Source organism: Lissotriton vulgaris, chromosome 6 (genome assembly GCF_964263255.1).
Source record: "Lissotriton vulgaris chromosome 6, aLisVul1.2, whole genome shotgun sequence".
Lineage (NCBI taxonomy): Eukaryota > Metazoa > Chordata > Amphibia > Caudata > Salamandridae > Lissotriton > Lissotriton vulgaris.
In genome coordinates this window covers 149,952,608-150,096,786 of record NC_141694.1, presented here as the reverse complement: position 1 = coordinate 150,096,786, position 144,179 = coordinate 149,952,608, and positions in this window count along the sequence as shown.

Genomic DNA, 144,179 nt, shown 5'->3' with positions numbered 1-144,179 from the left:
CACAGAATACTGGCAGCCATGACCTTGAGATGCGTGCCCAGCAGGCCCGTGCAGCACACATGAAACGCGGAGGGGGGACCCTTTCCTGTCTGCAAAGAAATTCAAATGGTAGAGAATAACCTTGGAAGCACACTCCCCCTCTTTAACTTTCTTTAAAGTACAGAAGATTAAAGGAATCATATAGGGCAGCCAGCAAGGATTCAGAGCATGGCAGCTCCCAAAGTGACGCATTCAATGCATAAGTATTCATTTACCACTTTTTGGCAAAAAGAGATCTGGCACTTCTCTATGTTACTTTTAGTTTCGACCTTCTAAAATATCCTTTACTCTAATAAGGCAAACAAAGAAAAGTCCCACTGCCTGCTGCAAATCATCCCTGCCTGCTGTCGGATGTTGGCGTGCATGTAGCTAAGGCTTGCTTAATACAGTTTTACAGTGTTCCTCAGATCTGTCTGCTTTCTTAGTACTTGGAATATTACATATAAAAAAGACCTCAGGCTTGGCGATACTCCCAAAATATCTTTACACTTGGCCCTAAAGTAAAGGGCAATTTAGTAATTGGTGTTAAAATCCCCATATCTTAGAATGCCGCCTCCCCAGTCTTGTATTACTGTTAACTACTGAACATACAGTGATGTTTTGAAGAGTTGCTGTTTTTCTGTACAAGAATACATACAGTCTTCTTTATTATAGGTGAAAAGTCATATTTTCCTGGAAGGGCGGTAATAAAACCGCATAGCTGCTCAGAGCTGGTTGACTGGTGGCAGAGAGCGGAGGCGACCAATATGAACACTGTCAGCGGAGGCCCCAGGTGTCGTGTTGAGTTCTAGGACCTTGGTGGAGGAAGGCAGAGCTCATGAGACAGTGGGACCTTGGAGGAGGTGGATAAGACTGCTGGGACCTGAGAGGTCAATCACGATGTGGGGTCTTGGTGAAGGTGGAGAAGACCGCCGGGATTTGAGACGTCACTTGCGATGTGGTGGAGAACTTCTGTGGTATTTACGACTATCATCTAAAGATGGGCCTGGTCACTTCAGCGGATAAACATGGTAGATGGGCAGAAACCCTGGAGCCTTCTTTGTGATTGGTATCACAAGATCGGAGTGGGTGAGGTGAGAGAAGTGGCCCAAGAGGGAGACTACTCGCTCAGTGATGAAGGCAAGAGATTTTCACTCCAATGGCGGGGTAGGTGCATTAAAAGGCAATAATGTACTTCTTCAACCTCCCTTAAGTATAAAGGGCAAGGGTTGCCTGTCTGGAGGAAAGTGTGACACTCTCTGCTTTAGCAATGGATCAGAAAGATGTAATGGAGACTCTGGACTCAATCCTGAAGAAACAGTTGAAAGTAGAGAAATTCACAGTGGAGGAAAAACTGGGGTTGATGGTGGCTAGGGTGGGGAAAGTGTAACAAGGGATATCCTTGCTAAAACATGACATGGACAACATGTAAAACGCTAAAAACTGCAGAGGGTTCAGAGGCATGGCATCGGGTAAAGTCCACGCTATATAAAAATGCACAAAATAAAAAATAAATACCCTGTGCCTTTTGGGGAATTAGAGGGAGTTGCTGGAGAACGACAGGAGAGGAGCTAATGTCCAAGTAAAGGGTCCCCCCCAACTACCGGAAGACATACCCTTGCTGGAAACAGTGCACATTTTCTTTGAGGAAAGCTTGGCACTCTGGATGGAGTGGTTGAGACGGTGTGCGTAGCCTACAGGCGACCTTTAGGGATGACCAAAGCGGCTACATGCTCAGCTGGTGTATTGTGATTTTTACACACAGGGACCCACACCTCAAAGACCCAATCCTACAAAAAGCACTTTACTTAAGTATATCCTCCAGATAAAGAGAATATGGCTTTTCCTTCTTTCTCTGACTCTTCGGGGGAGGCAGAAACTACAAGTGATTCATAAAGCCTCTTGGCGATGGGTTTTAGAGCTGCATCGAATCCTGCTAATTAATCTCTGAGTTGGCACAAAGATAAGACCTATCTGCTCTCGCACATAGGAGCAGTCCAGTTGTTCCTTGAAGTACTAAAAGTAGTCGCTTAAGGAAGTATGGAGAAGCTGGCGCATCAATATTATGAGACTTGGGCAATCAGTGTGCCACCTGACGCTCTCTTGTTGCCCCTGTTGGAGTGCTGGCACTCGGTTACAATGTACATCCAATAGACCTTTGTGGCTGACTGAGAGGTTAAGGGAGTTAGCATTCAACAAATCACAATTTAACAGTGTAACCCATTTGGCCACACAACAAGGGCCAGGAATCAACAATCTAGGTTACGGTGCATTTATTAATCATTATGTATCAAACCAGAAAACAAAACAGGAAAGTATTATGCACATGAAGCATTACAACAAGTATATTAATGCGCGAATATGAATTTGGGGTTGAAAGCAAAAGTCCAATAAAGGTGGCTGTCAGAACAATACAGTCACAGAAGAATATATATTGCGTATTTGTGACATGCAAGGGAGGAGTCAAAAGTATGCTGCTCTACCTCCTTGATGGCAACTTGTGTTAAGTTAGATTAGCTGTTTGATGTCTATTGCAAGAGGAGTGCATATCATGAGGTGATTAAAACCACCCTTCCCTGCCGACCTCCCTTTATGCAGATCTACTTTAAAGCCCTTGCATGGATAATGTAAATGCATTCACACCACGCCCTCCACCCTACATTTGTTTTTGTTTGTCCATCTTCTGGAGTATCTACTCTGCTCTTAAAATACTGATGTTAGGGAATAATTGGAAAAGAGGTATGGAAATAGGCAGAAGCACCAGATGTAAGGTGTGTTTTGCATTCTTTCTATCCATGAATAAAAAGATTTAGACCTAGAACTTATTGACCGACGAACATTAACTTTCATGAAAATTATACAGCGCTATATATGTAAATCTTCAAGAAAAAAGTCATACATTTGCTCTTCTTTGGTTATCACCTTTTAGAAAATTATAATTAATTTTTTAAGGATGTAGTATTGTAACTTCTGATTCAAGCACAGGACAACTTGTGCTCCAGAAGTGTGTGGGCGGGACAAAGGCAGGCTGTGATTGGGTGCTACAGAGGGGATCAAATTGTCAGGTCTCACTGATGAGGCTTAAATAGTCGAAACCGATCTGGAGTTGCTTGTGTTTCCATGTGAAGGGGACTTGGTGTGTCAGTTTGGGCTGGACTGTTTCTGTTGGAGCAGGACAAAGGATGATTTGCAAATGCCTTGTTCCTGCCTGAGGTGGATAATGGACAGAAAAATGATACATTGGAATACAGCTCCAAATAATTACCAGTGGCTGAGAATAATTTAGGCATTTCACGCGTCACTCTCTTGTTTCTCTCCGCGATGCCCGCCTGCCCCAGCATCTGCCTCACTGATCATGCGGCATTGATGGCTTCACTTCTACATAGTCTTTGCTGCTGAATACAGCACATCATTCTGCTGTCATGGTTAGCTTGCACAAGTGGTTACTTGTGTCCAGGACTGGTTTCCTTCCTTGTTCTCATTTGCTGATAGTGCAAATGAAGTGATGCCCAAAAGGCACAGGCCGTAGCTGAATTCTCTGAGTTTCACTGATGTGACTATGGTTTCGGTTTTGTTCACCAAGACCCCTGTGCATGGAATGCCATTCACATTTGACGTAGGTGAGCAACATAATCTGGGGTCTCCATGGAGCCCATGGATTAAATCATTTTTGTGAAAGATTCTGCTCATTAGATTTTGCATATGGCAAACATTGAACAATGTGTGTAGTGACACTCAGCAGCAACATTGATTGATCTTTTCAAGACACAACCCCACAATGGTGTCACAGATAGTTTCAAGACTCTTGTCCTCATCGCTAAACATCTACGCCCATGACATATCTTGTTCCAAATGTATTAAAATGGTACGCCTCTCTCCCCATATTTTCTTATGCTTTCTTGGGCACCCTCTAACTCTATTTAAGCCTTCTTCTAGTTGAGAACAGTGGTCCATTTCTCTCAGGCGAATGTCCATGGGCAGGACTTGAGATGATTGCTATTGGCTCACTATTTTCCTCTTTGCCAATAGGAAACCTATCCGATAAGGGAATGTAGGTCCCCAGCTCCGCCCTGTCTCTACGTGAGTCCCAGGAGCTTGCGCTTCGGGTCAAGCTCTGCTGGCCAACCAACCACGGTGGACAGAGTTCCCTTAATTGTGCTCCAGTAAAAATGAAATTTGCTGGGCTGCCCCGAACTATATGGAAGAAACGGTACCCTTCTCTGCTTGACAACATATACGGGCTGAAGAATGACTTCTGTGTATTGTCCAAAATTTTTCAGGTGTATATTAGACTGTGTGGAAAAATTTAGATTGGTTGAAGTGGAGATGAATAAATATCACTAGCATTTGGGATACCAAGCTAGCTTAATTTAGCAAATCAGGGAAGGAATACAACTAGGCTCATCTCAACCTTCAATTGCAGATGAATGAAAATATATAAATATATATACATATATATATATATATATATATATATCCAAACCACAAAGTTGCCTGGTAAAGAGACACCCCCAACAGGTGAGTATTTGCCATTAATCTTTTTTGAGGGGTACAACGGAACCAGCCGCCAAACATCACAGTTCCTATCCAGCCTGACGCGTTTCGTGTTTGGACACTTCTTCAAAGGCAGCGAATGTAGGGAGCTTCAGCACGGCGAAAACCAGAACAACAGCAACAGCGGACCTCCAATGCCGCACCTCGTGCCAGTTCCTATGTGTGAAGATGCTGTGCAATCAACCTCTACACCAGCTGTTGGATGGCGCTTCTGTGCTCCAGATCAAATGACAAATATAATAAGAGGGGGTGCGCAGCTCAAAGAGTCCAGTAGATCAAAGTAAGTAGAAAAGTCACTTCTTTATTAGAAAATGTTACTTATATAGAAAATCATTTATATCAAGTTATTCAGTCAACGTGTTTCATTCCCTTGTAGGAAATTCATCAGGGCGATCACAATATAACACGGAAAAATATATAAATCCACCAAGGTTTTAAAGAGCTTATTCGTCTCAAAGTGTTAGTCGATCCTTTAACAGAAAAAAACAATCCCAAATCTGAACCTCGACATGAAGCGAAAGAAGAGAATCCAACTAAAATATGTTGAATTCGTCAGGCCTGTTAGGTGATCTAGAGGTGGCTTAAATCTTCACCCCGGCTTCTCTAAGGTAGAGAGATGCTCTCAATCAGTCAAGTGACGTTCGAACCCAAACTATTGGAATCATCAAGAATCTCAGCCAAACACAGGATGGTGAAAGTAACTTGATAGGAGAGTGTTTCAGGAGGAATGGCGACAAAGTAGTACTGCTTCAATAGACAAATGTCTATAATGTAGACTGAACCACTCCAAGGGCGGAAGAAATGGCAATTCAGTTCAATAAAGCAAAAATGTAGAATAGCACGATAAGTGGGTAAGATCTTATGCAGTGTAATGTGGTCATCAGAGTAAAGGCGATGTAATTAATTTGCGGCAAGTCTATTGCAACGTGGTTCACAAAAGCTTGTTAACCTAAGTATCACAAAATCCCGTCAAGCTCAAATCCTGAAAACGTGCTGCATGTCTTCCGCCAATCTAGCAGAGGTTTAAATGACACCACTCAATATTCACAATCCTCGCCCACTGGGCGTGGCCACTCCTGTGGCATCATGGTCCTTGTATTGTCTCGTATTACTGCAGTGAGCTGCCGTGCCTAGCTTCCCAATATTTAAGACTTCATTCCCAAGTGGGTCGTGGTGCAGGGCATGGGCCTCTTTGAACCTTCAATCCCTCAACAATCGGCACCTAATCCTTGGGCGGCGGCATTGGTTGGCGTCGTCGCAGGGGTGCTGTTGCCAACACCGGGGCATCTCCATGGCTCAGGCAAGCCGTCAACAATCCAAACCACAAAGTTGCCTGCTAAAGAGATGCCCCGCACAGGTGAGTATATCTATGCCCCCTCTGCTGCAAAACCGGCTCCCGCCCTTCCAGCCTCTTGCGAAAACGCCCGATGCCTGCTTTGGCCAGTTTGGCCCTGGATAGACAGAAAGACAGACAGACAGAGAGACAGACAGCTAGACGGATAGATAGAAAGATAGAAAGATAGATAGATAGATAGATAGATAGATAGATAGATAGATAGATAGATAGATAGATAAACGGTTTAAAAGTGGAAATCTGTGAGCCGAGTCATATATTTATAGGCAGGCCCATGCCATGTAACCAATTTCACAGATTTCCACTTTGGATACAAGGAATACAACAAAGATCGAATTACAAGTCACATGTAATGAAGCCCACTTAGGCCTAATAATATTCTGTGAAAAATATGATTGTATATTGACATCTTCATCCATATTGTGTGGGGTCATTACTTACATTGAAAAGGTAATTTGCCCCTCATGAACATAGTTGAATTACTTTTGCATGAGCGTTAGAAGGGAAAAAGACTTTGGGATTGTTTCATTAGTCTATCTTAATTGTAAATGTTTTCACATTGATTAAGTGGGATTTATACGGAGGACCAGCAGGGGGCCAAACATGAGAATCCAGCTAACCCAGCACCAAGAAGGGTGCTGGAAGAGTCAGCGGGTTGTGGTGCCATGGGCCTCTCTCCGCAGACCCCATGGTAGGACATGGCAGTGCAGGAGTGGGCTCTTCCTGCTGCCTACAAGGTAATTTTAGAAATTCCCATGCCAGTGCAGGAGTGGGTTCCCTGAGTTGCCTATAAGGAAATAACAAAAAAGGACATCACAGTCTGAAAATATGCTCCCCGCGCTGCCTACAAGGAAATAAAAAAAAACTACATGCTATCCTATAAGGAACTTAAAAATAAAGGACTTGGCAGCACAGGAGTGGGCACCCTGCGCTGTCTACATTAAAATAAAAAAATCGCCTATGATGAAGCATGCCATGAAAAGTAGTGGGTGAGGCCACTTTTCCAAAATCTTTTGAGATTCCTGGGACAACCCCAAAACACTTTTCTGGTGGACTGGCATTCTTGGTGTGATTATGTTTTGTCTTGCAGGACATGACCAGGTTATATTTCTTGTTCTCCCCAGTTGTGTACATATATTGTCAAAAATTGCCATCCTTTTGGGACCAAACATGACATTTCTATCTGTTCCCAATCAAACGTTAGTACTTAATAAATGTATTAAGGTATTCTGATTGTATCCTATGGGTGAAGTAGGCCTCCCAGTAGTGAAAAACAAACTCAGGGAGTTTTCACTGCCAGTACATTCAAAACTTAAACACACATGTCCTACCTTTTTAAATAGAAAGTACCCTGTCACAGGGCTGTTTTTTTGCCTACCTTAGGAGTGACTTACAGGAATGAAAAAGGGAGGTTTAGATCCGGCAAAAGGCTTATTCTGCCACGTTGAAGTGCCGGTGTTTTACTGTACATAGGCTGCAACAGCAGACCTGGGGCATGTTTTAAAGATATATTTAAATGGGTGGCAGAATACGTGCTGCAGGCCAACTGGTAGCATTTAATTTACAGGCCCTGGGTACATGTAGTACCACTTTAAAAGGGACTTATAACCAAATCAAATGTGCCAATTAGGGGTAAGCCAATCCAACCATACTTCAAGGAGTGAGCACAAAGACTTTAGCACTGGTTAGCAGTGGAAAAGTGCACAGAGTCCTAAAGACAGCAAAACAGGTTCCAGCAAACAGGAGGGGGAAGGCATGAGGATTGGAGGAAACCACACAATAGGCTGTCAGGTCTACAGGGGCAGCACCTCCATTAAGGCAGAGGAGCGTCGCCACACTTCTCTCACAGTAGGAAAAAATAAAAAATAAAATGATAATAACCTTATTATCATTTTATTTTTCTTCGCTACGAGGCTGGGCTAGGGCGGGGCGGGGCTGGTGTCGGAGCCTGTGAGGAGTGGCCAATGCACACTCTAAGTGCTCATGACAGTTTGGCTGGGCGTCTTGGCCCGGCCAAACAGTCATGCACACTTTGCATGTTCCCCACCAGGCTGTAATGCACAGCCTGGCGGGGGAACATGAACATGCTACCTGTCCCTGTCTGAGCTTCGAACCACAGCGCTCAAACTAATCACAATGCTGCATTGCAGTTTTAAAAAAATGTTTTGTTCCCCTTTCGCCTCTCCAACCCATTCCCTGCCAGCCGCCACTGTAGGTCTAACATGAACTGCAGCAGAAATTAGAAAAAACAGTATTCTCTTTGCGCAACTAATGCACATTGAAGAAAAATGTGATCACAAATGCCATGAATATGGGCTTGATCCTATCATGGGCCATTACATCTGCAGCTTGTTCAATGTATATATATTTAGTACTAGCTTACCCGTCGCGCGTTGCTGCGATCTCAGACGAAAGGAAATTTAAGGAAACTTGTTATGATAACATTCAATTTACATTGTGTTATTTTTATTAAAACCTATTCATTTTAATATGGAAAACATTTTAAAGTGTTGTTTTAATTCTGTTTATTCGTTTGAGTGCTTGTGGATACACTGTATTTTTTGTTTTTCCGTCTGGTGCGTACACGAATGAATCATAAGGTTTTCCGACGTGTGAGCTGGCCAGATACAGTTGTCCATGTGTGAAGCACGGATTCTCCAAATCTATTCCACACACTTGCAGCGATTGTCCTTGTGCTTTGTTGATGGTCATTGCAAAAGTGAGTCGCACCGTAAACTGTAAACATTCAGTATTGGAAAGATTATGAGGGCCCTGGGGGGGCGCGATATTTAACAAATCTTTTTTTTTTTTTGCCAGAAACCTTCGCGGAGTGTAATCAACAACTTTTAACAATTTTTTTATTTTTTATTGCCAGAAACCTTCGCAGGAGTGTACTCAACAACTTCCTAAAGTTTCATGGCGATTGGATGAATGGTGTAGTAATGCATAGAGGGCAAACAGACATACTCTCCTTTTTATTATATATATAGATGAGAAACAAACATTTTGAATACAAAACTATGTAGAGAAAATTAGGAGACCACACTAAGGGGTAGATTAGGATCGCGGTTTTCCCGCATCCACCGGGCCGGCGGAAGCCACCGCCGGCCCGGAAGATGCGGGAAAACCGCTGCTGAGCCACAAAAGACCCACCGCCATATTAGGATGGCGGTGGGTCTGGAAATCTGTCCACAGCTCTTCCGCCGCGGTCGCCTTCCGACCACGGCGGAAAAGCTTAAAAATGGCTGGCGGTGTCTATCAGACACTGCAAGCCATATTAGCATCGTGTAAGATGTATGCTTTTCCGCGCCGGCTTTTCCGCCGTGGAAAAGCATATGGACCTTCACTTCGGGGGCCCGTTGCGGGCCCCCTGGGTGAAGGGGGGTGGGGATGCTCATGGGGGGTACCTATGGTACCCCCTGCATTTGCGTGAACAAAGCAGCAGGCACCGCGCGGTGCCTGCCGCTTTGTGCATGCAAATGCACAACTTAAATTTTTAACATTGCGGCAGGTGCTGCTTGAAGCAGTACCCGCCGCAATGTTAAATATACAGGATGTGACCGCCAGGGTGGCGATCACATCCTAATTTGCACGGAGGGACTGCCGCTGCCCCTGCGGACGGTCCCTCCTACTCTATGGTGGCGGACGGACTCAGGACCGTCCGACATCATAATCAGCCCCAAAATGTAGACATACTTTTGTAATTTAGGGCATATTATGCCCTTGTGTAAAATTGCATTTTGGGCAGACTATGTGAGAAGTGGCAACCAGATTACCTGAGATTTGCTTGGCACTACGGGCATGCTGAAAACAAGCTCCTGATTAAGGATTTCAAAGAAATGTACCATGGTGAGAATGATATATGCTGGTTAATCCTAGAACAGATCAATAATACCTCTAAGCGAGATGACCAGACTGAAAGGTTGAAACAAGAGGAATAAAATGGATATTTGATACTGATGTAGGTTCACAGAATTAAATGAACAGATTGACTTGATATCACCAACCACTTTAGTTCATCTAATTGGTAAAGGCTGAATTTATGAGTCAGAAAAAGACAGCACAAGGATTGTAAAAAAAAAACCTCTAAAAGATGCTAATAAGTAATAAAATAAAAACCAATAGTAGGTGTTAAATGTACATATTTAAATATTTAAATGCAACAGTTCATCAACTTGATAGAGCAAATGCCCCACTGGAACTTAGAAAAATAAACCTGTATATATATATCTGAGTGTGAGTTACATCACACCGAGGGGGGGCGTGGCTTGAGCGCCGATGGGTGAGGCGGCGTGAGCTGGTAGCTCCGCGCCCGATCCCGTTAAAACATCCTGCAAAGTCTCCTGATTGCCGGCAACGCGACAAAATCGGATGTCGGAACGGTAGAGCAAGGGCTCCCGTTCGTCACGGCAACTCTCAGTGCTGTTTTGAGCACTCCAGGCGCGGATTTAAAGACAGAAGCGGCTGGCGAGGAGGAGCTAAAATGGCGGCGGCCAGCGATGAATAACGTGGAGCTGGGCCGGCGGGCCCGTCCGGTGCTGAACGAAGTGCGCTCCTTCGCTCTGCAGTGCCATCGAGGGAGTCAAACCAACATCCCTGGGGAATTATATGCTCAGCCGGTGTGGGGAGCTCCTGGATGCCGCAAAACTGGCAAATACTGCAGAACTAAGCGAGACCGCAAAATGGCGGCTGAAGGACGGCAATGTCCACCTAAACAGGGCTGATCGCTGTGGTGGAAAGGGGCTAATCACGACTCCCAATACTACGAAGCGCACACTGTGGTAGAAATCCTGTGCCCGCCTGAGAAAGACTGTGGTACGGGGAGGCGGAGTCGCCCCGAGGGGCGTGGGCGGAGGAGCTGTCGCCCAGGGGCCTGACAAAGAAACAACCGGGGCTCCGGATGACCTGGAAGAATCCAGAGGACAGGACGTGAGATAGTGGACCACCCGCCTGCAGAGAGTTGTTGTGCCCGGTAAGTGTGGTGGTGGGGACCTGCGCTCAGCACTGCGGAGGTGGGGCGGGAAGCAGGTTCACAGTGTTGCATGAGCAGGGACAGGGGCACATGCAGGGAGACCTTGGGAGGCGATACCACACCAAGAGCGACACCTAAAGTGCTGCGGACTCACAGCCCAACCTAGGAAACCTTGTTGGAGCAATAAAAAGATCCATTGAAGCTACTGATGGGGGCGCAGGGGGCAGCGAGAAGAAAGTTGAAGGCACCGCTTGGAGGGTGTACACATAGGTCCCTGTAAGTCGTGATACTGGTGGAGGGCGAGGAGGAGGACGGCACAGTGTGTACTACTCTCTGGAGAACTAGGCTGCTGACGAGGAATTTAAAAACGCGCTGGGACCCGACTGCTACAGGAGCGGAGCGAGCGGAATGGGGAGCCCTGGTCGGTGGCCTGTACCAGGAAACGACACTCGGGGCTGAGACGTTGTTGGTGACGAGGGTTGCGACCTGGTGACTGCCCCTGTAAATGATGGGCCTAGAGTAAAGAGGGCAGTGGAGGCAACAAGTCCACGCTGCCTGCACCAAATCGGCTCCTTACCTCCCGCAGAAGTAAGCAGTGGGAAGAAGCGCGGGGTGTCCACACACAGGCGGGTTCATCTACACCGCGCAGAAGGTAAACCAGCCGCAAAGGATGAAGCCCAAAAATAGGAAAGAAGAGACTGGGAGGCAAGAGGACAATCATGGCGCAGGTGGGGAAACGGAGGGGGCGATGTCAGAAATGGGACTGCGACAACACCTAGATAAAATACTGGAGCCATAGCCTCAACGAAGGACACCCTACAACAAGATATTGCGCAGGTTGCCACTGGGTTAGGGCTCCTCCATGCGGACCACTTGAAGCTAGTCGATAGCGTGAAAGAGAACGAACTAGCCATCCAAACACTAACACCAGCACAGACGGCTATGGAAGCTAAGCTAGGAGATGCGCTGAGTCGCTTGGAGATGCTAGAAAAGAGGGCCGAAGATTCCAAAAGTAGGAACCGGCGCAATAATGTACGTGTAGTAGGTCTGCCCGAAAATACGGAGGAATCAGACATGATTAGTTACTTTGAGGGCTGGTTCAAAACTGTGGTTGCGCCAGAGGGCCTTTCCCCCTTCTTCACACTTGAGAGGGCGCACAGGGTCCCTGCTCGTCGACCGCTGCCTGGCCGGCCTCCCCGACCAGTGGTGGCAAAATTGCTCCACTATAAAGATAGGGATACGCTGATACAAAAAGCACGCACAGCAGGATCCTTCAAGGTTGGAAATAGCACGGTTACCATATTCCCGGTTTACACTCAGGAGACGCAGAGGTGTAGGGCTTCCTATCTTGCTGTTAAAAAAGAAATAAGAGAATAGGGGATCCAGTATTCACTGAGAGTGATAGTGGATGGTACGACTCAGTTCTTCATGACACCTGATGACGCATGGACATGGCTAGAGACATATAGGGCGGGCACGGATCATAAAGGCCCAAAACGCTCTGACCCACCAAAAACATCACAGATGTGAAAATCCCAACGTCTCCTGAAACGGAATAAAAACCTGCAGAAGCAGCAATCAGCCACCATGGCGGAAGACAAGCAAAGAGAGCTAGCAGCAACGGTGGAGATTACGGGGTCACAGAGGGCTGAATCAGTGGCGGGAACGGAATCGGAAGAAGAAAAGAGGAGGTCGGACACTGAAATCCCGGAATCCGATAGCACAAGGGGACCTGTGGTCACGCCTAGAACGGCGGATGGAATGATGGACGAATGACGGACTCATGATGAGGAGTGCTATAAGGGGTTGGCACGCCTGGAAGCGCCAATGAACACACTAAACGCGATTTGTTGCCATGTGGGATCCAAAGCGACGGGGCCTAGGCGACGGCTGCTGCCTGTTGGGGCCGAGTCACCCACCAACTGCCCTTAAGGCACCCTGTAGCGGCTGCTGCGGGATAGTTTTGTGTGTACTGTTGTGTAGTTTGGTTGGGAACTAATAGCTTGTTATTGGGTCCTGTTCGGGGGTGGGAGGGTTGAGGGTGTTGCGCGGGGAGTTGATGTTTGGGGACATGCTGGTGGTGTGCCCAGAAGCAATGTGAACGCGATGAAGTTGAGCAGCATATGCAATGGGGGCGTTACCTGATCTAAGATGCATCACATGGAACGTAAGGGGTCTGAACTCAATGACTAAGCGCCACATGGTTCATGTGTATCTGGTGGGAAGGAGGATCCACATAGCTCTACTACAGGAGACACATCTTACCAGAGCAGAGGGACAAGTGCTGCAGCGTAGGTGGAGGGGGCAGGTGTTCAGCACAGCATACTCGGCTTTTGCCAGGGGAGTGCTCATTTGGGAGAGAGCGGGGGTCCCTTTCCAGGCAACTAGACAGGTGTTGAATCCAGCGGGCAGATACGCAGCAGTGGAGGGGAGACTCTATGGAAGGGACGTTGTGTTGTGCAGTGTATAGGCTACGAATATGGACCAAGCACGCTTCTTGGTACGCCTCTCGGGCGCGCTGGCGAGCTACCTGGCAGGGCCTGTGATGGTCGGTAGGGACTTTAACGCCATTACAGACATAGACCTGGACAGGTCACATCCACCTTTGGCAGCTGTGCCGGTTTGGAAACTGGCCAAAGACAGGGCTGATTGGCAAGAACGATGGGAGTTACTGGATATCTGGCGTGGGCAGCACTCTCAAGATAGAGATTACTCTTTCTTTTCATCAATACATGAGCTCCATGTCAGAATAGATGCCATCCTCTGCTCTCACTTGATTGCTCATATGGCAGCTCACTCTGAGTACCTCACACGTACTATATCGGATCACAACCCGCTATAAATGTCCATCAGATGGCAGCGGGCACGATCTGCGATCCCGACATGGCGTCTTCGCCCAGAGACACTGGAAGACCAGGTCTTTAAGACAGAACTAAGAGAGGGCATTGAGCACTATTTCCAGGAGAACCAGGGAACGGCTTCCTCTAGAGCGGTTGAGTGGGATGCCTTCAAGGTCGTTGTCCGGGGGCTCTGTATTAATAAGTACTCAGGTGCCAGGAAGACAGTGCTAGGGGATGTGGCGAAGGCTGAGGAGAAATTGAGGGACTTAGAGAGGCGGCGACCAGAACGGCCGGCGCTACAGACGCAGCTCTTGGAAGCGAAGGAAAAGGTTGAGACTGCGGTTGAGGGACTGCGTAGCTTTGACTATAAGAGCTACCTGACGAAAGTCCACATGGAGGCAGACAAGGTCGGTACCCTGTTGGCAAAACTGGCGAATCCAATACTGAGAAGTAGCCCGATCATGAGAATAGAGCCGGGGGAGGGCATACTGGTCCACTCACAAGCACAAGTGCTCCATAGGTTCCAGACTTACTATGAGACTCTGTATCAGAGCAGGCTGGAAGTTGAGGAACAGGACATAGAAGATTACTTAGCAGAGATTCCAATACCGCAATTGACCGCGGACCAGGCAGACAGAATAGGCCAGGACATCACCCTAGCTGAGATACGGGGGCAATTAAACAGATGGCAAGGAATAAGACACCGGGACCGGATGGCCTGCCTGTGGAATTCTATGCGCACTATATTGACATATTGGCACCCCGATTGCTGGAGATCTACAGGGAGGTCGGGGAGCTGGGCCACCTGCCGCGGTCACTGAGGGTAGCATTAATTATCCCGCTATTGAAGCCTGGACGGCCGGACGTAGATGTGGCCTCTTATAGGCCCCTCTCCATGTTGACGGTGGACTATAAGATCCTAAGCCGAATACTGGTAACCCGACTCCTGCCTTGCATGACGACGTTGGTGCATGCCGACCAGTCGGGATTCATCCCAACTAGGAATACTGCTTCGAATATAAGACGGTTCCTGCGGGTCCTGGCGGGGGACTATGAGGGTCTGTGCTCCCCAGCAGTCATCTCTGTGGACATAGAGAAGGCGTTTGACAGTCTGGAGTGGGTGTTCCTCGACAAGGTATTGGGACGGTTCGGACTGGGCGACCGATTTAGTACATGGACGAGAGTGCTATATTCCTCGGCTACCGCAAGGGTACACCTGGGGGAGGTGATTTCCAACCAATATCCGGTGATGAGAGGGACGAGGCAGGGATGCTCGTTGTCACCCCTATTATTTGCGCTGGCAATGGAACCACTGGCGATCAAGGCTCGGTCGGGGCTAACACAGAAGCTTTGTGGTGTGCCTCACTATATATCCCTATATGCGGATGACTTGCTCCTTTTCCTGGAAGATACAGGGAAAACATTACAGGGAGCGACTTCATTGCTATGGGACAGTCTCGGCACTTCAAGCAAACTGGAGCAAAACGTGTCTTTTCCCGGTCCGACCAGGTGGGTCGCCTTGGATATCACTTGGTGCGATTGCCTGGGAACCATCATGCCTCACCTATCTGGGGGTTCGGGTGTATCATGACAGCCTGGATTTACTAGAAGGGAATGTGGGACGCTGTATTAAAGCCCTAAAGGAATGTATGGCGTTCTGGTCAACACTCCCTCTATCATTGGTGGGCCGAATAGCCTTGCTTAAGATGGTAGCGCTCCCCAGATTGCTCTACTATTTCCGTACATTACCGATCTGGATCCCACCACGCATATTTAAAGACTTACAGTCATTGACCATAGATTTCCTGTGGGGCAAGGGTAGGAGACGAGTGGTACTGACGACCTTGATGAGGCCTAGGCTGGCTGGCGGGCTGGCTGTGCTCGACTTTGAACTCTACTATTTGTCGGCGCAGCTGGAAGTTCTGACACAATGCATAGTGCTGGAGTTCAGAGGACCGGAACACGCACGTGGGCAAGGAGTGCAGTGACATGTCCTCTCTTACATAATCTTGCAGCAGAAACTTGCTCTGCGAGACCTGACGGGGATAGAACGAACCCTGAGGCTTTGCTGGAATAGGACTCAGCGTAGGGCAGGGGTAGCTCGCCCATATGCGCCGGAAATTCCCCAAGGTATGTTGACGGCGATTCCGCACGGAGGGGATTGGTCCCCTTTGGAGGACTGGGAACAGCTGGGCATCCCATTGGTTGGGGATCTGTATATGGATGGTAAATTGATGCCTTTTCAGGCGCTGCAGGACACTTATGGCATTTCGGAAGGCGGCTTCCTGCTATATATGGCAGTTGCTGCGGCGATTCGGGGACACTGGAAAGGTGGGCACACGGAACCAGATACCGCATTAGCTTGTCAGTATGTAGTAATGGCCGCGGGGACGATTAAGGTAGTCACGTGTCTCCACTCTCGGATGCTGCAGGATGGTGTACAACCACTGGGCGCACTGAAAGCAAAAGGGGAAGTGAGCATAGGGCGCCAGATCCCGGACACGACATGGGAACACATTCTTAAGAGAGCGTAGAAGGGGAGCAGAAATTCCCGGTTCCAACAGATACAATTTTACATTCTACATCGCGCTTACTTGACCCTTAGCAAAATTAGGAAGTACTTCCAGGTCCAGGATGCAGCGTGTCCCAGGTGTCTGGAGAAGGAGGTGGAACTAGAACATATGCTGTGGCATTGTCCATCTATTGGGGAGTACTGGGCAGAAGTAGGGGACCTCCTACATGCAATAACTGATCGACAACTAGACTACGACATAGCTACCTGCTTGCTGCACTGGTTTCCACACACAGCTAAAACGAAAATAAACAGCAACCTAATTGATTTAGGTTTATTACTGGCCAAACGAGAGATAACTTGGCACTGGAAATCGAGGGCGGGACCCTCGAGCAGGCGCTGGCGTATGGAATTCTGTAAATGGGCAGAGTGTGAGAGTGTGATCCGGCTGCGCCAGGCTAAACGAGCTGATAATGATAAGGCGTTAGAGATGGCGAGAGCGTGGGAGGCCCTGACTCAGGCCTTGCGAGACTCCGGGTTGGAGGAAGAAGATGAATGACCGATAATCGTACATGTGATCATTATTCCATGAAAATGTTGTGCAAAGTTGTCCCTGCAGCTTATAATACACTACGATATAGAACTCTGGACATGCCCACACCATCGAGAATAAGGGGGGAGGGCTTAAGGGGGAATTAGCGTTAAATTGGGGACATGTTTAATGAGAATGGATGATATGATAATTGTAGTATATTGTAAGTCAATATAAATTCCAATAAAATGTGTTTTCAAAAAATAAAAAAGAGTTACATCACACCGGTGGGAAAATTAGATAGGAAAATCATTTAGGTAGCCAAAAAGAGACTACTTTTGTTAATGACTATGTTAATGTAGACAGCAGGCACTTTAAACGGCTCTGGTGGCTGTGGTTTATGTTTCCACTTCAGTGAAAGGAGTTGTGTTCCCCATGTGTCATTATGAAGACACTGATCCATGTGACGATCAGTGATGTCCTCACAGCAAGTAAACATGTGCTTGTTGTGAAAAGATAAAGGGATGCTGAGGAGAAGTGTCTCTCCTTTGATGAGATGATGCCATGCAGAGGGACTGTAAGGTAAGCACATTTGGAAGCCCTGTAAATTAGAGGACTAAATACATATTTAAGTTAAAACCATAGAGAACTAATGAGCACACCCTTTAGTATTAATGATCCCCTGGGGTACTGGATAAGTAAACACCCCTCATCAGCCAGGATAGCTTGACTCCAGTGGCATGGAGAGCACGGGACCCACATCTGGGCATACCCGTCCCACTCGGGGTGACAAATGCAAAAAAGACAATTAATGGTCAGAATTCAGAACATTGTCATACATTCACCCCAGTACAGAGAGTGTGGGGCTCACTGTTCCCACGGATTCCAGCTATCCTGGCTGATGAGGGGTAAAACCTTGAAACCGGTCCTAGGATGCTTGTTTCCGGTGCAGGTAGGACCTGGTTTGGCAGTTTGGACTGGATGTTCCCATGAGGCACAGGGTTGAGGCTGATTTGCATATGGCTGGGGTGGCATGGTGAGCAAAAGAATGATGGATTTAACCCATAACTCTTGACTGGGGGTGAATGTTTTGATTTGTTCTACATTCCGTCTATCAATTGTGTGTCTTTTGCATACCTATAAAGTAGCATAATGTTTGCAAAATTATATTTAACTGATATTACAAAATAATGGAGTTTTACTGTTTGGTTTGCAAGAACAATAAGTTTAATTGTTGCAACAGCCTTGTGAGAACAATTTGTGAGTTTTGAACATTCCCAGAAATGCAGAAATATGAAATATAAAAAATAAACCTGAAACATACCACCTGTTTGTATATCATTTAAACATGAACCTGTGATACATTGTAGGAAGTAATGTTACAACATTAGATTTGAATGTGTGTGAATAAGAGGGAATGTCATTGAAAAATGCGAGAGGCGTGGTTGCAATCAACATTTCTTTTTATTATTAATACATTTTTGTATTTTAGATAAAAAAGGAAATAAAATGATGTGCTTACCTTGTACACATTGTTGGTTGAATGTTTGAATTATATTAAAATGAGAATGTTTTAAGGACTGTGAATTATAAAAACATCCTTCAACAGCCTAACCTTTATAAAGACGGACATATTTAAGAAGTGTCTAAATTCCTTTTTTGAAATGTTCGGTGAATTTCGAAACTACCATACATATGTCAACCATCTTGACAATATACTAAAGATGCTCTCTCATTTTCTGTGCTTTTGATTGTGTGAGTTGGATAGCAAATATACACTCTCCTCATCTGGGCGTGCATATGTTTTTGGACAGTCAGGCTGCATTCTCCTTAGCAGTGCTATTTTTGTACATTTAGGCGGAGTACAGCAATTTGACCTTTACTGGGCTTCGAGTAATTTGTTGCACACTGTCGAAACACTCTCCTTAGATGCGGTAGTGCTATGTTCATTGTACTGTAAGGTTTCACTCTCATTAGCTGGACTTTTTGCTGTGTTTGGGGGGCAGTCTGCTTAGCTGGGCTTTGGGTGTATTTGTTACACAGTAATGATGCACTCTTCCTAGCTGGGCTTTTAGTTGTTTTTGTTGAACACTCCTTGGTTTGGCTTTGGTTTGTGTTTGTTGTAGAGTAATGTTGCATTCTTCCCAGCTGGGATTTGAGCTGTGTTTGTTGGACAGTAAAGATGCATTCTCCTTAACTTGGCTCATAATTATGTTTGTTGTGTAGTAAGAAGGATGCACTCTCCCTGTCTGGGCTTTGCGCAGTGCTGTTGTACTGTAATGGCGCCCTCTTCTTAGCTAGGCTTTGAGTTGTGCTTCTACTGGAAGAATGCAAGCAAATGAGAATGCACCTATACCTCGATTTTTCATCAAGCATTAGTAATTTCTGCTCTAAAGACAAACACCTTTTTGTTTATCCTGGTATTTTTATTTTACCTTTTTCTTTTGGAATTTTTTGACACCTGAAGAATGAAAACATGGTCAAATTATTTCCATATAGCAAACCATTGCAAATAAACATTACAATTATGAAAAAAACGTAATAGTGCTCTACAAAAGACATCACAAAATGTTGCTTTACATCTGTGACAAAGAACAATATACAAAGCAAACAACAAACATCAATTGTCTATAATAAATCATCTGACAAATACAAATGTCCCTTTGTTTTTCAATAAAGTTTATACAAATGTGTATGTTTTCATTCTTCGTGTGAGAATACAAAATCAATTCAAAAAATTCAAAAAGAAAAAGGTAAAAAAAAAATACTAGGATAAACAAAAAGGTGTTTTTCTTTAGAGCAGAAATTACTAATGCTTGATGAAAAATCGAGGCATAGGTGCATTCTCATTTGCTTGCATTGATAAAACGGCCCTGCTCTATCCTTTTCCCTTTGGGCCTGACTCCTCTTTTTTTGATCTACTGAAAGAAGTCACTCTCTCTGGCTGTCGTTTGGGTTGTGTTTGTTATAAAGTGAGGTTGCAGTGTCAGCAGTAAGGCTTCACTAAACTTGGTTTCAATGAGAGGCTGTTATTCCTGATAGTGTTAGTTAACCCACCTGTGTTACAACATGTTGATTAATAAACTTGCAACCATTTTTCTACCTTAAAAACGATGTGGTCACCGTCTGCATTTGTTTTCATTAGTGAAAGAGGTTTGGTGTGGGGTAGAAACTCTGATGGTGCACTCTCTCTGGATGGGCTGTGGGTGTTGTCGTTAGTTGCACAGGAAGGATTCACTCACTCTAGTAGGGTTTTTGCTGTATTTGATTGTACAATGAGGATGCAATGTCCCGAGCTGGGTTGTTAGAGGCATATGTTGTGTTGTACAGCCAGGCCAGGCCTAGATGGGTTGTGTGCGAACTGTTCATTGTGTATGTATACAGTATGAAGGCACTCTCTGCAGCATCGGTTGAGGTGTGTGGGGATTGTTCATTGGACAAAGGCACACTGGTTGGCAGTGGGGACATAGCTTTCATTGGTGCAGCAGGTGCATTTGCACCGGGATCCTAGAGGCTTGAGGGTCCCACTGAAGCCTGATTATTGCTGTGTTTCACAGTTCAAACAGCAGCCATGGGGCCATTTCCTTCCTTGCAGCAGGGACCATGACACATTGGCCACGCCACTGGCTGGCTGAATGCATGCTCAGTACATTGCACTGCAGGCAGACCTCTCCCTGGCCGGGCTATGAGAGTGACGGTGGATGCTCAGCAGTTGAGACCAGAGGCACACTCCAGAGCTGCGTGGGTGGTGTTCTTTTACAGTGAAGAAGTCTTGGCTAGGCAAGGGGTGGTGCTTGCTGTACATTGGATGCACTCTGCTGTTATCTTGGGGAAGTGTTTGGGCTCCTCTCTGCTCCCCCTGTATAATCATTCTGATGGATGGCCACATCCTGACTGCTGCTGTCAGGCTCATATTAATGAGCTGTTTGGTGACGGAACTCAGTAAATAGAGAATAGGGTAGCCAGTGGGACGCCGCCGGCGTCTCTGCGCACGCAGCAGCCTGGGCTCAGACTCACAGGCGCTGGGGTCAAGGCCCGAATATACCCGTGTCCCCTCAGCGGCCGCGAAGATAGGCCTTTCCTATACATTCCTTCACGCGCGCGGAAGGGTCCATCACAGCGAAAGGGGAGGAGGAATGACGTCCTGCCCTGAGTACACCACTGACTGATCAGGTGAATTTTCCTACGCTTCTTTGTGATAATTTGAGCACGATGGAGACAGAGAGCCCAAAAGGAGCATTTTCGTTCCCCTCCTCTTGTCTTGGCTTATCCAGATATTAAAGAATGCCTCGCCAGTCCCTCACAACACAAACTGAAGCCTTATTTGCACTCCATGGGTTGCATTTTAGATGTAAAAGCGGCCCCGGAAAAAGATGCGTTTGTTAAAAAGTTGGGTAAATGTGCTTCTTCGTCTGTTTGTAAGTTCAGGCGTGTTTGGTCAGTCGAACCATGTCTGTGGGAGAATCCATGGTGTTCTGTTGACGCGATATTGCAGTGTCCGACCCCAGCTCGGTTTGTTTGTGTGGGGAACTCGTGCGCCCGCACAATTCCAGGAAGCGTCGCGCGCCCACCAGGCTCGTGTATTGTATATCGCGGTGTTGAGGAGGAAGCAATAATGCTGAGCGCGCGACGCCAGGAGCTGTCCTCTCTTCCCCTTCTGAGCTCGCGGCTTCTTGCGCCACATGTCACCGCGCGCTGCTTACTTTCACTCTCCAAACAACCCAGACGCGGTCGCACGACTACTACCAGGAGGGCGAAAAGGCTGCTTATGGCAGATGAAGTCATTAGAGGCGAACAACTTTGTAGTGTGAGCAATGCAGTGCTTTACATGTCATTGGTAAGTCCTCGCAGACACTGAGTACCCGCACTTTTCAGTAGAAAAAGGAGAAATGGGAGCGTATTACACTTCTCAGCAGCAAAAAAGGTACTCTGTGATAGTGAGTGCCTGCACTTTTATATTTCCATTTTAAGCACATAGTGTGAGGAAGTGTTTGCCTTATTAAAGGGCTCAACGAGGTATCAAAGCTGATGATATCCTCAAGATGAGAGTTAATTCACAGGAGTGCTAAATGATAGCTATGATAGGCTCCAGACCAGCGTCGAATTGGAAACGGGGGCACTCGGGCAATGCCCGAGGGGCCGGTATCCGAAATCCTTCTGTGGGCTGCATTTTTGGGCAGACTGGGGGGGCCGAGCGGCCCAGTGGGTGCCTGCGTGGCTTTTCTGGAGGCAGATGGGCGTCTATTAGCTCCCTCTTTTCTTTTTTTATTTTTTTTTTAAGGTTTTTTATTTTGTATAGTGCATTGTACACAGCTGTATGTCCACAACCCTTAGGCCGACAGCATACATTCTATGCAATTGCTTTAATCAATACACAGCCTTTTTTTAGCCTACAACCCAATATACCGGCAGCGATGATTAATCCCTATTACTTATACTCCATCGGGTTGGCAACAAAACCAAAGTGTACCTATAACTGAAATGCTTTGTTTGGCTTGTATGGGGCGCACAGGAAAGAAGTCCAAGAAAAACTGTCAATTTTGAGTGTATGAAAAAGTTCTTTATTTAGTATTATTCATTCTTTTAAAAGCAGTCACAGTGCAATTTGCAACAAAATCAGCCAACGCGTTTCACTCCCTACCAAGGAGTTTCTTCAGGGCGAGTAATGTTTAAACCGGTAGCGCGTGCCCAGATCCTCCAGAGTCGTGAAAAGAGTTTTGTTTCTCTCAAAAGTTAGAATTCCTAGTTGTCTTGTGGTTCGGTAGTTCTGTATACAAGTGTTTTATTTTCACCCTGAGTTGTTCATGGACCTAAACAGAACCTCACAGTATAGTTGTGTGGGATCCCCTAATGGCGACGTATCACGCTCCAGTGCTTGAGATTCTGGTGAAGGAAGCCGTATCAATTCCTTCTTCCACAGTCAGGTGTTGGTTCAAAAATTGTGAACCTAGAAAAGTTTCCTCGTCCGCATCAAAGTAACGGCATGGATGGTCCCAAGGTCCAAAGTGTACCTATAACTGAAATGCACATAATGCACATGCACATAATATATTATCTCAACATAGAAAAAACAAAACAGCCCTCCCCTTCCCTCCCCCCTATCTACACCTGAAGTTCCTCTGCACCGACCTATATGTCTCGCCTCCCCATATCCCACTCCATTCCCGCTACAAACCGATGTTCACCATGTTCGCTCATCTCCACCCCACTCTGCCCTGGATCGCTCATGTGTCCTTGTGTCTATATGTGTCAGTTTGAGGGGCTATGCTACACCACCACTAGTCTAGTCCATTGGCTCGATCAGATCGAAGGTCCAACCCCCCGGGAATCTAGCCAGGTCACAAATGGTCCCCAGATGTCAACGGGTCTAGATCTGCTTGGTTGTAGTTCCCAATAATGGGACAATTGGTCCTTGGAGTAAACCACAGTGTTAAGCTATGCAGCCACCGCAGGGGGCTGTCTTTTCTTCCAATGCATAGCCACTTGATATTTAGCCAACAATAGCAGCATGGCTGTGAGCTTGCAAGTGTTTTTTGGGACCTCCAGTACGAAACCTAAAAGAGCTATCAACGGGGCAGGCTGTGTCTGAAGACCGGTGATCTGCCTAATAATCCTAAATACCTCTATCCAGAACCTTTCTATGGGTCCACACCTCCACGGCAGGTGCGAAAAAGTGGCATTCTGTTCCCCACACCTCCAGCAACCAGAGTCTGGTTGTAAATCCATGCGGTGCAATTGAGACGGCGTTCTATATAACCTATGTAAAAAGTTGAAGTGTAGCAGTCGAAGTCTGTAATTTGGTGAGAGGTGTTAAAGTTGCGAGCAACAATATTGCCATTGTTTGTCCGTGATTTCAATATTAATGTCCCTTTCCCAATTAGTTTCAGAAGTGGGCTAGGTTATGGGCGATTGCCCTTGCGTAAAGCTTTAAATGCGTGTAATCAATTTGTGGGGAAAGCGGTTAGATATCACATTTTCCAGCGCTGGTAGTGCAGGAGGTTCCTTGGGAAATGTCTCATACCTAGCTCTACAAGCTGCCCTTATCTGGTAATACAATAACATATCCTAAGCCGTCGGTGTCTGCATGGAATACATCTGCTGTAGCGTCATGAAACTCCCATCTGGGAATAAATCGCCTCCCGTCCCCAACGCATGCGCCCTGGCTCTCAGTGTGGCTGCCTTCTCCGTGAGTGGAAATAGGAGCGGGTTCCCTCCTAATATAGTTCCTCCCGACCTGCTCTCTTAGCAATCCCTTGCCAAGCCCAATGCGTTGCCTCCACCGTATCTATTTCTAAATGTGGTCTCTTATAAGGCTGGTACACTGCTGATGAAATCGGAAAAGGGGCCGATCTATCAATTTCTATTGCCACATGTGGCTGGTATGGTGTTGGGTGCTGCCAAAAATGTAAGAATTGCGCCTGGGTGCTATAGGTGTATAGTTCAAAGTCTGGAGCCCCTAGACCACCCTGGGTAAATGGGAGTGTCAGCAAATTCCACAATGCCCTGGGTTGTTTGCCCGCCCATACCAAGTCAAGAATAGTAGCTCTAAGCCTTTTAAAACAGTGAGTATTGAGCGGCATCAAGATGTTTACAAAAAGATACAGTAACTTAGGCAGTATCCCCATTTTGGTAACAGCTATACGGCCTATCAGCGACAATGGCAGTGACTTCCATCGCTCAACCTTACTTTCTATCCACCCTATTACTCTTGTACCAATCTGCTGATCCAAATCCCCAAGTATTTTACGTCACCACTTGCCCACTGTAAAGGGAATTCCGTGTCGAATTGATCTGTGGTGTCAGTAAGCGGAAACATAATACATTTTGACCAGTTTATTTGAATGCCAGTTAGCCCACCATATTTAATTAGTTCTCTCATGACTACCGCAAAATTTTCTTTGGGGTTTGTCAGATATATTATCATGTCGCCAGCATACAACGACATCAATAAACCTATTGAAGTGAACCTATGCTCCGTTGAGTATGATGTTGTCTTAGCTTGGCTGCTAGTGGTTCCGTAGCAATAGCAAACAACAGAGGCGACAGCGGGCAACCCTGTCTTGTCCCCCTTGTCACCGCAAATGGTTTAGATACTTGACCATTACACGAACTCTCGCCACTGGACTCGTGCACAACAATTGAATTTGCGAGATAAACAGAGGGCTAAATCCCATTCTAGCAAGCAGAACAAAAATACATTTCCATTCTTAGGAATCAAACACTTTTGTGGCATCCAATAGTGTGGCAGAGGCCTGTGCATGGGGAGCCAGGTAATGAAGAAGTCCGAACAATGTTCTCAAATTGTGTGAGGTGGAGCAGTAAAGGACCGGGTTTTAGAACCCAGCGGCGTCAGGGAGAACGCATGTTGCCTTCGAGTTCCACTGTCTTGGCAAACAGAGACACGGGATACTTCTTGATGACGTCAAAGACCAAAGTTTATTGGCTGCAACCAGGAACAGAGATCTACGAAGCACACACGGGTGGTTCCCTAGAGACTGCACAAATTCAATGAGCGGAGCATGGTCTTTTATGCCAAAAATCAAGCCTCAGGCAACATTTCAAATTAGCATTGGGTTCATACAAACTGACCAATGACAGTGTGACAATTCAAAAGTAGCGTATGACGACAATCCCACTTTTCGTTGTCCAGCCCACCAGAAATGACCAAGCACATTCCAGGTTTCTTGTCGGATCAGGTCAGACAAACCCTTCATAAAACCCTCAACCCAAATCAGTGATTATGTCGTAAAGGAAAGGCAGAAACAGATTGGAAGTGAGATAGAAAGGTGGGTGCAGTGTACCGTAAACTCGGGCATGTCCTACTCTTTGATCTTTATCAGACCAGCTGCTTAACAAGGAACTGGCTCAGCGAGGTCAGCCTCGGGCAAGGAGTCAGTTCGGCCAGGTCATTCAGAAGTCAGCTAAGGCATACGTGTCTCAAGGACTCGTTCGGCCGCAGTCATTGGCCTATGTGAGGGCAACCACACAAAATGGCTGCCGTACACAAAATGGAACCCGAAGGTCCAAACGAAATCCTTGAATACGGAGTGTTCCCATTGATCGATTCATGCGAAAACACTCGGACACACTACACTCGTCATTTGCGGTCTGCTGACACCAAAATCGTCTATTTCCGACGACCTTTATTGAACTGGTTCGGAACCATCGAACCTCACTCACGAACCACGGAACTACAGAACCTCCTTTTGCCCTTACTTAGGCAACAGACCCAAACCCATGTCAATCTGAATCTGGATCTATATTCATCAGATCATCGATATGTTGCTGTAGCATCATCCTATTACTTAGAACCTCTCTCTGGACAGGTCTCCTTACACATGAAGTACCACAGAGACCACAAATAGCAGGAGCACACTGTACACAGAGACAGAGCAGGAAAAGGATAGCTAAGACCATCCCAATGACCATCAAAATCTTCCAACCCCAAGTGGATATCAATCCCCATAACCATCCCATCAACGACCAATCTCCTTTGTCCAAATGGACAGAATCGGAGATCTTATGTAGCTTGGAAATGGCCTGGAAAACTGACGGAGCGTTGTCTGGAATGAAAACGCAGCAGCTTGATTGAATCAGTTTACAAACTCCACCTCGATCTGCTAGTATGACATCAAGGGCAACTCTATTTTAAAGTGTCATAAGTCTATCCGACTGGAGCTCAGCAGTCAAGTTACCAAGGGCACCGGCAGTTTCGACTATGGTGGACTCAACCACTCTCGTCAACTGGCGAATATTCCTGCTGTTAGTCATCGGTCCCCAGAACGGCAGAAAACCGTTAAAGAAATCTCCCAACTCTTGCCCTGCAGTGTCTTCTTGACTAAAGACACCTCTAGCAACTCTCGTTTTATGGTAATCTGCTGCAGCTGTAAAAGTGGGAGGCAACAGGAAAGAAACAAAACATGTGCCCTAAAAATCAGGGGGCAACCATGTATATGCATTGTCATAGCAAACAAAGTAGGTACCCTTAGCAGCTAAAAATGCTGGGGAAGACTGGGACGTAAATACGTAAGTGTCAGTACAAATGCTCTTCCCTAGCTGAGCTCTCGGATTCTTGCCATTACCCTGCAGACAATAGTGACCCTGAAGGGCACTATCCAAATCGGTGGAGAACTTTTCGCTCGCTGGTTAACACTCAGATTAACTCCATATCCAGTAACGTCCCAACCACTATAGGGTTGCTTCTCATCTATCGGAATAGTTTCAACGGCATTAGTCCCTTTGACCATGTCGACTATACCTCTAGCAACTGTACTATTCTTCGGGTTGTCTTTCACTGAACGTTGGGGATAAACACTATGGGCATAGATAAACATTGTTCTGTAAGCCCAAATCGAACCATTTAAACTAAAGGGCAAAACTAAGTACGGAATACCCTTATCAGTCGTATGGGGCATTAGACCACAAATCCAACAGTTTGTCGTGTTCATCACTAACTGGTGTTGGTGCAAAAGTTGAATAAAGGAATTATTGGCAAATTTCAATCATCTAACTACCTCATGCTCAGGCAAAGGATGGAAAGAATGAGAAGAAATGGTGGGTGTAGGTGTAGGTTGCACAGTGGGATTAAACGTCACTTTAAAAGAGAATGTCACATAACCTATTATGAGCATCATCAAACTCAATAACAAAAACAAACACGGTATTATAAAACCTTGCTTCGATATGAGTTTACATATCTTCTTTCTAAAAATCATTGTCCGTGCAGGTCTCTCCAACTCGAAGAAATCCATTCTAAACTAAATATGCTGCTCGCGATGGTAGGGTGTTCTATGCTAAGGAATGCCTCTGTCAACCCAGGGCAACTCCCTTAGGCCAACCAGAACCTTCGACCTAGTGTCTCAGGCTTGCACTCCAAAGACTTTCGGCAACCGCGACCCTACAGCTGAACCCGGATGGCGGTTCGAAAAACAAAAATGAGTAGATCCTCGGTGGAGAGTTAACCTGCAAACAGAAAAATCATACAAACTTTATTTGTCTTTACTTATTTGTCCATGACTCTCGGTCGCAAATTATAGCGGCTTCTTCCAGGCAATTCTTGATCTTTGAATAAGAGTTCAGGCTCAGTAGTGTTCAATCGATTCAAAGGAGGCACAGCTTCTTGTAAACGATCATCACTTTGTCTCTCAGAGTTCGTACCAATCAAACGAGCGTCACTGAATGGCAAAAATCGTGGAACAGTGTCTGTTTCAGAGTCTGGAAGTCCCTCCTTGACCCACTGATCGTACGGTAAGGGCAATGGTGCACGCTTACAGTGTATGCCGTGGATCCAGTTTCACTTGCCTTGTACTCAAACTGCAGAACGTGTAGACAGGAGGACTTGAAAGGGTCCCGTCCAGTGGGGCTGATCGTTCTTGCTCCGCTGAAAGTTTCTGACGAACACTCACGTTCCAGGTTCAATAGCGTGGCCTGGATCCTCAGTAGCTTGTGGTAGGCTATCGTGCACCTGTTGGTGTAAAACACGCAATTTAGTCGTCAGTTCGCGCAAGTAATCAAGCAACACAGGGTACTCAATCTCACTAAATCTGGTTGGTCTTGGAACACCCCAAATATTTGCTGGGCGACCAAAGACCACTTCATACGCACTCAGACCCATTCTTGAATGTACAGTCATTCTTGTGGACAGAAGCGCTAAAGGCAAAGCATCTGGCCATTGCAAACCAGTGCTCGCTTAGATTTTGGCCAGTTTCAATTTAAGAGTGCCGTTATAGCACTCGACTAAACCAGCTGATTGGGGGTGATTTGCAGCGTGGAATTTCTGCTGGATTCCTAGTCCCTCACACACTCTCTTCATGACTTGACCCACAAATTCACTCCCATTGTCACTCCAGATAATTCTCGGCATTCCGAATCTAGGGAAAAACTCTTTTATCAGGACTTTCGCTGTGGACAAGGCAGTATTGTCCTTAAGGGGATAAGCTTCTACCCATCTAGAAAAGGAGCAAACAACCACTAAAACATATTTCAGGTTGTTGCATCTCTCCATGTGGATAAAATCTAGCTGCAAAGCTTCGAACGGATACGTAGGAGGAGAAAAATGACCAGCTGGTGTTGGAGTTCCCCTCAGAAAGTAACAACAGGAGGGAGGTAGAGTGGAGAGTTAGGATTCTTACTCCACGGGCACTGTTTACAGTCCGCTGGTACTCAGTACCAGCGGAGCAGCGTAGGGGCAACACAGAGAAATTTCTATCCAGAGTTTGTTGCAAATTTAGCAACAATAATACCCCCTACGTTCACTTGATGCTCATGAAGCAAGAAAACCTAACATATTAGGTCATGCAACTGCATGTTCCATAACCGCTGTAGGCACACTGTAGCCTTAGTTAACTTTAATAACACTGTAAATAGTCCCTCACTTTTTGGTTTATTACACACCAAAATAGAAAAACGTGAGTAAGGTGGGGAAGTTGTGCCCCCGTCCTGAAGAAGGAGCACCAGCTCCGAAACATGTCGACGCACATCAGAGGTACTGTCCATAAACACGACAGCTAATTACCTCAAACTGCACTTCTTTTACTAGTACCAGCCCGAGGTTGAATACAATTTTTTTCTTTAACACCTACGAGCCAGGTACTTTTTAACCTTCACCACATCCCACCACTCACATTATTTATAATATACCCTACCACTTCCACCACACGCACCACGCATAGTCTTTACTATAAGTGCTCCCACGTAGTCGTAGGTCGTAGCACGCCGCATCCCGTTAGAGGGGTGCGAAGGCCCCAATGATGAAGCATGACACCAAGGGGCCTGTTGGTGTGTGAGGGGTATTTTACAAAACATTGAATGTCCCGCGTCTGTGGTTGACATTCCCCCCTGGTCCACTGTGAGTAGGATTCTTTTTGCGTCTGTGGTTGACATTCCCCCCTGGTCCACTGTGAGTAGGATTCTTTTTGTTGGAGTTCCCTTACCAGGATTGTACATCAAGCACACCATACAGTTCTTAACCAAATTCTCTGCACATTTTGGAATTCCCGCATTCTGCCAAACCGGAGCCAACAACTTGCAAATCCCTTTCACGCTGATATGTGCCATACCATGAGCCATTGTAACAACTGGAAGCACATACGCGTTAGGCAACAACCATCTCTGATGCTCAGACAAATCAGTCCAACAACCATTCGAATCCAATCTACCTCTACTTTCTCTCCATTCATTCAACTCTTTCTCAGTAGCTTCAGCTTGAATGGATTTCACACTCTCAATCGTATCTTCACACATGCTTTTCTCTGGAACCCATCTCGCCGGACCCGCAACATACATTCGACTCATCACATTCCTCGCAGTTTCTTTTGCAACTTCATCCGCAAACGCATTTCCGCGACCAACATCATCCGTAACTTTCTTATGAGCACTGCATTTGACAATCGCTACTTGTAATGGCAAAGTAAGAGATTCAAGAAGTTCATTCACCAACTGTCCATGCTGGATCTTTGTCCCATGCGAAGTTAGAAATCCACGTTCACGTCACAAACGTCCAAAGCTATGAGCCACACCGAATGCATACTGGCTGTCAGTATACACATTCACTCGTTTTCCTTTCGCCAACACACATGCTCTCGTTAATGCAATCAACTCCGCTGCTTGTGCTGAATTATGTGGAATACGTGCAGCTTCAACAATCGTATGCAAAGTCGTAACAGCATATGCCGCAGTCGTATCGCCATTCGGCAACTTAAAAAACGAACCATGAACCCACAAAGTACCATCACATTCTGGAAGAGGAGTGTCCCTAAGGTCTACTCTCCCTTTCGTTTCTTCTTCAGTTCTCAAAAAACAATCATGTTCTTCTTCAATATCATCATCTGTCTCAACTGAAATTGGGAACAACGTGGCTGGATTCAACGTGTTGCATTGTTTAATGTGCACATGACTCGCTAACAACGTCAACTCGTAACCTGACAACCGAGCACTAGTTAAATGCTGTGTCTTCGTACAGTTCAACAAGGTATCCACTGCATGTGGAACCATGACCACTAACGTGTTGTCCATAACCAAACCAGCAGATTGTCGAATTGAAACAGCCACTGCCGCCGTAGCTCTCAAGCAACTCGGCAACGCTCTAGCTACCGGATCTAAAGTCGACGAAAAGTAAGCACATGGACGTTGCTTATCGCCAAACTGCTGAGTCAACACTGACAATGCACATCCCTCTCTCCCGGCATACAATGTGAAGGGCTTACTGTAGTCGGGAGTACCCAACACAGGAGCCGAACACAACGCATTGCGTAATTCAGAAAAGCTCTTTTGACATTCATCAGTCCAAGGAATAGGATTTGGAGTATCCTTAACAGTAAGAGCTATCAAAGGTTTCGCTAACAAAGAAAAATTAGGAATCCACTGTCTACAGCACGGCGTAATACCCAAAAACGCACGTACTTCTCTATGTGTCGTAGGCACACTCATTTTCGCAATAGCTTGAATTCTTTCTGGAGTCAGTTCCTTCCCTCCTTTGATAAGAGGTGACCTAAGTAGGTTACTTCTTGTCGACACTATTGCAACTTGGAGAGAGAAACTTTGTGATGAAAATCAGACAAGTGGCGTAACAACGACAAAGTGGCTTCCCTACAAATCTCTTCAGTATCAGCGGCAACTAGCAAGTCATCAACATACTGAATAAGGGCTGCACCATCGTGTAAAACCAACAGATCAAGTTGTTTCTTCAAAGCTTGACTATAGATCGATGGACTCTCGCAATAGCCTTGAGGAGCGCGTTTAAAGCGGAAACTTCGACCTCCTAAAGAGAATCCAAAGATGTCCCTACTTTCCATGGCAATCGGGATGCTGAAGAAAGCATTCTTCAAGTCGAAAACCATGTGGCCGTAGCCGGAATCAGAGTCAACAAAGCTGTAAGGTTGCGCACTGCTGTTGCAGCGCTTCGCGCTTCCACCGCTGAAATTGATTTTTAACATCTCCTGTTTACTTATTTGCTTTGATCTTTGTTACTTTTCCCTTGTTTTTAATTGGCCCTATACTTGCACTGTACTAGGTGGAACACCGCCATTTGAGCGGGTCCGGTACCTGGGGCGGGTCGCTTCTTCTTTTCGCCGCCATATTGTAGTGGTGTGGGTGCTTGGCAGGCGATAGGATCGGCGTGCGCTCTAGTGCGCAGGAGCCATTGAGAGACTGCTACTTAAGGCGAGTCCCAGCATTGCTCGGCCTGACAAGGTTGCGCACTGCTGTTGCAGCGCTTCGCGCTTCCACCGCTGAAATAGATTTTTAACATCTCCTGTTTACTTATTTGCTTTGATCTTTGTTACTTTTCCCTTGTTTTTAATTGGCCCTATACTTGCACTGTTATAGGTGGAACACCGCCATTTGAGCGGGTCCGGTACCTGGGGCGGCTCGCTTCTTCTTTTCGCCGCCATATTGTAGTGGTGTGGGTGCTTGGCAGGCGATAGGATCGGCGTGCGCTCTACTGCGCAGGAGCCATTGAGAGACTGCTACTTAAGGCGAGTCCCAGCATTGCTCGGCCTGACAAGGTTGCGCACTGCTGTTGCAGCGCTTCCCTCTTCCACCGCTGAAATTGATTTTTAACATCTCCTGTTTACTTATTTGCTTTGATCTTTGTTACTTTTCCCTTGTTTTTAATTGGCCCTATACTTGCACTGTACTAGGTGGAACACCGCCATTTGAGCGGGTCCGGTACCTGGGGCGGGTCACTTCTTCTTTTCGCCGCCATATTGTAGTGGTGTGGGTGCTTGGCAGGCGATAGGATTGGCGTGCGCTCTACTGCGCAGGAGCTATTGAGAGACTGCTACTTAAAGCTCCTCCCCTAGCGCAGCGGGATCGCGCAGCGGGGGCGCCGTCGCTTAGCCGAAGTCGTGCCAGAGTCCTGCCCGTCTGCGCCCGTCCGCGCTAAGGCCGTGCGGGGCGCTGCGGGTAGGAGGATCGCGTTGGGCAGGCTTTCACTAGTAAGTCACTATGCTCACCTACTCTAGAGAGAGTCTATGGTCTATTGGTCTGGCAGCTCATAGATGTCAGTTACCACCTGTATATCCTCTTTGTGGTCCCTATTGTTGTCCCTGTGATAAGTGGAGGCTTGATCTCCCGGTATCCATCCGTCAGAGGGACACCTCATCCGCCCCTGGGGCCACTGGTGCAGTCCCCACCTTACGGGTGTTGAACTTGATTGTTAGATCGGTGGCTAAACATTATCAAGCCATCTATGACCTCATTGAGGATGAGTCCCCGGATGTTTTCGCCATTACCGAAACCTGGCTTCAGGATGCGGACGCCGCTGTCATCAACTTAGCCTGTCCCCCTGAGTACTCTATGTACACATTGAATCGACCTACGAGAGGTGGTGGCATAGCCCTCATAGTCAGGTCCTGTTTCAATTGTAAGTGGAGTGGCCTTAACCTCGCTGGCTGCGAAAGCGCCTCTTTTAAGATCTTAATCAGCCCTCAGTTTACGCTCTCGGGGATGGTTGTCTACCGTCCTCCAGGTAGCGATGTAGTGTTCAGAAACACTTTCCCAGATGCTGTCAGTACACTAATTTTGGGATGTGCTAACTTTTCCATCTTGGGTGATCTGAACCTGCATTTTGATACTCAGACCAACCCGACGGTAAGCAGTATTCTAGCTGATTTAGAGGCTCTGCAGCTCTCCCAACAGGTATCTCAGCCCACCCACATAGGGGGCCATATTTTGGACCCCCTGTTTACCAACTTGGGTGAGGTCCGGGTTATGTCCATCTCCCCTTTAGACTGGACAGATCACTGTTTGGTGACCTGTCGGTTCTCTTTACCTGAGACCCCTCCCACTCCATTGGTTAGAAGGGTACCCAGGCGGCGTTGGAACAAACTCAAGTTAGACGATCTGCATCACCTTCTAGCGGAAGAGCCGCTGGTCCCACTGAATAATGTGGAAACAGGCTACGACCAGTTTTGCACGTGGATTTCTAGGGCATTGGACTCCCTGATTCCCATTGTGTCTAGTAAAGTGAGTGTCCGAGAGTCAAGCCCCTGGTACGATAGTGCGCTGCGTGCCTTGAAGGGTGCTTGTAGACGGGCGGAGAGGGCGTGGCGAAGACGTATGGAGCTGACTTGAAAGCTGCTTATGTTGCCTCCGTCAGGACTTACCACCGTGCCATCTGTAGAGCTTGTGCGGCATTTTATGCCTTGGAGTTCCGCAATAGCTCGAACCCGTCCAAGACCATTTTCAAGGCCGTCAAAGATCTTTTGGCGAAAAGGACTTCCTCTGTGGCAGTGGGGTCCATTTCCCACTGCGAGGCCTTGGCTTCCTTTTTTCTGGAGAAGGTCCAGGCTATTTACCGGGCCTTCCCCAGTTCGGGGCCCGTCCTGGAAGTTCGAGAAGGGGTTCAAAGCCTTTCTATCCTGCACTCCTTCCCCCCACTATTGCTGGAGGGGTTTAACAAACTTGCCTCGCAGATTAAATCGGGCTCTCCGTCGGATCCAGTTAGACCTGCTCTTTTTAGAGAACAGTCTTTTCTGGGGCGCTCTGCAGTATGCACCCTAGTTAATCTTTCACTGGACTCAGGGGGGGTTCCAACCAGATGGAAGCAGGCAGTGGTTTCCCCAATTATTAAGAAGCCTACACTGGACCCTTCGAAACCTGAAAGCTATCGCCCCATATCACTCCTACCCTGGCCGGCAAAGATTGCGGAGGCTCATGTTAACCTGGCCTTGTCAGAACATCTGGCCCGGACTAAAGCCTTAGATCCTACGCAGAACGACTTTTGTGCTGGGCACAGCACGGAAACAGCCCTTCTTGCCATGGTAGAGCACCTACGTAGGGTGCTGGATGCTGGTCAGACGGCGGCGCTGATACTATTAGATCTCAGCGCCGCCTTCGACACTGTCTCCCATAGCATCCTGTTACATCGGCTAGAGGAGATTGGTGTTGGGGGACAGGCCTTACGGTGGTTCCGCTCCTTCCTTGACAACCATTCTGTGTGGCTATCCCTCCCTTCAAGTCCAAATTTCACTCTCTGGCCATGGGGGTCCCGCAGGGATCCTCGCTGAGCCCCACGGTATTCAATCTGTACGTGAGACCGCTGGCTAAGGTCGCCAGGCAGTGGGGCCTGACTTTGGTCTCATATGCCGATGACACTCAGCTGGCGGTTACTGTCAGCGGGTATGCCGAGCAAGACGCCCCCAGGTTTCAGAATGGACTGAAGGCGGTGGCCAACTGTCTGACGGCGAATTGCCTTCAACTTAATGCCACTAAGACAGAGATCATGATTGTCGGGAAGAAAGTGGAGCTTTGGGGTGACAGGTGGTGGCCCTCAGAATTGGGTCCAGCCCCGACTCCGGTTTCGGAATTAAGAAACCTGGGAGTCTGGCTGGATGCTGGCCTTACTTTTATCGGCCATACTAAGAAAACAGCAGCCTGTTGTTTTGGCGTGCTTCAAGGTTTAAGACCCGTGCTTAGATTTTTTGATGCCCCAACTAGGCAGCTGGTAATTCAGGCTACGGTTATCTCTCGCCTGGATTATGCCAGCTCTCTCCTGGTGGGAGCCAATCAGGCAGAGATTACCCGCTTACAGCGGGTAAAAAACGCCGCAGCCAGAGCGATAGTCGGTCTGCCCAGATTCTGTCCTGTCTCCAATGTCTTCGTTCCTTGCATTGGCTTCCTGTGAGGAAGAGAATTGATTTTAAGGTCCTTTGTTTGACTTTTAAAATTCTGAAGGGCATAGGGCCCCAGATCTTGTCCAATTTTTTGTCCTTCTATGTTCCGACACGCGCTCTGCGTTCCTCTGGCCAGGTTCTTGCCGTGGTTCCACGTTTCAGGCTCTGTCGTGCGGGTGGACGCTCCTTCTGTGTCAAAGCCGCAACTACGTGGAACTCCCTCCCGGTGGAAATTCGTCTGCTGGAGGATCTCATGCTTTTTCAGTAAGCTATTAAGACATTTCTGTTTTAGTATCCCCTTTTAGCTCCATTTCTGTTTTCAGCTGCTTGTTGGGTTGTGTTTTACCTTGTTGGTGGCGCCAGGACGCTCCTTTGCTGGAGCAGCTGTGCGCAAAATAAATACCTATAACATAACATAATATCAGGCACAATAGGAAATTGTGGAACAACAATCTTGTTCACTTCACGAAGATCGATGACAAATCTATATACAGGAGGCTGTGAAGAATCAGTTCTCTTCAGAACAGGCAAAACAGGACTATTGCACACATTACCTCTTGTTTCCTCAATAACACCCTTTTCGATCAGATCGTAGATAATCGCTAAAAGTGCTCTCTCACCATCACTCAAGATACGGTACTGTGGAATGCGTGGTAACTTAGCGTTCGCCTTCAGTGTCACAACGTATGGGGGAATTTCCAGGAGGCCTACATCATTTGGACCTGTAGCGCACAATGAATCTGGTAAGGAGGACAATTCCTGTGGAAGACTATCCTTCGACATGTACATTGGAGAGATCACTCTCTCACCCAAGGTAAGATGTACTACTGACAGAGAACAATACAGTGTCACATACAATCTCTTCAATAAATCTAATCCCAACAGATTCTCATTACAACCTGTAGTCAAAAGAAGGGGTGCTTTGAACTTACGAGGACCAACAGAAAGAGACAATGGAGCAGAAATCGGATTTGTAACGGGGGCGCCAGAAAAACCTACAGAAACATTATCAAAGCCAGACAAAGGTGCACCAGGGAATTTAGAGTGCATAATAGAACTCTTTGTAGCACCAGTATCTAGCAGAAAAGGTTCTGACACACCTGATGCAAATCCTTCAACATAAGGTCCACTCTGATCTACTGGAACTAAAACAACTCCCTCTCTTTGTCCATGGCTGTACTAACAATCATTACCATTCCCTTCGTCACCTTCAACATAGTAATCATCCATATAGTACTGTGCTGTCCTACCAGACAAACTTTGCTGTTGATCAAAACTATTCATCTAGTTCTGTGGAGGCAAAGGACGTACGTTCTGTCCGCGACCTCTACCTCTAGGCGCTTGTTGAGCACCTCTACCTCGTACACCAGAAGCACCATTTGTGCGCTGTAACAAAACCGGCAACTATTCTTATAATGACCCTCTTCTTTGCAATACGCACACTGATTAGGCCCATACGGGAAACGCTGTTGAGAAGACTCGTTCCTTTGCGAGTTTCTCGGATATTGCGGAGGTTGCTGATAATCGTGCTGACTATTAGTACGGGGTGGATAAGCTTGTTGTAGAAGAACTTTAGTCTTCAATTCCTTAGTCTTCTTATCCGCTTTCTCTAACTCATCTTTGCGCCTATTTTCATAGTACTGAGCCGTAGCTAAAATCTGCGCTGACGTGGAAACGGGCCAAGCACTCTCGGAATCCTTCAACTTAGTGCACAACTCGGGAAGCAAATTATGCACAAACTTGTCAACGAACAATCTCTGGCCACCCTCGGTAGCCATATCCTGACCACTATGATCTACAAAAGTCTCTTCAAACCGCGTGAAAAAATCAGACACAGTCTCATCTTTCTTCTGCTTGCACGCAGACAACTTGTCCCAATTAACACGCACTTCGGGCATCAAAGTCTTCATGAAATTAATAATTCTACCAGGAAGTTGAGCAACCACATCTTCAGGCTTAGCACCTCCAACTTGTCTATCATTGGCAGCAACAATATTAACCCAGGTATCACCCAATTCATGATCATGATCCGTATGTCGAATCACATTCCAGATAGGCTGTGGAACAACGTTGCCAAACAACATGTCTATGTCCGCTAAGTTCGTGATACATGAACCCACAGTTTGAGTGAGCTCTTTATAATATCCTGCCGGATTTTGGCGCGGATCAGGTAAAGTCTGCTTGATCGCTAAAACTTCCACACGCTTCCAAGGAACATGTACCCACACTCGCTGAAAGTGCGCAGGCGCAGCTACAATACCCAACCCAACATCAGCCTGAACTGCTTCTTTCCACACCGGAGGAACCTCATGCATTCGATACTGATGCGCTTTTCTCCTAACTGACAAATCAGGCTCAAACAATCGCTCAGAAGGAACATTATTACGAAACGACAACAACATCGACACTGCTCTCTCAATCTCGAGGAGACTCACAATCGTCCTTTTGGCAAACTCGGAACGCACTCGATACAACTCTTCAGGAGCTTTACCCACTTCGTCAATCCATTGTTCATGAAGGAACACACACATCATTTAAAAAACGTACCGTTGCTTTGGTGCTTTCCATTGCCGGAAAACATCCATAATACCCTCAAGATCATACTGGGAGGTATACGTAACCCATCTACGTGCCATATGATCAAAAACTGACCGCTCATCTGTTTCAGGCAATTGACTACGTAATTGTCTACTCTCATTCACAGGAGACATACCCAATTGTCCCAACAAAGGAGAAAATAAACCAGAAACTGCAGCAGTCATTTGCTGTCTAGTAGAAGGAGAAGATGGAAGAATAAGGGAAGACGGAACAATAGTAGAAGAATCCAAAGTCGGAACAGAAGGAGCATTAAGAACAGGCGTAGGAGTAGCAGACAAAGGGGGAGGCAAAGTTGGCAGCCCCTGAGGAGGCTGCGCCAAAGGAACCGTAGCCAACGGAAAAGGAGCTGGCTGTGGAGGAATCGCAGGTGGCACAACAACTGGAGGTTGCACACCCGCAACTGGTGGCGGTGGTGCTGTAGCACTCTGTGCATAAGGTGGTGGCGAACTCAGGAGATGCGACATTAAAGTATCTTTCGCAAGATCTGTCTTGTCTTTCTGCTCTTTAGGCGGCAAGACTGGGTAGCATCTATCTACCGCTAACTTCTTCACTCTAAGCATCTGTTCGCTCTCTTGCTCTTCCTCATTATCCCTATACGCAATAGAAGCTTGTACCATTGACATACCTCGTTCCCGTTTATTCTTCTTCGCTAATTTAATTTCTTTCTGTTTGGCTTCTTTGCGCCATATGCGGAAAGAGTCAAACATTGCCGGCCGGGCTTTCTTCTTGAACAACTTCACTTCGAGATTGTCTAAAATCTCAGCTTCAAAACTACCGTAACGGGGCCACTGTAGGACACCGTCTTTTCTCGTATATTTTACCCAGATCTCATTATAGCTAATAGGGCCCACATCATGTTTCACGCACAATTCATATGTAGGAGTTCCAATTGGAGGAACCGGACACGAATCCTCTAACCGGGAATCCTTAGAACAACCACAACCAAATATCTTTCCAAGTCTGCTAAGACCAGGCATCTTGCTCACTAGTCTAGCTTCAAACTACAAGGGAAATCTTAAAACGAAAGTCTCGCGAATACACGAGTCCCTTGGCTTTGGGGCCTGCAGGTACAAAATCAAAGCGATCCACGATCTTCGGGCTTGGACCGGTACCGCTGAAGTCGCCCCACATGCGCGCCAACTGAAGGACCGGGTTTTAGAACCCAGCGGCGTCAGGGAGAACGCCCGATGCCTTCGAGTTCCCCTGTCTTGGCAAACAGAGACACGGGATACTTCTTGATGACGTCAAAGACCAAAGTTTATTGGCTGCAACCAGGAACAGAGATCTACGAAGCACACACAGGTGGTTCCCTAGAGACTGCACAAATTCAATGAGCGGAGCATGGTGTTTTATGCCAAAAATCAAGCCTCAGGCAACATTTCAAATTAGCATTGGGTTCATACAAACTGACCAATGACAGTATGATAATTCAAAAGTAGCGTATGACGACAATCCCACTTTCCGTTGTCCAGCCCACCAGAAATGACCAAGCACATTCCAGGTTTCTTGTCGGATCAGGCCGGACAAACCCATCATAAAACCCTCAACCCAAATCAGTGATTATGTCGTAAAGGAAAGGCAGAAACAGATTGAAAGTGAGATAGAAAGGTGGGTGCAGTGTACCATAAACTCGGGCATGTCCTACTCTTTGATCTTTATCAGACCAGCTGCTTAACAAGGAACTGGCTCAGCGAGATCAGCCTCTTGCAAGGAGTAAGTTCGGCCAGGTCATTCAGAAGTCAGCTAAAGCATACGTGTCTCAAGGACTCGTTCGGCCGCAGTCATCGGCCTATGTGAGGGCAACCACACAAAATGGCTGCCGTACACAAAATGGAACCTGAAGGTCCAAACGAAATCCTTGAATACGGAGTGTTCCCATTGATCGATTCATGCGAAAACACTCGGACACACTACACTCGTCATTTGCGGTCTGCTGACACCAACATCGTCTATTTCCGACGACCTTTATTGAACGGGTTCGGAACCATCGAACCTCACTCACGAACCATGGAACTACAGCGCCCTGGTATAAAGCCGGATTGGTCCGATAATGCTATCTGCGGTAGCATCTGTTGAAGTCTGTTAGCGAGTAATTTGGCATAGATTTTGGCGTCTAGGTTTAGAAGGGATAGTGGGCGGTAGGACTCTGGCATCTTGGGATCTTTATCTGGTTTCAATAATGTGATAATGGTAGCTTCGGGTAATGTTGGAGGAAGGGTGCCTGTCTCCAATGCTTCTGAATAAACCTGAAGCAAACAGGGGGCAATTATTTTGGCATATTCTTTATAAAATGATGCCGTCAATCCATCATCTCCAGGGGCCTTCCCGGCGGGCATACTGCTTATAACTTGCTTGACGTCTTCTACCATAAACAGGAGTTCCATGTACTGTCTTGCACCGTCATTGAACCAGGCCAGCGCTAGCATATCTAAATAAGCAATTATGTTTGTCTGGGATGGATTGGTTTTAGAAGTATACAATGATTCGTAGTATTGGAACAGCGTATGAAGGATCTCAGGCAGTGTTTAAACCACCTCACCGTCTGCCGTGAATATTTCAAAAATATATGCAGCGCCTCTAGGCGGCCGGAGCAGACCTGCTAGTGTTTTCCCAGCTCTTTCTCCTTCCCCATATCTTCTCGCCTGCGCTTTTTTTTTAGAGATACGCGGTTTCCCTTTCGGCCTCGGTCTGGAACTCTGTCAACTTAGTCCGTATTAGGGCTGTGGTGAAAGGTGAGGGTGACTGCAACTGCAATTTTTCCAGCTCGAGTATCCCCGTCTCCAACCTAAGTAGAGTATTACGTATGTCTCTGAGTACTCCTGTCTTCAGGGCTATGCAATCCCCCCTTATCACAGCTTTGAATGCCTCCCACAACATCCCAGATGATTCCACTGTGCCCTCATTTAGTGTAAAATAGTCTTCTACCTTCTCCCGCAATGTCTCACGAAAGACCTGGTCTAGGAGTGCATCTGAGGGAAACCTCAAACTAAATGGCGCTATGTATGGACTTGGCACTTTAATTTGTATCTGCGTGGGTGCATGATCAGACAGTGTGCGGGGATGATGCATTGCGTTAGTGACCCAGGTGTGAATGTCCCTAGAGACCAACCAGTAATCAAGCCTCGACCAGGTATTTCGGTGGTGTGTAACACATGTACCTTCCCGTAGCGCTGGATTTAACATCCTCCATGAATCGACTAAATGAAGGTCAGTTAAAATATCATGCAACATGGCCGCAGCTTTCGGGTGATACTCACGTAAAGTGCCCTGCCTATCAATTGAGTCCGAGAGAACCACATTGAAGTCTCCACCCCAAATGACTGCTGTGTTATTCATTGCCTGTAACTTCTGCCAGATGTATGCAAAGAATTCAGGAGCATCTGTGTTCGGGCCATATGTGTTTACAATTATAGTGGGGGTATTGTATATCATGCCCTGCAGCAGAATGTATCTGCCTTCCCTGCCCCGCAGTACATGATGTGTTCGCCAGTGGAGCTCCTTATGAATCATTATTGCAACCCCCCCTTGAATACGATGAGTAGCCAGCTTCTACAACCTCTCCCCATCTGGTATTCCGAAGCATGCCAGCCGTCGCTCCAGTCAAATGTGTTTCCTGAAGTAAACAGATGTCCACCCATGCCTCTGGAGGTAAGAATGGACCAACCTAGCTTTCCGTCGGTCATTAAGACCCCTAACAGTCCATGTGAGGCAAGTCATGTGTGTCATGGTGGGTGTAGATGGTGCGTTGTATCTTGACACAATCGTTTCGGAGCTACACATAAATTACAGACATAGATCAGTGCAGAGACAATGCAGTTCGAAGTTGCAACCGAACCATGGTAGAATAGCAGGCAAGACATTTTGGTGCATTAATGTCTAGGATGACGCATACATCTCATGGAACTCTCAGGCAAACCCCTACCAATGAACATTCCCAACTCCCCTGGCCCCCCATACACCAACCCCCCAATCAGTTTGGGAATTCCCAATCCCTCCCCCCATCAATTGTAAACAGTCACCCCGTAGTAACGAACTTAAGGGATTCATCCTATGAGGGAACGTGAGGCAACCGGCTGGACTCCCCTGTACTTGTGACAGGGTGGCAGACCATAACATATACAACCGTAAAATACACAGCCCAGTTAGGTCACAACAGTTCTGGCACCCATGTTTCCGCTCAGTTCAGCCACATGTTATAGTACGGTAGTGATAGTGGTAGTGTGGCTCACTGGTTAGAGGCGGCAGACCCGAGAGCAGAGGACGGCCTGGGACCAGGGTTCGATTCCCGGCGCGGCAGGTTTCTGGACCAGGGTCAGCGGACTCGATAATTCTCTCGCCTCGGTGCCCACTCTGATCAGCGATCACACTCGGCAACTCTGGGCATTAGCTTGCCTCATCTTCACTAACGGCCCCACCAGACCGCCGGGGATGCCTGGTCTCACCCTGGAGATACCCATTAAGGGACCATCTCTCAGGGAAGCCAGGAAGGGTTTCGCAGAGGTCGAAGCGCCTTGGGACCCTCCGGGTAAGTAGTGCGCTATATAAATGCCTATACATTACATCTGAGGAGAGTGTGGCCCTCCTATCTAACCCTCCTGCCGCACCCATCTATTTGTAAAAACACTTAAGTAGCATAAACTTATCTGGATATCCAATGTAAGGGGGGTCGAGGAATCAATCATTGTCACTCAGGCGGTTGTCGGCTTGCGCATCCCCAACGGCGCTCTTTGTCTTTGGTCTTTGGCCAATTGCTTCGCATACGCCAATGCAGCCTTAGCGTCAGTGAAGAAGGTGGGCCTACCAGGGCCTTGGACCCTCAGCTTCGCCGGATATATCAGTGAGTACTTAGTGCCCGTATGTTGGAAAATCTTCTTAGCGGGCAGGAATTCCCTTCGGGCCGCCTGCACCTGTAGTGTAAAATCGGGTACATGGCAATATCATTGCCTCTGTATTGTATGGCTCCTTTCTCCCGCGCCATTCTGAGGATCACATCCCTGTCTCTGTAGTTGAGTACTCTTGCCAAAATGGGCCGCGGAAGAGTGCCAGGCCTCGGCTTAGGGCCTAATGTCCTATGAGCGCGTTCTATTAAAAACATTGTAGACAAATCCGATCCAAACAGGTCCGTCATCATTGTTTCAATATATTTCCCCATGTTTTGTATGTCTGTTGTTTCCGCTTCCGTGATACGTATGTTATTCCTCCTCGATCTCGCTTCTAAATCCTCGTTCTTTTGCCTGATGACATTTAGCACACCGTCCATTTCGCACAGCTTCTTGTCCATGTCCGTCTGCCCTTCCTCCGTCTCCGTCACTCTGGTTTCGAACAGGTTCATGCGACCTTCCTGTTTTTCCCCTCTGCGCGTTGTCCTGTCCATTCTCTCCGCTAGAGAATCCATTTTGGAATCAATTCCGTGAAGACTTGACTTCAAGTCTTTAAACATAGATCGGAAGTCTTCTACCGGTGGAGTCATACTAGAGGTATCTTCTGCTTGACTCTGCTGTCTATGTTCTTCATCTCCGGTCTTACTGGTCTTCTTGTCAAACGCAATCTTTGGTTGTCGTGTGTCAGGTGTTCCCATCTTACCTACTTTGATGTTCTCTAGGTTTCACCTCTGCAGGGCTATCCCACCTCGTTCTTCTCACCTTCGCGTTGCAGCACCGACCTCTATTCCACCCTGCGAATCCGGTGCTCCTGTCCACAAACTGCAGGCTATTACTGATTCCCGGTCTCCAGCCAGGTAGCATGTCGGGACATCTGCACCACACCTCTTAGCTCCCCGCAATGGGCTAATCTCTTCTCCCAGGGGGACCTGCCGATCCCAAATGGACCTGGTGTGCCCCCGGATCATTGTTTTCAGCAGTTTGTGGGCACAGCGCCGCCAAATGTGTGTCTATGTGCATCGAATATTGATGGCTACTGGCGTTCGCAAGCTGTTCCGCATCCTGCGTCTGCTTGCATTACTGTTCCAGCGTAGGTATAAATAGCCACATCTCCTGGGGTGCCCGCCTGAACCACATCTTTCTTGTGTGCCAGCAGCTATGTCCCTGCGCCCAGTGACCCTGAGGTCGGGAACTCGTGAACTGCCCCCTCCGCGGCTACGGCGTCCTAGGTACTGCACAGCATCGTCTGAGCACCACTGCCTCTGTGGCCTTCCACCAAATGCCCCCAGCTTCAGCAGCTATCGCATAGTTAAAGGCCTCCTTGACCGCATCACTCCTGCACACTCCAGTGACCTCTGCCAAGGGGATAGGTACCTGATCTCGGCTCACGTTTAAAATGGCGGCCGCTGAGGTCCGCTTTTCCTCACTTTCGGGCGCTGCACACAGGGGAGGGGGAACGTTGCCGGCTGTCACGTCCTCTGTAGGAGGGTAACTGCGTCTCACCTGATAGTTATGAGATGGCATCTCCCAGCACCCCGAGGTCGACACGCTGACCCTCGGCGCCTCGGAGCACAACGCGTCCGATATTTAATAAATCAGCCCACAGTGAAGTCTGGGCGGGGAGCTGTAAGAGCGCGCCACCTGCCCCCGCCGTGCAATCGGAACATCCACATTGTCGCGGAGAGAAACGGACCGTGCAGTCTGCAGGTAGTCTCCGTCACAGCGGCACTTCCGCTTCACCTCGGCCAGTGTCCTTTTATTTCTGCTCGTGTTGGCTTCTACGAGAGTCCCGCGTTCGACCCCGGGACTAATTCAAGAGGCCGCATCCCATCACCCGGGTCTGTTGACATTGGCTTTTCTCACAGACGGCTCACAGTGCAGGCGCTTCATATTTCCGAGCTCCGCTCACATTGGGTCTGCGATTCAGGTCTAAAAGGTCCCATAAATAACGGATTAATTAGGTCTGCCGGCAGAGCCGCTCTAAATCGAGGCCATTCCGCAGCTCGGCGAAGCCACGCCCCCTTACCTCCCTCTTTTCAACAGCAGAAGTGTCCCTCCCTTTCTTTCGCTGGGCCAACCCATAAATGCCTGCATAGTGAGCGGGGGCAGAGAGCCTGACAGAAGTGGCCTCACTTGTTTTCAGGTGTGTTTCACCAGTGTAAACTAATCCGTGTGTTTTTTTAACCCCCTTTCCCCCAATTTTTTAATAAAAATTGTGCAGAGGCAGTGGTTTGCGGAAAGGCAATATTCAAATGTGGGCCACTTTTTTTTAGCTTGCCCGGACAGATTTTTAATCCCAATCCGACCCAGGGTGACCAACCGTCCGTAAATTTCACGGACCGTCCGTAATTTGGACCTCACGTCCGTTGTCCGTGAGGATCCTTTTTACGGACGCCTTTTGTCCGTAATTTTGGCCATCAGAGGGAGCAACACTGCTCCCCTGTGAGAGGCCTCACCTCCCCTGAGGGGGCCACCTCGCACTCCTCCTGAAGCACAAGAGAAGCCCAACCTGCCTATTGTCATTCTGTGTGCTGGCTGATTGCCACATACAGAATGACAATAGGGCAGTCTGGGCTGTTAAAGCATGGGATGACCTCCTCCTGCCTTAGTGTACAGCAGGGCATTCTGTTAGAAAAAAGGTAAAACGCCAATGCTGCAACATGAAAAAACTGTTTATTTAAAGAAGCCTGAAAAACAAGTTAAAAAGAACGGGTTATCGTTCTTTTACTGACCTTTCATTTTAGAACTGAAGTATTTTCAATATTATATTCAACAAAGCCCTGGTTACTGCTTTTTTTTATTTTGAGGAACTAACACCCATTGACAAAGCCAATAGTCCTGGCTTCTTGTTGGTGTAATGATACTTGCTGTATTACACACCTGGATGCAATGACAGAAACAACATAATACCAGTCGGGCGGAACAAATGCTAAGCGCAGATTCTTTGCCTAGGCGTTTTAAACCACGCCCTTAATTACATCAAACACCCCCTTTGAAGAGACCCCCTCAGTTTTTCTTACACCACTTAAAGCCCTGGAAACAACACCATGTCACAGTCACCTCACATCCTGGCACTGTGCATCATGCATGACTTCTACATTTTCAGACTGCCTATGTGCAGGGGCATAGTGAACTCTCCCCCACCGCACCACACCCCTTGCTTCAGGAACTACAGCAAGGTGAAGTTCTTGATAGGCCTCTTCTGTCTGCAACTGCAGACAAAGGCTCAGCTCATAATGTGAAATGGTGAGTGAGTAAATAAGTAAAGGAATGTGTGAATGGCTGGATGGATTACTGAAAGGATGAATGGATAGATAATGAAAGAAAGGATGGATGGATGAGTGAATGAGTGGATGGATAACTGTACGGATGGATGGGGTGAAAGGGTGGGTAGATGAATAATCGATGGATGAGTGAAAGGGTGGATGGAGGGATGGATGAGTGAAATGATGGATGGAAGGATATATGGTGGATAGGTTTGCAAATGGTTGAATATCTTTGGATATAGATGGGCACACAGATGGAAGGACAGGATGAATGGTGAAAGACTGAATGATGGATGAAAGACTGATTACACCTTGTAGCACCCATTATCTTGAGTAACATTTCCTATACATTGACTTTTACGTTAATATGAGTTATTGTCTCTATATAATGTGTGATGTAACGTACTCCGACACCCTGCCTTACATACTTGGGATGAGTAACACTATAAAAGAAATTAAATACACATGAGAGGCGGTCTAAGTGAAGATGATGGGCACCATTGGAGGGTGGTAGCAAGGCCGGACCGGACATCAGGTGTTTCCCTGGGAGGCTGGAAAGGGGGGGAGTGGTTTTGTTACTAGGGCTGGCACTGCAAAGTTCCTTGTATATCCAGTAGTTTCCAATCAATAATAAAAGCGGCCTCACTTATATTCAGGTGTGGTTCACCATTGTCTGGTGACTAATGTCCCTGCTGGAGCAAGATGCAAATTTTGAATCGTCTAAGGTAGCAAGCTGTGGCCATACTGAAAAACCATGAAGTGCACGATTGTCTCAACCTAATATAAACTTATTTTGACTTGTACTTAGCTGGTTGTCTATTTACTTACTTATATACTATTGCGCGACCACCTCTGACGTGTCTGTAAAAATTACCTTTTGTCCCGAAGTTTTGTCCTGAATTTTGACCTCTTGTCCTGAATTTTTGTCCTGAATTTTGTTCCTTTGTCCTGAATTTTTACACTCACCATCCTGAATTTGCACCTATGCCAGTTGGTCACCCTAATCTGACCCTGCTCCAGACCAGTAGAGACAGACAGGTGGATGACCAGTCAAGGAGATCCTGGGATGTTGCACATGTACTGCAGAGGTGCACTTAGGGAACAATTGCAATGCTTTTTTCTATTGTCGAACAAAATTGAATAGAGCTGTCTTGTTTAGAAATGGAATCAATTTTTTGATGGCTAAAATATTTTTCTCCGAGGAAGTAGAGGTTCACACTTCCACCTCGAGGGACAACTGTTTCTTTCATTAGGTGTAGCCATGGAAACAGGCACCCCTGCACCCCTCTTAGGACCATTGGCGTTACTAGCCACCACTCGATGATGATTTGCTTATGTTTGGATATTTGCAGACTTTGATACCGGCAAACATGAAGAGAACTCGAATAGGACGTGGCTTTTACATCCACTTACATGTAAATGCACATTATTATGTGACGGGTGCATTGTGCCCCCCTTCCTCCTTCCCTTACCATTGCTTCAATTCAAGTGCCCCCCTAATTTACACACTTTACCAAAATCCTGCTACAGGTCCAGTTCTTGAATGTGACAGTGAGAAGTGAAGGCGTGGAGGGCCAGGGAATGTGTGCCTTCATGGGGTGGAGTCATCCTTCATTTTGGGAACTGGGCCAGGACTGGGCAGGCACAGCTTTAGACTTCCATGCACTCCTTGATGCTATGTTTTGCATATAGATGGGAACAGCTTCGTTCAGGTCAACTTCGCGAATACTCTTTTTTTAGATCTCGCCTGAGCCAGCCCATGCGCTGCACAGGCAATACTTTAAGTTAGTGGGCTTTAAAAATCCGACCACAGCCTTTTCTGTGGCCTAAAGGGCGCGGATACGCGTACGATTACGCACACAGCCGCTATCTGGCTTTCCACCCTTTAACTCGCGGGACACTGCAGCTGCTTTCACTTTTGCCACGGCGCGCGCGCGCCACCTCTCTGATGCTTTTTAAAAATTTCCTTGTAGCACGCAAGCGCGCACACACAACTCCCGGGCTTGTTTTGCCTGCTACCTGAAAAGAAGTACCAGGGCTTTCATTCCAGTCTTTTACTTGTTGACCAAGCATTTATGGTTCCACTTTTTAAGTGTGTGCAACAACAAAATACTGTCGTCAAAGATTTGTTCTTTTGTTTTTTTTCTGAACACTCGGACCATTTTTGCTCCATCGCAGTAGTGTGATCTGGAGTGAAACCTGTTACTCCTGGAAGATCAGTGTGTCTCGTGTGCGCTCTGTCTCCCAATATGAGTGGCTCATCTTTGTTCCACGTACACTCCACTGCGCACCTCCTCTTCTGTTCCTTGTAGTCTGTCCGGGCAGACTGCCGCCAAACTTTCAGCAGCTGTGCCAGGTCACCCACGTCCCCGCTAGTGAACCAGGTGGGAGACGGGAAGCTGCAGCCCAGCAGAGAGGACATAACTCTCCTCGGCCATCCCCTATCCCCTTCGGCGTTTTCATGCGTTGATCTGACATGCACACTGTACCAGGGACGCATCCCGAAAACATGTGTCATTGAGAGGGAATATTGTGTGCAGTGCAGTCTTTCAGACCACACGCTGCTACTACTATGTGCATTTTCTATCCTGCTCGATTCCTTGTTTTCATTCATAAGAGCAGTATGAACCATGGGTTTGAAACACATGCAATGTTGCAAAAATAATTGTAATACTGCTTTGAAGTTTACATTTTTGTGTGCTCATAAAAGTAGTGCCTATCAGCAAAATGCATTGCCTTCCATGCATCCGTTGCTTTTATACTGTCGCCAAGGAGTGAAAGTTTTGTCGGTCCTGATATTTGTGTTTCTTAATGTTGCCTGTTGAGCCCTGGTGCCCCTCTCTTCATACATGTTCTCCTCAAAGGCAGTTTCATGGTTTTAATGGCATCTTTAGTAAAGATACTGTGATGTATTCACAATACTAAAGTTGCTACTTTGAAAAGAATCATCTTGGCACTTGAATTCTGAATGTGTAAAATGAAGTGACAACAGATATGTTCTGTTGTCTGCATTTAGCGGGTTCACCATCTTGTCCTTGTGCAACTTCTTTACTTTTGGATGACTCATAGAGGACATGGCAGGCGGTGAGTGCTTCCCCACAAAGGTGGCATGCATTTACAGATGTCTCATAAAGGACATGGCAGCCGGGGAGTGCTTCCCCACAAAGGTGGCATGCATTTACGGACGTCTCATAGAGGACATGGCATTTACCATGAGGACCATTCTTGTAGGTACTGATTAGATGTTGGTTGAGGACTAGTACTGAGCCCAGAGTCTGTGGCACAGCAGAGGGAGCCATCATATGAGTGACTCTCCCCAGCTCCACCAGCCCTGCGAGTGAAAAGCCTTTAGTGCGTTCTCCATATCCCGCTCTGGCTTGCGAGTGTGTACAATTCAGGCATTTGGGGATATTCGAGTGTATTATACATATCTCTCATCGTCGTCTGAAGCAGATCGCAGGAGAGTGCCAGCCAATCGCTACATGAGGTAACATTTAACATGTGACACTTAGAAATTAAAACATACACTGGTCACAAGGAGGGGTGTGTTCTACCCCGCACAAGTTTTTTCAAGTGAAAAGGGGACAAGTATAAACAAGCATTGGCATAGCCAATAGTCTCACCTTGGGGACCTTATAAGTGTTTAGCCATGCAACGGTTGATGTTGCTGCACCAAGGATATTGTGCTGAATAACTGCGTACCTATAAGGTCCCAAAAGCGAGACCTATTGGCTATGCCAATGCTTGTTCTATATCCTGACCTATCAGTTGAAGATAACCTGCCATTCGTTCCAAGCTCACTACCCTTTTCAGTATCATTTTGCAAGTAGGAGTGTGTAAAGTTGCAAAATGTTTTTTTTTGTATTCTTCCCTAAGGGCTGTGGGAAACTGTGTTTTGTACCAGCTATATGAAATTCATGTTTACTTTGATTTATGTCATATATATTACCCTAATTTAACACTAAGAAAAAAATTCTGCATAAGATATAATTTGCAGAAAACATTTAGCCCCATTCCCAGTTGGATGTACCCCTGGGCACAAATTGTGCACCTGGTAAATAGCGATAGTACACTCTTCAGTATTTAGCTGGGAAGCAGTTTGTGAATGTATGATGTTACAACGGATACATTTACAACGCATGCCTTTACAACGCAGTTTTTACATCGCAACATCCTTTACAACGCATACATTTACATTGCATGCCATTACAACAAATTTTTAAAAACTACATTTACAACGCATTCCATAACATCACATTATACTTTTACAAAGCATAACATTACAACGCATACCATTACATTGCATTTAAGGTAAGTGTTGGATAGTGTAGAGGTAAAAATTACTATTCTAACTCCAGGTGGTGCAACAGTAGGGTAAGTGTTGGATAGTGTAGGGGTACTATGCGTTGTAATCGTATGCCTTGTAATGACATGCAATGGTATGCCTGAAATGTAGTGACATGCATTGTAGTGTCATGCGTTGTAGTGAAATGCAATGTAATGGCTGCGTTTTAGTGATATGTGTTGTAAAGGATGATGTGATGTAATGACTGTGTTGTAAATGTTGTGCGATGTAATGACTGCGTTGTAAAGGTTGTTTCCCGTAGTATATAGCTCATTCTGATTTATGCAATTCACAATGGTGAAAAATGCACTAATTGCACATGTTCAGTGCTTATTTTGAGCCAATGGTTGTTGTTGGGGCCCCCACTTAGTTTTCCTCATCAAACATTGACCGTGAGCAAGAGAGGAAAAAATGCTTAAAGGCAAAGAAAGACAAAAATGGAAAATCATCACATAATGATAAAGCAAAAACCTGCAAGAGTGAGATAAAGGACAGGGTGTATCCGGTAGTGGATTAAAGATTCAAGACCACGTATTTGGTACACCGACATTTAAGGCCTTATGTTACAAGACCTTATGTTATACGTGCAAGTGCCTTTCTAACACAGGGCCCATGTATCTGAGACCTTTGGTGTCTAGATACGTTGCAAAACACTCACTCTGCTCCAGACATCAGGATCTGGCAGGGGTTCCCAGAGTTAAGAAAACCCCACAAAAGTGGCCGCGCATTTGCAAATCTGGGTCCTAAACTCTGCAACAACTTGCCCCAAATCGAGAGTCTGTAAATCGCTCACAGCCTTTCACATTCTACTTATAACTTGGATGTTTCAACCTCTTTAATTGCAGCTAACTCTGGTATCTGTGTGGAAAGGTAGGATTTTCACTCTAGAATTAGAACAATTTTTCTAGAATCCCGCCACAGGTCGACTGGACCTTTTTACCTGTCATAGAGTGTAGAAGGCAATCTATCTCAACATCGTAATGTCAATTCGAGCTATCCCCATTGCTTTCCCCAAAGAACCACTGACAAAAGGTCAAGTTTAAAGATTTATTATAAAGCCAAAAGCAGTTGTGTATATAAACACCTCAGTAACAAGTTCAAAAGATAAACAGGCACTAATACAAACATGATCCTACGGAAAAGTCTCAATCGACTAAGAAATAATACTAATATCAATTCCAAGACCACGAGACTAGCAAGAATTGCTATAATTTGAGTCTTAGTAGGCATCGAAGAAAAGAAGAAATACATCCAGATAAATCTGTCCCTATACTGTACTAAATGACATCCCTACTTAGAAAAGTTCCCTCCTAACAAAGGTGTCAGCCGTGGTGACTTCAAAAGAAGCTCACTCACTTAGTTCGGACTTAGGCTAAGAACCCATCTCGCATAGAAATACTCTCTGCCTACCCAGCATCTTTCTTCGCCCTCGTGCTCATCTGCTCTGCTCTCCTACCGGGGTGCTGTCCCTAATACAAACCCCACAATATGGACGACGTGCCCTAAGGTACGCCCCTCTCAAAAGTATTAATTTTCAAAGTAACTTCATTACGACATCTTCATCCTTGTTCATTGAAAAACGGCCTTGGGTCCCAGAGTCTTCTCCTCTTGAAGTTGCTTCCCTAAATTCCGCAGCCACTCCTCCATGTCTGGGACTACCATCCTAACGCTCATACACAATGGGCCCTTCTCTACTATCTTTAGTTAACCTTGCACCTGCAAAGGAACGCACATAAATCGATTCACAGTTCCATGCTACTTGCAATTAACTTTCTAAAGCAACCCTCTAGAGAAGACATTTCCATGATTTAATGTTAATAGAAACATTCTTAGTTCGACCTAAACAATCCTCTCTCCCCACCTGGGCCTCTGCACGTTTCAGGATATCACCCCCTAACATTGGCAAACATTTTTCGTTCATTAGGCCTACATCATTATAGCAAAAAGAATACATTCTCTAACTAAACACTTCTATATCGTTACATGAATACAATAGAACATTTCTAAACATGCATTTAAATACATCAATGCCTATTCAAACATCCTTTAACTGATTTAGTATTACACTACAAACACATTTCTAAGTTAACGTGACATTAGTATTTTCAAAGCACTTTACGTTACAGCTATGTAAATTCTGGCACATGGGTTCATAGCTCTGTTTCATATTCAAACATGATTATAATCCTCTATATATGCGGGTGCTGATTACTCGTGAATATGGTGCACCCCTACAATTTCTAACACAGTTTTGCGCTCTCTCAGTCCCCCATTTGATGACCTGTGTCATCACCACCAACCCACATTCCTTAGGGTAGGGACTGAGCTACACAGCACTTGCTGCAACATTCCCTCGCCTGAGCATTTCTAATGCCCTTAGACTTCGATATTGATTGTCCTGCAAGTTCTCCATTCTCTGCTCTTGTACCCTCATCGATCTTGCCAGTCTATTTGATCTATACCATTTGTACACTCTCAGCAAACCCCACAATCCAATCACGCATGACACTATGATGATAAGGGGTTCCAGTACGTATCCAAGAAAACTCCTTCCCAGGTTTACAAACCAATTTCCAACACTTCCAAACCCCTTGCCAACCTTTTCCCATGTATTCTCTTGCGTCAAATCGTTAATTTCATAGTGAATTGCAGTAATGTTGCGTATATATTTCTTCAGATCCTTGGAATTGTCTGGAATATACGTGCAACATTCCTGAACCTTTAAAAGTTTACAGACTCCGCCCTCTTTTGCCAGAAGGACATCTAGAGCAAGACGGTTCTGCAAAACCATTGCCCTAATAGATAGCATCTCACCATGAATCAACACCAGTGACTTTGCCGTACTCATCGATAATTCATCCACCACTGTTGCTAATCTCCGTATCTTTACGTCATTTAAAATCACTCCCAACATTGGTATCGCAGCTCCAAACACATCTCCCACTATTGCACCAGCACTTTCTCCTCTCTTTACCCTTGTTAATTTTCCACCCTCCACCTGAGCAAAATCCTCAGTGTGATATATCTTAGGAAAAATAATCGCCAGGTAACATGTACCATACCACTTATCCGGCAACCTCACGTACGCATTTTTCCCACAGACAAAGTACACCGTAGGGATCACTTGCACCACGCTCTTCAGGAAATCCTTGGTGTAATATTCTAACGTGAAAGTGTGTTCACAAGTTGTCTGGCCCACATACACATTTTCGTAATACGTCTTTGGCCTATGCAAACACAACTTCCCTTTCTGCACCAAGTCCAATGCTATCGGACCATAGCTTCCTCTTGTCTTATGTCCAAGCTCCTCATCCGTCCAATCTACTTTGCCCTGACCTGACGTTTGTAACTGCTTTTGTTTTTGATATCTATCTTCTACCTGTTCTATGAACTTCTTCTCTACCTCTGTTAATGAGCAGGTCAAGTTGTGTCGGTGTGCATATGAGGTGTCTATTGCTCGTGTTGGAATGAAAAAGTATCTAAGTCTATCCTCTGATTTATAATAATCCCACTTGTTCAGGTGCTTATAATTTGGGACTTCCGGTAGCACAGCATCATAATTCGAAAAGAAATATTCAAAATGAGTCCGCCCATAAAATATGCTAAGCAGCAAACTACATGAAATTCCATACGTCAATGGCAGGTGATGGTATCTAATACCCTCATCTACTGAAGCTGGCAATTGCATACACACATAACAATCTTTCGCATCCATCGCATCAATGTACTCATACAACAACTTGGCATACGCATTCTTTCCAAAGTTTCCTTTGGACAAATCTGCATGTAATCTATGGCTTTCTTCTGCTAGCAAACTTTCTCGGCTCCTATGTTTACCTCTTTCTGGCTGGGAGTGGTGGGTGTAGGTGTTCCCTCGATCCCCGCTTCCTGCCCTTGTGGTGCTAAATAAGAAACTAAAACTACTAAGAATATAAAGAAAATCACTACCCCTATAAGTGTGCCTATAATACATTTTGCTCTACGAGTCGGGTTCCCAGCCTCCATGGTCTCAGACAGTATGATTCGTTTCTAGCAGCAACACAAAGTCTCCTTTTTGGCTTTATGAATTTTCTCGAACCACACCGGGGAGCATGGATTCCCTTTCAATTCTTCATTTCCATCTGCATTCAGGTGACCCTGACCCTTCTCCGTCCTCTAAGGGATGCCCCTAAATTTCTTCTTCTTCCACTCTGCTCTAAGTAACTTCAGCAGCTATTTACAAAGACTTTACTGATCAACTATGAGATTTTCTCCAACTGCACAGAGTACGTAATCTAAAAGTTCCATGTGAAGGACTATTGATTCATAAGCAGGTATTTCAGGGCCAAATGTAGGAAAAACCAGTCTATTCAGGATTAAGTCATTTATCTTGCTTAGGATTAGGGACTGGGATAGTCAGTATACCTTCAATTTCCAGTCCAGGTACCAACAGTATCACTTCCAACTTAAAATTGGGAGTCGAATCGGTCACAAGCACCGACCTCAACCTCCCGGATCTCAGCACACCTGGCATTTGTCAAAGGGTAGGTCCACTCCGGAGTGGCGTATCTTCTGCAAGGTACTCTCACCCTCCTTGATCTTCTCGGACCCTTCTCCTCTGACTCCTTGCTTTCTCCTTCCGGGTCTGATTCTTCAGATACAGGGGTAAGATCTCTTTCAGAGGTCAGCCTCACGTTCAGCCTTTTCCGTCTTTCAGGCCAACTTGCCTCTGTGCTGTTCACTCCTCTGCTCCTCGTCGGCACAACCTGCTCATCTCTGCCTTCAGCTCTTTCAGAGTTGAGATCACCTTCACAGCAGCTTCCCCATTCGGAGGCAGATTCGGTGTCACTGTCGTTGTGATCTCCCTCAGTTCGGTCAGATGAGTTACCAGCTTCTTCAGACACCCCCACAGCTTGACTTGTCCCCTCTAGTGGATCTTCCTCCACAGCTGGATTGTCTTCAACGAGAGGAGCTGTTTCTTCCAGGGGTGCTGGGACTCTTCGGGTGTGAGAAGCATGTATCCAATTTGGCAATCCACCGCACTTCACAGCAGTGTTATTCACCAGGATGACTTGGAACGGCCCTCGCCAGCGGACGTCCAAGCAGCTCTTCCTCACGTGCTTTCGCACCAGAACCCAGTCACCTGGACACAGGTCGTGACAAAGGTCTCGAGAAGCCGGGATTTCAGCAGTCTGCACCTGAAGGGACACAGAATGGATGACATCAGATAGTCCCTTGCAGTAGTCAAGAATCAGATCATCTGTGATATTTAGCAAGGCTGCTGAAGGGACGGAAGGCAATCTCATAGCTCTTCCCATCAGCACCTCATGAGGTGAAAGTCCTGTCCTCCTGTCTGGTGTACTACGCATGCTCATTAACACCAACGGTAAAGCATCTGGCCATTTCAGGGACGCGGATGAACACACTTTCGCCATTCGTGTTTTGAGTGTTCCGTTTATTTGTTCCACTATACCAGAAGCTTCTGGTCGATAGCTACAATGCAGTCTCTGATCAATGTTCAGTGCAGCGCAGAGCATTTTCACAACTTCGCTGTTAAAGTGTGTCCCTCTGTCCGATTCCAAAGAGGTCGGGACCCCGAACCTAGGCACTAATTCCCTCAACAATAATTTTGCTACTGTGTGAGTGTGTCGCACCTACGAGTTGGGTATGCCTCAACCCATCTGGAAAACACACATACAATCACCAAGACATATCTGAGGCATTTACACTTCGGCATCTCAATGAAATCCAGTTGCATTCAGTTGAAAGGCCCTCCAGACCTCCCAACATGACTTATCGTGACTGGTGTCCTCTTCCCAACATTCATCTGTTGACAAGTAACACACCTCTGACACACCGCTTCCACAGCCGTTCTAAACTTGGGATTGTACCAAGTCTGCCTGAACACTCGTATCATTGCATCTCTTCCCAAATGCACAGGACCATGTATCTGTCGCGCCATCGGACTCACTAGTTCATTCGGCAACACAGCTCTCCCATCGGCAGAAATCCACAAGTCCAGATCCCCTTTAGTACATCCAGAGGTCACCCATACTCTTTTCTCAAAGTCAGACGCTTGCTCCTGCATCTTCCTCAATTCATCCTAAGTATCTGCCACTTCAAGTATCATGTATAGCTTGGTCCCTCTACGCATCCCCTCGATAACTTGGTCAGTGAATGAGTAAGCTTGTTCGGCACAGTAACGTGCAACCTCATCGACATAACGATTTCCCAGGGACACAAAATCAGCACCTTTGCTATGTGCTGTACATTGCACCACATCGATTTCTGCTGGTCCCTGCAGAGCCTCCAGCAGTAACCTGACAAATTCTCCATTCCTGATAGGGGAACCTGATGATGTCATGTAACCCCTTTGAGACCACAACTGACCGAAGTCATGAACCACACCAAACCCATATCGGCTGTCGGTGTATATGGTGACTCGAATTTTATTGGCTGCCAAACAGGCACGCGTCAACGCAACTATTTCAGCCACCAGAGCGGAGTGTACTCCTTCTAAGCAGGCAGCTTCGATTATCCCATGAATCGTGCAAACGGCAAAAGCCGCTCTTAACTGTCCAGCATTGTCTCTTATACATGAGCCATCTACAAAGAGAATTTCATCAGGGTCTTCCAAAGGCTCATCGACAATGTCTGGTCTAGGTTTGGTGCACAGTTCTGTCACTTCAAGGCAGTCATGGTCGTCACAATCATCATCTGAAACATTTGGCAATGGCATCAGTGTAGCAGGGTTCAAAACCGAGCACCTCTTTAGGGTCACATTCTCCGCAGCAAGTATAACCTGCTCGTAGCGTGTGAGCCTATTGTTGGTCAAGTGCTGCGTTTTGGTCCTGGTCATTAACAGTTCTACTGAATGTGGAAAATGTACCACCAATGGATGTCCCATCACAATACTCTCACATCTCTCAATGCGGACACCTGTTGCTGACACCTGTTGCAGCAACGGATTTGAGACATCCGGGCAACGCTGCGGCTACTGGGTCTAAAGTAGCCGAGAAATAAGCAAGTGGTCTACGGACACCTCTGTGATCTTGGGTCAAAACTGCTAACGCGCAACCCTCTCGCTCGCAGCAGAACAATGAAAACAATTTGGTGTAATCAGGCATTCTCAGAGCCGGAGCACGACATAAGTACTCTCTCAACTCAAGGAAAGCCATCATGCAGTCTGTGTCCCATGGTACCCGATCACTCACGTCCTTGAGCGTCAGTTTCTGTAAGGGCTTCGACTTCAGGGAGAAATTTGCAATCCACTGGCGACAGTAGCCAACCATTCCCAGGAACATTCTAACTTCTCTCTGCGTTGAGGGCACCATCATTTTCATTATCGCCTCTATTCTGTCTGGAGACACTTTCCTTATTCCCTTCTCTATTCTGTGTCCCAAATACTGTACCTCTGGGAGACAATATTGTAGCTTGCTGGGAGATACCTTGTGACCATTTTCTGCCAGATGGTTCAACAAAGCGATGGTGTCTATTCTACAGGCATCTTCTGTCTCTGACGCAACAAGGAGGTCGTCTATGTACTGTACGAGAACCGAGTTCTGGGGCAGTACTAGACTTTCAAGATTCCTCTTCAATAATTGATTAAAGATCGATGGGCTCTCTGAATACCCCTGAGGGATACGGCACCATGTTAACACGCAATCTTCCAGCTTAAAATCGAAAAGAAATTGGCTCTCCTCATGTAACGGTATTGAGAAAAATGCCTGACACAAGTCAATCACTGTGAACCACTCAGCCTGTGCTGGAATCTGAAACAATATCACTGATGGATTTGGTACCACTGGACAGCATGGAACGACGATGTCGTTCACTTTTCGCAAATCCTGCACAATCCTGAACTTCCCGCTAGGCTTCTGCAAGCCCATGATCGGAGAGTTACACGGACTGCCCATTATTTCCTTCAGGATTCCCTGTCTAATCATGGATTAAATCACAGGTTTTATTCCCGCAATCGTTTCTGGAGTCAGCTTGTACTGGGGTGTTCTTGGAAATTCTGCATTAGGTCTCACTTGTATCTTAACTGGCTCCACACCTTTGATCAGTCCAATCTCTTCTCCTGTAAAGTCCCAAACTTCCTGTCTGACTGTCTCTCTCAAATCCCAGGGGAGTTCCTCCACTGTTAGTGCAGGATACAGTTCTATGCACACGCGTGTGTTTGCAACCTTAAAGGCAGCATCATCATCATTCGTCTCTAACTCCACTCCCTTAGGTGTACAGTAGATGGTGCAATTAAGTTTACATATCTCTTCCTAGCAGACACACAGGACTAGAATCACATACCACAAATTGATGGTTGTCCCTGAAGTTTCCTATTCTTACTGGGACTGGCTCAGTCAATGGATTCGTCATCTTCCTATTTGCGACTCCCACAACTTGGATGGTTTGTCCAGAAAGAGGCAAGTTAGGAACCACTGCGGACCGTACAGTAGAACGAGTCGCACCCGTATCCACTAAAAAAGTGGTGGGGTGTCCGGCTACATCAGCTTCTACAAAGGGTCCTCTCTGGTCTATCTCTAATGCTGCTCCTAAGGTGCACTCTTCCTCTTCATTCAGGCACCGTCCTGTCACTGGGTCAAAGTGATAGTATTCGTCTCCGTCTACCAGGAGAGACATCTGCTGGTAAGTCCTGTTCCCTGACGCAATTTTCGGTGGCTGGGGAACAGGGGCTCTAGGAGCGGAAGTCCCCCCTTTTGCCGCCTTGAGCTTTACCACTGTTGTTCTTGGTACTTGAGGGGCCTGACTCTCCTCTTCCTCTTCCTGTACCTGATTTTCCGGGTTATGAGGACACTCGCGCCTCCAATGCCCGATCTCGTGACACTGATGACACCTAGTTGTCTTTTTCAGAGTCGCCAGGTCCACCCTTGGCCTTGGACCATCCTCGCTGTCCCTTTTCTGACCGCTCGATCTTCTCCCCAATGTTCCACTTCCAGACTGACCCTGTCCTCCCGGTTGCATCTGGACTAGCATCATCTTATCCTTGAGCTTCTTTGTTTTAGAGTCTATCTCATCACTGCAGTACCTTGCATACCTCAGGATCTCGTCTAGAGGTTTGTTCTGCCAACAAATCAAATGTTGTTGTATCATGAGACAGATCTCAGGTCTCAGTCCCAAAACAAACTTGGACACAAACTGTCCCATGTCCTTTGGATCCATCACATCCAGACCACTGCACTGCTTGAATATCTGCAATAATCTTTCATAGTACTCATGGACTGTCTCCTTCGGTTCTTGTCTAGTTCTATCTATTTTCACCCAATCTATGTCTTGTGGTGGCACCTTCGTTTTTAACCACGTAATCACTTGCTCGTACTTTATCATTACTCTTGGTGAAGGTTCATTTGTGAGTGCATCTCGTTCTGGCTCCTCCGTGGGCCATTCAACACTGATCTTACATGCTACCCACAGATCTCCCGGAACCACAATGTCAAACAATGTGTTCAAATCAACCCACAGTACCTTTGAAATCTTAACAAACCTCTCTACCTGCTTGTACCATTCTACTGGGCTCTCTGTCAATTTTGGAAATGTGTTCGTAAAAGCAGCCAAATCTCCCCTGCTCCAGGGTACATGCACATATCCTCTGTGAGCTACCTCCCTCAAGGGATATGCTTCTGCATGCATCAGCCCCGCTCCTGGAGATGTCTTTATAGTGCTCTGCCTAATACTCTTCTTTTTTGACCACCTCTCCTCCCATTTGTCCAGTTGAACCCATGTTTGGATTCCCGCTATTAATTCTCTGATGTGGGTTTTTAATCCGATCACTCTCTTTTCGTCTAGATCTTGATCTGAGTACTGCAGCCTATGGCCACCCTGCAAGGCCTTCGTCCTGGTCAGATCCACTGAATATTTGTTTGCTAGTTCCGTTAGCTTCTCGTGAGCTGTCCTAGCTCTGCGAGTTACATCTTTCGCTACAAACAGTAGTTCATCTGGTTCGTACAGTTCTATTCTCTCTAGGGGTATTGTGCCTTCCACTATCTCCTCCACCTCTGACTTAAGTCTTAGCACATCTATTCTCCTTGCCTTTATCACCGCTCTCAATGTGCCTTGACTAGAGGTTTCGCTAGAGTCTTTCCCTTTACATTCCTGACTCACCCTTCTGTCTTCCTCAGGGGTGTTATGGGGAACACTTCCTTGCTCCCATCTTTCGCAGTCCCAATCTTGTCTTCTCTCTGCAGTTCCATGGGTGAACGTACCCCTATTTTCCTCACTCCCACGGTCCCCTTCCTGTCTGCTTCCATTAGACCTGCAATGGGATACCTCCCTATTCTCTGAACTCCAATGTCTACATTTGCCTCTTGACCTGTCGCTCTGGGTATCCGCGACTATCTCCCAAGTTCTCAAATCTGGCCTCAATTCTCTAATCGACCAGGGCCATGGTCCTCTCAGATCCATCGGTCCTCTTAAACCCCCCTGTTCCCTAGAAGAATCTGCCGATGCTGCCAAAGGGGTGCTCCTCTCTATAGGTCTGGACCATTGGTTCCACTCGTCCGCCACGTTACTCCTACCTTCGCTTGTATTTCTTTCCCTGCTCATCTGTGGCAGACTCTCATTTTGGGTCTGTTCTGGGTTGTACACTGATACTATAGGACCTATGGTGACGGGTACTGTAAAGGCATCTGGTAGCCTCTGGTAACTGACTCCCTCTTCACAATGTACCTGTTGTACAGTGAATCTTCCCACTACTCTCGCTTCTGGGGTCCGTTGAGGTACCCCTTCACCTTCTACCGAGCCCGACCTGTCCCCTTCTGGGCCCAAGTCGCTCTCTCTTAGGACTCCACCGTCCACTACCGATGTCGCTCTCCCTGTTGGTGGTGATGACCTCCCTTCTACTTCTGGATTATATGGAGGTTGTCTCTCCGACAGCAGTCTCTCTATCAAGCTGTCGTCCGTTTCGCTGTCATCCTCCTCTGTACTCTTTTTCTGCGCCTCCCTTTCATTGACCAACAGTGGGTACAACCTGTCTCCCTCTATGGTCTGCACTCTCCACCTCTTGGCCAGTGCATCCCACCTTGCGTCCTGTACCGCCCTGACTGATCTGTTCACTCTTTCCGGTCTCCTATCCCTGTTCTTCTCGTGGGCTGCCCTGATCCATGCATTCAATGCTTCGAACTGTGTTGGCCTAGGCAAAGGTCGCAAAGAAGACATAATCGCTTTTAGCTGGTACAACACCTCTAATCTGAATGTCCCGTACCTAGGAAAAGTCAATTCCTCATTCCCGTCAGTCATCTTACACCAGTTCTCAAGCCACAATATAGTATGTAATCCAACATTCGTAGCCATGTAATGAGCTGGCGTATCCTCGGGTGGAACCTCTTCCCCACCCCGAGGTTCAAGTCTCTTTTCTCCCGAAAAGCAACTTCGCAATCCTTTTAGACATTTCATGATGAAACCCACAACAATTCCTTGTTTACTACGCTCGTTGTACTTCACAATGACAATCCACCAATCTCAGCGCGGCTTCATTCTAACCGTCCTATCCCAGTGCGGCTCCACACTAACCGTCCTATCCCAGCGCGGCTCTTTCTGACGTCACTCTCTTCTCGCTTTGCAGCAGTTCCCCTCCTTCCTTCACTCGCCTCTCGGTCATGCATGCGTCCCACTCATACACTTGAAATGATTACTTCCAACCAAGCAACCACTTCCTTTGACTGTACGACCACAGTCTAACTGTAATTGTCACCGACTTTGCAAATGTCCGTCCGTTTAACAACCAGACAATTGCTTCTCTGATAGGTTACATACACACAACAACTTCCGACCAGCGTCCGTTACCCACGCATTCACACATCCGTCCCCCCTATCTCGGTCCTGCGGGCGGTCAATGGTACCTCATGACCTCCTTTCACTGGTCGACAATTACTGTAGGTGTTCGATACACCCGAACCACTTAAACTCTCCTTGAGCTTAAGATTTTCACTGGTTGCGCGCGCTCACAACCTGTTCTCCTTTCACACTACAGGCACTCAACTCCGCTAGACAATACAATTCAACAACATAATACACACCGCAATCTAACACGCATGACCCTTTTTATACTCACACTCTTACGACCTGCTGCTTTCTGCCGCACCGTCACTCTCCGTCATTTTCCGTGGATCGCCATCCTCCGTCCGAGGTTCTGCGGACGCACATCTCCAGATCTCTATGGGCCTTGGGAAATCTTAACCTACTCTAGATTACCCTCACTCCAGAAGATAAACCATCCTACTCTGCTACCAACTGGAAAGGTGGGATTTTCACTCTAGAATCAGAACAATTTTTCCAGAATCCCGCCACAGGTCGACTGGACCTTTTTACCTGTCATAGAGTGTAGAAGGCAATCTATCTCAACATCGTAATGTCAATTTGAGCTATCCCCAATGCTTTCCCCAAAGAACCACTGACAAAAGGTCAAGTTTAAAGATTTATTATAAAGCCAAAAGCAGTTGTGTATATAAACACCTCAGTAACAAGTTCAAAAGATAAACAGGCACTAATACAAACATGATCCTACGGAAAAGTCTCAATCGACTAAGAAATAATACTAATATCAATTCCAAGACCACGAGACTAGCAAGAATTGCTATAATTTGAGTCTTAGTAGGCATTGAAGAAAAGAAGAAATACATCCAGATTAATCTGTCCCTATACTGTACTAAATGACATCCCTACTTAGCAAAGTTCCCTCCTAACAAAGGTGTCAGCCGTGGTGACTTCAAAAGAAGCTCACTCACTTAGTTCGGACTTAGGCTAAGAACCCATCTCGCATAGAAATACTCTCTGCCTACCCAGCATCTTTCTTCGCCCTCGTGCGCATCTGCTCTGCTCTCCTACCGGGGTGCTGTCCCTAATACAAACCCCACAATATGGACGACACGCCCTAAGGTACGCCCCTCTCAAAAGTATTAATTTTCAAAGTAACTTCATTACGACATCTTCCTCCTTGTTCGTTGAAAAACGGCCTTGGGTCCCAGAGTCTTCTCCTCTTGAAGTTGCTTCCCTAAATTCTGCAGCCACTCCTCCATGTGTGGGACTACCATCCTAACGCTCATACACAATGGGCCCTTCTCTACTATCTTTAGTTAACCTTGCACCTGCAAAGGAACGCACATAAATCGATTCACAGTTCCATGCTACTTGCAATTAACTTTCTAAAGCAACCCTCTAGAGAAGACGTTTCCATGATTTAATGTTAAAAGAAACATTCTTAGTTCGGCCTGCACAATCCTCTCTCCGCACCTGGGCCTCTGCACGTTTCAGGATATCACCCCCTAACATTGGCAAACATTTTTCGTTCATTAGGCCTACATCATTATAGCAAAAAGAATACATTCTCTAACTAAACACTTCAATATCGTTACATGAATACAATAGTAAATTTCTAAACATGCATTTAAATACATCAATGCCTATTCAAACATCCTTTAACTGATTTAGTATTACACTACAAACACATTTCTAAGTTAACATGACATTAGTATTTTCAAAGCACTTTACGTTACAGCTATGTAAATTCTGGCACATGGGTTCATAGCTCTGTGTCATATTCAAACATGATTATAATCCTCTATATATGCGGGTGCTGATTACTTGTGAATATGGTGCACCCCTACAATTTCTAACACAGTTTTGCGCTCTCTCATGTGTAAATGTCTAGTTGACTTTGGCTCAGTGAGGAGGCTAGCACTGGGAAACCATTTTTAGGTAGCCATGCACTACTCAATCATGCATCTTAATAATAATAATGATACGCCCTGGCTGCGGGCTTTTGAGCAGAGCTTTCGGCACTAGCACTCTTTATTTTTTACAAATTAACCACTGCACATGTTATTCCACATTCTGAGTTATGCAATTGAGCATTCAAAAAGCCATGATCTGGACAATTTGTGCTCAGTTTACAATCCAAATTCGATCAGAAAATAGATGTTTGAGCCCAACTAAGTTTTAGCTCCTGCACGTGAATGAGACTGTTAATGTTTTTCCCAAGTAGCATGCTGTTGCTCATAGAAAAGCTCTGCAAATGGTAAATTTGCATCGAAATAGCTGCATACATTTTCCACCTTTACTGGGTTTGATTAGATTAAAAATTATCTCTCTACGGTGTGACAATGATATTGCTACAGTGTAAAATATTTCATGTGGATGAACGGTCGGACCTTTGCAGGTAAAACAAAAACTTTGCATGACCATAACCACAAACAGCAATGTGCTGGGTTGAGTGAAACTGTCACGCTAACAATCCGAACAATGTAATCACTGTTGCTGCCACATGGTATACACTGACTCATTGTTGATTTATTAATGTGTTATTGATCCATACTATACATCTCTACGGCACCTTATCCATTAAATAATATATTTTATAGTTTAAATATATCACACCCACTAACACTAAAATAATTTTAGGAACACATGTAGGTTAAAACATAATACATAATATTCCCATACCAACCCTAAATAACCTGTTAAAAATTAAAGGAATAACATTAAGGGCCTAACTATGCATTTGGCGGTCTGAGGATCGCCAAACTTATGGTGGTGCTGCGGTGGCAGTCCAGCCACCGCTGCACTGGCGGTCCGCCTGCCGGATCACAACTTTGGCGATTGGACTGCCATAACATCGCTGCATAGCGAGGCTGTCTGAGGCCCCCAATATGCTTGGTGGTGCACTGTGGCACCACCAAGCATATTATGACTTTCCTTTCCGCCAGCTGTCTCATGGAGGTTCTTATTCCATAAAACTGCTGGCTGTGAGGAAATAAAGGGGGCCCTACAGGAGCCTCTTTTGGCTCTGTGCACAGTGGTGCATACAGGGGGGGCATATGTTGTGCCCCCTGCATGGATGCACCCCAGTTCTGCACAGCATAGACTGCAGAGTCCATGCCGTGCAGGAACGTGCAGTGCTGTTTAAAGCTCACATATGAGCCTTTAAACTGTACCGCCGTGGGTCTGCCATGCCGCCAGCCCACCCACCCGACCATGATAACAATATTAATCTGGAGGGCGGGAGGTGGCCCTGTTTGGCATTGTGAGAGCGGGCGGTGGTGTGGCAGCCAACTCTTAATCAGACCCTAAGTATTACATCTCCAATGTTAACCATCTGGCGAATGGGTTGGGCACTGAAAAATCACATTTACTATTCACAGTCCAACCTAAACAATTTTGGAGAAGGGGTTGGCTGCTAAAAATGTCACATTTTCTTTTTCCACTCAAACCTAAACTATTTTGGAGAAGGGACTGGGCACTGAAATGGTCAGATTTACTATTCTCACTCCGATCTAAACCAATTTAAGGAAGGTGTTGGACACTGAAGTGGTTAGATTCACTATTCCTAATCCACCCTAAACCATCTCCGGGAAGGTGTTGGACAATGACGGTTTCAGATTTATTATCCCACTCCAACCTAAACCATTGTAGGGAAGATGTGGGTCACTCAATTGGTCACATTTACTATTCCCACTCCAACCTAAACCATGTTGGGGTAGGTGTTAAGAAGTAAAGCAATATAAGTCCATATTGTAAACCTTTTTGTGAAAAAAGGAAAAATGCTCAGGGGCCGATTACGATGCTGGTCAGACGCGCATCCGACCGGCTTCATAGCGGAAGCGGGACCGCCCTACAAGTAGTCAGCGGTCCTGCTTACCATATTAGGATGTGACCGCCTTCACAGCGGTTCGAAAGTGTATCTTTGGTACTGTGGCTTGTGCTGCGGGCTGCATCACAAGCTGCAATAGGAAATATGCACTTTTAAACATTTTTGCACCGTGAGGCAGGCACCATGCAGTGGAGGGCTAGGGGCCCCAAAATCACTTTCCCCCTGCCTTTTCATGGTGGGGGGGACTGACATGAAAGGGCAAGAGGAAAGCGAAATGGTAATCCCGACGGGGGACCCGTGGCTGGCTCTGCTACCATTTGTGGATTATCTTTCCGACCGCTGCTCAGAGCCCAATGGAAGTGGAGCTTTCTTCCCCTGTGGGTTTCACTTTGACTGCCAGTATCTTAATATGATGGTCGGACGGAAAGCTCTGATGTTCGGCGGAAAGCCTCCGATGAGCTGTCGGAGGACTTTCCGCCCGACATCATAATGAGGCCCATAGTAGTCATCATAATTGCTAAATCACCCCAAAATAAAGTAATTTTACATAATTTAATGAATTACAAATTACATATAACATTAATACTAAAAATAGACGAAACATTTCGAAATACTTTAAAATTAATATAGACAGAAAATAGTAATAGTAATAGTAATAACAAACATATTATTTGAATTCATGTTCATGGTTCTGAGTCTGCGGGCTTTGTCTGGTTCTTCGAGGAGGGTCTTTGGGCACTGGACTTCGGGTCCCAGTCACCGGGGGGACGTCCTTGTGGTCTTGGTCGCTCGGGCACGGGCCGGGCTCGGTGGGTGCAGAGTGGGTTGGTCTTGTGCTTCCTGGCTGGCACTAGGGGTATGGTTGTTGAAGCAGAGGATGTGCATTGTTGCAGGCCCAGGAGAGCGAGGGGCCCTCTATGCAGGGGTCCAGTAACATGTCTGCTGTGTGGCAGCCTAGGCAGCCTCTCAGTCTAGACACAGATTGTAGGTTAGGTTTCAGGGGGCATCTCTAAGATGCCCTCTGTAGTGCATTTTACATTAAATCCCACACTGGCATCAGTGTGGGTTTAATGTGCTGAAAAGCTTGATATTAAACTTGTCAGTCTTCAGTGTAGCCAGAAATGCTGCCCTTTTCTCATTTAGCAATACCCAGCCCACACCATCCACATCCACAAACAGAGCAACACACTCACACCAAATGTACACCACGCACAACACTATGCACAGATTAATGTACCAGCATGCACCACCAACCCAACCAAACCACATCTACACACCCTACTAGCCCAACTACCACACATATCCACCATCACCCACAAACAGTACACAACTCTATCCTATACCACTAACCAATACACTCATCACTAACACAACGCCAATCAACAACATACATAACTACATCCCATTCATACACACTCTACCTGTTGTAATTACACCAAACAGACCACCTTTTATCACTAACAAACATATAATGATCCTTCCATCAGTTGTCCAACAAACACCCTCCTCTCCCTTCTACCATAATAACACTAACACACAACACACACACTGCACACCACCACACTTTGTAACTCTTGAAACAAACAAGTCTAAGATAAACACTCTCACCTCTACTTCATTCCCTCCTACACACAACATACACTCTACTCATAAACACATCACCACCACCTCTACGTCACAACCTCCTCTCACAAACAATACTACACAACCAAATCCAGTGCATGAAACATATACATCAGCACCCCTTTTCACTACACCTCAAAAGCAGAACATATCACACACACCAGCACAACAAGATCTTCAGAGCATAACACCTCATAATACTTACCATCACAATATACATACATATACCCACCTTTCAAAAAACACAAAGGAACAAACTCCAATACTAAGCTTTCACTCTTCCACCACACCTAACACAGATACAGCAATACAGTACCTCTCTTCTAACAGCCTCTCATCCATTGGACAATTTACAACATTGCTACATGACCCACATGCTGCACCACCTCCCCTGACTCATACACCTTCCGCCTTAAACACACACAAAAAATATAAGCAACATGCCACACCTCACAACTTTGCTTCCCCAAATCTACCCCAAAGCACTCCAACTCACTCTCAAACACCATCTCCAACACATACACATGCAGACCCATCAAAATGTCTTCTTAGCATGCTGGATGAGGAACATGATACAGAACAGCTACACAATTGCTATCCTAATACAGCTAATACCAGCACTAAAAACACACCTGCTACACACCCACACAATACTGATCACTCTCTTACAAAACAAAGTCCCACTATCACCAAAGGCCACTCTCTACACTGTCTACGAATAAATGCTCGATCCCTCTCTAAAAACAAGCATCACATCTACGACTTTCTCACCGATGCAAAACCAGACATACTATTCATACCCGAATCATGGTTGGGATAGGATATGGCTCCAGTCCTGTTTGAAGCCATTCCTCTGGTGTATCAAATAATCACCCAAAATCGTATAGCCAAAAAAGGAGGTGGTCTAGCTGTTGTATTCAGGCAAACAATACATATCACTAAAGTTGACAACATCTCCATAAATAATTGTGAGGCTCTTCTAAGAAGATGCAATCCTACACCGTCTTCCACCTGTAACTTCCTGCTCCTTAACAGACCACCACCTAGCAAGGCAACATTCCCAGATGCACTTCTAGACACAGTTTCAAACCTGATAATAATACACTCCAACCTATGCGTTCTGGGTGACCTTAACATTTGGTTTGATAAAATCAATATGACCCATCCAAAAACAATAATCACCGGCCTAGACGCATTGAACCTGCATCAGATTGTCCACAATCCGACACACACCGCTGGACATATCCTAGATGTCATTTTTATAATACTGAACTAGTTACCTTTCAAACTATAACTCCAGTCACATGGCCAGACCACCACTTGCTTGCTTTCCAACATAAAACAACACTAAGCGACTCACCTAAAACTATTTTATATCCATCCACCTATCTGCCGTGGAACAAACTCAATTTGGAACACTCAGAAACACAACTAACATCCAGTATAAATCTGGAAACCATCAATTCTGTTCAGAATCTATATGAGTGGCTACAGGAAGCTTTTGACATCCTGATACACTCAAAACCACACAACAGAACAAAAGAAAAAAAGCGCCTTGGAGAAACATAGAAATAAAAGACATAAAACAACAAAAATTAACAGATTATATAAGTCGGCTATCAAAAAAGCTAAGAAAAGGTACTATTCAGACGGAATTCAAAACGCTAAATGTGCAAATAAAGAATTCTATATAATACTCAATGAATTTTGAAAACTATATTACCTAGAAGGAACTAATCCTGTTACTCAAGATTTCACAGACAAACTGGCAAATCATTACATGGACAAAGTAGACACGTTGGACACATACGTAAAACAGAAACAAAGTACCAGCACTAACCCTTGTACAAAACAACTATCCAAGAATGCTCTAATCAAGCCCCTCCGTTCCTTCCAACACATCTCACACGATGAATTTATGGACCTGGTTAAAGCAAGCAGGCCTGCCGGCAGCCCTTCTGACCCCTGTCCGCCATAAACTTTCAAGACAATTCTTTTAACAACCTCTGCTGCCATTCCAGTAAGAAGAATCATCAACGATTTCTTAACTACTGGAATATTTCCAGAAGAACTCAAAAAGTCATACATACGCCCTTAACTGAAGAAAACAAACTTGGACCCGCTGAACCCTGACAACTACAGACCCATTACATATGGACCTTTCCTGGGCAAACTGAAAGAAAGAGCAGCGTTCGCCCAGATGTCACAATTCATTGAAGAGAATGACATACTTTCAGATTTCCAAACAGGATTCCGTCCGGGAAGAGGCACTGAATCTGCCCTCCTTGCCATCTGGGATGACCTAAAGAATACAGTTGACCGCAACGGGGTTGCTGCGCTACTCCTCTTGGACCTCTCAGCTGCCTTTGACACGGTTGACCATGACACTCTGAAACAAAGACTTTATGAAGCCGGCATAGAGGGAACTGCTCTAGACTGGATCGCGTCCTACCTTCGAAACAGAACTAATGTCATCCATACCCCACCTTTCTCGTCCAAACCGTACTCCACAAAAGCAGGGGTCCCTCAAGGTTCTATCATCTCGCCCATGCTTTTCAACATCTACATGAAGTCTTTACCAGTACTGATCAATACATTTAACCTGATGTGCTACAACTATGCAGATGACACGCAAATACTCCTTCAACTGGAATGCCCCAAAGACATTGGAAAATCACCAATTTTCAGCTGTCTCAGAGCCGTGGATCAGTGGATGACTTGGAGCCATTTCCAATTGAATGCTTCAAAAACTGAAATACTCACGTGTGGCGATTGGAAAAATTACAACCCGCTTGCCGCATGGCCTGATGAACTGGGAGCACTGCCTAAAGTATCGAAGGAAGTAAGAAACCTCGGAATGACCATGAACTCCAAGCTGTCGATGAATGCCCAAGTGGATAAACTAACAAGATCAAGCTTTGCTACTATAAAAACGCTGCAACAAATTTTCCCTCATTTGGGATTTCCACACAAGGTCCAAGCTACCATCTACCTTGTTCTATCCAAACTCGATTACGCCAATAGCCTCTTCCATGGATCACCTTTAACGACCATGAAAAGACTACAACGGATTCAGAACTCGGCTGCCAGACTTCTCTTGCATATCAAACCACGAGACCACCTCTCCCCTGCCTTGAAAGCCCTGCATTGGTTACCGGTTGCCAGAAGATCCACGTTCAAGCTGCTTTGTATTACCCACAAAGCAATACATGGAATAGGCCCACTCTTCATCAGGAATAAAATCACCAAACACATTCAACAGAGAAACCTCCGCTCCAAAGGAGCATCTCACCTCAAAATCCCACCATAAAAGAAAAACACCATGGGTGGCACATCCTTCTCTGTTCAAGCAGCCAAACTATGGAACTTTTTACCCCAACATAAGATCCACTGACAACCATCTTATCTTCAGAAAACTGCTCAAGATTTGGCTCTTCCCCACATAAGCACCATACGGAAACAGAAATTTACAGCATATCCCTTGGTATATAAGCATTTGTTTTCACTATAGATATGGCCCTATCTTTGTGTATTACTTTATAAAACATGTAAAATAATTATGTTGTTAAGAGAAAAGAAAAAAAAAAAAATAATAATAATATTACTCAATAAATAAAAATCATCTTGGGTCTACATGTACATACTTCCACTGTGCATCTATGTACCTTCCGTGTACTTGGATCTGTGTGTCTGTTACTTTTCTCCTGAAAAACCATATCCAATGCAGTACCCTATTTCTCATCCTGTGCCTCTATCAATATATTTAATCTAAATATACTTACTTCCTTTATGTATCTATATACTTTCAATGTACTTATGGATCTATATATTTATCACTTTCTTCTAATTTAGCATTTCCAATGCACTAGCCTATTTTTCAGCCTATACTTCGCTCAATATATCTTCTAGCCCAACCTTCTGACTCATCTCAAACTTCTTTCTACTACTCCTTCCAATGCACTACCGAATCTCTCATCCTATACATCTATCAATATATCCTCTACATACACTCTCTCATTCATCCCAAACCCCATACCACTACTATGATCGCCATAATAACCCTTTCTAGATTCTCTCCTGCTCTACCCCTCCTTGCATCATATGACACCTCGTTTTTACTACACCGATCCCCTAAAACAAACCTTTCTAAAGTCTCCCCTCTGACTCCTCCCCTCCAAAACTCCTTTTTACTCACCCAAAAGCCTCTTCCTACTGCTAAGACCTAAAAAAAAAATAATAAAAAAAGAAATCCTTCACTCTTTTATCCCTCCACTATCATTTTCAATCGAAATTAACAGACTAACATGTTCACTTCTCAAATTCCATATTCAACTATACTAATATACTGCCCAAATAACTGAATAACATATCTACTACTCAAATTACTTCATATTTATACTATACTATTTTTCATCACTAATCCTTTATGGGTTCCGCAGTGGCGTGCTACACGCCAGAAAAGCGCTTCAACACCCATCAGGGGTAACAAGTGCTATATGAATGCAAATCTTTCTTCCCCTTTTATCCCTCCGCTATCCTTCTCACTCCAAGTAACAGACTAATATCCACCACTGAAATGACCTCATATTTCACCATATTAATTTACCACTAATCCTTTATAGGCTTCCTGAATAGCGTGCGTCAACAAGCGATAAATAAATACAAACCTTTGTCCTCCTCTATCCTTCTGCTATCATTCCAAATCCAAATAACTGACTAACCTATCCACCACTTAAAATGTACTTGCATGTTTCACTATACTAATTCAACACTAATCCTCTATGGGTCCCAGAGTAGCGTGCTGCCCGCCGAAAAAGCGCTTCGACGCCTCATCAGGGGTAGTAAGCGCTATATAAATGCAATTACAATACAATACAATATATACACACAAATATAATTAATAAAGAACAAAGTACAATAAAAAAGCAGAAACCACTTAATTATCAAAATCATTAATAAATTAACTAAAATTAAAAACAAAATTTAATTGTGAATTATACTAATTTTAGAAATATTTATAAAGAATTAAAAAGTTTAAAACATTCAAACATATATATATATATATCATCCAACATGAGAGAATAACATCGCACTTTCAAAGGGAGTATTCCAATTCAATTTATTCAGTCATTACAACTCAAGCCATTACACTTCCACCAGCGCATTTCAACCAAACGGGTCTTGTTCATGGTGTATACACCGTGAGCAAGACCAGTTTGAACTGATCGAAATGCGTTGGTGGCAGTGTAATGGCTTGAGTTGTAATGTCGTTATTCTCTCTTGTTGGACGATTGATTTTGGGGAGACTGAATTGGTGGATCATATATATATATTCACTGAAAACACCATAGATTTCAGGCATGTTATAGTTAGAAATTAGCATTTAAATAACCTTTGAAATTCACTGAAAAAAAACATAGGTTTCAGGCACGTTATAGTTAGAAATTAGCATTAAAAAAACCTTAGAAATTCACTGAAAACAGCATAGGTTTCAGGGACGTTATAGTTAGTTGGACATTTCACTCGTACAAAACCATAGAAAGCCCCCGGTTATAGTTAGTTCAGCTAGACGGCGGATGCGGAGAGACCGGAGTACGCACTTCTGCTGACCCCCGGAGCTGCATTTGGACTGCCTTTCGGAGTTTTCGAGAGTAGTGACGCCGAGGGTCGGCCATCTTAGCGGCCTACTTGGCGGCTGTCCGGAGCACCGCAGCGCTCTATCCCTGGGGAGGCAGCGGTGGAACTCCTCTGTGGCCCTGAAGCGGTGAGTGGTGGCCGCTGGTGTGGCCTCGAGTGGAACACAGGAGTGTGCTGGCACCCTGAGTGGAGCGGGGATCAACCGTAAGAGAGGACAGAGGCGGAGTCCCGGCAAGCTGATCTAACTAAGAGAGACCGGAGACGCGGCCTAGTCCAAGAATTCCCCCGGCCGTTTCTGAAGCCCGGACCTCGGGGCGGCGACGGTGGCCGATGTTGGATGGTAGCCGAGCCCCGCTGAGCATCGGGACTCCAGTTTGGACTGCGCGCTGAAGACGGCTGGGAGGTGGCCGACAGAGCTCTCGCTAGGCAAGCAGCGGAGGAGCGGGAGCGCAGGCCAGAGACCGCGGCCTGAGCGCCGAACACACGCAGCCCCATAAAGTCTGAACTGCCACGGAGGGCCAGGCAAGGGAGAGGCCCGGATGTTCCGGGGTCGTAGGCGGGGGCCGGTGGCCGTCGTGGCGGCCTGAATCATACCGACGGCCCGCCATATCTGGCCGGGGAGCAGAACTGGTGGTGTGCGGTCGTGAGGAGAAGACGCACGAGCGAACCCGGGAGTAACATCAGGACTGTGGTCTGGCGACAGGACACTCCCGGCAAAGGGCCAACGAGCGGAGGCCCGAAAGCGCGCGCAGGTCTCCGTGTAAGATCGGAAATCACCGATTGTGAGCCCCGAATCGACGGGGTAGCGGTGGAGAAGCACAGCGGGGGTGCCGGAGCCCGGTGAGTGGACAGGACACTATTAGCGCTCCCGCTAGGCCGGTGCCTCACAGGGTGTGGCTGGTGTGGTCTGCCTGATCCCGGCGCCCTACAGCCGAACCACTGGGACACGCTCCCGACTCCCGGGCCGGGGAGAGGGGCTCGGTGAGACGAGGAAGAGAGACACCGCAGTTCTAACCCCCTACGGGACTGGGCCGGACTAGCTTTTCTTGGAGCTGCCCCAAGTGTGCACTTGAGGAGGTGTCATGGCTGGCAACAGAGGAAACAAGAAGGGAGATCGAACTCTGCAGGACATGCTAATGAGGGGCCCGGCGAGGCAAGATAGGGGGCAGCAATCATCGAGCCCCACGAGCAGCTCCCAGGGGGCAGTGGGTGGCGAGCCCCCAGTGACCAGGTCTTTCCTGGAATCTCTCTTTAGCTCGCTCAGGGTCGATTTCCAAGCACTGAAACAGGAGGTGGCCAGAGAAGTGCGGGAAGTGCGCAGAGAGGTCGATGGATTGGGCGAGAGAGTGGCCACTGTAGAGGCGGCGGGACATACCAGGGACGAGGAGATAACGCAACTACAGCAGGAGGTGCTGCGTCTGCAAGACCAGCAGCTTGACCTCCAAGCACAGAATGAGGATCTTGAAAACCGTTCTCGCCGAAACAATATTAGGGTCCGTGGCGTCCCATCCGGAGAAGAGGGTGAGGACACGACAGGTTACCTGCAGGACCTCTTCAGAGAGATTTTGGGTGAGCCGACAGACTTTGTCATTAGGATAGACAGAGCACACAGGGTGGGACCGCCGCGCTGGGCCTCGGTGCCCCCGCCGGATGTCTTGGCCTTCCTGCCGGACTATCCTTTGAAGGAGCGGATTCTCCGTGAGGCTCGACGGCAGCAGTCCCTAAGCTTCAGGGGACACCGGATTGCCCTTTTTCAAGATCTCTCGGTGATCACGCTTCAGAAGCGCAAAGCTTTCAAAATCGCCACAGACTTCCTGAGGGACCACGACACGCAATATTCCTAGGGCCACCCTTTCCGGCTCATCTTCAGGTGGAATGGTACACTCCACCAGCTTCGCTCCTTGCAGGATGTTTGTAGCGTCTTGGGGATCACCGCGACAGACGATGCAGTGCCTACTCCCCGTAGACGTCGCACTACCCGGGATGGTTGGCAATCGGTTACCCGGAGACGCCCATCCGCGTCCTCAGCACGACCGGACTCGCCCACAATCAGAGCGGACATGGCTGAGGCGATCCAGGAGGTGGACAGGTCCACTGCAACCGGCGAAGTCGCTTTGACAGCTTGAGAGAACTCCGGGGGGAGATCGATGAAGCACCACTGACATAGCAGGTTTGGGGATCCGGGGGAGGGGGGGTGGAGGGTGAGTGGGTTGTGGCCGGACGTCCACTTGAATACTTTTCCACAGACTTGTCCATCCGGGACTGGACTGGGACAATGGGTCTTGGGGCCCGACTGGAAGAAGGGGGGGATGGAAGGGAACAGTTGGGGTGGGGTTGGTTGTGGTTTTCAAGGGAGGGGAAGGTGGGAGGCGGTTGGGGAGTTTCTGGCAGGGTTTGGGGTTCGGGGTCGGGGAGTTGGGAGGAGGTTGAGGGTAAGGGAGGGGGGCTCCATCCAGTGTTCTTGGTGTGTACATGCTGCCCCGAAGGGAGCTCCCGGACTCATCTGGCCACGGCTCTACCATCTACAGCTGTTGCTCATTTGCTCTTGCCACTTTGGTTTGATTAATTATGGTGACCCTTAAAGTGGTGACCCTGAACGTTAAGGGGCTCAACAATCCGGTTAAAAGAAGAGCTATCTTGTCTCTACTAGAGGGTACGCAGGCGGACATCTGCCTTCTGCAGGAGACTCATTTGCTGGCGCGGGACTGCCATAGGATGCGCTCACGCAAGTTTCCCACACAGTTTTTCTCCTCGAACAACTCTAAAACAGCGGGGGTGGCAATCTTGGTGTCTGGGTCCTTTAGAGGGGAGGTTCTCCACAAACTCGCAGAACAGAAAGGGAAGCTTTTGGCGTACAGGTTCAAACTGGGGTCACTGACGCTCACTATAGGGACAGTATACAGCCCGAATGACCATCAGGAGCGCTTCCTTCACTCTGCGCTGGTGGACATAACAGCGTCCCCAGACAGGCATATCATCATAGGGGGGGACCTGAACATGGTGCTCGATTCCTCTATGGACAGATCAACACAACGTTACCCGCAGACGGGGGAACTATCACACATTGGAAATTAGCGGATCTTGATCTCCATGATCTATGGCGCCACCTCCACCCCACAGATAGGGACTATTCCTACTATTCTCATGCACATAAAATTTACACGAGACTGGACCATATCTTAGTCACTGGCCCAGTCCGTGACTTGGCCAAAGCATCTGAAATTGGGGTCCTCTCTCTATCAGATCACGCACCAGTTTCGGGCGTCTTCATGATGCCGTCGAGACAGGGTCCCCGCGGGTGTGGCGACTCAGACATACACTCTTGTATAAGAAAACGGTGGTGACACGCATAACAGAGTCGATCAAAGACTACCAGGCTCATAATGACAACGGAGAGACCTCGCTAGCTACTCAATGGGCAGCGCTAAAAGCGGTCCTGAGGGGTGATTCATTGCTGTCTCCTCAGCAGAAAATAGGGAACGGCGTCAGAAATGTGATGAACTGACACAAAAGGTCCGGGAACTTGAGCAGGTGTACCGCCGTACGGGGGCCCCTCGAATTTGGAAGCAGTTGAAGGCGGCGAGGAAAGTCCTGTCAGCGTTGGACATGGATAGGGCCGAATATGCGGCACTGAGGTTGCGGCATGCGTATTACACAGGAGGGGACAGGTGTGGTCGACTTCTAGAGCATAAATTGAGAGAGTCTCACCAGTGTCGTCGAGTGAAAGAGATTGAGGCTGGAGACGGAGTGGTGGTTTCTGACGACGCCCAGATAGCAGAGGCCTTCCGGCGCTTCTATGCAACGTTATATACGGAAGATCTCCTAGGGGAGGGAAACGCAGAGGATTATTTCGATACGATCACCCTCCCATCTTTGGCGCCGATACAAACAGAGTACTTAGAGAGAGAAATCAGGATTGAGGAGGTGATTACAGCCATCTCCAGACTTAGGCATGGCAAGGCCCCGGGCCCTGACGGGTACTCCGCACTCTTTTATAAGACGTTCAGTGATGCACTGGCGCCCATTCTAACCAGACTCTTTAATTCCTTTTCCATCTCAGGAGCCATTCCATCCGATCTCCTACAGGCGACAGTGTCAGTTATCCCCAAACCTGGAAAGGACCGGACCAAATGCAGCTCATATCGGCCGATCTCTCTCCTCAATGTTGAGCTAAAATTATATACAGGAATCCTGGCGGCAAGGTTGGCACTCCACCTGCCGGGATTGGTAGAATCGGACCAAGCGGGCTTTATACCGGGGAGGCAGACGGTGGATAACACCAAGCGGTTAGTCCACATTTTGGAGAAAGCCTCCAGAATCCCGGGGGAACGAATGCTGCTATCTGTTGACGCTGAGAAAGGGTTTGACCGGGTGCACTGGCCCTATTTGGAGAGAGTGTTGGAGAAAATGGGGATTGGAGAAAAGTTCTGCACTATGGTATTTAACTGTATAGGTTTCCAACTGCGGTGGTGCGGGTGAACGGTTGTAACTCCCAAGGATTTGACATCGAGAGAGGAACCAGACAGGGTTGCCCACTGTCACCACTTCTCTTTGCCTTATACATGGAACCGTTCGCCCAGCGGATACGCCAAAACCCGGACGCGACAGGTGTGAAAATGGGTGGATATGTCCATACAGTCAGCCTTTATGCGGATGACGTGATTTTCTCCCTGGACCATCCGAGGCGAGCTCTCCCGGCGTGTATTAGCGAACTGGAGGCTTTTTCGTCAGTGGCTGGCTTCCGCATGAACATGGGGAAGTCGGTGGCCTTGTATCTTTCTCTAACGGCTGCCACTCGTTCGGAGCTGCAGGGGCTCTTCCCTATGCACTGGTCGTCGCACCAAGTACAGTACCTAGGTATACTGTTAGCCCCCACGTTACCGGCAACGGTCACAGCTAATTATGAGGCTCTGAGTAAAAAGATCAGGGAGGAGCTGGGTAGATGGGGCAAGGGCATAATATCATGGCTGGCAGAGTGGCGGCGGTCAAGATGACAATCCCCCCCCAGGTTTTGTATCTGTTTCGGGCACTGCCACTACAGCCGCCTAAGGGATGGATCCAGCAGACTCAAGCAGACCTGGCCCGTTTCATCTGGCAGGGTCGCAAACCTCGAATTAAGAGAGTTCTCACGATGTTGGCTCCGGAGTCGGGGGGACTGGGTGTCCCGGATCTGTGCAAGTACTGTCAAGCGGCGCAATTGCGGTATCTGGTGGAGTGGAGTAGGTGGGAGTCAGACAAACCCTGGCTCTTCCAGGACCAGGCAGTCACAGGTCGCCCACTGCAGGAAGTGCCCTTTCTGCGTAGGGCTCACCGCCCTCCTAATCTTTATGCATCCTTTGTCACGCGGGTCCCACTGAAAGTGTGGGACGCCACTTGCAGGGTCCATGAGCTCACTACGTTCCCTTCCCCGTTTACACCAATAGTGGACAACCCGGACTTTACACCAGGGATGGAACCAGGGGCCTTCATGCACTGGCGCACAGCCGGTTGTAGGGCGCTCTCACAATTGTATGACACAACTGGGGTTCTCCCTTTTCGGAGCCTAAAAGAGGAATTCCGGTTGTCTGAATCGGACAGGATGCGTTACTGGCAGGTGAGGCATTGGGCGTTACAACCACAAGTGCTGGAGTTAGCGGACAGAAGGTTGTCACCGTACGAGAAGTGGCTGATCACACGCACGTCCGACACTAAACACATCTCTGATCTTTACAAACTGTTGCAGCCGCCACCCTTCCACTTTCACAACCCAGGCAGGGAGCTGTGGAATCGAGAACTAGGCAGGACGCTGAGCCATAAGGAATGGGACCAGATATCGTATCGGGCTAGGCATTCTGCATACCATATAGGGCTCACTGAAACGTTCACCAAAGTATCAGCTTATTGGTACTATACTCCAGAAAGATTACACAAGATGAATCATAATGTTGAAAACACCTGTTGGCGAGAGTGTGGACAGATAGGCACCTTGACACATGTACTATGGGATTGTCCCCTGCTAGAGTCCTACTGGAAAGAGGTGCTTGATGAGATTGACACGCACTTTGGTATAGAGCTCCCCCACCTCCCAGCTTACACACTGTTAGGCCTCCCAAATGGGCTGATGTACCCCTTGAAGTCGCGTAGGGGAAGACAGATAGCAATAGCTTTGGGGTCAGCGGTGCAAAACATTTTAATACACTGGCGCTCAACTGTCATCCCCTCTGCCGTGGGTTGGCTTCATAGATTGTGGCATGTCCTGGGTATGGAAAAACTATCACTTATGGTGGCGGGGGAAGCGGAACAATTTGAGGAACTGTGGCAACCATTCCATGCTCTACTAACCACGGAATTTAGGGAGCTCACATGTCCAAGGTATCTCAGACTGCTGAGACTCACTCCGCCGATGGCACACACGGCCTAAGAACTCACTATCTGGGTATGGGTAGCGCCGACGGGCAGCGTTGTGGACATGATGTACATGGAAGGACAGACTCTGGATGGGGAGGGTAGGGACTGGGGGGGTCTAGGGAGGGCATGGGCGTTGGGGAGGTAGTTCTGCAAAATTTGAAAGAGTAAAGAGAGACTGCACCATCTTTGTTTTGTATTATAATGGTATTTGCTGAATCTTTGCTGAAGGAGGCTGCGCTGCATGGACCTAATGCACGGCGTACTCACCTAGATAACCTCCTGGGGTACTGCGCAATCATTCTTGCCTGTATGTTTAATTTTCTTTCTCTGTACTCATTCAATAAAATACTTTAAACATAAACTAGTATATGTGAGTATTGGTGTATATAAGTGAGTATATGTGAGAGTGAGCGATTGGAAGACTTCCTGTATAAATAAGTACGTGTTTCTATAAGTGAGTGTTTATGAGAGTAAGTATGTGTAAGTTTCTGTAGAAGTAAGTGTGGTGGTGTGTGTATAACTGTATATGCAAGTCAATGGATATTTGATACTTTGTTTTCATGTGTGACTATGTGTGTGAGTAACTAGGAATGAGTGGTGGTGTGTAACAGGAGATATAGGTGTATGAGCACATATGATGAGTGAGTACATGTATGAGTGACTGTATAGGACTGTTGGTGAATGAGTGGATGTGTGTGTAGATCTTAGAATTACTGAATAGGTGTGTTGTAACTGGTATTGGTATGTCCATTGTTTTGAAAATGTTCGTTTATATTTTAGAGTGTGTTTATCAAAGGTTAAATTAAGTTAGGGGATCAGCCACTCTATCACAATGATGATGTCATCAGTGATGTCATCAGTGATGTCATTTGAGATGCCATCAGTGATGTCATGAGTGATGTCAGACCATGTTATGAGTGATGTAATATGTGACGTCATCAGCAGTGCATTGCGGGCGCGCGAGTTATAATTAGCTGAACTAACTATAACGGGGGAATTTCTATGGGTTTGTACGAGTGAAGAATGTCCAACTAACTATAACGTTCCTGAAACCTATGCTGTTTTTAGTGAATTTTTAAGGTTTTTTAAATGCTAATTTCTAACTATATAGTGCCTGACACCTATGGTTTTTTCAGTGAATTTCAAAGGTTTTTTAAATGCTAATTTCGAACTTTAACGTGCCTGTAACATATGGTTTTTTACGTGAATTTCTAAGGTTTTTTAAATTCTAGTTTCTAACTATGCCTACAGAGGTAGGACATGTGAAGAAAGAAGAAAAACGCATAGAAAGAAGCAAAAGAAATGCAGAAAGAAGCAACAGAAGTCCTCAAAGATGAAGAAAAGTGCAGGAAGAAGCAAGACGTGGAGAAAGAACAGAGGAGCAGAAAGAGGCCTTGTTGCAAAATCATCCTGTGCCCTTAACTTTTTCAGATGGGTACTGGTGATAACTGACTCTGACTAACCAGGCCTAGAGCCAGTGCTAGGCTAAAAGACACTTAGAATACAGTGAAAACATCTACATACACTAGGGAACACTATGCATTGGGGTACCCCTGTGATTAGCATGACCTCCTCTGTAAGGCCCTAGTACATAATAGGGCAGAGGGATTAAAACTATCTCTAAATCAGAGGTGCAGAAAGAACTCGCCCCTCCCTTCACAACTGCAAACGCGCACGTGGCGTGTTTTAAGTTGGGGGATTAAGTCTCCTTGAATTCTGAGGGTCCCTGGGGTCCAACTAGCCCACCAGGTACCTCCTGTAAGTACCACAGAGCTGTGTTGCAGAGAGGTGTAAAAACGTGCATGGCTTGGACCACCTTTCTGTAAGGCAGGTCTCTGGCAGTTACTGGAGGTACCTGGTGGGCTAGTGGGCCCCAAGGGGCCCTCAGGATTGAAGGGGAATCAATTCCCCAACTTGAAACTCGCCACAGGGCGTGTTTGCACACATGCCACCTCAAGCCCATCTCCCTCCCTTTACCTCTGTGCAAACGCCCCCCACGGCGTGTTTTAAGTTGGGGGATTAAGTCCCCTTGAATCCTGAGGGTCCCTGGGGTTCAACTAGCCCACCAGGTACCTCCAGTAAGCGCCACAGAGCTGCATTGCAGAGAGGTGTAAAAAGGGGCATGGCCTGGATCACCTCTCTGCAAGGCAGGCCTCTGGCGCTTTTTGGAGGTAACTGATGGGCTTGTTGGCCCACAGGGGCCCTCAAGATTGAAGGGGAATTAATTCCCCAACTTAAAACGCGCCACAGGGCATGTTTACACACATGTCACCTTAGGCCCTGCGCCCTCCCTTTACCACTGTGGGCACCCAGGGACACTGCAGGAACTGGCCCTGGGTGTGGCGGTCCCCAGGGCCATCATTGGCTCCAGGAGGGGGGCCAAGCGGCCCCCCTCACATTATATGCAGAGCCCCGGGGAGGTGGTGGTCCCCTGGCCCGGGGTCTGCCACGGACCCCCAAATTAGCATATTCGTGCCCAGGGGAGGTGGCGGTCCCTGAGGCATGTGGGGGGGCTTGAGCCCACCACACAGGAGTTTTTTTGTTTTTTTTTTAAAGCCCCAGGGTCGGCGGTCCCCAGGGCAGTGGCGGGCCATGTGCCCCCAACAAATTAAACAATTAAAACCCTGGGGGTGGCGGTCCCTGAGGCTTGGAGGCCTTTGAGGCCAACCACACATTTTAAAATTAGCCCGGGGGTGGCGGTACCCGGGGCTGGGGGGGCTGCGTGCCCCCCCAACTATGTAATCAAGCCCTGGGGAGGTGGTGATCCCTGGGGCAGTGTGGGGGAATTGGGGGCCCCCCACACTTTTTTCTTTCACTGCCCCCGGGACCTGGCCCACCCGGGAGCTAAATATTAAGGAAGCGCGGGAGCCCTTGCTTAGTTTTGTTAATTTTCTTGGCTGGATTCCTGACTTTTAACAAAAACAATGCTTTTTTGGCCCTGGGGGTCCTGTGGGACCCCCTGAGCAGGCCTAGGGGTCAGGGTGTTTCTAACCTGCTCCCTTATCTTGTTTAGCGCGTTTCTTTTTCTCTTTTCTTGTGCCTTGGTTCTACTGAAAAGGTAAGAATGCCTTCAAGGGAATTTGTTTTAGTACGTATTTAGTAATATTAAATAGCTTTAAAAGGATGAATTCATAATCCTTAATGTGAACAAATCAAGTACTATTAGACTCTAATTCAATGTAAACTCAATTTTGACAGGACACAACATATAAACAAAACACGAGGTGTATTAGAAAAATAGATTTTTATCAAAAGAATTTTTAAATTAGACACTTCATATACAGATAAGTAAACAAACAAAGAATAGTTCTGTGGGTACTCACAAAAATAAATCAATACGTGACTCAACAGAACCTAAACGACATCTATCCCCAGTCACATTGAATAAAACAAAATAGGGATAAGATGTAGGGTCGACGTTTCGGTTTCCTAAGAGTTATTTGAAGAAACCATCTTCAGGACTGCTGTCAATTGAAATCTGTACAGAGATATTGTAATCTATTTAAAGCAGCAAACAAAGATTGTATTACATCAACCTTTGGGACCAGTATGAATACCGAGCCGAGTCAGAAATTATCTTGCCGCATGTAGAAAATAATTACTAGTAACTAGTAACAAACAGAATGCCGCGCAACGTGCAGTTGATCACGTTGCGCGGCATTCTGTTTGTTACTAGTTTTTCGCCCAATGACTTGGTGATTCTCCGCTTTGAAATTCATTTTCTACATGCGGCAAGATAATTTCTGACTCGGCTCGGTATTCATACTGGTCCCAAAGGTTGATGTAATACAATCTTTGTTTGCTGCTTTAAATAGATTACAATATCTCTGTACAGATTTCAATTGACAGCAGTCCTGAAGATGGTTTCTTCAAACAACTCTTAGGAAACCGAAACGTCGACCCTACATCTTATCCCTATTTTGTTTTATTCAATGTGACTGGGGATAGATGTCGTTTAGGTTCTGTTGAGTCACGTATTGATTTATTTTTGTGTGTACCCACAGAACTATTCTTTGTTTGTTTACTTATCTGTATATGAAGTGTCTCATTTAAAAATTCTTTTGATAAAAATCTATTTTTCTAATACACCTCGTGTTTTGTTTATATGTTGTGTCCTGTCAAAATTGAGTTTACATTGAATTAGAGTCTAATAGTACTTGATTTGTTCACATTAAGGATTATGAATTCATCCTTTTAAAGCTATTTAATATTACTAAATACGTACTAAAACAAATTCCCTTGAAGGCATTCTTACCTTTTCAGTTTAATTGCCCAAGCCCTCAAGGGTTTATTTGGGTCGCTCACTTTTTGTTAATCGGTTCTACTGAGGCACAAGATGGCTGCCAACACTTCCTGGTTTGAAGTGTTGACAGCCAATTAGAATACAGCTCGTGATCGGCAGGGTGCGCGGATCCTCCGTGCCTCTATATACTGAAAATTTTATTTTTTTATTTTTTCAGCAACTACTAAACGGATTTACAACATTTAAGAACAAGAGTTCTTTCTGAGACAAGGACTACCTTTATGCCAAATTTGGTGTAAATCTGTTCAGCAGTTCGGGCTGTAGTCGTGTCTAAAGTTTACTATGGGAATTAACATGGAGAAAACATGTTTTGGGACCCCCCTTTTTTCTCAGCCCCCGCTTGCTGAATCACCCCGAAACTTTCAAGATAGGAGCGGACTGGAGCGCCCCACTAGTTTTGAATTTTTTTCGAAGATTCGTCAACCGGCGCCAAAGTAATTGGGAAACAATAAACGCCTTTTGAATAGAAACAAGGTTCTAACTATAACTACCTACTGGTGACCGCCAGTAGGCAATATATATATATATATATATATATATATTACCTACTGATGTTCGTTAGTAGATAGTTATAGTTAGAACCTTGTTTCTATTCAAAAAGCATTTTTTTTCTTGCCAGTATCTTTGGCACTGGTTGACGAATCTTCGTGACATTTTCAAAACTAATAGGGCGCTCCGCTCAGCTCCTGTCTTGATAGTTTCAGGGTGATTTGTCAATCGGGGCCCGAGAAAAAATGGGGGTCCCAAAACTTGTTTTCTCCATGTTAATTTCCATAGGAAAATTTAGACACGGCTACAACCCGAACTGCTGAACGGAATTACACCAAATTTGGCAAAAAGGTAGCTTTTGGTCCAGAAAGCACTCTTTTCTTTAAATTATGTAAATCCGTTTAGTAGTTTTGGAGAAATTTAAACATTTACAGATATTGATATTTGAGAATTGTGAGATCTGATTGGCTGAAACCTCCCGATCACAAGCTTGTTTCTGATTGTCTGTCAACACTTCAAATCAGGAAGTGTTGGCAGCCATCGAGTCACATGAAAAAAGGTGAGGAAAGCGATGAAAAACAAGAAAAAGGGGCAGGGTAAAAACACCTTGTCCCCCTAGGACTGCTTAGGGAGTCCGACAGGGACCTCCATCCAGGGCCAAAAAAAGCATTTTTATTTTTGGTATCATCAGTGATGTCATTTGAGATATCATCAGTGATGTCACTAACCATGTCATGAGTGATGTAATATGTGATGTCATCAGCAGTGCATTGCGTGGGTGCGAGTTACAGTTAGCTCAACTAACTATAACGGCCAAATTTCTCTGGTTTTGTAGGAGTGAAATGTCCAACTAACTAAAACGTCCCTGAAACCTATGGTTAAAGAGAGAGCCCAAACCTTTGAGGCAGGTAATCTCAGGAACCACAGCGCCAATCACAACACCCAATACAGCGTTGGATAGGGCAGTTGCAGCAGAAGGACATAGGCTATGCAGACGCCCACCATATACATTTAAAAGGTAAAAGAACCGTGCCAGGAAAGTAGTCCCTTGTGGGTGTGTCTGCGTTGTGCTGTGGGCGTGTGCTGGGGGCGTGACAAACGCTGGGGGCGTGTGGTACGTTCCGCCCTTCATGCCATGTCTAATATCCTGTGCTGTGGGCGTGTGCTGGGGGCGTGTGCGGGGTGCGGGGTTACGAAAAAAACACATCAAATATATGTTTGTATATATGTGTATTTAGATATATATTGTTTGTTGCTGAAATAAACCGCTGTTATCTGCTGCCACCGGAGTGCTGTTTTCCTTTCTTGATGGGAGAGGATTTTGAGCGTACAATATATATATATATATATAACGGGAACCGTCATTTCAAATCTTCCTCCCACGGAAAGAAAATAACGCAGAGTAAGCCCAGAATCTGTGCAAATCTTAGTGCTTTATTGTGCAATCTAGCAGCCAGCCATCCGCCATGACGCGTTTCGCCTCTGGGTCGAGGCTTGATCACATGACTATATATATATATATATATATATATACACACATTTTTTTATTTTAATTAAAACATTTATTCTTTTAAATTGCATTATTTATATTATTTTTATTTATTATTTTATTTTATTCCCCTTTACACCCTAACAACTAATCCCACCCTGCTCCCTTTAAATACCCCTGCACCCCATAATCATAACCCACCCTTACTCCTTAAAATACCCCAACACCCTTAAACACTAACCCATCTTAACCCTATAAATATACCCTGTACCCCAAACCTATCCCTAAACCCTAAAAATACCCCTGTACCCCAAAACCCAAACCTAGCCCTGAACCCTATAAATACCCCTGTACCTCAAAACCCAAACCTACCCCTGAACCCTAAAAATACCACTGTACCCCAAAACCCAAACCTACTCCTGAACCCTAACATACCCCTGTACCCCAAAACACAAACCTAGCCCTGAACCCTTAAAATACCACTGTACCCCAAAACCCAAACCTACCCCTGAACCCTAAAAATACCCCTGTACCCCAAAACCCAAACCTAGCCCTGAACCCTAAAAATAATCCTGTATGTCAAAACCCAAACCTACCCCTGAACCCTAAAATACCCCTGTACCCCAAAACCCAAACCTAGCTCTGAACCCTAAAAATACCCATGTACCCCAAAACCCAAACCTAGCCCTGAACCCTTAAAATACCCCTGTACTCAAAAACCCGAACCTACCCCTGAAACCTAAAAATACCCCTATACCCCAAAACCCAAACCTAGCCCTGAACCCTAAAAATACCACTGTACCCCAAAACCCATACCTATCCCTAAACCCTAAAACTACCCCTGTACCCCATAACCCAAAACTATATCTGAACCCTTAAAATACCCAAACACCCCAAAACATATACCTCAGTACCCCAAAACATATACCCCTATACCCATACTTACCTTATCCAAACATTAAAAAAAAACATGCTTTTACCATTCATGCATTTACAACGAATTTCTTTGTAAATGTCTGCGTGGTAAAAGCATATAAAATATAATGCCATGCTTTATAACGGCATTGTGGAGTCATGGTACTTTTGTAATGAAAGTATGTGGAGTGATGGTATGCGGAAAGAAAGTTGCAGAATAATGGGTGTTTACCCTCCCCGGTAAGTACATTGGCGGCACGGCGGCCCACATCTCCAGCAACATGCTCATATTTTTTCACCACCCATTTGAAAAATGCACAGGTCTCTCTCATTGATGGCCAGCACAGACATACACTTTTAGGCACACCTCCCGCCACAAGTTCTAGAATTGCGAACTTTAGAGCTGCGGAGCTACGTTCAAATCTCGGCATGAGCTGAACAACCTGTGATTCCAGCCAAATCGCTTTGTCTCCCCGTGCCTACCACAAATGAATGTGTTCTTCTGTAATGTAAATTGTGCTCATGCCATGTTGGTGAGTTCGCGCTATATAATATTGCAAGGAAAAATAAAGTAGGGAAACTCGAGTTCACACACTACTGAACGCGCGCTCAGCAGTGCGCTGTGAATCGGAGCGTTTCACAGGCCTGTCACAGATAAGAAATGCTACCAAAACGAATAATCCTACAAAACAATATACTACTGGCCGGCAGCAATTCATACCCGGACAACGTGGGGACGGGCTGCTAGTATATATATATATATATATATATATATATATATATATATATATGAAAAAAGCAGTCCCTGTTCCGTCAATGGTCGGCGGAACACAACAGGTTTAGACCTCCAATGGCCCCACAGAGTGCAGCGAAAATCAAGCCAAGAAACCAATCAAGCCTCAAGGGAGTTGCAGAATGGCGATTTATTTAATAAAAGATGACACGTTTCACTCCACTAGGGAGCTTGTTCAATATATATATATATATATATATATAATATATATATATATATATATATATATATATATATATATATATATATATATATATATATATATATATCCTACTGGCGGTCGCAAGTAGGTAGTTATAGTTAGGATTATTTTCAATGCAAAATCTCAACATTCTATTGTGAATAACTTTGGTGCCGGTTGAGGAATGTGCCTGAAAATTTCCTCAAATTTGCCTCGTGGCGCCCCGGTCATTCCCTGAAAGTCTGGGGGGGATTCAGTCAAGCGGGGGCCGAGATAAAAGGGGCATCCCAAAACGTGTTTTCCCCATGTTAATTTCCATAGGGCGGTCGACCTCACTTTTAGCCCGAACGGCTGACTGGATTTCCACCAAACTTGGCAAAATTGTAGGGACTGGTACCCCGATGTGCCTTTGCTATGTCTCAAGATATATGCTCCGGTGGTTTTTACAAAAATTAACTTTGAAAAAATATATATTGGGCTACATTGGGCTATATATATGTTAGAGCCCAAATGTAGCCCAATGTAGCCCAAAGATGGCCACCAGAGACAAAAAAAAGCAAAGGTAGCCCAAATATCAGCCAGATGTAGCCCAACTATAGCCCAATGACAGAATGTCCCAGAGTGTTCTAAAGAACAACTAGAGTGCTAACAGTCTTACTTATGACAAAAGGATGGCACACCTGAAGTCATCTTGATTGGAATAAAGTGTTAACACTTAAAACATTTAATTTGCAAAGGAACAAAATGAGGGGGTTCATTTTGCCATAGAAATTATGATTAGTGCTGAAGAAAGAAAAATTAGGGCACATTTTGAGTGACTTCTCAAATCCTCTTATATTTCATTAAAAAAATTCTGATATGCAGTCTCCCAAGATGGCCACCAGACACAAAAGAACCCAAATGTAGCCAAAATATCAGCCAGATGTAGCCATCTATAGCCCAATGACAGAATGTCCCAGAGTGTTCTAAAGAACAACTAGAACGCTAACAGTCCCACTTATGACAAAAGTATGGCACACCTGAAGTCATCTTGATTGGAATAAAGTGGTAACACTTAATACATTTAATTTGAAAAGGAACAAAATGAGGGGTTTCATTTTGCCATAGAAATTGTATATATATATATATATATATATATATATATATATATATATATATATATAAACGCAATCTTCAGACCTCCACACACGAGCGGCGAAAGAAGAGGCAGACCCCACGTTGTCCGGGCAAGTTATTTATTTCGTGCCTTTCAAAAATGTAACGTTTCGAGTACAGATGTACTCTTGTTCACATATATATATTCACTGAAAAAACCATAGGTTTCACACCAGTTATAGTTAGGAATTAGCATTTAAAAAACCTATTAAATTCACTGAAAAAACCATAGGTTTCACACCAGTTATAGTTAGGTGGAAATTTTACTCGCATAAAACCATTGAAATTCCCACGTTATAGTTAGTTGGACTCACTATAACTTGCGTGTGCAATGCACTGCTGATGACGTCACATATTACATCACTCATGACATGGTCAGTGACATCACTCATGACATCACTGATGACATCTCAAATGACTTCACTGATGACATCATCCAGTAAATGTGTATCTTTCTGAAAAATAAATATTTTTTATATTTTTATTTATCAATCTTTATTTCGGCCGTATGGCCATCAAAGGTATGCACCTGTTACAACACATTTTTTACTCGGCACTACCACTACAACGCAGGCATTACAACGCATACCGTTACAACGCATTGCGCTGGGGGGCGCTCTAGGATAAGAGGTAAGTTTAATTTACTATCCAACACCTTCCCTAGGGTCCACGGGGACTGGAGTTAGAATAGTAAATTATACTTACCACTATCCAGCACACCAAAGCGCTATGCGTTGTAGCGGTATGCGTTGTAAATACCGCGTTGTAATGGTATGCGGAGTAAAAGTATGCGTTGTAACGACATACATCCGCCATCAAAGATACACAATAAAAACATATACAGCCATTATAAAATCATCCACAATCAGTACAAGATTATACACTGTAAAATTATTCATTTTTGTGTTTTAAAAAAAACTACTGAAGTACATTTAAAATTGTAGACTTGTCTTTAAGTAGGAACCTGCGACTTCAGAATACGGGTGTGGGTGTGCCAGACATTGGTAAGAAATTTTGCTAATGCAAACACGATTGGACTTGAAACATCGGTTTTTAAAATTCTGTACATCGGGAGATACTCCCAACAACCAAGATTTCTAATGAGTGGAAGGAGCCAATATTTCCTAGATGCCTTATAAGTTGGGCAAAACAGGACCACATGTAGGTCACTTTCCTCCGCACAAGAGCATGCCGGGCACTGCTTGGAGGAGGGCGGGGTTGACCAGGAGCTGGTAAAGGATCGGAAAGGCAATGTGCCATATCTCCATTGGAGAAACAGCTTCCTGGCCAGCACGGGGGACATGGCGTCCAGAACCCTCTCCAGTCTATATGAGTCCTTGCTTAACGCAAATACAGATGTTAAAGACCCCTCCCCCTGACAATCCAAAGCAGTTACTAGTTTCTGTTCATGGTAGGCATTGACCAAAGCTCTCCGTGAGATGTTTAATGAGGCGCTAGCAGGATCGGACCAAAGGTCGGGGAACCCCAGTCTTGTACAGGATTTTTGGATATAATTTATCCAGGGGATCTGTAACGCTTTAGGATGGGTTAGAAGCTCCCTCAATTCAGCCCTATAAGCGGAGAGTTCTTCACTGCTCCAAAGCCTTCGCCAGAAAACTATGGGTCTGAGACCTAGTTCGTCAGTTATTGGTCTCAGTCCCAGATCCATCCTCAGGGGAAGGAGCGAGGTACTGGGCGGGAGAGCAACTATCTGTCTGATAAAGTTGTTTTCAGTTAAAGACAGACTGCGGGTGGATGTGTGGCCCAATAGTTCCGCCCCGTACATAATAGCGCCCCTGGCCCGCGTCTTATAGATCTAAATGAGTGGCCCCAATGGACGGTATGTGGAGCTTTTCATCATCCGGGCGATACCCCCAGTGGTCTGTACTAGTTTGAGGTTGGCCCTAGTCTGATGTGGACCCCAGGACATGCGTTCGTTCAGGGTTACACCTAGATATTCAAACTCTCTCTAGCCGTGATGCTCCCAGTTGTGGGTTCGGGCGCAATTTTTGGCTTGGATTCAGGACCATGAACTTGGTTTTTGCGGCATTAATTTCTAAGCCCCTGTCTGTGCAAAAGGCCACAAATGAGTCAAGGATCCTCTGAATCCCCATGGGGATTTTAGACAGCAGCAGGGTGTCGTCTGCAAACATGATTGCAGGCACCCTGCTGCCGTTCAATTTTGGGGCGTCAGTATATTCAGTGCCATTCAGGTGGGCGATTACCCAGTTGACAAAGAGGCAGAACAGGGTCGGTGCCAACACGCAGCCCTGTCTAACCCCCCTGTCAACGGGGAATCTATCCGTCAATTCCCCAGACTTCCTGCACCTCACTCGAGCATAGCTGTTATGATGCAATCTCTGTAAGATTATCAGGATGTCCAGGGGTACGCCCATCTCGGCCAGGACACTCCAAAGTTTCCCTCTGGGCACCAGGTCGAAGGCGGCCCTCAGATCCACAAATATTGTGTATAAGCTGCCGCCTTCGAATATCGCTGCCCTCCAATAGATGATGTTCAATCGGAAGACCTGGTCCACTGTGGAAACTCCCTTTCTAAAGCCCGCCTGATAGGGACTAAGGACACCCATTTCTTCTGCCCAATCCTGAAGCCGGTTCAACAGTACCCTACCAAACAGCTTCTGTGGTACGTCAATTAAACTGATTGGTCTGTAATTGGCTGGGAGCAGAGGCGAGCCCTTTTTGAATATAGGAACCACCTCTGCCCCCAGCCAAGTACTCGGGATTTCCATGCCGCCCAGAACTCCGTTAAACAGAACGGCAAGGCAGGGGCCCAAACATCGGGCTCCTGCTTAAACAAGTCCCCTGGCAAGCCGTCCAGTCCTGGCGCCTTACCCGAAGTCAGTCCTGCTATTGCTGCCTTAACCTCCCCCACTGTTATTGGGTCCCCCTCATAATCGGCCCGGCCAATACCGGTGTCATTCCTGGTTTCTCCCAACTCAGAGCTATACAGAGATTGGAAGTGTGCTTGCCACACCCCTGCTGCGATGTTTGGCTCAATGGCTGAGTGGAGGCTCCAAGAAGTTCTCCCTTTGCCTTTCTGCAGACTGTATTATACCAAGAGGATTTGTGTAGCTGTCCCCTTCTCTGATTCTGTACGTTACTGAAGAGAATAGGGGCGGCGCCCTTTATGAGGTCCTCGTGAGCCTGGTATAATTTGCCCAGTGATTCTTTGTTGCCCGCCTGATTGGCTAAATCTCCCACACTCTCTAGAATAGGAATTAACCCTGCATATAGCCTCGGGAGCTTCTCCTGGCTCGAGGCTAGTTTTTCCCACCTGATTCTTCTCCTGTTATTGGCCAATAAAAGTTCAGGTTTATTCTCCTCCCCTGTAGTTGTAGAGATTTGAAGTCCGGGGTGAATGAGATCAAGTTCAAGAGCATTGTGATCGCTATCCAGCCTTTCAGTAACCCTAAAATCCTTAATAGATGGCCAGTTAGCTATCTGTACCAAGACATAGTCCAGGCGGGATTCTCTTCCAGCTCTATTGTAGGTGGTTCTGCTAGGTACATCAGAACTAGTACGCCCATTACAGGCTCTGATTCCAAATTTTAGGGTGAGAGCTGTGATCTGCAATGCTACTGGAGTCCATGCCTTCGGGGGAGGGCCTTCTACCGAAGGTACTGACCACCTGGCCTCTTCTTCCATCGGGAAACCCTCTAGGAGGCCAGGCAGCGGCTCAAAGTGGGAGTTTAGATCCCCTCCCACTACATAGGGTAGATCTCTTGGTATATCGGATAAATTAACTGAGAGTTCGTCAATGGTGGGCGACTCCCTGGCAACTCCCACTGGCCTGGAATAAATGTTAATCAGGGCAAGTTTCACTTGGTTCGGCCAGGACAGTAAAACCACAAGGATATCATCAGATGGCACCGGTAAGCGTGAAGTCTCGCAGCCTAGGTGTGATGCCACCCACGTTGTTAGTCCACCTGAAGGGCGGCCTTTGCCCTCCCACCTGGCCGGGATGGAGAATGACTGGTAGCCCTGGTGCCTATGTTCCTCCCTTGCCCAGGTCTCCTGGAACATGCAGACGTCCCCAGTCTCAATGTAAGTTACCCAGTCTGGAGTTATCAGCTTACTAGCTAGTCCGGCCACATTCCACCAGATTAGTCTCAAGTGCTCAGTAGGAGGGGTTGCAGGAATGGAAGTATGGGGGGAGGCAATGCCAGATACTACACCAATTACTACCTCAGGAACGATGTCAGCAGTAGATCCAGCTGGCTCAGAGAGATCGCAGGGACCATTTTCCGGGATCCCAGGGTTGGGGTCTGAATTTGAAGACAGTCAATCAACCCCGTCCAACCCACTCAAACAGTTGAAACGGTTGTAGTGGAAAAGGGTGTATCAGGTGGTTGGTAGACTGGGCGTGCAGCATATTCCTTGTATCTGGGTCTCCGTTCTACCCTTGTCCAGTGTCCTTGTGGAGGGTCATGGTGCATGCGAGTGGGGGGGAAGAAAAAGGAGACTGGCAGAGTCTGTATGGTGGAATCCAATGATCTGTTTGACCCTGCGCAGATATGTAGAACAGTGCCAGGGTCTCGTAAAGACACCATAATGCAGTCCCCTATTATTGTTTTCTTCGTCTTTCCCAGCCATGGTACCCTTCTGACCATAATGATCTCATTATTGAAATGGGGCGGTAAAGGTCTGTTCCAATTCAGCCATTTAATGACTTTCCTCTTGAGTGATTGGAAATTTTCATTTTCGCCCCTTTCAAGAGGAGGGGCACCCGCCAGCACCACCATAAGGCTGTTAACTTCCGGTGGCAAGTCCGGTCTCCGTGGTCTGGGAGCGGGCTTGGCGGACCGAGGAGGGGAGTTACTGACATTTGGTGGGGCCCTGGGATTTATGCCTGGAGTAAAGCTGTGCGGGGCTGGAGCTGCTATCCGGGGGAGTGTAGCGTTAAAAAAGTTGGATGGAACTGAAACTGGGATAGCCATGAGTGGCTGCAAAGGGGGAGCAACAGCAGCGCCCTGGGTGGGTCCTGCATTAGCGGGAGGGTTTTGTAAGTGGGGGAGGGTTCCTGAAGGTGGATTGGGCCCAGTGGTTTTAGTCTTCTTGCTAACCGTGGTGCTCAGGCTAGTTAAGGTTGCCTCTAGGATGGTAAGCCTGATCTCTACTTTTTTTAGACTCTCGCTAATAGGCAACAGGAGTGATCTAAGTAGGAATTCTATATTCCCCAAAGATGTAGCGGGGGGTGCTGTGTTGAGCGGGTTAGCCCCTAGGTCGCTGTTAGCAACAGCGGTAATAGTGCTGGCACCCTTAGGGGAAGCAGCGATGTACACCCTCTCTCTGGACCTATCTGGGGTATGAGCCGGCTAGTGATTTTTTCCAAAGTCTGAGTGGGGTATTTTAGTTTTCCCCTGCCCACCCCTCGTCTTCCTTCTGCGCTTGTTGGGTGGAGGGCCATGCACCTCCACCACAACAGTTTGCTTGGGCTTGTTTTTCTTGTTTTTGGCTGCAGGAGGTGTTTGGGTGACCAGATCAACAGCCATACTAGTAGGAGTAGAGAGCGGGATGGCCTCCGAGGTCTGTTCGGGAAATGTGCCGGGACTGGGGATGTTGTCCCGTAATAGTAGGGGGACACCTTCTTGGGTCGATAGATCCTGACTACCATGAAGGGGGCTGTCTTGGGAGATTGGATATGGAATTATCTCACTGAGAGGTCTGTTTTTTATGTTTTCAATGGAGAGACGATGCTCTACCCTGCGCTTCTCTAGGGAGCTTTCCTTTCCCGCTTCACCCTTAGCCGACTTGAAGTAGTTATCCAGAGTCCCAGGGTTGGCTCCCCCCACCCTTGATGGAGTCTCAACTGGGGCCGGCGAGGGCATGGTCGTAGCCTATACCCCAGTCCAGCTGTGATCCAGAAGGTGCAGGCGAAAGAGGGTGGGCCCAGCCCAGCCTCCTTCGGCCCCTGACGGCCTCAGACGGCCCGCTCTTTGCCCGGTCTTCGCCCCGCGCGCGTCCCGCGGTGCGCGTAGCCAGGGGCGCTTAGGAATGACACGGAGGTGTGGCACTGGGAGGGGGCGCGGCTCGGGCGGGAAGAGGAACCAGCTGGTGATGTTAGCAAGTATGCTGGTCCTCGCAGTCCCGCTCGCCACGCCTTTCACCGCCTCTGCGGCCAGAAACGCTAAGCAATCCACCCAGGACTCCAAGTGAAAGCAGGTGTCTTTCAAAGCTACTCCAGTAGCGAGGAACAGGAAACCGGTGACAGAGTCTGTCTCGAGCGGCTCCCGCGAAGCGGGGGCCGCGAGAGGTAATAAGCACACAGGCGGGAGGCGTGGCACTGGGAGGGGGCGCGGCTCGGGCGGGAAGAGGAACCAGCTGGTGATGTTAGCAAGTATGCTGGTCCTCGCAGTCCCGCTCGCCGCGCCTCTCACCTCCTCTGCGGCCAGAAACGCTAAGCAATCCGCCCAGGACTCCAAGTGAAATCAGGTGTCTTTCAAAGCTACTCCAGTAGCGAGGAACAAGAAACCGGTGACAGAGTCTATATCTAAAGGTTGATGGAAGAATAAATGGGTAAAAAATGTCTAAATGGATGTTTTTTTGTGTAAAATTGATTGGTTAACTGACTTATTAAATGTATCTTAGTGAATACATATATTAGCGAGTAATGTTTAAATATTTAAATATCTGTATATGTGTCTCACTTTGTGTATGAGTGGCTGCATGGGTTGGTGAGTAGCTACATGAGTGTGTATATGGGTTATTAGTTGTTTTTTTTAGTATCAGTATCAGTGTCTGTATGGTTCGGTGGGGGATATTACTTAGAGCAAAGATGCATGAATGAGTGACTATTTGTATGTATTTTGAAGACAGCATGTGTGCAAGACTGTATGGGTGGATAATTGTGTGTATGGGTGGGTTAGTGAGTATGTGTTTTTATAATTGATTGTTTAAGAGAGTAAATATGTTTCCGTTTCTGTAGAAATATGTGTAGTGGTGTGTATATAGCAGTATAATCAAGTAAATGGTTTTTTGATAGTTTATTTGTATGTGTGAATTTCTGTGTGAGTAACTATATGGATGAGTATTAGTGTGTAACAGGATGTATAGGTGTATGAGTACATATGATGAGTAAGTACATGCATGAGTGACTATATAGAACTGTTGGTGAATGAGTGGATGTGTATGTAGATGTTGGAATTACCTAATAAGTTGTTGTAATTGGTATTGGTTTCTCCTTTTTTAAGAAAATGTTAGTTTCTATTTTTGAATGTGTGTGTCAAAGGTTATTTTATGCTGATAGGAGGTCTGCCACTTTGTCACAAGGATGTTGTCATCAGTGATGTCATTTGAGATGTCATCAGTGATGTCATGAGTGATGTCACTGACCATGTCATGAGTGATGTAATATGTGACGTCATCAGCAGTGCATTGCACGCGCAAGTTATAGTGAGTCCAACTAACTATAACGTGGGAATTTCAATGGTTTTATGCGAGTAAAATTTCCACCTAACTATAACTGGTGTGAAACCTATGTTTTTTTCAGTGAATATATATATAGTTAAGGCACCATCATCACGACATTGTTGTGCCAATAAATTGTACTTGTATTTGAGATTTGTAGAGTGCATTATACCCAAGGGTATCAAAGCGCTAAGCAAGAGTCAGAGTAACTTTACAGGAACCACAAGCTCTAAGCATCGGAAAGGGAGAAAAGCCAGGTTTTCAAGTGCTTATGCAAGGCTGCATGGGAGGAGAGACTAACAATATGAGTGGGTAGGGTGTTCCAGGACCTGGTCGCAGCTACACAATAGGACCACCTCCCCCCCCCCCACCTGGCTTGGTGAAAGCTCAGTATTTACACTTTCCTAAGAGAGGCAGACCTCAGCTGTCTATTGGGATATATCAGTCAAAGGTTGTTCTAAAATGCACTGGACCCTGGACGTGGAGGGCATTGTGAACTAGGCAGAGGGTTTTAAAAGTCACCCACTTCATGAACCCGCAGCCAATGCAGGGAGCAGATACTCTCTCTGACAGACAGAAGTTTTGGAACATGCAGGACAAGGCAGGCAGTCACATTCTGAATTGTCTGTAGTCTATTGAGTGTGGTTTTATGAATTGTTTTGGTGCAGAGCATTGCAGTAATCAAGACGAGATGTGATAAGTGCAATGACCACTGCAACTCTGAGCTCGACAGGAATAAGGGGAACAATCGGTGGAAGCAGGAGCTAACAATCCTCTTCACCTGAATTTCAAAGAAAAGAGAGGTGTCAAAAAATACCCCTACATTTTTGGCCTCCATAACAGGGAGAGGTAAGTGGTCGCAAAACTCTGGCCACCACAGTTTCGACCAATCGGTTGTTTGAATACCAGAAATCAGAATCTCCATCTTATCAGCATTCAGTATAAGCCAATTCTCTTTCATCCAATTGTTTATGGTAGTCATACAGCATCTAAACCTATCAGCCACCACCAAAATGTCATTGGCTACTGATACAATGATCTGTGCATCATCTGCATAAGAAAGCATTCGGAAGCCGAATGAACTGATCAGCTTGGTCAATGGCGCCACATAAAGATTAAACAACGATGGGCTGAGAGAAGAGCCTATGGCACCCCACAGGGTAACTGGAACAAAATTGCCCTTAAATGACCACGACTCACAGTGTGAGTTCTCTTGGTAAGAAAGGACTTCATCAGGGCAAGGGCAGTGGCCCTCCGCCCTCCCTGGATAAGTCTGTGAACCAGGCGACCCTTCCAGGTAGGTCACTCCCCCTCCGCACAGCACCGCCTGTGCCCGTTCTCTCCCTCGCTGCCCCCGTATCTCTCTAACCGTTTTTGCCTTCTGTTGCTTAGCTGCCCCTGCATTTCTGTGACCTTTCTGCCTTCTGTGCCACTTGTTTCCCCCCGTTTTTTGTGACATTTCTGCCCTTTCTTGTGACCTTTTGCCCTCTGTGCCACTCGTTTCCCCCGTTTTCTGTGACCTTTTTGCCCTTCCTGTGACCTTTTTGCCTTCTTTGCCACTCGTTTCGCCCTGTATTCTTTTGACCTATTTGCTCTTTTTGTGACCTTTCTGCCCTCTGTGCCACTTGTTTCCCCCTCAATTGTTGTGCCCTTTTGCCTTCTGTTTCCTTCGTCGCCCCTCACCGCCCCCGCAACTGCACCCCCTGCGGATCCCCTCCCTGAACTGCCCATTTGCTGCCCCCGCCTCCCGCCTCCCAGCTGCTCCTCAATCCCACCTCCCCACACATGCCGGCCGCTGCGCGGTCGTGCCGCTGGCGCGCAGCAAGCCTGTCAGCGCCCGCCCGCGCCTGGACCGCACCCAGCGCCAGGACCCCTGGCCCTCGCACCCGCCACCACTACGACACCAGCACTCTGCATGCTCTCAACCCCGGATGGGCCCACAACTGCTTCAAGGCCGCCCCGATACGCACACACGGTCCCTTCACCTGCCGGAACTGCAACTACACCAGCCACAGAGCCGACAAACCACCCGCCAAGAAAGACCTCAACCACCTCCGATGCATACTACCGAACACCCGCTCCACACGCAAACACGCCGTTGAGCTCTGGGACCTGCTCAACACAACCTCCCCAGACGTCACCTTCCTGACAGAGACCTGGTTGAACAACTCCTCCGCACCCGACATCGCCATAGCAATCCCAGACAGCTACAAGATCACCCGCAGAGACCGCACCAACGGAGTCGGAGGAGGAATCGCCATCGTCCACAAGAACAGCATCAGGGTCTCGACTAGCACCGACCACGCGCTCAGCACCGCAGAACACATGCATTTCCAGATCCACACAGACCCTAACTCCACCCTAAGAGGCACCCTCGTCTACCGACCCCCCCGAACCACGCCCCCAGTTCAGCGACTCCATCACCGACTTCATCAGCACGCACGCCCTGACCTCCACCGACTACATCCTCCTCGGAGACCTGAACTTTCACCTTGAGAACAACGACAACAACTCCACAACCCTGATCGATAACCTCGCCAACCTCGGACTGAGAACACTCGTCACAACGCCCACCCACTCCGCCGGCCACACGCTCGACCCCGTCTTCTCCTCAAGCCCGCACGTCTCCGTCAGCCACACCACCGAACTCCTCTGGACCGACCACTGCTGCATCCACTTCACCTTCCAGAAACCCACCACCGCACCCAACAGATCCCCCGCCGTTGCTGGAGCAAAATCACCGAAGACCAACTACATGCAAACCTTGCTCTCAGCCCACCCACCGAACCCTCCAACACCGACGTCGCTTCCCACAACCTCAGACACTGGATCGAGGACTGCGCCAACATCCTCGCCTCGCTGAAGAAACCCCCCCACCAAGACACCAGCAAGAGGGCCAGCTGGTTCACCCCAGAACTCCTAGATTCCAAGCAAGCCTGCAGGAAACTAGAGAAGAAATGGCACAGTGAACAAACCCCGGAGAGCCACGCAGCACACAAGGACGCCGTCCGCAACCACCACCACCTCATCAGGGCTGTCAAGAAGACCTCCTTCAAAGACCACCTAGACAACAACGCACACGATAGCAAGCAGCTCTTCAACATCATGAAGGAACTCTCCAACCCCAGCTCCAACACCAACGACATCCCGCCGTCGCAAGCCCTGTGCGACTCCCTCGCCACCTTCTTCCACCACAAGATAGCAGACATCCACGACAGCTTCAACACCCAGACAGCCCCAACAGGCAGCAACACAACAGACCCTTCGCACACCATCGGCCACATCCCCTTGCTAGCCTGGATCAGCGTGAGCGTCGATGACACCATCAAGACCATGAGCACAATCCACTCTGGCTCACCGCCAGACCCATTCACGCACCACGTCTTCAACAAAGCAAGCAGCTCCATCGCACCCCACCTACGCAACGCCATCAATCTCTCCCTTGATACCGCGACCTTCCAAGAAAGCTGGAAACACGCCGAGATCAACGCTCTGCTCTGAAAACCCAAGGCAGACCCAAGAGACCTCAAGAACCTCCGATCCATCTCTCTGCTCCCCTTCCCGGCCAAGGTCATCGAGAAAATCGTTAACAAACAGCTAACCTGATACCTTGAAGAGAACAGAATCCTGGACCCTTCCCAGTCAGAGTTCCGCAGCAACCACAGCACCAAGACCGCCCTCATCGCTGCCTCTGACGACATCAGGACCCTGCTAGACAATGGGGAGACTGCAGCACTCATCCTCATAGACCTCTCCGCCACCTTCGACACTGTCTACCACCGCACACTACGCGCACGCCTCCACGCCGCAGGGATCTGAGACAAGGCTCTGGAATGGACCATCTCCTTCCTCTCTGGCAGAACCCAGAGCGTCCGCCTTCCCCCGTTCCGTTCCGAGGCCTCCGAGATCATCTGCGGCGTACCTCAAGGATCCTCCCTCAGCCCGACACTGTTCAACATTTACATGGCCTCGCTCGCACACGTCGCCCGACAGCACGACCTCAACATAATCTCCTACGCCGACGACACTCAACTGATCCTCTCCCTCACCAAGGACCCCATCTCCGCCAAAGCCGACCTCCATAAAGGAATGAAGGCTGTTGCCGACTGGATGAAGATCAGCCATCTGAAGCTGAACTCGGACAAGACGGAGGTCCACATCCTCGGCTCCAACCCGTCAGCCTGGGACGACTCCTGGTGGCCAACGGCACTGGGGGCAGCCCCTACCCCCACCGACCACACACGCAACCTGGGAATCATCCTCGACTCAACAATCTCTATGACCAACCAAGTCAACGCCATCTCCTCCTCCTGCTTCAACACTCTCCGCATGCTCCGCAAGATCTACAGATGGATCCCGACAGATACAAGAAAGACAGTCACCCAGGCCCTCGTCAGCAGCAGACTCAACTATGGAAATGCCCTCTACGAGGGAGCCCTGACCAAGCTCATCAATCGACTACAACGCATCCAAAACGCCTCGGCACGACTGATCCTCGATGTACCACGACACAGCCACATCACCCCCCACCTGAGAAACCTGCACTGGCTCCCCGTCAACTAGAGGATATCCTTCAAGCTCCTTATCCACGCACACAAGGCACTCCACAAGACCGGCCCAGCCTACCTCAACAGACGGCTCTCCTTCTACACCCCCAACCGCCAGCTAGGCTCCGCCGACCTCTCCCTCGCCACCGTCCCGCGCATCCGAAGAACAATCACCGGCGAAAGATCCTTCTCCCACCTCGCCGCCAAGACATGGAACACCCTCCCACTGAGCCTACGACAGACCCAAGACCTGCTCACCTTCAGGAGGATACTAAAGACCTGGCTGTTCGATCAGTAGCGGCCCCCACATCCCACCCAGCGCCTTGAGACCCTCGCGAGTATGTAGTGCACTTAACAAATGACTGACTGACTGACTGACTGACTGAGGCATGAGGGGGACACCATGTTGAATGGAGCTGAAAGGTCCAGCAGCACCAATATTTCAGATCCTTCCTGATCAACCTGACAGTGAATGGCATCAGTAGCTGCCAGCAGAGCAATTCTGTCCTATGACCACTCCGAAACCCATTTGACAAAGGATCCAAAAGATTCTGAGGAGCCATAAACACTACCAATTCCTGATTAGGATATTTTTCCAATATCTTTGCTGTTGCAGGTAAAAGAGAAATAGGGCACAAGTTACTTTAATCTTCAGTATTGCCGTAAGGCTTTTTCTTAAGGGGAACAACTATAGCCTCCTTCTAGGATTGAGTAAAAATCCCTGTAGAGAGAATTTGATAGTAGACTTTTCAAGAAAAATAGCAATCTAATCAGCTGTCAGCTCCCGCCAAATGAAGGCAAACAGCTATGTCCGGGGGTGGGCACTCCGAGACATATGGACCGGACCCGGGGAGGTGACGGTCCCAAGAGCCATGTGTGGCTCCAGTAGGAGTGCTGCGTAGACCCCTTTTTTTACTTTTCAGGAGCCGGCCCCGGGGAGGTGGTGGTCCCTGGGCCGTATGTGGCCGAGGAAAGGGGGGTCGCGCGGTACCCCTCCCATTGTTTAATATGTATTTTACCCCAGGGAGGTGGTGGTCCCTGTGTTCCGGGGGGTTCATGGGTTCCCCCATTAGCCATTATTTAGCCCTGGGGAGGTGGTGGTCCTTGGGGCGTATGTAAGCCTCAGGAGGGGGGCCTGTGCACTCCTACAATTTATTTTCATAAAGCCCTAGAGAGGTGTTTTTCCCTGGGGCTAATAAGAGCCTCATGAGGGTCGTATGTGCCCCCTCCTTTATTTTTAAAATATATGTGCATCCCACGGGACCTGGCCCACTGGGGGCTTTTTCAAAACAAGCGCAGGAGACTGCTTATATTTTTTTTATTTTCATCGGAGTCACAGATCCGCTGTGATTTTCGGCAACAATTTTTTTTAATGCTTTTTTGCTGCCATGGCAGGCTCCCTCTGGGACCCTAGGACCAGAGCTAAGGGCTCGGGATATTCCTACCCTGCCCCTTTTCTAAAGCTGAGTCCCAAGATGGCTGCCAACACTTCCTGCTTGAAGTGTTGGCAGCCAATCAGATCTTAGCACGAGATAGGGAGTATTCGCAGAACCTTCACGTCCCTAGATATTCGATGGAAATTTGGAATTCTTTTATTACCTCAAAAACTACTGTCTGGACCAAGAGCTACCTTTCAATTCAAATTTGGTGCAATTCTGTCCAGCGGTTAGGGCTGCACTCATGTCTAAAATCAACATGGGAAATTGAATAGAGATCTTTTGGGACCCCTCCTTTTTCTCGGCATCCGTTTGACGAATAATCTCAAAACTTTCAACACAGCAGCTAAATGGACTGTCATACTAATTTTGAAAATTTCATTACGATTTGTCAAATGGCACCAAAGTTATTGGCAAAACAAAAAACACTTTTCCAAAGGAAACTAGGTCCTAACTATCACTACCTACTGGCGACCGCCAGTAGGTTATAATATATATATCCACAAAGAAAAGTGCTGATGTCAGACTTCTAGGATACCAGGCATTGTATTTCATATCAAGCAAGCGGCAGATTCTGTTTCAATCTGATGTGTTTTGGCTCTACTCACAAGCCTTTCTCACAGGTAACAGGTAACAGCAGTGGGGTGGTGGGGCCAGGTAAGGGGGGATTTCGAGGGACGATCCAAAAGGAAAATGAAATAAATAATTAATTTTCCCTCAGGATTGTCCCTCGAAATCCCCTCTTACCCAGCCCCACTGCCTCACCGCTATTACCTGCAAGGTCCGCAGCTGCTTTCTCACAGGTGAGCATTGTCTCCATTGTAAAGTGACCTTGTGCTATTTAAAGCAAACAACTTGGTAGTTTCATAGTTGTTCAAATCATAAATTAACCAGAGTGCACTTCGGAGATTAGTAGAACATTTTGAAAGCTTGCAGTGCATCTCATTTTAATTCATAATGCAGCTTCTGTTACATTCTGATGAGTTTTGGTTCTTTTGAAGAGCCTTTCTCACATATGAGCATTGTCTCCTTTGTAAAGTGACCTTGTTTGCTATATATATAAATATAAATGAGCCAAAAAAACAGTCCAAATGACGAAAGGTACACAGATTAGCTGGTGCTTGCGGCATGGCTGGACTAATCACAAGTGTACCACAAAAAGTATCATGCAACACTCTCCAGAGGTTTTCTTTCTTTTATTTACTAAGCCATTCTTACTCCACCTACGCGTTTCGACCAAACTGGTCTTGATCAGGTTACATGGCAGTAGGCCATCTTTGCTTTTACCATTCGCAACTTTTCATCACGTTAATGCCTATAATTATGCTCAGTGTCTGATTGGTTCAATCTTAGGTTGTGTTATTATCGTGGGCTTAGTGCCCCCTTTCCACTATTGTTGTAACCTAAGGGTAGAATCATTCTTGAAAAATGATAATCCAATAACACCCACCATTTACTTTTTGCCAAAGGTACATAAGACACTCAATAGACCACCCAGAAGACCCATAATATTGCCTCCTATATAGATTACTTTTAGCACCAATAGTGCCCACCCTTAATTTGTTTATCAAGGACACTGGAGACTTTTTGAGAATTCTAAAGGAAAATGGATGGCAAAAGGAATATCTTCGTGTAACAATAGATGTAATATCGTTATATACATCAATAAGCCATAAGATAGGAGGAGAAGCGATTATGTACTTTTGAAAACAGAAGCCTTTGGAAGAGTTGCAGCATACCCAAATGCTCACAGAAATGATTGAGCTATATCTCAAGAACAATGTCTTCTTATTCAATAAAACCTTTTACTCCCAGAGCTGCAGGACCATCATGGCAGTTTCCTTCTCTCCAAGCTATACCAATCTTATGATGGATTGGAGGGAAAAAACATAGCTTGGAGAGAAGAAAATAAACAACACACGGCCACGGTGGGGCTCTGGCTACGCTTTATAGATGACTTGTTCCTGCTATGTAATGGAACAGAAAGAGAATTCATGGAATACTTTACATTCCGGAATAACAACGAGGCAGGCCTAAAATATACACATACGATCAGTCCTAATGAAGTAGTATTCCTGGATACCAAGGTGTATTTAAAAGCAAACAAAATAGAGACCACTGTGTTTTGCAAAAGTACAGCCACCAATAGCGAACTCCATGGCTTGAGCTTCCATCCAACCTCATTGAAGAGGAATATACCCTATGGAGAATTTATACGGATGAAAATAAATTGTTCTGAGGCCACAGAAATGGAATCCAAATTTAAAGAGACCAAACACAGATTCCTACAAAAAGGGTATAAATACTATGATATTCGATGTGGAGAAGAAAAAGCGAGATGTCTAACACAAGCCCAAACATTGGTGTACAAAAAGAAAAGAGAAAAGAAGAACAAAAAGATGATGAAATCAGAAGGATTATGACTTACAGTAAGGAAAGTGTCAAAATCCGGAACATAATGAAAAAATACTGGAATGTATTACTCAAAGATCCGGACATTGGTAAAACATTGACAGCAAGACCTCAAATAACATTCAGAAAGGCACTATCACTTTCTGACAAACTGATAAACAGTCACTTTGTGATGAGAAAATCTAGGACTTGGCTACAAAATCTACAAAAGGGATTCAGCATATGTAGTGGCTGTAAAGCTTGTAAAATTGGAAAGAATAGAAAGAACATAATTTCTCCACAAGGAAAAGTTTTCATATCAACAAAACTATCACTTGCGAATCCTCTTATGTAGTTTATCTGATCGAATGCCTATGTGGGAAACACTACAAAGGTAGCACAATGTGTCCTTTAAAAAAACTGATGTTAGAACACATCAGGGCAACTCAAAATAAAGACACCACCTATGCAGTAGCAAAGCATATGATGATGCACGAAGGAAAATCGTGACAGAACATGACGTACTCAGGACTTCCTACTGTTCCGGTTCATGAAAGGGGAGGAAATAGAACTCTCATACGTAGACGCTTGGAGTCACGGTTGATCATAAGGTTCAAAACAAAGATCCCAACAGGATTGAATGGGGACGAAGAGATGTATATACAACTGTAAGAACAATCTCAGAAATATTTAATCTTTACCCCTCAATTAATGATCAAATAAGATATTGTTTGTATATTTTTGACTTACAGAATTAATGTATTATGAATTTAATAATGCACTTTTTTAACATGTGGTACGTTTATAAAAATTGTTCCATAGTGGGATATGGATTTATATTGTTTTCAGAGGATAACATGTGGTTAAACAAACGCGAGAGGGCACTTAGCCTGACAATAGTCTACCCGTAGGTTCCAACAATGGTGGAAAGGGGGCACTAAGCCCACGATAATAACACAACCTAAGATTGAACCAAACAGGCACTGAGTTTAATTATAGGCATTAACGTGATAAAAAGTTGTGAATGGGAATATGGGTAACTACACCTAAGTATTACCATAATACTGAGGCATGTAATTCAAAACTACCATAAGACTCCTAGCTTGTCATAACATCCAGACTCTGAGATAAGTAGAACTATGAAACGACTTGAGAAAGTAACCAATGTTGTTATAATGAAATTTGTAAATATATTTTGTAATTACATGTGATTACAGACAAAAACTACCTATCCCAAAATGCCTCTTAATAGGCAACATAGGAGTTAGGTATAAAAAGAGAAAAGCAAAGATGGACCACTGCCATATACCGTGATCAAGACCAGTTTGGTCGAAACGCGTAGGTGGAGTAACAATGGCTTAGTAAATAAAAAAAAGAAAACCTGGAGAGTGCTGCGTGATACTTTTGGTGGTAAATATAAATATATATATCTATATATATATAGATATAGATATATACATACACACATATATTAATTCTACAAGAAATGTTACAATATTTTTATCTAAACAATATAACAAAGTTTTTTATAACAATATTTTCTTTTTTAAACAAAACTTGTAATTTTTTAAAAACACAACACGAAAAATATTACATACAAAAACGTAAAATACGAAAAATATTACATTAAAAAACGTACAATTATAAAAATATTGAACAGACAGAGGCAAACGACATTAAAGAATCTCAAATGTCAATATGTCACTCACTGCCCAGGTTATGATATGCCCACCACGAATATGTGGTGTTACAACGCCACATATTACAACGTGGTAGGTAGCAACGCGGACATTACATCGTCCACGTTCTTACCACGCATGGAATTAGAATGCAAGTCGTTTCTACAAATTGCACTAGATGGCACTCTGGACTTAGGAATAGTAAAAATGACTATTCCTACTCCAGTTAGCACAACAGCAGGGAATGTGTTGGACTTAAAATCCAACACATTCCCTGGTGTTGCACGCCATCTAGCACAATTCTCTCATGATTGTGGAGACAGTCACTAGCAGTATAAATGGTCTCTTTCTCTTTGGTACGCCAATCCATCATGGTGCACCACTCCACCATGGTCGGTGGTGAGGAGGATGGCCAGTGGCGAACATATTACTATTCAACTACTATACAAATGCCTACCATGATACGTTCCCCCTGAACCCCCCACATGTTCCAGGATACCCAGCAGAGCAGCGCGACGGGAACTGTCAGTGGGCCATTCTAGAGTATCAGATAATGTTGTGAAGATGAAGGACCAGGACTTTCCTATGAGAGGGCAAACCCACACCATATGAAAACAAATTGCTGTCAGTACTTGTGCATCTAGTGCATGCAGAGGTGGGACACACACCCATCCTTTGCTGTCGCTGAGGGATGAAATATAAGGGGTGTTGACATTTCAATTGGATCAAGTTTAGACGAGATGGGATGACTAGTTTCAAGGGAGCCATCATAGCATCTCTCCAGTTACTATCGTCGAGCATGCCAAACAAATCCTTCCATTTGATCCAAAGGGCTCTAAAGTTTGCCAGAGAGTTTGCAACCATGAACCGGTAGATCTATGAAATACTGCCAAACCAGTGGTGCCTAGAGGATCTGGGCCTTCGGAAGCCATACACAGGCACGTCCTGCAGGTGATATATAGCTAACGCATGATGAAACTGTACGTATTTACAGAACTAGTCTTGTGGAGGAGGAATCCTTGCTGGAGAGCCTGGAAGGTCTTCACGTGCAAACCCTCCCAGTCATCCCTCAGGTGGGAGATGCTTAAAGGTTCCATTTATCAAGCCTATTCAGATTGGAGACCTGAGCGATCCATCCACACTGCCTCAAAGGAGTCACCAGAATCAGCCCTTGGTCCCAGCCAATCGACCAGAGGGCCCGTCTCTAGCACAGGAGAGTGGCCTTTGTAGTTTCAAGTAGGAAGTGGAAGATTGAGATACCATGTCCAAAACACAAGATATGTTCTCAGCCTATGAATGAGTTTCCAGAAGAAAGGTGGGATCTTCAGGGTCACCAAACATCAAGTCATTAATGGTCTGGAGTTGCGATATCCTGTAGTATAAGCGGATGTCTGATATTCCCATTCCACCATCGTTGGGGTATTGGATACAATTTCTTAAAGCTATCCTCGGAGTGTTATTTGTCCACTGGGAGGAGTATATTGTTCTAGTGAGGCTTGCAAAATAGGATTGAGGATGAAAAGAGGAAACTTCTGCAGAGTATATAGTAGCTGCAGAAGAGCAATCATTTTGAAGCACTTAGTGTGGACCAGGAAATTGAGGTGGATGGCAGCCCATCTCGTCAAGTCTCCGTGAGTTTGGCGCAGCAGTGATGCCAGGATAAGACTCCAAGACTCCAAGGCAATGACCACTCCTCGGTAAGGAAAGCTTAATCTGCATATCGGGAGGCAGTATTGCCAGTCGACGACATCCCAGTCACCCAAAAAGGAGATGAGGAGCGATTTAGTTCAGCTGACCACTAGCCCTGATGCATCACTATACAAATGAAGCATCTGGAGGAGCTGAGCCCCAGTAACGTGTGGTTGGCAAAAGAAGAGCAGCATTTCATCTGCATATAATGCTAATAGTCTTTGGGGCAGTTTGGCCACTAGACGCCCCAGATTTGAGTATCGCAGAGGACCCAGACTGCCAAGGGCTCATTCACTAGGATAAAGAGCAGTGGGGAAAGAAGACAGCCTTGTCTAGTGCCCCTATGTATTGAGAAGGGGGAGGACAAAATGCTGTTGCCTCTAACCTGGGCCTGGGGATGGGTGTAAAGGACTGTGATGAAGGACCAGAAGCACGACCCAAATCCCATGTGGGAGCGATCCTGAAAGAGAAATCCCCAGTCGAAGGAGTTGAAAACCTTCTCAAAGTTCAAGAGCATAAGTGCAGCAGGGGTTCCAAAGCGTAAACGGTGTTCTAGAGCAATTTGCACTTGGCAAATTAAATGCCAGGTGCTGCAGCTGGGCATAAAGCCACATTGGTCTTGGAGAGGACAGCAGCGGCAGGAGACGATTTACTAGGACTTTTGCAAAGATTTTAATGCCTGCATTAATGAGGGAGATGTGGCAGTATGATGGACAGGCCTCCGGGGTCTCCCTTGTTTATGTAGAACCACAGTTGTGACAAGGTTAAGCTCAGCAGGAACGTGGCCTTTGCCCACAAACTCTAGGTAAAAGTTTAGGCCATGAGTAGACCGCAGTGAGAGGAATTTTTGATAGTATTTGAATGGGACGCCATCTGGTCCAGGCTTCTTGCCAGATTGCAGGCTGCCGATAGTATCAGCTATTTCCTCCACAGTAAGGGCTTATTCAAGCGCTACCCTATCCACCCACGTCAAAGTGGCCAGCGGGAGGTCAGCAATCAGAGGATCCTTGCATTCAGGGCAGCAGTGGCAACCGTATCCGGAGCCATAATAAGTAGCGAACTCGGCTGCTATGACCATTGATGAGGTTGAGGTACGGATTGCTGGAATGAGTCCAGAAACAATATAATGCGTTGCCACACTGTATAGAAGTTTCCCTGATTTATCCCCCCATTCATTTAGGCATCCGGTTGGGGCAATCCAAAGTTTGGCCTCCTCCAGACACAACAGGTGGAGACGGGCATCGCTGGGAGTGAGCATTCTCCTGTCATCAATAGCAGTGCCCTGGAATCATGAGTTATGTTATGTAAGTGTAGATTTATAGAGCGCGTTATCACCCAGAGGTCTATCAGCGGACGTCTAGACTAGTTAAGAATGAAGTGAGCTGTTCAAAGCGATCCCCATGCCTCTAAAAACAGTTTCAAACGCTTGTTAAAGCGGAGGAGATTAATTTCCTTACGAAATTCAGTGGGGAGACGGTTCAATGCCTGAGGAGCAACGGTTGAGAAGTCTCGCCCACCCAAGGACGAGCAATTGTACCGGGGGCAGGCCAGATAGCAGGCATTAGCCGACCGGAGGACCCTACTCGGGCAGTAATTAGTCAAACAGCCCTTGATGTAACTAGGGGCTAAGCCATGAACAGCCTTATGCACAATACAGAGACTTTTGACTTTGGTTCTCTGTAGGATCGGGAGCCAATTTAGGTTCTGCAATAAGGGTGTGACCGGTGTATGTCTGGGTTTTTTAAAGCTTAGTCTTACCGCGTCATTTATTATCACCTGACGCCTGGCCAAAAGATTTTTTGGCAGACCAAGATATAGGGCATTCCCATTATCGAGACGTGTTAAGATCAAAGCGGAAACTGCCAATCTAAGGGTGCTGAAAGACAAAAGTAGAGACAGTTTACGGAGCTGACGCATTAAGCCCACAGTGGTCCCAACCACCGCCGATACTGGCTGTGTCATGGATAGCAAGGCATCAATCTTAATACCAAGGCTTTTTACGGCCATGGCCGATTGGGGGAAAGGCCCTCGTTCTGCGGGCCAGAACAGGTCATTCCAAGGGTTTGAGGTTGTAGTGACCGCTAAAACCTCCGTTTTTTCAGGGTTAATTTTTAGCGAGTTTGCCGACATCCAGTTGATGGTAAACTTGAGAATGTCTTGCATTCTCAGGTAAGCCCTAGGTGAATGGTCGATCTGGATCAAGATTTGGGTGGTGTCGGCATAATTATAAACCCTGCAATCCAACTGATTCAATGCAGCAATTAAAGGCTGCAGATAGACATTGAAAAACAGGGGGATAAAGCTGAACCCTGGGGTACTCCACACACCAGCGTAGCTGGCTGGGACACCAGATCTCCTAATTGCACTCGCTGGGACCCATCCCTGAGAAATGAGGTCAGCCAAGCCAGAGCCAGGCCCTGGATTCCTAGATCACGAATCCGCGTTAGTAGTTGACGATGATCAATAGTGTCAACCGCCGCGGATAGGTCTAAAAGTACCAGAGCACACAGCACTTTTTTGTCTGCCCTGCGTCTCAGATCGTCCAGTACGGAAAGCATGACCAATTCCGTACTGTGATGGGCTCTAAAGCCTGCCTGATTAGGCTCAAGAAGCTGATTGGACTCCAGGTGGCGTGTAAAAGATTGTAATACATGCTGTTCAATAATGTTTGCCAGAAAAGGTAGCTGAGAAATTGGCCTGAAGTTCTTAAAGTTTTTTGGGTCGGCACCAGGTTTCTTTAAAAGTGGGATCACCCGAGCTTGCTTAAAATTGGAGGGGACCAGCCCTGTTTCCAAGGAGCGATTCAGGAGAGAAAGTACTTTGTCCTCAATGCCCTACCAAGCCATTTTAAAGATTTTAGGGGGACAGGGATCTGCTGGGGAGCCAGATTTCACCCGTCCAACTAAGATAGACAGAAGCTCCTTAGTAAGAAAGGGTAGGGTGGTCAGTAGATTCGTAGGCCTAGAGCATGGGTAAGGGGGCTCCATTGAACAGTGCAAAGTAGGGATGTGCTGAATTTCTGTCATCAGATCGTTAATCTTATCCAGAAAAGAGGATTTAAAGTCATAGCAATCCTTTTGACTAAAGGTAGCTTCTTGCAATTTAGCCTGCCTTAATTCATTTAGGATCCTAAAGACCTCTTTCTGGGGGTTGGCTGCCTGTGTGATGGCAGCCTCATAGAATTCAGCTTTCCGTACTTGAATGGCTTTTTTGTAAGCAGCAAACTTCGGTACATATGCTGAGTGGGCACAAGGGTCCTGAGATTTGAGCCATGCCCTCTCACACTGACGTAATACTTGTTTTAATTCCCTGAGTGCCTGGTTGAACCAAGGTGGCTCCTTACCCTTGTCAACCAGTCTGATCTTCCGCGCCGGTGCCACAACCTCAATGGCTTCCCGGAGTTTAGAAAATAGGGCGGAGCACTCAGACTCCAGGCTATCCTTCTCGGATGGAAGATTATCTGCGTGCAATAAGATAGCTGTCAGATTGGTCGCATTGACTAGCTTCCAGCTGCGCAGTGTTTTCCACTCAAGCAAAGCAGTAATCTTTTTAGTAGAGAGAGGGTACTGGCCAACAATTAGATAGTGGTCCGACCAGGAGCAAGGAGAGATAGCTATAGGGACAGTCAACGGGCAGGAGGACCAGACCAGATCTAATATGTGGCTTTTCTCATGTGTGGGCCCACCCACCATTTGGCATAGTCCTAAATTCCACTTACAGCTCTGAAATACACGGAAGGCGGGTGCAGGCTTGTCCCCGAAGGAATGCTTTAGCCCTATCCTGCATGACTGCCTTGCTGGCCATCCACACAATCCCTCTGGAATCAACCGATCCTTCAGTAAGATCAAAATACAAAGGCAGTCTATTACACGTCTGCCAAGCAGCAAGCATTGGGGCGCCATAAGGTCTTGATGCCTCCTGCGTGCCGACCATATTGTTATGTTATGTTATGTTATGTTGTATGACTTTTATATAGCGCAAATCACCTTCAGGTCTCTGTGCCTTTCTCAAGGCCGGGTCACCCCCTTGCTCCCCACGCCTGCTGATCGCCAGCCTCCTTGCCAGCCTCCTTGACGCCGTCGCCCCCCTAGCCCCCCGAGCAGCCCAGCCACTGCTGAGCCGGCCGCTCGCCACTTTTCCCGCCGCTAGCCCCCTGTGGCCCCGCCCACCACCGGCCCATTGGCCCAGACGCTAGCCCAGCCCAGCTGACCCGCCCTCCCGTCCCCCTCTTAAGGGGAGAGCCTGGTTGACCGCGGGAGTGACCGCTGTGCTTTTCTCAAGGCCGGGTCACCCCCTTGCTCCCCACGCCTGCTGATTGCCAGCCTCCTTGCCAGCCTCCTTGACGCCGTCGCCCCCCTAGCCCCCCGAGCAGCCCAGCCACTGCTGAGCCGGCCGCTCGCCACTTTTCCCGCCGCTAGCCCCCTGTGGCCCCGCCCACCACCGGCCCATTGGCCCAGACGCTAGCCCAGCCCAGCTGACCCGCCCTCCCGTCCCCCTCTTAAGGGGAGAGCCTGGTTGACCGCGGGAGTGACCGCTGTGCTTTTCTCAAGGCCGGGTCACCCCCTTGCTCCCCACGCCTGCTGATCGCCAGCCTCCTTGCCTCCTTGCCAGCCTCCTTGACGCCGTCGCCCCCCCAGCCCCCCGAGCGGCCCAACCACTGCTGAGCTGGCCGCTCGCCACTTTTCCCGCCGCTAGCCCCCTGTGGCCCCGCCCACCACCGGCCCATTGGCCCAGACGCTAGCCCAGCCCAGCTGACCCGCCCTCCCGTCCCCCTCTTAAGGGGAGAGCCTGGTTGACCGCGGGAGTGACCGCTGTGCCTTTCTCAAGGCCGGGTCACCCCCTTGCTCCCCACGCCTGCTGATGGCCAGCCTCCTTGCCTCCTTGCCAGCCTCCTTGACGCCGTCGCCCCCCCAGCCCCCCGAGCGGCCCAGCCACTGCTGAGCTGGCCGCTCGCCACTTTTCCCGCCGCTAGCCCCCTGTGGCCCCGCCCACCACCGGCCCATTGGCCCAGACGCTAGCCCAGCCCAGCTGACCCGCCCTCCCGTCCCCCTCTTAAGGGGAGAGCCTGGTTGACCGCGGGAGTGACCGCTGTGCCTTTCTCAAGGCCGGGTCACCCCCTTGCTCCCCACGCCTGCTGATCGCCAGCCTCCTTGCCAGCCTCCTTGACGCCGTCGCCCCCCCAGCCCCCCGAGCGGCCCAGCCACTGCTGAGCCGGCCACTCGCCACTTTTCCCGCCGCTAGCCCCCTGTGGCCCCGCCCACCACCGGCCCATTGGCCCAGACGCTAGCCCAGCCCAGCTGACTCGCCCTCCTGTCCCCCTCTTAAGGGGAGAGCCTGGCTGACCGCAGGAGTGACCGCTGTGCCTTTCTCAAGGCCGGGTCACCCCCTTGCTCCCCACGCCTGCTGATCACCAGCCTCCTTGCCTCCTTGCCAGCCTCCTTGACGCCGTCGCCCCCCCAGCCCCCCGAGCGGCCCAGCCACTGCTGAGCTGGCCGCTCGCCACTTTTCCCGCCGCTAGCCCCCTGTGGCCCCGCCCACCACCGGCCCATTGGCCCAGACGCTAGCCCAGCCCAGCTGACCCGCCCTCCCGTCCCCCTCTTAAGGGGAGAGCCTGGTTGACCGCGGGAGTGACTGCTGTGCCTTTCTCAAGGCCGGGTCACCCCCTTGCTCCCCACGCCTGCTGATTGCCAGCCTCCTTGACGCCGTCGCCCCCCTAGCCCCCCGAGCAGCCCAGCCACTGCTGAGCCGGCCGCTCGCCACTTTTCCCGCCGCTAGCCCCCTGTGGCCCCGCCCACCACCGGCCCATTGGCCCAGACGCTAGCCCAGCCCAGCTGACCCGCCCTCCCGTCCCCCTCTTAAGGGGAGAGCCTGGTTGACCGCGGGAGTGACCGCTGTGCTTTTCTCAAGGCCGGGTCACCCCCTTGCTCCCCACGCCTGCTGATAGCCAGCCTCCTTGCCTCCTTGCCAGCCTCCTTGACGCCGTCGCCCCCCCAGCCCCCCGAGCGGCCCAGCCACTGCTGAGCTGGCCGCTCGCCACTTTTCCCGCCGCTAGCCCCCTGTGGCCCCGCCCACCACCGGCCCATTGGCCCAGACGCTAGCCCAGCCCAGCTGACCCGCCCTCCCGTCCCCCTCTTAAGGGGAGAGCCTGGTTGACCGCGGGAGTGACCGCTGTGCCTTTCTCAAGGCCGGGTCACCCCCTTGCTCCCCACGCCTGCTGATCGCCAGCCTTCTTGCCTCCTTGCCAGCCTCCTTGATGCCGTCGCCCCCCCAGCCCCCCGAGCGGCCCAGCCACTGCTGAGCCGGCCGCTCGCCACTTTTCCCGCCGCTAGCCCCCTGTGGCCCCGCCCACCACCGGCCCATTGGCCCAGACGCTAGCCCAGCCCAGCTGACCCGCCCTCCCGTCCCCCTCTTAAGGGGAGAGCCTGGTTGACCGCGGGAGTGACCGATGTGCCTTTCTCAAGGCCGGGTCACCCCCTTGCTCCCCACACCTGCTGATTGCCAGCCTCCTTGCCTCCTTGCCAGCCTCCTTGACGCCGTCGCCCCCCTAGCCCCCCGAGCAGCCCAGCCACTGCTGAGCCGGCCGCTCGCCACTTTTCCCGCCGCTAGCCCCCTGTGGCCCCGCCCACCACCGGCCCATTGGCCCAGACGCTAGCCCAGCCCAGCTGACCCGCCCTCCCGTCCCCCTCTTAAGGGGAGAGCCTGGTTGACCGCGGGAGTGACCGCTGTGCCTTTCTCAAGGCCGGGTCACCCCCTTGCTCCCCACGCCTGCTGATCGCCAGCCTCCTTGCCTCCTTGCCAGCCTCCTTGACGCCGTCGCCCCCCCAGCCCCCCGAGCGGCCCAGCCACTGCTGAGCTGGCCGCTCGCCACTTTTCCCGCCGCTAGCCCCCTGTGGCCCCGCCCACCACCGGCCCATTGGCCCAGACGCTAGCCCAGCCCAGCTGACCCGCCCTCCCGTCCCCCTCTTAAGGGGAGAGCCTGGTTGACCGCGGGAGTGACCGCTGTGCCTTTCTCAAGGCCGGGTCACCCCCTTGCTCCCCACGCCTGCTGATCGCCAGCCTCCTTGCCTCCTTGCCAGCCTCCTTGATGCCGTCGCCCCCCCAGCCCCCCGAGCGGCCCAGCCACTGCTGAGCCGGCCGCTCGCCACTTTTCCCGCCGCTAGCCCCCTGTGGCCCCGCCCACCACCGGCCCATTGGCCCAGACGCTAGCCCAGCCCAGCTGACCCGCCCTCCCGTCCCCCTCTTAAGGGGAGAGCCTGGTTGACCGCGGGAGTGACCGATGTGCCTTTCTCAAGGCCGGGTCACCCCCTTGCTCCCCACGCCTGCTGATTGCCAGCCTCCTTGCCTCCTTGCCAGCCTCCTTGACGCCGTCGCCCCCCTAGCCCCCCGAGCAGCCCAGCCACTGCTGAGCTGGCCGCTCGCCACTTTTCCCGCCGCTAGCCCCCTGTGGCCCCGCCCACCACCGGCCCATTGGCCCAGACGCTAGCCCAGCCCAGCTGACCCGCCCTCCCGTCCCCCTCTTAAGGGGAGAGCCTGGTTGACCGCGGGAGTGACCGCTGTGCCTTTCTCAAGGCCGGGTCACCCCCTTGCTCCCCACGCCTGCTGATCGCCAGCCTCCTTGCCTCCTTGCCAGCCTCCTTGATGCCGTCGCCCCCCCAACCCCCCAAGCAGCCCAGCCACTGCTGAGCCGGCCGCTCGCCACTTTTCCCGCCGCTAGCCCCCTTTGGCCCAGCCCACCGACCGGCCCATTTGGCCCAGACGCTAGGCCAGCCCAGCTGACCCGCCCTCCCGTCCCCCTCTTAAGGGGAGAGCCTGGTTGACCGCGGGAGTGACCGCTGTGCCTTTCTTAAGGCCGGGTCACCCCCTTGCTCCCCACGCCTGCTGATCGCCAGCCTCCTTGCCTCCTTGCCAGCCTCCTTGACGCCGTCGCCCCCCCAGCCCCCCGAGCGGCCCAGCCATTGCTGAGTCGGCCGCTCGCCACTTTTCCCGCCGCTAGCCCCCTGTGGCCCCGCCCAACTCCGGCCCATTGGCCCAGACGCTAGCCCAGCCCAGCTGACCCGCCCTCCCGTCCCCCTCTTATGTCGCCCCCTCAGCGACCGCGCAGCGGACACGCGCAGCGGGAGCACCGATTGAGCGCCGAAGGTGCGCCAAAGGTAAGCCCGTCTGCGCCTGGACCGCACCCAGCACCAGGACCCCTGGCCCCCGCAGAAACCAGCCCACCCGCCGGACCTACAACGCCACCGAACTCCACGCAATCAACGCCGGAAGAATCCCGGGGTGCTACCGAGCCACCCCGAGACGCACCCACGGACCCTTCTGCTGCAACTCCTGCAAGTTCACCTGCATCCAGACCTCCACTACACCAGAACTGACCAAGACCAAGACGAGCAACAGCCACAGCCACATGAAATGCATCCTGATCAACACCCGCTCCGTCCACAGACACGCTGTCGAGCTCTGGAACCTGCTCGACACCACTTCACCGGACGTCGCCTTCCTCACGGAAACCTGGATGAACGCCTCTTCAGCGCCCGACATCGCCATCGCCATCCCAGACGGCTACAAGATCATCCGAAGGGACCGCATCAACAACACAGGAGGAGGCATCGCCATCATCCACAGGAACACCATCCGCATCTCGACCAACACCGACGACACCCTCGCACCCGCCGAGCACCTTCACTTCCAGGTCCACATCAACCCCAAGACCACCCTCAGAGGCACCCTCATCTACAGACTCCCGGGACCACGCACACAATTCAGCGAAGACATCGCCGACTTCATCAGCCCGCACGCCCTCTGCTCTGCTGACTACATCCTCCTCGGGGACCTCAACTTCCACCTGGAGAACAACAACGACCGCAACACCACCACCCTGCTGGACAACCTCGCAAACCTGGGACTCAAGCAGCTGGTCACCACCCCCACCCACTACGCCGGACACACACTCGACCCCGTCTTCTCATCCAGCAAGGACATCGCCTTCAGCCACGCCACCGGACTCCACTGGACGGATCACAGCTGCGTCCACTTCAGCTTCAGAAGGACCACGATCCACCACCACCAGCAACAGGTTGCACGCAGAAGCTGGAACAAGATCACAGCCGACCAACTCACGACCTCCCTGAGCATGAACCCTCCCACCAGCACACCGAACCCAAGCCAGGCGGCCACCAACCTCACCAAGTGGATCAGCGACCTCGCTGACGACCTCGCCCCCCTGAGGACCCCGCCTAGCAGACCCGGCAGCAAGAAAGCCCCATGGTTCACCGACGAACTCAAGAACTCCAAGAAGAACTGCCGAGCCCTCGAGAGAACCTGGCGCAGAGACCCAACTCCGGACAACAAGGCTGCCCTCAAGCTCGCCACCCGAAAGCACCACCAACTCATCCGCGCCACCAAGAAAACCGGATTCAAGGAACGACTGGACAACAACGCACACAACAGCAAGGAACTCTTCAACATCGTCAAAGAGCTCTCCAACCCCAATGCCGGAAACAACGACATCACCCCTTCGCAAGACCTCTGCAACTCCCTCGCCTCCTACTTCCACAACAAGATCGCGGACATACACAACAGCTTCAGCCCTCAACCGAAGCACGCCACGACCGAACCGCTGCCCCCCACCACCACCCTCCGCGCCTGGACTCCGATCAACACCGAAGACATCATCCGCACGATGAACTCCATCCACTCCGGATCTCCGACCGACCCCTGCCCTCACCACGTCTTCAACAAGGCCGACGCTGTCATCGCACCCCACCTGCGGGACATCATCAACACCTCCTTCGACACCGCTATCTTCCCGGAGAGCTGGAAGCACGCCGAACTCAGCGCCCTACTCAAGAAGCCATCAGCCGACCCCACCGACCTCAAGAACTACCGCCCCATCTCGCTGCCCCATTTCCTGCAAAAGTCATCGAGAAGACCGTCAACAAGCAGCTGGCCGCCTTCCTCGAGATGAACGGATCCCTCGACCCCTCGCAGTCAGGCTTCCGGGCAAACCACAGCACCGAGACCGCCCTGATCGCAGCCACCGATGACATCCGTGCCCTGCTCGACAACGGAGAAACAGCGGCCCTCATCCTCCTAGACCCTCTCCGCGGCCTTCGACACTGTCTGCCACCGTACCCTAGTACAGCGCCTCAGCAACGTCGGAGTCCAGGAGAAGGCACTGGAGTGGATCACCTCCTTCCTCGCCTGGAGAACACAGAGAGTCCGCCTCCCCCCGTTCAGATCGGAAGCCTCCGAAGTCATCTGCGGCGTCACTCAAGGCTCCTCGCTCAGTCCAACCCTCTTCAATGTCTACATGGGCCCCCTCGCAGACATCGCACGCCAGCACAACCTCAACATCATCTCCTACGCCGACGACACCCAGCTGATCCTCTCCCTCACCAACGACCCCGCCACCGCCAGAGACAACCTACACGAAGGGATGAAAGAGGTAGCCGAATGGATGAAGAACAGCCGCCTGAAACGGAACTCGGACAAGACGGAAGTCCTCATCCTGGGATCCACACCCTCCGCCTCGGACGACTCCTATTGGCCCCCCGCCCTGGGCAGCGCACCCCAACCTACAGACCACGCACGCAACCTGGGCTTCATCCTGGACTCCTCCCTCTCCATGACCAGACAAGTCAACGCCGTCTCCTCGTCGTGCTTCAACATCCTGCGCATGCTACGTAAGATCTTCCGGTGGATCCCCACCGAGACCAGGAAGACGGTCACCCAGGCCCTCGTCACCAGCCGTCTGGACTACAGCAACTCCCTCTACTCCGGAACCACCGCCAAGCTCCAGAAGAGACTTCAGCGGATCCAGAATGCCTCAGCACGTCTCATCCTGGACATCCCCCGGCGCAGCCACATCTCCGGACACCTGAGAGACCTGCACTGGCTCCCGGTCAACAAGAGGATCACCTTCCAACTCCTCACCCACGCACACAAAGCCCTACACAACCAAGGCCCGGGATACCTCAACAGCCGCCTCAACTTCTACGCTCCCAAACGCCAGCTTCGATCGACCGGCCACGCCCTCGCCGCCGTCCCCCGCATCCGAAGAGCCACCACAGGGGGACGATCCTTCTCCTACCTCGCCACCAAGACATGGAACTCCCTCCTGACCCACCTCCGCCGGACCCAGGACCACCTCGCCTTCAGGAAGCAACTCAAGACCTGGCTGTTCGAGCAGTAGCGGACCCCTCCTCCCTAGCGCCTTGAGACCCTTTGGGTGTGTAGTGCGCTATATAAATGCTGTGATTGATTGATTGATTGATAAGCGCTTCTAGAGAAGAGTGAGCAAGTCACTGGGGCAGAAATATAATGGCAGCGGCGGTAGCAGGATTTACGCAGTTGTTAACGCCTCTCTAAATAGGAACGTTTTTAAAAGCTTCATAAAGGTAAGCAGAGCCGGTTCCTTACGTAGGTACTCCAGCAGATTATTCCAGATCTGCGGGAGGGAAACAGAGAACGCTCTACCCCCTTTGGATTTAGAGATGTACCTGGGGGTAGCTAACCTGCAGGCCTCAGATGATCGCAGAGCCCGGCCAGGAACATATTTCTCAAAGCAATCTGTTATATACTTGGGTGCCTGACAGTAGATTGCCTTGTGGGCAATACATAGACCCTTGAACTGGGCTTTCTGACAGAGAGCGGGAGCCAATGTAGTTTATGTAAAAGGGGAGTAGCGCGTGTCTTTCTAGGGAGTCTAAAAATAAGCCTAGCCGCATCATTCTGCACCACCTGCAATCTCCTGATGACCTTCTGGGTGAGGCCAATGTAAAGGTCATTCCCGTAATCCAGCCTGGAGATAACAGTGGCGGAGACAATTGACTGTAGTGAAGATGTTGTCAAGAGAGGAGCGAGTTTTCGTAGCTGCGTGAGTAAGCCAGTACAGGTTCCTTCTACACTACAGTGGTAACCTGACAGGACATAGATAGTTCAGAGTCAATTTTCAGCCCCAGGCATTTTACGACCGGGACTGGTACCGCAACTACACCTAGTTCCGGAGGCCAGAAGAGATCACACCATGGGCTATTACTTGTTGGAATGACGAGCACTTTGGTCTTATCCGGATTTATTTTCAATGAATTGGCTGTCATCCAATTCACAGTGAACCTAAGCATCTTTTTGGCCGACTCCTGGGCCTGGTGAGAGTTGTTAAGCCGGATAAGAAGTTGTGTATCATCAGCGTAATTAAAGACCTGACAGTCCATGTGAGTCAGAGTCTCCACCAGGGTTTGCAAAGAGATATTAAAAAGGAGTGGAGGTAGTACAGAGCCCTGGGGCACCCCACAGGATAGGGAGCCCAGCTCCGATATCTGCTCACCCAGCTTAACTCTCTGAGTACGGTCAGACAGAAATGACTTTAGCCATTGGTATGTTTGCCCGCTAATACCCAGATTGGTGAGTCGGTTCAGCAGTATGTTATGGCAACACGACTGGAGCGTGGTTGGAAATGCCCCAGGGTAGGATGTATTTGGCCTTCACATTAGTGATCTCTGTGGCCAGTAGAAATATTCTACCCTGGATAAACTACCATGATATGCAGAGAGATGGGTATGCTTGATTAGCCCTGGATGCCACGTATCTCCAAGTATCACAGAGACCTAGGGTTGTCCCCCAATATGCCAGCGGAAAGGGGGACTGTGGATATTTCATCTTTGTCCCGGTCGTGTTAAGGCTGGGGTCCATTACATCGTTGAAATCACCACTGATTATGGTGGGACCCTGTGGGGGATCCAAAATGATGTCCCGGATACGACATAGGGATGTTTGAGTTTGGTGTGGTAGAATGCATACACAAAGGAAATTGTTGTGTTTGCCCTCCAGGAGACCCTCCAGTTGGACGTAGTACATTTCACCATCCAACAATGATTGGGTGACACAGAGGGGAAAGAGAAGTGTGGCTCAATGGTTAGAGCGGCAGACCCTGATGCAGAGGTCTAGCCCGGGACCAGGTTTCAATTCCCCGCATCGGCGGGTTTTGGGCTCAAAATTCCACGGACCTGATAATTCTCGCCTTGGTGCCTATCCCAATCATGGAGTCCCACTCTGCAACTCTGGGCAATAGCTTGCTTAATCTCCACAACGGCCCCCACAACGCTAAGGATGCCTGGCCTCCACCTTGGGGGTGCCCAGGAGTGGACGCCTCACAGGGAATGCCAGGATGGGTTCCACAACAGAAAAGCATTTGGCTGGCCAGACTGCTTAGAATTACAATCAGAACCCACACAGCCAATGAGTGCTGCGTGGTCAAGCCTTTTTTTTAGCAAAACATTTATTTTTAGTTATCAAACAAATCTTCAAAGTTAAAGAGAACGTGACATCAAAGGAAAGCACACCGTCAAAACAGTTAAGTCACAAAACAAAAACAAGCAATTGTATACACCATAAATACAAAATATACAGACATGAATAATAAATCTTTATACATTAGATAGACACCAAGAAACAACTTAAAATTCCATACATGCTGTCCAAATCAATTGAAAAATCAAGAACATATAACATGAAAAATCAATACAAGACCAGTCCTTAAACTATAATACCAGTGGACAGGCGGAATGCGAGGTGGAAAACAACTGCCTGCCTATCCACAAAACCTGTGACTCTGTGTTCTATCTAGTTGCACACTAGGGCCCACATCAGTGGGGTAAATTGATCCCAAGTCGCACGCTTCCTTCTTGTCACAGGCTGGGGGCCTATGCGTTTCGAACCAACATAGTTCTAGGTTCTCCTCAGGACAGGGACTGGGTAGAGTATTTACTGCACCGCGAGCACAGGTGGTTGCACGGGTGACAGCAAAAACTGTAGAGCAGGACATTGGCTCTGAGCCAAAGTGGGCGGTGTCAGCGGTTGAGAGCGTCCGCCCAGCGGTATGCTATTGAAAAGTGTAGCAACAATCACATCCTTTTTGTGTGCTGAACGCCGTCTGAAAGCGCGAGCGGCTTCGGAGATTCTTAAGCGGGTGGGGCGGGAATTAATCTGCCGCAGGCGATAAATGTCAGTTGTAGATCGGGTCCGCTACTGAAGGCGTTCCAAGAGAAGGACTCTTCCCGCCCCACCCGCTTAAGAATCTCTGAAGTCGCTCGCGCTTTCAGACGGCTTTCAGCACACAAAAAGGATGTGATTGTTGCTACACTTTTCAATAGCGTACCGCTGGGCGGACGCTCTCAACCGCTGACACCGCCCTCTTTGGCTCAGAGCCATTGTCCTGCTCTACAGTTTTTGCTGTCACCCGTGCAACCACCTGTGCTCGCGGTGCAGTGAATGACACTTACAAAGGACATGTGTCTTCCGCAAATATCTTGGGAGTCCCAGGTCGCGAAGCGGACAACGTCCGTTCGCTGGCTACTTGAGGGCAAGAGACAAAATGGATGCCGTATCTAAGATGGAACCCGTGGGTACAGATGAAAAACCCATGTAGCAAACGAACGGTTTAAGTTAGCACAGCGAAACTGCGCACACTTACTAAACTCGTCATTTGCGGTTCGTAGATACCAGACTCGACTATATTCGTGCGAGTCGAAAACATCACTTACAATTGTCACGGAACCTCAGACGCTCCTTTTGCCCTCATGTAGGCAAGCACTAGTCGGAGTCATACTCGATATTCATCAGACCATCTAGATGTTGCTGTAGCATAGCTCTGTCCAACCGAGTTCCATTGGTAACAGGCGGCTGTCTCATACACGTTGTAGCACAGAGGCCACATAAGGCAGGACCGCACTGCACACAAAGGCAACACGTGAACAGGAGCGCCACAACGACTCCGATGATCATCAGAATCTTCCAACCCCAAGTCGACATCAGGAACACACTATACTCGCCTCTACTCAGGACCCTGTAGGCTTGTACCTCTTCTTCTGGAATAAGCGAGAGATCATAGATATCGCTATCTAAGTCTTCAATCGCTATAGACAAAGGTTTTTGATACGAGCTAGGACCAGAGTAGGGGGAGCGTGGCTCTCGAATGGGGTGGAAGCCTAGTGCGCTTCGAAACATTGTTTGAAATGCTCGAGCAGACCCTTGGGAACTATACGGTAACACCAGATATGGAATTCCCTTATCCGTAGTGTGTGGCATCAACCCACACACCCAACAATTAGTAGTGTTAACCACTAACTGATGCTGATGAAGGAGCTGAATAAAGGAATTGTTGCGGAATTCTGCACGTCTAGCCTGCTCGTGTTCAGGTAAGATATGAAAAGAATGAGGAGAAGCAGTGGAGGTGAGTTTAGGGTCAGGGTTAGGAGTAGGTATGGCAGAAGGTAAGAAGTAAGACATCGTGTAATACACCCCACCCGCCAATAATGCAGAAACAGTCAAAAGCAATACGAATATTTGGAACATAAAGCATTTGGTACGACTAAGTTGTTGCAACTTGAACCTTTTCGCCTGAGCTCCTTCCAAGTCCATCAGCTTCGAAAATGCCATCCCCTACGACCGTCCGCAACGTTTCTTGACGCACTTCGTTCTGTGTAGCAGTAGTCAATCCCTAGGAGTTCCCAGGAACCGACGGTCTTTAACCTAGTGTCAAGACCTACTAACCAGAAGGAAGTACACGCACGGCCCTACGGCCTTTGTTCACAATTATGTATATGCAAAGTGTCTCTCAGCTGTGGAAGAAAAAATATGAGGAACGAAACTCAGTGTATATATACAAAAATAATTACAATGATACGAGTGTTCAAACTGATCGCGGAAAACGGGATAATGCAATTGTCAAAGGACAGAACAGGATTCTTTATTAGTCTTTAGTGCTGGATCGCAAAAAGTATCGGGTTTTCCCAGGACGTGTCTGCTCGTCAAACAAAGGATCCGTTGAAGAGACAGCGTTCTGTTGATCAGTTGAATGTTCTGGTCTTGAGTCTTTTAATGGCAAATGTTCAACAGTGTCTTTCTGCTGCACTGAGGATTCTCCGACAGGTTGTGCGTCGCTGAAAGGTACAAACGCCGGCAATCCTTCGGTTTTAATTGATGCAATGCCTCTCCTCACCCACGAGTCTGCCGGCAACGGAATAGGGACCTTTTTGGTATGGGTGGCATGCACCCAGTTTTTCCGACCCTCTAGACGAACTGCAGTTCTCGTGGCAAGGAGGACCTGGTAGGGTCCAGTGAATCTTGGCTCCAAGTTCTTCTTGCGCGAAAAATTGCGCGTCACCACCCAGTCTCCGGGCTGGAGCTGGTGGCCTGGACCCTCCGTCTGCGTCGGCAATGCTTCGTAAACCTGTTGGTGAATTAACCTCAGTTTAGCAGTCAAGTCATGAAGATAATCGATCAACATTGGGTACTCAAGATCACAGAACACACCCGGTCTAGGGACCCCCCAAACATTGGCAGGACGACGAACACTATTTCATAGGGACTGAGCCCTACTTGGGAGTGTACAGTTGCCCTTGTTGACAATAATGCTAAGGGTAAAGTGTCAGGCCACGAAAGACCAGTCGTAGCCTGAATCTTTGCTAGCTTTAATTTAAGGGTGCCATTGTACCCTTCAACCAAACCAGCTGACTGGGGATGATTGGCGCTATGGAATTTCTGATTAATTCCAAGGCCCTTACACACACTCTTCATCACACTCCCCACAAACTCACTTCCGTTATCGGACCACACAACTCTAGGCATTCCGTACCGAGGAAAGTATTCCTTCAGTAGGATTTTCGCAGTTGACAGAGCAGTGTTGTCCTTAAGAGGGTAGGCTTCGATCCATCGGGAGAACGCGCAAACCACAACTAAAACGTACTTCAGGTTATTGCATCGCTCCATATGGATGAAGTCTAATTGGATCACCTCAAAGGGACATGAAGGGGGAGCAAAACTACCAGGAGGAGTCGGGGTTCCCTTACCAGGATTGTACAACATACATACCATACAATTCTTAACCACGCGTTCAGCACACTTCGTGATACCATCATTCTTCCACACAGGAGACAACAACTTGCAAATACCTTTCATGCTAATATGTGCTAACCCATGTGCCATTGTCACAACAGCCAGCACATATGCATCAGGCAACATCCATCTTTTCTGATCCGATAAGTCAATCCAACAACCATTCGCATCCAACTTTCCCGTACTTTCTTTCCACTTCGCCTTTTCAGTCTCGGTGGCCTTACTCTGAATCGCTTTCACACTCTCGATAGTGTCCTCACACACACTCGATTCTGTAGGCCACCTAACCGAACTCGTCACATACATTCGAGTGCTAAGGTTCCGGGCAGTCTCCTTAGCAGTCTCATCCGCAAACGCATTACCACGACCAACATCATCCGTCACCTTACGATGCGCACTACATTTAACAATCGCCACTTGCTTAGGCAACGTAAGTGCATCCAAAAGATCATTCACAAGCTGACCATGCTGAATCTTCGTACCATGCGATGTCAGAAAACCTCTCTCTCTCCACAACCGTCCAAAACTATGTGCGACGCCAAAAGCGTATTGGCTGTCGGTAAACACATTCACACGTTTCCCTTTCGCTAATATACACGCTCTGGTGAGAGCGATCAATTCTGCAGCTTGGGCAGAATTCTGATTTAATCTTGCAGTCTCAACAACAGTATTCAATGTTACAACAGCATATGCAGTAGTCACATCACCATTCGGCAATTTAAAACATGAACCATCCACATACAGCGTTCCATCTGGGTCTTCCAAAGGAGTGTTTTTAAGGTCCACTCGACCTTTTGTTTCCTCTTCTGTCCTCAAATAACAGTCGTGTTCTGTTATTTCATCTGACTCTGAGCTAATTGGTAACAAGGTCGCCGGATTCAGAACATTGCAACGTTTTATCTGAATGTGGCTTGCCAACAGCGTCAATTCGTACCCAGACAACCTTGCACTCGTCAAATGCTGAGTTTTCGTACGATTTAAAAGAGTGTCGACTGCATGCGGAACCATCACCGTAAGCATATTATCCATGACCAGCCCTGCTGATTGTCGGATGGACACCGCAGCTGCCGCCGTTGCTCTCAAACAACTCGGCAATGCTCTAGCTACCGGGTCCAAGGTCGAGGAAAAATATGCACATGGACGTTGCTTACCACCAAAAGGTTGCGTTAAGACACTCAACGCACAACCTTCCCTCTCGTGAACATATAATGTGAACGGCTTGCTATAGTCAGGAGTACCTAACAAAGGAGCCGAACACAATGAGTCACGTAGTTCAGAAAAACTTTTCTGACATTCTTCCGTCCATGGTAAAGGAGTTGAAACATCCTTGCACGTAAGAGCCACCAATGGTTTCGCTAGCAATGAAAAATTTGGAATCCATTGCCTGCAGTACGACGTGATACCTAGAAAGGCACGCACATCTCTTTGGGTTGTTGGCACAGCCATTCGCGCAATTGCTGCAAGTGACCTAAATAGGTTACTTCTTGACAACAATATTGGAGTTTAGAAGGTGACACCTTGTGATTTAACTCGCAGAGATGTTGCAGCAGTGATACCGTAGCAAGTTTGCAAATGTCCTGAGTATCTGCAGCTACCAATAAATCGTCGACATATTGGATTAAGGCCGCACCAGCCGGCAACATAAACGCATCCAGTTGACCCTTCAAGGCTTGACTGTAAATCGATGGACTTTCACAGTAGCCCTGAGGAGCACGTTTGAACCGGAAGCTGCGTCCACCAAGAGAGAAACCGAAAAGGTCTCTGCTCTCTTCTGCAATGGGAATGCTGAAGAACGCATTCTTCAAATCGATTACCGAAAACCAAGATGCAGAAGCTGGAATCAGAGTCAGTAGTGCCGTGATGTCGGGCACAACGGGGAACTGAGGAATCACAATTTTATTTACCTCCCGTAAATCGATAACAAAACGATAAACAGGTGGTTTCGAAGGATCAGTACGTTTTAAAATGGGCAGTACAGGGCTGTTGCACACGTTTCCCCGCGTCTCTTCAATAACATCTTTCTCGATCAGATCATAGATGATCGCTAACAATGCTCGTTCACCATCAAGAGAGATACGATACTGGGGAATACGTGGCAACCGCACATTAGATTTCAACTGAACAACATAAGGGGAGATGTCAAGCAGGCCCACATCATTGGGACCTGTTGCCCACAAAGATGCAGGAAGTGAACTCAATTCCGGTGGGAGCTTATCGAGAGACAAATACATAGGAGAAACAACCTTTTCTCCTAAAGTAAGCTTTACACCCGCAGGAAAACAATACAGAGTTGCATACAAACGTTTTAGTAAATCCAGGCCCAAAAGATTTTCACCACAGCCCGTGGTCAAAATCAACGGAGCTTCTAGCTCACGGGGCCCAATTGTAAGGGGCAAAGGGCGTGAAACTGGATTGCTAACGGGGGCGCCAGAGAATCCAACGGAAACATTTGTTAAGCCAGACAAAGGTGCGCCAGGGAGTTTCGAATGCTTTATGGAACTTTTCGCTGCACCAGTGTCCAACAGAAAAGGCTCAACGACGCCCGATGTAGCAACCGCGACGTAAGGCCCTCTCTGATCAACCGGAACTGATACCACTCCCTCTCCTTGTCTATGGCTGTCCTAGTAATTACTGTCGTCAGTTCCCTGATCGACGTAATAATCGTCTACATTGTACTGCGCAGATCGTCCTTGCGATGATCCACGCTGATCAAAACAATTATCGGAATTTGATGAGTTATCTGAACGGTCACTCTGAGCACCACGACCTCTACCACGTGACGTTTGCTGTGAACCACCACGACCTCCTCTAGATGAATTACCACTATTACGATCGTTTAGAACAGGACAATTGAATTTGATATGACCCTCCTGTCTACAATAGGCACATTGATTGTACCCCAATGAAGATCTTTGGGAAGAGGAGTCATTTCGGGATTGTGATCGATTCGATTGTGACTGTGGTCTATTTTGCTGCGGAGCATTCTGATTCGAACGCGGAGGATACGCCTGCTGTAACAACACTTTAGTTTTGAGTTCTTTCGTCTTTTTATCAGCACGGTCGTTCTCTTCTTTCTCTCTATTCTCATAATACTGTGCCATAGCCAATATTTGAGCCGAGGTAGAAACGGCCCACGCACTTTCTGAATTCTTTAATTTATTGCTCAAATCGGGCAATATGTTTGAAACGAATTTGTCCACAAATAACCGTTGACCACCCTCAGTGCTCATATCCTGGCCGCTATGGTCGATGAATGCCTCCTCGAATCTCGTAAAGAAGTCGGAGACACTCTCGTCCTTCTTCTGTCTACAAGCCGATAATTTATCCCAATTCACTCTCATAGCTGGCATAAGAGTTTTCATTAAGGTAATTATTCTTTGTGGGAGATCAGTAATGATTTGTTCAGGCTTAGCCCCACCAACTTGTCGCGTATCGGCCGCAGTAAGGGCAGCCCAATCGCCCCCTAATTCGTTCGCATGATCTTCATGCCGAATCTTAGCCCATACCGGTTGCGGTACAATATTGCCAAACAGCATGTCGATATCGGCAAGATTCATTATCGTGGCGTCTACAAGCTGCGATAATTCTTTATAATACCCAGCAGGATTCTTGCGAGGGTCAGGCAAAGATTGCTTTACCTGTAAAACTTCTGATCGTTTCCATGGGAGATGTATCCATACTCTCTGGAAATGTGGCAGGATAGGTGGAATTTGAGCAGCATCACCTGGCATCCACACTGGTGGAACTTCTCGCATGGGGAACTGACCGGACGCATCTAACTGCCTCTCAACATCCTCAACAAACAGAGCTTGAGGTATAGGAGTGGGACGGAAAGATAGCAACCGTTCAACAGCACGTCGAACATTGGTATCCACTATCAGTCCAGTCGAGAACTGAAGCTGTAGATCAGACAAAGCGGTCAACACCTCGTCAGGCGCATCAGCCGAGATCTGATCACGCAATACCTTGCACATTTCTTCAAACACATATCTTTGTGTAGGTATATTGAATTGACAAAACGTATCGAGTACAGCACGTGGAGGATTTCTAAGAGGGTGCGTCATCCAACCCATTGCCATATTGTATAGCGAAGCGCGTTCCCGGTTACCGGGAAGCTGACTACGTCTCTGAGGGTAGACAGTCAAAATATCGAGTTGTTAATGTCGATGTACCATAATATCGAGTCCAAAATATCGATGGTACGAAATGTCGAAAACAAAAATATCGTCGTAGAAAATATCGATTTATGTGTGTGTTAAAAATATCGAAGACATGAATGTCGAAATCAATAATATCGATGGTGAAAATATCGATTGTCAAAAATATCGATATGTTAAAGTGATGTTTTAAAGTATGTTAAGTAATGATTTATTTATATGTTGTTTATATATAAGATCATTTTTATATATAATTTTATTATTTTTAGTAAGAAGTCTAGGAGCGGGATGTAGAGTTTATAGGGGATAAGGGTGGGTAGTGTATTAAAAAAGTATAGTGTAAATATGGAATAATAAATTTCGCATTTGAAGTAAATTTATAAATTTGCGAAATTTTATTCAAAATATTTATAAATGCGAAATTTTATATAAAATTATTGAGTATTGTTAAATTATTTGTTCTTTGATTTTGGATATATATTAATAAATTGTGTAAATATATCTAAATATTTATTTTTTAACTAAATAATTGTATATTAATGTTAGGAGCGGGATGTAGAGTTTATAGGGGATAAGGGTGGGTAGTGTTTTAAAAAAGTATAGTGAAATTGTAAAATTTTAAATTTCGCATTTCCTTTAGATTTCAAAATTTCGATATTTATAAAAATTGTTTGGGAGTAGTCGAAATTTGATCGAAATTTAGTGAGTACATTAAACATTATGAATAATTTTTGTGTATGTACAAAAAAGATTTTTAAATAATAAAATATTACATTACATATTTATATTATTTTTACTATAAATTTAGGAGCGGGATGTAGAGTTTATAGGGGATAAGGGTGGGTAGTGTTTTAAAAATATATAGGGTAATTATATAAATTTAATTTTCGCAATTTCATATAAATTTGCGAAATTTAAAAAATTGAAATTAATATTTTGATATTTGCGAAATGATATCGATTTTATTCGAATATAGTATTTATTTTTTAAGTTTGCTGTTGTTTATGTACTAAAATATATTTGTAATTATACTATTTTCATATATTTTCTGAAAATATTTGACTAATTATGTTATGAGTGGGATGTATATTTTTAAGGGGATAAGGGTGGGTAGTGTATAAACAAAGTATACTCTAATCATAGAAGTAAAAATTTCGCCTTGTATTTCATTTTAGTTTCGAATCAAAATTTTATATAAATATTATTAAAATACGAAATTATGAACACTATTAGGTTGTTGTTCTAATTTGAGGTATTTTGTGTATGTAGTAAAAAGAATCAAAAATATATAATGTAGTAGATATTAAATAAATAAATGTATCATATTTTTAGGAGTCGGATGTAGAGTTTATAGTAGGTCAGGGTGGCTAGTTTTATCAAAGGTACATTTTGTGCGTTTAGGGTCTGGTTTTTGTGTATGTGCGAAGGGGTATTTTAACTGTTCAGGGTCAGTTTTTGGTTTGTGTGTAAAGGGGTATTTTTAGGTTTCAGGCTCAGTTTTTAGTTTGTGGGTAAAGGTGTTTTGTCAGGTTTCAGGGTCAGTTTTTAGTTTGTGGGTAAAGGGGTTTTGTCAGGTTTCAGAGTCAGTTTTCAGTTTGTGGGTAAAGGGGTATTTTTAGGTTTCTGGGTCAGTTTTTAGTTTGTTGGTGAAGGGGTTATGTCAGGTTTCAGGGTCAGTTTTTAGTTTGTGGGGAAAGGGGTATTTTTAGGTTTCAGGGTCAGTTTTTAGTTTGTTGGTTAAGGTGTTTTGTCAGGTTTCAGGGTCAGTTTTTAGTTTGTGGGTAAAGGGGTATTTTTAGGTTTCAGGGTCAGTTTTTAGTTTGTGGGTAAAGGTGTTTTGTAAGGTTTCAGGGTCAGTTTTTAGTTTGTGGGTAAAGGGGTTTTGTGAGGTTTCAGGGTCAGTTTTTAGTTTGTGGGTAAAGGTGTTTTGTAAGGTTTCAGGGTCAGTTTTTAGTTTGTGGGTAAAGGGGTATTTTTAGGTTTCAGGGTCAGTTTTTAGTTTGTGGGTAAAGGTGTTTTGTAACGTTTCAGGGTCAGTTTTTAGTTTGTTGGTAAAGGAGTTTTGTGAGATTTCAGAGTCAGTTTTCAGTTTGTGGGTAAAGGGGTATTTTTAGGTTTCTGGGTCAGTTTTTAGTTTGTGGGTAAAGGAGTTTTGTGAGGTTTCAGAGTCAGTTTTCAGTTTGTGGGTAAAGGGGTATTTTTAGGTTTCTGGGTCAGTTTTTAGTTTGTGGGTAAAGGAGTTTTGTGAGGCTTCAGAGTCAGTTTTCAGTTTGTGGTTAAAGGGGTATTTTTTGGTTTCTGGGTCAGTTTTTAGTTTGTTGGTGAAGGGGTTTTGTCTGGTTTCAGGGTCAGTTTTTAGTTTGTGGGTAAAGGGGTATTTTTAGGTTTCAGGGTCAGTTTTTAGTTTGTTGGTGAAGGGGTTTTGTCAGGTTTCAGGGTCAGTTTTTAGTTTGTGGGTAAAGGGGTATTTTTAGGTTTCAGGGTCAGTTTTTAGTTTGTGGGTAAAGGTGTTTTGTAAGGTTTCAGCGTCAGTTTTTAGTTTGTGGGTAAAGGGGTTTTGTGAGGTTTCAGAGTCAGTTTTCAGTTTGTGGGTAAAGGGGTATTTTTAGGTTTCAGGGTCAGTTTTTAGTTTGTGGGTAAAGGGGTTTTGTGAGGTTTCAGGGTCAGTTTTTAGTTTGTGGGTGAAGGGGTATTTTTAGGTTTCAGGGTCAGTTTTTTATTATAGGGGTACAGGGAAAACATAAATTAAGATTATTTTAAAATTACAATTATTATATTAAATTAATTTTAATGCTATTACATTATTAATTTTTTTACATTTCATTTTTTATAGTAATTAATTAATATTTAATGTCCTGCAGTTACTTAAATTAATTGTTAATTGGTGTTGGAAGAGTAAATTTAATATGTTCTGTGTTCTGCACTTACTCTAATTAAATGGTGATTGCATTTCTAATTGTAAATTAATTACTGTTTTTGAGAAGCAATTACCGAAAGTAAATGGTTATTGGAGTCGGAATATTTAAACATTTAATTATGTGTATTTCTAAAATTGATATTATATGTATATGGGTGTATGAATAATAATTTTTATAACTTCAGTGTATAGTATGTTATTTATTTACATGTGGTATATAGAAATAGATATAACATTACAGTTATAATACATTTGCAAAAATTCATAAAAATGATTTTGTCATAGGTAATACAAAATAATGACACCAGTTTTCTTTCCAGTAAATTTTTTTATTCAACACTTGAAATATACGAACATATATACATTTTATTAAGCTATCTTTGGTATACATATAAAAAAAAATGGAGGACAATGTCTTTTTAATAATCACATTTTATAGTAATTTTCTTGACAAGTACTTTTAATTTGTAGAGAAAAAATGGTTAGTTCACATAATGTAATGTATGATATTATACATACATAATACTATTATTGTTTCTTAATAAAACATCAACATGTGTAATGAAAAACATAAGTCACTAATTTTTAATACATATAGTGATATACTGATGATGATATTAACATATGAACACTTTTATAATTATAATATAATATAAATATCCTAATTAGAACATGGACATCATCATCAATGATTCTTTTAACATTACAATATTCTTATGTATGATTATTATTATTAATAAATACGTTTTAATAATAACAATTTTCACATATTAGTCATATTGTAAACATTTAAATCTGATAAACAAAAACAATATTACACATTTAGTTATATAATAATTTTAATAAATATTACATTACATATTTTTATTTTTTTATACTTAATGTAATAAATATTAAAAGTATGTAATATATAATTAATATACAGGCAAAAATATTTTCTATTCACAATATACTATACAATTTTTTTAACATTACACATAATTTCGAGCCATATATATAACAATAATCGACATTTATAGTAGTTCTTTTCACAGTTACATATAATTTGGATCGTTTCTTTTGTAACCACTCTTTGTCTTTTTGCGTTATTTTGGTAAATGGAAAGTCGCGGTTGGAAGCAGGTTCACTTTTGAGTAGGTACGAATCTACTTTTATATTGTTAAAGTATTGTAAATTATAATTAAAGGTTATATTTTGGTATTTTGGGGTTGAGAATTAAAGTATGATTATTTACATATAATGGAGTGGAATCAATACGTATTTTCGGTCACGAATTTTTGAGCCATTTAAAATAGTTGGAGTTAATGAGTATGTGGTATAATTTAATGAAATTATAAATAAATAGGAATATTATGTTTAAATATTCTGGGATATTCGTTAGTGTTATGTCGGTGGGATTGTTTAGCTGTTTTTTTTTCTCGTATTTTGAAACAGCTATTTCCGTTTCCGATAATTTTTTTTTAAGGGAAAGGAAGTGTGTTTCAGTTGTTAGAACGGAGATGATTTACATTCTGCCTTTATATTTTGAGTTCTGTGATATATTTATCACACTTTAAGATAACAGTCGTTATTGTAAATGGCATTTAAATAGTCGTTTAATTTGGATGATGGATAGTTTTTGCAGAGTTAAAGAAAACATAATTAATGAATCGTTGGATTAAGTGTTTGATATTTACACATTGTATTGTCGGATAAAGGATTATCTTTATGATGTTCTATTTAAAGGTAAGTTATAAATTTATGTTCTTTTATTTGGATGGAAGCAGTTTTTAAAAACAAATATTGTGATATAATAATATATTTATTTAGTCTTTTTAGAATAGTGTTAAAAAATAAATTAGACTAAATAAATATTTTTTTATTATATTAAAATATGTGTTTTTTTACATTAAGGATATTGTTTGATCTCTATCAATTAATTTAGTTATAGCAATTAGTTCAATGTTTTGGCTATCATTTTTAAATATTCCAGTCCTCTTGTTGTAGGATATAGTTGGACTTGCTGTTGTAGATATAAATACATTTGAGCAGTTTGTCTAGAGAGTTTTGGTTTCAGTTGTATGACTGATTGCTGCATACGTAGTTCCTGAAAGCTTTGCTCTTTTTGTATAGCTGAGACTAGCTTGTGTAATGTGGGTGTTGTACGTCCAGTAGAAGAGAGGAAGGCATTGTGCCAACCTTCAACAGCATTGTTCGTTTTTGCTTCTTGGTTGAGTGTTGGTAGATAGACATTCCACCAGGGAATTGCAAATTTTGGCTGGCGTCTGTGGCCTGACCTATGTAGTCTTCCTACCCAGTTGTCCTCAAAGTAATCTAAAAGTGGGGCGAGTCTTTGCTCATTTTGAGTGTAGAAAGGACTTTCTATTAACAAATTGTAATGTTCGGCCACATCAGTTACTGGTACATATGCCAGAGCAATGAGATGTTTGATCTGGTATGCAAAATTTATATTTGTTGCATACTCAACACTAAGGGCAGATTTTTGTAAATGTCTCCAGAGACATTGATTGAAATGAAAATAACATCCTTGAATGGATGTGTGTGGGTACGTTTTCAAAATAGAATTAATCATAGCTTGCTCGAAGTCTATGATGATTTTCATTTGGAAGTAGTCAGAACTTTGTTCCTTTATTTTTTGTAAGATTTCAGAGTAAGTAGTGGCTTGTTTGTTTGGTAATAAACAATATATGAAGGGGATACAGGTATTATGATATTGCCCATGAATTGTGTATAACTGGTAGAAAGGTTTTGGGCATATAGAAAAAGTACCATCCATCATCCAAGTAGTACTTTCAGTTAATTTTTTTATATTGTTATTAGTTGCAAACATGATTATTCTTTTGTCCTTGCTATGATTATCATAAAATATAAATGGCTCCTCATTATGAGTAATTACAAGCTCTGGCGGAATTATGACTTCTTCAAAAGTTTTTGGAGTTGGTATATTGGGTCTACTTGCTTTTTTGGTTCTTGCTATTGTTCTTTTAATGGTAGCAATAGATGGTAGCTGACCTCTTGCTTCTTTGGGAACTTTAGGTAGTAATTCTTTCAGAATTACGTTGGTAGGTAATTCTGATCTGGTACTTAATTCCTTGATATTTTCAAGAGTGGATCTCACTTCTATTTCGGAGATGTTTGGTGGGTGATTATGTTCAGTGGTATTTATAACACTAGTTTCCCTTGTTGTAGCACGGCCATAGCATTTATTGGAGTAATATTTTGTACACTTCCAATTCACTTTAAGGTCTTTTTGTTTCTCTTGAGTATAAATGTAGCCCATATAGCATAACAAAAATTTCCCTTTCTGAGATGTAATAAATCTTGCATCATCAGTCATTCTTTACTTCTGGTATCTAGAAAAGTTAATATACAAATATTAATACAATATGAAATGTATAAAAGATTTTAAATAAAGCTAGTATTCTTCTAGTAATTTACTTACCAACAGTAATGTTCTATTTATCGAAAGTAGATGCTTGTTCAGTTAGATGTTGTTCTTGTATTGCCACGGTCTGTTGAGAAATAATTAAGTATGTTATAGGAGAAGTTACCATTTTTTGCTTGGTAACTTATTTTTTATGTTATAATGTCTCTAAAAATAGTTTTGTTTATTGAATGTAAAAAGAGAAATTTCCAAGATTATACTAACAGATGCATAAAAAGAGTCATTTTTATTTCTAGTACATTCTATAGAGTTTATAAAGACTAGTTATGTTTTATTTATGAACTTACCAAGAGAATTATAGTAGTAGCAGAATGTTTGTTCTTTGATGTGAATTATCTGTTTTCTGTACCTTTGAGTTCTGTTTAGAGAGAAAGATGATGAAAATTACTAATGCGTTTATATGTAATATAAATAATACACATTTGTTATAAAGCATTGTTACTTAATTGCTAAAATGAACCGGGGATGATACATGTATTATGAGTAAAAGCTCAAAAAAACATATTTAAGAACAGGAAGATTATACTAACAGATGCATAACAAGAGGCATTTTATTTCTACTACATTCCATAGAGTTTATAAAGACTAGTTATGTTTTATTTATGATCTTACCAAGAGAATTATAGTAGTAGCAGAATGTTTGTTCTTTGATGTGAATTATCTGTTTTCTGTACCTTTGTGTTCTGTTTAGAGAGAAAGTTGATGAAAATTACTAATGCGTTTATATGTTATATAAATAATACACATTTGTTATAAAGCATTGTTACTTAATTGCTAAAAAGAACCGAGGATGAAACATGTATTATGAGTAAAAGCACATTAAAACATATTTAAGAACAGGAAGAAAATATTTTTTACACAGCATTGTAACTTTTTTTCCTCAAACAATTCTGCCTGCACAATATGTATTAAGATTTACAGGCTAAGAAACAAAGTATAGAGTTTTAAATTAGGCCAATAATTGGCTAAGAACGCTAAGTAAATGTTAAACATATGTAGATACCTTTTTATAAATGTAAAGTGTCCTGTATCTTGAAGTTGAAGTATAACTTGATTTGTTTGTAGAGTCTGTTTAAAGGTAAAGTACATAAAGAAATAACAAATTAGGTTACAAATCTTGGTCTATAATTAATAGACAAAAAAATTAGAATTTATTAACAGAGCTATATGATTACTTACTTGTAGTTTTAGGACGAATTTTCTTGAAGAGAAGAATATAGATGGTGCTCCCAAAATTGGCAGTATGTGGTCACGAAGAATATTTCCTGCAACTTGTATGGCTGTTTGTGATTGGTTTATATAGTCTATGTGTAATTAAGTTTGCCATCTGATTGGTCAGATATGTAAAGACGAGTTACTATTGGTTAGTTTGAATTTTTTTGAAGTAAAACATTTAAGATATATCTTCTTATATAGTTTATGATAAGGAATTAAAATGATATATTTATGTAAAATAAAAGTCTTGTTATAAATAAAGTTTATGTAAAATGAGTACTAAGTATTAAATAAGTATGTTTACAAAGAGTTTATATACAAATTGCGTCAGTTAGCGAAAACACAATATTGTACACTAAATGTTACGTAATAATTTGAAAATACATTAGTGAAGTCATTAGAAATGTGTGTATTACTTAGAGAATAGATTTATTGATGTTATATATAAAAAAAGGAGTATAATTTAGCTATCGATATTTTGATATTGACGAAAATAGTGCTATCGAAATTTTTGTATTCGATATTATTGTAGTGTGGTATATGTAGTATTGAGTGTCGATATTATGGTATTCGAAAATAATGCTAACGATATTTCTGTAGACGATATTTTTGTGCATCGATATAGTTTGCTCGATATTTTTGTAGTTTACATGTTAAGTATAGGGTGTCGATATTAGTGCTATCGATATTAGAGACTCGATGTTATAGTAGGTCGATTTTTTGGAAATCGATAATCTGTCAGTGATTCGTCTCTGAGGACCGTCCGAACCAGCGGACCCAAGAACAGGACCCAGAGAATGGAAAAAACTAGCCGCAACAGGAGGAGTACGGCTACGAGTAGACGGAGAAGTATAGGACAAAGGACTCACAAGAGAAGAGGTAGACACAGAAGAAGTAACAGGAGTAAGTAATACAGGAGCAGTAGCGGGAGCAGGAGTATGTGGAAGCGGAGGAGCAGTAGGAATAGCAATAGGCAAGGGGGCAGGAACAATCGGAAGAACGGGTGCAGGTTGAGGAGCAGGTACAGGAACAAGCACATGGGGAGCCACAGGAGCCGCGGTACCCTGCACGTACGGAGGTGGGGACTTCATAAGATAAGACATTAAGGGATCCTCAACTGATTCGTCCTTTTTATCCGACTCCTTCGGCAAAACAGGATAGCACTTATCTATGGACATACGCTGTAGCCTGTCAAACACTTCCTTTTCCTTAACCTCCTTATCACGCTGAAACTGCTCTGCTTTCTTTACAATGGTAGCAACACCATCTCTCTGATTTCGTTTAGTCTGTCTGATTTCTTTCTGTCGGGCTTCTTTACGCCACAACCAAAAGGCATCAAACATGGCCGGCCTGGACTTTTTCTCAAACAATTTAGCCTCTAGGTTATCTAAGATCGGGGTCTCAAAGCTACCATGAGGTGGCCAACTAAGGACACCATCCTTCTTAGTATAGCGAATCCAATAATCATTAAAAGTAATCGGGCCTAGCCCATGTTTACTGTACAGTTCATAAGTCGGAGTTCCAACCGGAGGTATCGGACACGAGTCTTCCAGTCGGGAATCCACACCACAACGTCTGAAACAACTAAACAAAGTACTGCGACCAGGCATATTGCACACTAGCCGAGTTTCACAAACTTCAAGGGTTACGGGATTTACCAAGTCCCAGCAAAGAGCAAAAACCCTCGGTTTTTGGCGGCTGCAGTCGTCAAACAACACAACAAAATACCAAGAACTACAAATGCAATGGAACCATGCAACCACTAAGCAACCACAACCAAGAACTCTGGGAGCGACCCACAAATACTTAACTCAAAGATCGATGGCGTCACCAGGAAGGCCCGTCAATCGTCTCGCTCTACCAAGGTCTACGCCAGGCGCCAAAACAGGTCTACAGTCAGGGCAGCAGTCCGTCGCAGCCGTCAGGAGGCGGGAATCTTCGCGGGAAAAGTCTTCGGGCCACTTGTTTCGACAACAGGATCGATGAAGCGGAGTGCACCTTCCCTCGGAGATTTCACACGAAGTTCCTCACGATCGTCGGGCTTGGACCGGTACCACTGATGCAGCCCCACGTTGGGCGCCAACTGAAGGACTGGGTTCTTTAAGACCCAGCGGTGCCAGGGGACAACACCTGAAACCTTCGTGGGTAACCTGCTCCGGCGTACGAATGACAGAGACACTGGACACTTCCTTCGGCGTCAAAGATTCAAGGTTTATTTGCTGCAGGGAAACACAGAGATCACGGAAGTACAACGAGTGTAGTTCAGGGAGACTGCTTCAAATTGGTTCTGTGGATCGCTCCTTTTATACACGATTTTCCCATAAGTTTGCGTAGCAGACAAAGGTTTACAACCCGGTTCCCACAATTATCCCCGGGAGGGGTCGCTTTGGTCACTTTAATACTCATAAGGTCCGGAACATAAGTGCGGAAACATTTGGCGGTTCCCAACTGTAAAAACCCATCTTCCCACCATTAGTACATTCCAATCAGCAGTAAAACAGATCGAAAATAGGAACAGGGACAGGTGTAGAGGAAGATGAAAACAGTGGGGAGATTGAAAAGGGTGTAAAAGGGGAGGTATCGGGAAACACAAGCTACAGGCATCAAAGGGACGTGCCTAATGAGATGCACGGCTAAGACAATAACCGGCACGGCGAGATGAGCCTCGAGCGGGGCCATCTGCCTTACAGTATCATCCCCCTCATCATAAAGACACTTACAAAGGACATGTGTCTTCCGCAAATATCTTGGGAGTCCCAGGTCGAGAAGCGGACAACGTCCGTTCGCTGGCTACTTGAGGGCAAGAGACAAAATGGATGCCGTATCTAAGATGGAACCCGTGGGTACAGATGAAAAACCCACGTAGCAAACGAACGGTTTAAGTTAGCACAGCGAAACTGCGCACACTTACTAAACTCGTCATTTGCGGTTCGTAGATACCAGACTCGACTATATTCGTGCGAGTCGAAAACATCACTTACAATTGTCACGGAACCTCACACTGATGTGGCCCCTAGTGTGCAACTAGATAGAACACAGAGTCACAGGTTTTGTGGATAGGCAGGCAGTTGTTTTCCACCTCGCATTCCGCCTGTCCACTGGTATTATAGTTTAAGGACTGGTCTTGTATTGATTTTTCATGTTATATGTTTTTGATTTTTCAATTGATTTGGACAGCATGTATGGAATTTTAAGTTGTTTCTTGGTGTCTATCTAATGTATAAAGATTTATTATTCATGTCTGTATATTTTGTATTTATGGTGTATACAATTGCTTGTTTTTGTTTTGTGACTTAACTGTTTTGACGGTGTGCTTTCCTTTGATGTCACGTTCTCTTTAACTTTGAAGATTTGTTTGATAACTAAAAATAAATGTTTTGCTAAAAAAAAGGCTTTACCACGCAGCACTCATTGGCTGTGTGGGTTCTGATTGTAATTCTAAGCAGTCTGGCCAGCCAAATGCTTTTCTGTTTTGGCAATTGTTGAGGTCCTGGCTGGTCAGGTCTTTGGACCCAAAACCTTCTTGTATGCACACAGGATGGGTTCCACAGCGGTATTCGTACAAGCGCCTTGAGACCCTTGCGGGTGAATAGTGCGCTATACAAGTATCAATTTATTTACAAAGGATTTGCGAAGCAGTATTGCAACTGTCCTGGAACCCCTAGTGTGTCCTGCATGATAGATTCTGTCATACCCAAACCGGGCCAGGACCGGGCAGCAGGTTCAAAGGAGGTGCATTTCCTGAAGAAACAGTGAAGCCGGGAAGTGGCGCTTGGTAAACTGAGGGACCGCACTCCGTTTAATGCAGTCATTGAACCAGATGACGTTCCAGGTCATGACAATGAATAGTGCCATCACTCTACAGTGGCCAAAAAGAAGCTAACACGATAAGGATTGTGGGTAAGTAAGAATTCCCGGTTATCCATGGGGGAAGCTAGGGAGGTGAGTTCCATATTGTGGTGTGTGTAATGGATGTGTGTACTGTGTACCTGTAGGAACCAAAGAGAAACTAATACAAAAAACTCCTAAAAAAATCCCAACAACCCTCCACCCGACACTTCAGTCCCAGAAGCATTTGTCGCCCAAACTCCCACTTTGAACTAAACAACAAAGTGGGCATGGAGAGGTCGCCTTCTACAGCCCACATCATATAATAGAAGAGGATAACTCGCTGCAGGCAATAATTATTTACAGTAAGAAGGCAATAGTAGAATATTTGTTTTTTTAGTTACCCCAAAGACAAAAGTTAGTAAGCCGAAGGGGCCTGCACACAGGGGATGAGTCTGGTCTCAAGGATCGGGTTTCGCTGGGGCCAGGAACTGGGGGCAACCCACTCCCAGGCCAGCACCCCCTCATCAGTCATCTCCCCTATCAAATGACCTCTGCCCACCCGCTGCGGCCACCCTCTGCCACCTTTAGCGCAGTCCCAGATCTGTGGGAATGTGGGAAGTCCGACCCTCGCAAGGGGGGTAGCCTGTGAGCTTTGAGTTCCTTTTGCTTCGCAGCCCAGTCCCACTCTGCCTCTGGAGAGTCAAAGAAGAGTGACTGGGAATCATGGAGAACTTTCAGCTTTGCGGGGAACATAAGCATGTGCGACAAGTTTATTGCCCTCAGCTTTTGTTTAACTGAGTCGAAGGCCTTACGTTGTTTCCGAACAATGCAGGTGTAATCCGGAAAGATGAGAATACGGCCAGCCTGGAATGCTATGAACCCATATGATCTAGGCCCCCCTGAAGGGTAGATTCTCTGTCTTTGTAGTTAAGGATTTTGGCCCAATGAGTCTTGTGGGGGCATCAGGTGGAGGCCACTGCACCAGAGTTCTGTGAGCCCACTTCAGAACAAAGCAGGAGGACAGATTGTCATGCGAGAGCCAGGATTTCATCCAATGTTATGGACATTTTTCAGGAGCTTATACCTCAACACCCTCTGTAAAGCCAATGGAGTGAAGGTTGTTCCTGTGAGTACAATGCTCTGCATCCTCTGCACATTTCTCAAGGAGTTTGGTGAATGACATGTGTTGAACAGTAGATTTAAGCTCCTGAACAGTGTCCTCAACTCTGAGATGCAACTCTTGGCATCAGACATCCTGACGCAACAGTGCCACGTCCACCCCCACTTCACCCACCTTGGTATCAATGGTGCACAGAAGACTTTTAAGGCCTGGAGGAACGATTTGGTGCCAGCGGCCTCAGCGGGTTACAGAGCCAATGGGGGAGGCACTGTAGGCTTAGAGGCGTCCGTCAAAGAGGTGGCATACCTGTCCATTTTGTTTGGGCCTGGGAGGAAGATGATCAGTCCTTGCCCCTTGCGAGGACGCAGGCATTGGAGCTGAACCACAGGAAAACTGACACATTGTAATTCAGCCAACTTGCACCACAGTTCCACATGGGCAGCACAAGCACTCGAACAGCCCCACTCAGAAGGTGGGTGAGGCAGTAGGTTCAGGGCCCAGCCAGCGCAGGCTCCCCCAATAACGAAGTTCAGTGAGAGTTCACTGAGCCCATCTTCAGTCTACAGGTGAGGACCCCCTCAACAACTTCAATCAATTCTTCCACAGGCCCAGGGGCCCGGGCACCACAGAGTCCCAACCCCCTATGGCAGAGAAGACCCACTAAGCCTGCAGATATAAGTAGGGGGGTAGAGAGAGAGGAGACACAGGGGAGACCAAGAAGGCCCCACATATATCAACCGCACCGGCCACCAGGTACAGCTCCACCAGTGCCAGTCGCTGCAACTCTCACAGCCTCTGCAACTGAAGTCTGGGCCTCAGAGGAAGAAGACCTGTCCACCATTGCGGTTCCATAGGGGCACCAGGGGGCTAACAGGGTGTGCTGCTTTCCTCACCGAATCCCCACAGGAAGGCGGTGACTGCCCAACTCTGTCCTCTGGTCCAATGGGTGGCCCCAGAGTGCAACCTGCAAAATGCCACTTCCCCTGGGCCAATAGAAGCCACTGAGCTCCGGCAACATTCCAGCATGAGGCTCCAGCCCCCGACATGCGAGGGAGGTTCTCAACGCCAGCTGATGCCGGGTGGCACCTAGGGAAGAGGGTGGCAGAGAGGAATACCCAGAGGAGCTCACAAGTCCACCGCAGGCTCACATCCACCGCCCACTGCCACCTGCAGGTGCGGGGAGGCCTCCTTGGTGCTCATGGCTGAGCAAACGCAGGGGTGGATCCCGGTGATGAGTAGCAGCTCCACCGCCGTACAGGGCCACCGCGAGGAGCCCAGAGGCCCAGGTGTGCCTGGATTAGACTGCCAGTAGCAAGATGGGCTGTGATGCAGGCTCCGGCGTGAGAGCTTCCTAGAGGGTGTCCACAATCCTCAGTGGCCAGACCACGTCCTGTGAAAGTTGAAGAAATTGATGTACATAGACAGCATTCATTCCCCTTCTTCTCCCACTCCTCTCCCTGTGAGCACCATGAATACAGTAAACTATTGATCGTATCACTCTGCCAGTAAAAGCCCCTACCCCTGTGCATATGTACAGCCAGTTTAGGCACCATGGCCTTTTTACCCATTAGGATCTCTGGTTTCCCTCCTGCGCGTATCTTAAACCCCCCCCCCCCTCTCTCATGCATAGACCATGAAGCCCTCTCCCTCTGCGCGACCCCGCTGTGAAAGGCAACTCTCCCCCTTGACTCGCACAAAACCCCCCTATTCCTTCTTGGAGAGGCATCCTTCGCCTTAGCTGACGTAGCCCTCCCCAGCTGCACCTGACTGCCCCCGCTCTCTCATATACGGGTCATAAGATCTCTCGCTCTCTGTGTGACTCTACCCTTGTGTCCACCCTGGCTACCCCTCCCCTCTCCTCACGTGGGCAAGTCATAAACCTTCTTCTTCTGCAAGACCCAGTCCTTGAGAGTCACGGCCGCGCCTGACCAACACCTCCTACCCTTCCATGAATGCCCCTCTGTTGACAAGCCTTCCCTCTGCGCTCGATTGTCCACACGGCATGAATACCACTCCTTTGATGACCCTTTCCCCCGAGTCCGGCTGACCACACATGTCCGAGGCCATCGCCTGGGCCAGGAGATACCATTTACTGCCCTTATTGTATGAAGTCACTCCTCTTCAAAGGATCCTCTATTGGTCTTAGCCACCCCACCCCCTGGGCTATGATCAGGCGTACACATCCTACGAAACACTCAGCTGCGTGATTGCCCTCCCCTCTTATCAGCAGGTCAAGGGTCCCCATTGTGAATGTATGTGGGTAGGATCACCACGAGGATTATAGGATCACCACGAGGATTAAAGGGATGTCTTTCTTTTGCGTCATACAGTCCTGATTGTGTTATCAAGTGTTCTGTAGGGTATAAAAGCAAGAGTCTCAGCTCACTTGTTAGAGCACCT